At 40.4% G+C, this 124,802-nt stretch overlaps 1 protein-coding gene and 1 long non-coding RNA gene across 2 annotated transcripts; one reads left to right on the forward strand and one right to left on the reverse strand.

Moving 5' to 3' along the window:
* Positions 1-1,181: 1,181 nt before the first annotated feature.
* Positions 1,182-36,021, reverse strand: eya2 (EYA transcriptional coactivator and phosphatase 2). Its single transcript, XM_079579304.1, has 14 exons — positions 35,994-36,021; positions 35,642-35,769; positions 35,451-35,567; positions 27,898-27,974; positions 27,619-27,799; positions 25,674-25,810; positions 25,472-25,555; positions 16,336-16,425; positions 11,212-11,270; positions 8,716-8,876; positions 7,155-7,269; positions 4,305-4,426; positions 4,126-4,226; positions 1,182-1,773 (listed from the first exon to the last, which is right to left on the reverse strand). The coding sequence occupies exons 2-14, from the start codon at positions 35,742-35,744 to the stop codon at positions 1,693-1,695; spliced, it is 1,428 nt and encodes a 475-aa protein (XP_079435430.1). The 5' UTR covers positions 35,745-35,769; positions 35,994-36,021; the 3' UTR covers positions 1,182-1,692.
* Positions 36,022-56,570: 20,549 nt separating this feature from the next.
* LOC306980136 lies at positions 56,571-59,963 on the forward strand. The gene is made up of 3 exons (XR_013793999.1): positions 56,571-56,759; positions 59,714-59,865; positions 59,938-59,963. It is a non-coding gene; the product is annotated as an uncharacterized lncRNA (long non-coding RNA).
* The last annotated feature ends 64,839 nt before the right edge of the window (positions 59,964-124,802 follow it).

A 124,802-nucleotide genomic window follows, 5' to 3' on the forward strand; every position in this document is an offset into this window, starting at 1 on the left:
TTATTAAATGGCAAATAAGTGTTGCAAATTAGCAGTTTCGCTCTAACGCTAAAAACAAGGCATCTGGTGTGTCCAATAGATACAGACGGCATCTCGTCATAGAAGGGGGCGTGGCTTCGCCGAGGGGGAAAATAGAATCTTTTGGGAAACACATTTTTTTCACTCTTTTTATGGTGGAATATGAACTTATTTATCATACATAAATAATGTCAAGTGTAAATGAGGTCCTTATGGATATTTTCTCACAGCAGATTGTTCAGTAGAAGTGAAAAAACGGCAGTTGTAGCTAGCGCTAGCTAACCGTTAGGATTAGCCCGATGCTAACATGTAGCATCATGTTAGCATTCTCTGTTTTTTTTATGTATTTATGGGCTGTTGAACCACTCCATGTCTTTGTACCTTTATTTAATAGAAAACTATATTCATAATTCAGCATTTGTTAAAGTAGTTTTTAAATAATTAGAGAAAGTTTAGATTTCTTCAAAATTGTTTTCCCCCTTAACTGTTTTCAAACATGACCATATTTGGGCGATTCCAGAGATGCTGTCTGTATCAATGCTGTTGTTATGTCCATATCAAATAAACCAATAATAAAAAAAATAGTATAATTTATTTGAGCTGAACCAACCAAGAAACTTCCTTTAATGCCGTCCCTGGACCAGAGGTGGGTCACACTCAGCTCCACTTGAGTAAGTTTTGAAGTAATTGTATTTTTGCAAGTAGTTTTCCATACAGTACTTTTTACTTCTACTGGAGTAATACTAAAATGTTTAACTTGAGTAAAACAACAGTAACTGGTGCCACTGTGAGTAAATCTTTCAGTGACAACTCTTCATTTTTAAAAGGAAAAAAAAGATTTATTTCTTGTTTTGTTCAATTCATTTTTCATAATAATTAATTTGTATATGTTTTTATGGTATTCTCTTTGAAAATATAATTTCCACATTATTTCATGTCTCATTTATGTCACAACTGAAACATGAATCAGACGTTTTCACTCATACAGCTACAAATACTTTTTTTTAACTTATACTTGAGTAAATATTTGGGCCACTAGTAAATATTCCGGCGACCCGACCCACCTCTGCCCTGAACCCAAGAGCATCAAAACTTGGTCTTCTAATTTTTCCGATATCAGCAGTATTTCTTCAATACTTCACTGGTATCGTTTAACGGTACCCAGCCCTAAACTCGAGTTTCCCAGTCGCTCACCTTTCTGCATTTAACACAAGCTTAATCCCGTGACTCACCCTCACGCCCCGACCCACCCGTTGAGAACCACAGCTGGATGACATCATGTTTATGGCTCGAAACCATTCATGTAACTCTCTCTAAAATGGGCTTTAACTGCGGTCAAAACGGGAGTGTTATTGGATTCAGTGCATCACTTTGTTATGTACAAACAAAAGAAAAAAAAAGAATAAATGAACTAAAAGTATAATTAAAAAAGGCATTTGAAGCTCTGGTCCGTCGCAGATTTGGTCCAACTGTTTCGCTTCAAACTTTGGATCAACATTTTGTCGATTGCAAACAACACCCCCCCCTCCCCGTTCCTTTGGCGTAAAGTTGTCCACCAGCGGGTTCTTTGGGTTGTAACTCAAGTCTTGAAAGTAAGTCTGTAGTGGCAACTTCCCATCCACTAGCTGCACACTGAAGTTGACTGAAGGTGAATGTGTGACAATACAGCGCCCTCTAGAGGTAGTCCAGCTCTAGTGCGTGACTCAGCGCCTCCAGGTCGGCTCGACAGGACACTCTCCAGAACGGCATGTTTTTCTGAAAAAGAGAAGAAGGAGCCTTTTGTTAAGTATAATCTGGAGAACCTTGGCCTTAAAGGGATATTTCAGGATTTTTGACATAGGGCCTAATTTCCTAGTTATCCAGAGTGTTGCTGATTTCTGGAGATATTTTTTGGGGAATTCATGCAGTTCTTATGTTTGAAGAGTTTCGTGGTGCTAGGCTAGTGCAAGGCTAGTGCATGTCTATGGTATCAGCTAGCCTGCATTAATAATTTTTGGATTATAACTGACCTTGCATCGCATGAATGATCGCATTTTGAGGGACTATTTTCTTGCAGATCACTCCGCCACTGCATAGCTTATACCAGTGGTTCTCAACCTTTTGGAGCCGCGACCCCCATTATAACAGGTAAAGGGGTTCGTGACCCCCCATCTGGGTCACACCATGAGAAATAGGAACATTAGCTTACATGCTTCTTAAAAAACAAAGAAAAAAAAACAAATGGCTGAAATAAAATTAATGAAACTACGAACAAATAATGGCCCTCTGGTACAATAGCAAACACATGCTACAATAAAACATTAGATTATATGCTAATGGTAATATGTATATTTTATCGAAATGATCTGGCGACCCCCCAAATTTGTCTGGCGACCCCCAGGTTGAGAACCACTGGCTTATACAACCACGAAGCTGATGCTGCTCAAATATACGTTATCTTAAAGGCAAAATGGTTAAAATTATTCTATCGTTATTCTATTGACACAAACATTTATATTGTTAGTCTGGTGTTACAGGTGCAGTGTGGAGAGTGTCTGCACTAGCCTAGCGCCACGTAACTCTTCAAATATAAGAACGGCATGAATTACAAAAACAATATCTCCAGGTACCAGCAACACTCTGGATAACTAGGAAATGAGGCCCTATGTCAAAAATCCTGAAATATCCCTTTAATAAAGTGCATATGATTCATGTTGATTTAATAATCACTAAAGTTTTACAGGATTATGCCAATTAAGATGTGTCAAAGTGCCTTACACCAGAAGAAACATATAAGAAGTTGACACTGCTATGTTATAGAACTCGCTTATTGTGCTTATAGACATCGCTTAGTGTCCTTATGTACAGTATGGCTGCATATCAGTTATTGTCCTTAAATTTAAGTACAAAAATATAATCAAAGTGGAAGAGCTGCAGACCAGAGGTGTCAGTAAAGTAAAGCTAGTAGAGTTTCTGAGGATCTGTACTTTACTTTGAAAGAGAAATATAGCACTTTCTACCCCACTACATTATTATAAATGTGTCAGTGTTAATTTGCTTATTTTAAAAAACACACTCCAGAACAGTCGTCGATGAGCAGATGTATTGCCGATGCCAAGGAAGGTTTGTGTCCATTGTGTTGCCTTACGGGTAGTGCATTTTGGATTTTTGAAGTTGTAAGGTTATTATTAGACATTTATTTGAAATGTGGCCCTGCAAGTTGTGAAATGTGCCTAGACACTTGTGAAGAACTGACTCTGTGCATAACATAACATAACAAATCATAACAATACCACTCAAGAAGTGGCTTCCTGTTTCGATCCTGAGCGCCAAAATAAAAGCCCACGGCTTGTCTCATTGATTAGTTCAGCAGGTACTTGCGACATTACAAGAATATAATTAAATACACACATTTTACGTGTTTTGTCTGTTAATAGTTAGGCACAAAGAAAGTTTAACCAATGTATAAGACGGTGCTTTTATTTTGGTGTGCTGGATCGAAACAGGAAGTCCCTTCTTGGGTGGTGTTGTTATGATTTGAAGTTTTGAGTCAATTAGGATGCTATGAATATATTGAGAAAGTTCGGAATATGTTTGGACATTAACATTTTAATTTAGTGGCTTACTCTTTCATTGTTTGTAATCAAAACATCATGTATACTGTCCTTTAAGTATTTTCTATAGCAAACACCTCAGCACTTTCACTTCAGTAAAATTTGGACTAAGCAAACTTGAAAAGTACCACCACTGCTTCACCACTTTGCTGGTTAAGGAAATTAACCAGGGGCAGCCATTTTGTTGTATTTGTTAGAAAACATACCAGCTGTGTTTCTGTGTGTCTCATATATTGCACTAGTCGTATTTATGTACAAACAATAAATCCTACTATCTACAAGAAAGCATTCAAATTTAGATAGAAAAGACGCAGTAAACCATTGTGAGCGATACGACACAGATGTGAAAGAAAGGTTTCCACTCAAAACTGCACATAAAATACGATATAGCGTGTGCTGATAATGCGATTGACCATAGCGGATTTCACCGGAGCACAGCGAAAGGATTGTCCAAGGTTAACCGATTGGTCGCGGTCAATTCTTCAGCTGTCATAAACACAAGATTGAGATGTACCTTTTTGGCCACGGTTTCTTCCTCCGCTCCGTCTCCAATGACAACGTACACCGCCCTGCGCCCAAACCTCTGGGAGACGCGCTCGAAACAGCTCTCTTTGCCTGTAAATGACGATAAATCGATTACATACGATGTTTCTGATGCCTTTGTTTGTACAGTCGGTTTGTGTGAATGGTTACCTGTTTTGGTCGCACTGTAAATATTCTCAATGGGAAACGCTGAACCCAGGCCATACAGTAACACTTTGGACAGGGCAGGGATGAGCTGCGTGGTGGTCACCAAAACGTTCACACAGTTTGGCCTGAAAGGAGAGAAACATGATAGTGATGCGCACAGTAATGGATAACTTTGGCAAATGGTAAATGGACTCAACTTATAGACCCTTTAATTCTTTGTAATATTATGGGCTTAGCTGGAGGCGGGAAGCGAGATGGTAAGGATAAACAAATGTCAGAAATATCAGATAAACCTTATTTTATCATCCCAAATGTCATTCCTCTTGTTCTTGCACCTTAAGCCACAACAGGACCACATTTTTTAGTTGTAGTTTTACACTTATTATCGCTAGTTTTAGCTTAATCTTTTTTCTCTTGGTCACTCTTTGGGTCTATAAAGCGCTTTTCTACCTTGATCAGGCCCAAAGCGCTTTACAGCAAGGAACCAGTCACACATTCACACTATAACTTTAAATACACTGTGGTTTTCCAACACAGGGTTTGTACAGGTGGCAGCAAGTCATATTTAAAGTGTTTTTATGCCATTTTAATGCCTAAATAATTAATTAAATATATATATTTTTAAGTCACAAAAAAAGAGGGAAAAACATGTTTATAAAATTTGAGCATTTGTATCCATTTATTTAAAAAGAGGAATGATGAGGGGAAAAAAAGATATTTAAAATCAACATTTTCCGTGTAATCTGACAGAGAGCAGTGGGGGACAGTGATCTCTCAAAACAACAGAAGCAAGTAAATTAGCAGCATATGTCATTGATTGACTGGACACAACAGACAACTTTTCAGCAAAAATGTGTGAAAATCTGACATTTTCAGCAAAAACTGTGTGAGTGACTGTTTTTGTATTTTTGATAAACAAAAAAAAATGAATGTCTTGAATATAAAAATATATATTATCAGTGGTTTTAGGTTTATTATTATTATTTTGCTTGACCTTTATTTAACCAGCACAGTCCCTCTGAGATCAAGAATCTCTTTTTCGCACATTCGATTCCCACCTGAACGGGGCCTTTCTGCGTGGAGTTTACATGTTCTCCCCGTGTCTGCGTAGGTTTCCCTCTCTACCGCTAAAAACATGTACAATAGGCCAGGATGAACGAGAGTGTGTTTGAGAGCGCGAGTGTGGGACGACGGATGGAAATAAGTCCATGGCTACAATCCGGTGTGGCTTGTTTACATGCATGAGACCCAGGTATGTTCATTACAGTTTTTCTCCATTGGTTTGGCTCATTTCTTGAAACAGAAATTACATGCTTAAACCTCTATGATCATTTGGCAAAACAGTCTTACATTTCAGCACAACATTATCGCTCACTTGCAAAAGGTCATATCTCTCCCAAAACAGTCACTCATGCTTCAAAACTAAATTTCCTTCTCATTTAAACAGTCAGTGCCCCCAAAATGGCAAAGCTTCTTCTCAATTGCTTTGGCTCATTTCTTGAAACAGACCGGACATTCTCAACACTCTTGGTGCATTTTAGCTAACAGAATACAATTGTGTATAAAACTGAAAAAAAAAGTAGCCTGAAATGACGCTGACACATTTTGGAGTGAACAAGCATTAGACTGAGAATCAGTTTAGATCAACAAGATCTAGTCACTTGGAAATTGTGCTAATCGTAGGCTACATGTACTGAATCATTTGCAAAGATGTACTGAGACATTGAGACATGGACTTAGACATTTGCAATTTGATGATATTAATGAGAAATTAAATTCTGTTGTGAACATTTGCCAAGTGATTTGGAGTTTTGGCCATGTAGTTTTGAGAATGTAATTTCTGTTTCAAGAAATGAGCCAAACCAATGGAGAAAAACTGCAACATGCCCTGTCCCGACCAAAATAAACTAATATATGTATTTTTTTTAAATGCAGAAATCCCACCTAAACACTGAAGATGTAAACTCTGTGAAGATGTAAACTCCACACACAAATGCTGTTACAGCGTTGGGACCCAAAATCACCTTGGGATGACAAGCCTACACGCAAATACAACTTAGACTTAAAGGAATAGGAACTCCTAAAGGTTATTGACGGAAGTGAGCGGGGGAAGTCTTTAGGAGTTACTGTGCGGACGTTGTGCTCCTCGTATCATTACGCCTCACAATATAGTACCCCTTTTTATCTGCTTATAAAATCGACATGTTACATTTCTGTGTAAATATACTTCGCATGAAAACACTTCACGTAACTTTATTTAAATAGAGAACACGTGGAAGAGCTTGGTAGCTTCTATCGTGAGCTTTTTTGGAGCTATGTGACATGTGGGAGAGGCTGCGTATGTGCTCCGTTTGCGTGACAGAGCGCACGGACAAAGACCAGACAGGTATATATTAACTCGGCTAAGGTTAGGTAAGAACATATCTCAGTATGTAAAAACGGTGGCCTATTCCTTTAAATATATCATATAAAAATATCATGTAAAGCGCTGTCTTTTCCTCTAAAAATACAGATGAATAAGCCAAAACTGCTGAAATTGTGATAAAAAACATAACAAAAATAAATAAATAAATAACAATCTTTTTTTTTTTTTTTACAGACTCAAGTGGTGATTCTTTTTCTGTACATAAATATAAAAAGACTTTGTTGTAAAGACTGTGCACCAACCACTGATCTAGACTGGACCTTTTTTTCATGTGAGGTGAAAGTGCTTCTCAATCAGCCATTTTGAATAAACAGAACAACTACTTTGGCCACAGGAAACTCATCAATACATGTCTCTGATGGATTTTTACATTGTTTATATTGTGAGTTAAAGTGATTACGCGGACTCTTCGCTGTGAACATAGTTACCTGGAGTTGATCAGGGCCAGAGCTTTGAGAGCCTGTGTGAGCCAGAGGTCAGTGAGCACCTCCATCTCTCTCCGGAGCTGAAGCCACTCCTCCCGCTTCGGGCTGCCCAGTAAACCTGCCGACCACAGGCAGACCACACTCAATAGAAGAAACGAGCGTTGGCAATCCTTACGAAACCACAACAAAATCTGACAGCTGTTAAAAAATACAGAGAAAACATCTGCATTTCGGTTCATATCTGTTTTATATATTGGAGCTCAGTCCTCACCATCAAATCACAAAAAGGAGAAGTCCAGGGCGCGGTGACATTGAAAACGGGTTTGTGTCTAGACTTTAAGAATGCATTTGTTCACGAGGTCGCCCGCTTCGAATTCATTCCTCTCCAAATGAGGTGAATGATGGTCATACGGTGTGACCCACAGGAAGAAGGAGAGGAAGAGCGAAGAACAAGGGGAAGAAGAAGAAGAAAAAGGAGGAGGGGAAGACGGAGAAGAAGCAGGAGACAAAGAAGGAGGAGAAGAAGGGAAATGATGAGGTGAAGAAGGAGGTGGAGAAGAGGAAGAAGACTGAGAAGAAGAAGAAGAAGAAGAAGAAGAAGAAGAAGAAGAAGAAGAGAAAATGATGATGATGGGAGAAGAAGAGTAAAAGAAGGAAAGAAGGAAAAGAAGACTGAGTAGAGAAGAAGAAATGGAGACAAAAGAGAGGAGAAGAGGGAAAGGGAGAAGATGGAGAAAAAGAGGAGAAGGAGTGAACAAGGAGAAGAAGATGGAGAAAAAGAAGAAGAGGAGAAGAAGGAGATAATGAGAAGAAGAAGAAGAGAAGAAGATGATGAGGGGAGATGAAGGAGAAGAAGAAGAAGAAGAGAAGAAGATGATAATGGGAGATGAAGGAGAAGAAGAAGAAGAGAAGAAGATGATGATGGCAGATGAAGGAGAAGAAGAGTAGAAGAAGGAAAGAAGGAAATGAAGACGGAGAAGAAAAGAAGAAGAAATGGAGACAAAAGAGAGGAGAAGAGGGAGAGGGAGAAGATGGAGATGGAGAAAAAGAGGAGAAGGAGTGAACAAGGAGAAGAAGATGGAGAAAAAGAAGAAGAGGAGAAGAAGGAGAGAATGAGAAGAAGAAGGAGGAGAGAATGAGAAGAAGAAGGAGAAAAACAAGAGGATAAGAAGGAGAAGAAGAGGAGAAGGAGAGAAGGAGAAGAAGAAAAGAAGGAGAAGAAGAGGAGAAGAAGGAGAGGAGGAGAAGAGGAGAAGAAGGAGAGAAGGAGAGAAGGAGAAGAAGAAAAGAAGAAGGAGAAGAAGAAAAGAAGAAGGAGAAGAAGAGGAGAAGAAGGAGAGAAGGAGAAGAGGAGAAGAAGGAGAGAAGGAGAAGAAGAAAAGAAGAAGGAGAAGAAGAAAAGAAGAAGGAGAAGAAGAGGAGAAGAAGGAGAGAAGGAGAGGAGGAGAAGAAGCAGGGTACTGATATAGGTAGATGGGCTGTAATCATCAACATGACATTCACTCACAGCAAATCGACTTGTCACTGGTTAATTCATTCACTCTGGTCATTAACGGGATCTTACCTCCGACATTATTCTTGTAGGTGTTGTAGATCTCCTTGACCCTGCGGTACCTAAAGGCCAGTTTCCTCATCCAGTCCACCCCTCCATGGACCCCTGAACCCAGGCACAGAGAGCCCGCTCCAGCTGGGGTCTGGAAGCCGTCTGTCCCAAAGTTATAAGTGCTAAAACCAGAACACAACACCCAAAGATCAATCATTCTATTAGTTTCAACAGCCAGTGTGTGTCATGTAATTCACTACTTGAGTAACTTTTTCCAGAAACTGTACTTATTAGTGTAGTTTTATCATTCAGCACTTAAGTAATGTTATAATGAAGTATCTTTACTCTCACTTGAGTAAAAACAGTTACTTGTGCCACTTACAAAAGCTTCATGTTGACCTTAAATATATGTAGTTTGTGTTTTGTGCCCCTTTCTCTTCAGCAATAGATATATTTTAATACGTATTTCATGGTATTTTCTTTGGAAAGTTTAGGATTCTCAAATTACTACAAGTTCTCAAGTAACATTTTCTCCAAGTACTACTTTTTACTTGTACTTGAGTAACATTACTCTTACTTAAAGAGACTAGAAGCAATTTGGTCATGTTATTCTCACTACTGCCACCTCAGGTCTTACGCGTAATGGCACCTTCTATATTAAGCTCGTGCATGACCCAACACCTTTTTGAGTGACAGTGCAGGATTTTAGAGGCAGTTGTGGTGAACAGGTCTGGGCTCATTCTACACATTAGGACATGGCTGGAACATGTAGGGGGAGGAAAATACATAATTTTAACATTTTTCAACTCCGTATAGTCCCTTTAAAAGAACAGCCCTCCATTTTTACATACTGAGATACTATGTTCTAATCTTGCCTGAGCTTAGACGAGTTGATGTGTACCGATCTGGTCTATGTGTGTGCCCTCAGTTACGCAAAACGACCAAGTTGTTCTTAGTATTTGGCCTCTCCCAGCATATTCCTATGGCTCCAAACGGGGGTGAAGTTGGAAGCGACCACGCTCTTCCACGGGCACGCACAAATACCAGACGGGTCCACATCAACTCGTCTAAGCTCAGGTAAGAACATATCTCAGCATGTAAAAATGGTGGCCTGTTCCTTTAAGTAAATATTTTGGCTACACAACCCTCCTCTATATTGTTGTTATTTACCGGTAAAATATGAATCAGTGTTAATTTTGACAACATATATTATTTTAGTTTTAGACTTAGTCTTTTGACTAAAATGTTATTTAATTTTAGTCGAGATTTAGTCTAAAAAAACGTTTAGTCAATTTTAGTCTAGTTTTAGTCGACTAAAATTGCATGTCAATTTAGTCGACTAAAATTAAGACTAATTTAGTCGACTTTGCATTTATAATATTCATTATAATCATATTTAATCAAGGTCCTTGACTTCATGGGGCTGCTTCCACATGAATAAAGCTCAGAGCTGTTAATTTTACAGTGAATCTATATGATATGAGGCTCTTTCAGACGGACAATAGAAGTTTGGATGATTTTAGTCTCTCCTTTTCATTTTTATTTAGTCTTATTTTAGTCGACTAAAATATCTGGACATTTTAGTCATAGTTTTAGTCTCATGAAAAACTTTTAATTCAGTTTTAGTCCAATTTTAGTCGTCAAAAATATAACTTTCACTACAATTAAGACTAAATATTTTAGTCGACGAAATTTACACTGATATGAATGCAGTTTTGTTTACATCATATAACATATATCATATAACAGTATGTTTTAGTGTTAGAAATTAGATAAAATGAGAAAAATGACTTTGATTTTGGCTTGTATAAAAAAAAAAAACGATTAAGGTCAAAATGTCTTCCCTTATACAAGCAAAAACAAACAAAAAAATACCTGTATTTAAAAGGCATGTGTCGCGTTCCGCTTTGAATTTGAGCTAAAACCTTCTCTTATATCTACGGTAAAAGTCCAGCAAATGCTGCTGCTCCAGACTGGGTTGTAAACCGTAACATTATCCAATATTTAAAAATGATTGGTGCAACCCCAAACATGTCAGGCAACAATAAAGTTCACATTCTGAGAAGCTGTGAATAATGGGTTGTCGATAAAGCGTAATGTGGTAGTCTGCACAAAGCCCCGCCGTAAAACGAATACAGCCTGTGGCCACTGAAACGTACAATAATAACTCAACCAAATAAATATATTCGGTATTTGAAAAGAAAAAAAAGAATAGTTGTGTCTGGTTTTTATCCCAGAGTGGTTGGATAAACGTGCCCCATAAAACGTCTGGGTGTATGATAAAGAGACAAACTGATGAGAAACGAGAGCGGTGGCTAATCCGGCGACACACAATCCGCTTGTGGGAGAACAATAAAAGACACGCCACATGCTTGAACACAGAAACGCGAATAAAACCAGCGCGCAACTCATCTTTCCCCTCGCTGCTTTGGCGCATTTTAAACTCCGCGAGGGCAAGTCTGGTTCACGAGACATAGGAGAAGTGCCTTAAAAAAAAACACAAAAAAAAAGAATTACCTTAGGTCTTGCCCGTTGTCGTCTGAAGCCACGTCATCGATGTGAACTTGGTCGCATTCCTGGGGGAGGGAAAAAAAGAAAAGAAAAGAAAACGCGAATATATCATGAGATCCGTTTCAGGGTGCAAAGGAAAAGTCCGGGCAAGTAGACAAAAAAAAAAAGAAAAAGAAAAGAAAGGGAGACAGCCTTGGGGGGGGAGTGTAGCAGGATAGGATTAAAAAAAATGTCCTAAATAAAGATGAGGAAGGAGGAAGTGTCGTGTTAGGACAACGGGCAACGAGGCGCCACAGTGGTCTCGCTCTGAAACTGGATAAATTCTTGCATGATAATGAGAAAGTATGATTTTTTGGGGTAATAGAGTTTTTTTTCCCCAAGTATGAATTTCAAGACTGAGCTTTTTCCGACCCATAGATCCATGTTCATCATAGATTGAGTTTCATGCCTGCTTTGCAACCACTTAACAATGCCATGCCTTATCTCCCATGTATAATAATTGTTTTTGGGGACCTAGATCCTAACATAGACTTTAGTAACTTTAACTTAACATTTTGACTTATTAGAAAACAGCAAAATCACATTGACAACCGGAGAAATTCACACACAACAATAAATATGTAAAGTAATACAGTTTGCAGTGTAAATCAGTAACAATTTTCTCGCTGCTCACTATACGTATATCGACTGTATTTCATCTCATTAACCTCTTCACTAGTGGATTTACTCCAGTTCGGCTTTACCCAAATCTAAAAGCTTCTTCTATAGCCCTCATTTGAAAGCTAAGACCTAGAAGAACTGATGTTAATGGATCCTTTTCCTCGCGTTGTTGCTTTTTTTAACGTTCTTTTTCTAGTTTTTGCTGCTTTTTTGTAACATTTTAGCCACTTTCTGTTGAGTTTTTGTTGCTCTTTTATTGCTTTTTATGTGGCTCTTTTTTTTTTTATGTGCTTTTGTCACATTTTGCTGCTTCTTTGTGTCTCCCTCACTTTGTTTCTGTACTTTCACCGCTTTTCATGCTCGTTTTCTTCTCGTTTTTGTCACTATTTTGATGCTTTTTTGGTTTTTTGATTTGGGTAAAGCCAAACTGGAGAAAATGTGCTTGGTACATGTGGAGGTTAAAAGGTTAATGGGTGTTGGTCACGTGACACTCCTGCACTTTTGACCATGAAAAGTTCATCACAATGGCAAGCTTTGCACTGTGTAAAAGCAACGGCAGCACATCTAATGTAAACCTTTTCAACACCATTTTAATCCATAAATGCTAAGTTTTAAATGTCAAAATGGCAAAAAATCTTATTTAATTTTTTGTATGATTTGTAAACTTTCAATCAGATGAATGAGGGGAAACTGTGATATTCAAAACTAAGCTGCACACAACAGGCAACTTTTGAGTAAAAGATTGTGTAAGATTTCAATCAAAATTGCAGATGAATTTGTTTGAATGCAGTAAAATCAGTTTAGAAATTGAGCGGGTTCTGCCTCTGTGGAGAAATTAAGATTTAAGGACAGTTTGAACCCAATTTAATGCTTGTCAATAACTTTTAAGGCCTTCATTTTGGTATGATTCATTTAATGCCAAAAGGAAACCCTGAAAAGTCCATTTAACATATTTCAAAACAATAAATGAAAATGAGCTGACTCTTACAACTATTTCCATAAATGTGCATTGCCATAAATTCAAATTCAACCATCGTGAACTCAAAGTAAATCACACACAAGTAGCTCTCCGCTCTCCGCTCTCAGTCGCCCTCACCTCTCGGTTGTTGTCACGCCGTAAGCCCGGACAGAGAGGCTCGGCGATCGTGTTTCAGCCATCTTGAGACAGACGGAGACACTACCTCATCCCCCCCAGTGACTGCATATCTGTACTCCCTAAGGCTCAGCTCAGGTGCCACTGGCCTCTCAAGTACAAATCGCTCCACTGGGGCTCGATCCAATGGCTCGGATATAATATTGCTGGTGGGTGTGTGCGCTGACACGAACGCCAAGTGTTGAGGTGATGTTACAGAAAACTGCGATACTTTACGAAACCGTTTCAGCACAAAGAGAAATCCTAAGCAACTTGTTTCTTCTTTTTTTTTTTTTTTACCAAAGTGCATCAAAACAGGACTTCAAAGCAAAGCAAGTTGAAAACAGTGTTCATTTTGACAACATATTTTAATTTAGTTTTAGTCTTAGTCTTTTGACTAAAATGTAATGTAATTTTAGTCGAGATTTAGTCGAAAAAATCGTTTCAATTTTAGTCTAGTTTTAGTCGACTAAAATTGCACGTCAATTTAGTCGACTAAATTTAAGACTAATTTAGTCGACTTTGCATTGATAATATTCATTATAATCATATTTAATCTTGTTCCTCTGCTTCATGGAGCTGCTCCACATGAACAAAGCTCAGAACTGCTCCTTTGGCAGTGAATTTACATGATCTGAGGCTCTTTCAGACGGTCAATAGAAGTTTGGATGATTTTAGTCTCTCCTTTTCATTTTTATTTAGTCTTATTTTAGTCGACTAAAATATCTGGACATTTTAGTCATAGTTTTGGTCTCATGAAAAACTTTTAATTTAGTTTTAGTCCAATTTTAGTCGTCAAAAATATCACTTTGACTAAAATGAAGACTAAATATTTTAGTCGACGAAATTAACACTGGTTGAAAATGGGATTAAATCAGGAATATCATGACTAAATCAGGACTTTTGCACATTTGTTATACACAGTAAATCCCAGTCATATGCAAGTGCTCAGTGATTTTCCGATCTTCAATTAAGACGGTGCCCTATTGCCTTGCTGTAAAGACTCTTCTATTCACATTTTTGTCTCTTTTTTTAATCGCTTTTTTAGTCGAATCGAATCGACCCAAATCTAAAATGTGTCAAAATAGTGACAAAAATGACAAGAAAATGCGCATGAAAACTCAACAAAAAACGACAAAAAAGTGACAAAAAAAGCAGTGACAGTGCAGAAACAAAGTGACAAACAATATGTGACAGAAGCACAGTAAAAAAAAAAGCCACAAAAAAGCAATAAAAGAGCAACAAAAATGTGACAAAAACTCAACAGAAAGTGGCTAAAATGTTGCGAAAAAGCGGCAAAAAATTAGATGGAAAACGAACGTGAAAAAAAGTAACGACGACACGGCCACAATGCGAGGAAAAAAATCCGTTAACATCAGTTCTTCTAGGTTTTAGCTTTCAAATGAGGGCTATAGAAGAAGCTTTTAGATTTGGGTCAAGCCGAACTGGAGAAAATCCGCTCGTTAAGAGGTTAATGAGATAAAATAGTCGATGTATGGGAGCAGCTTGAAAATGGATACTGGTTTACACTGCAAACTGTATTTCTTTAAACATTTATTGTTGTGTGTGAATTTCTCGCTTGTCAATGTGATTTTGCTGTTTTCTAATGAGTCAAAATGTTAAGTTAAAGTTACTAAAGTCTATGTTAGGATCTAGGTCTCCAAAAACAATTATATTATATATGGGAGATAAGGCATGGCATTATTAAGTGGTTGCAAAGCAGGCATGAAACTCAATCTATGATGAACATGGATCTATGAGTAGAACTAAATTGCGAGCGGAAAAAGCTCTGTCCCGGCCCGTTTTTGCCGCTCTTTTGCTGCTTTTTTCAAGAAACTTTTAGATTTACGTAAAGCCATACTGGATGCTCGGTTCAGGAGGGGGTTAAGACGTTAATAATAACATAAATATCATCTTTAATATGCATTTGTCATTACAGTCGGTGTAGAGCTAATACTCTGAGCCGCTGAGGCAGCCGCTGACATGATAATAGTATGTAATGACTGAGCCGTCGTTGTAAGCCCTTTGAGACCTATTACAGCTGCGAGATTTACTGAGCTCTGACAACAAAAGAGGGGATAAAAACCCGCTTTGGAAATGGTGCGCCTGGCTGCCTCCCTCCTTTTATCCCGTACCTGTTTGACTAATTTCGCCCAGCCACAAGACCTATAATTACGACCGCTGAGTCGGCTTTTTCGTACTTTGTGCTACCTTCTAAGCGAAGTAAGAACAAGGGTAAAGAATGCAGAAATACAAGGCACGGATTAGACTCGAGCGGCTGCAAGATCGTTTTATAATGGGCCAATTGAAATTAGAGAAACAAACGCTTCAGTTTCTAGCACATAACGGAGTCATTGTTGAAATAATCTAACTGCTATTAAACTGTATGATTGAGGAAATGAAAAACGAAATCAGAGATAAATTAATAAAAGAGATGGTTTGGTTCATAACGAGGATAAAATAAGTTCTTACAATGTAAATCAAATGGAGTCATGTCATTGCGTACATCTGCTCACATATAATAATAATATCAAAATCAATGGAAGTATGACATAAACTACAGAAAGGCTGCAAAATGTTGTATAATGTGGGAAGAAATAATGAGAGTGGGGGGAAAAGTGAAAGGTAGTTTTGAGTGTTATGAGTGCAGAAGGAAAGAAGAAAAGGGGAGAAGAGGGGAAAGGAAGCAGAAAAGACAGAGGAGAAAAAGAAGAAGATGAAGAAGAAGAAGAATAGGAAGGAGAAGAATGAGAAGACAGAGAAGAAGAAGAAAAAGGAGAATAAGAAAAAGAAGAAAGAGAAGGAGACGAAAAAGACGGAAAAGAAGAAGGAGAAGAAGAAAAAGATGAAGAATGAGAAGAAGAAGAAGAAGAAGAAGAAGAAGAAGGAAAAGAACAGAAGAAGGAGAACAAAAGACAGAGGAGAAGAAGAAGAAAAGGCAGAGGAGATAAAGAAGAAGAAGAAGAAGAAGAAGAAAAGACAGAGGAGATGAAGAAGAAGAAGAAGAAAAGACAGAGGAGATAAAGAAGAAGAAGAAGAAGAAGAAAAGACAGAGGAGATGAAGAAGAAGAAGAAGAAGAAGAAGAAAAGACAGAGGAGATGAAGAAGAAGAAGAAGAAGAAGAAGAAGAAGAAGAAGAAGAAGAAGAAGAAGAAAAGACAGAGGAGACAAAGGAGAAGAAGAAGAAAGATTCTGAGAAGGAGGAGAAGCAGGTATAAGAAGGAGATAAAGGAGACAATAATTTATCCAAATGCTAATCTGCCTCACAGTTTTGTTCATGCCAACTGAGGGCCATATTTAGCTTCTGATGCAGCCTTTAGACATAAGCACATGTTTACCTCCAGGTCATTGAAGAAAAGTCTGGAATCGGCCAAATTGAAAATCATCTCCTCCATCCACAAACCGAGCGACACGGCCCGCGATGAATCCTGGCAACCAAACAACAAAAAACATTCTATCAGCTCCAATATACAATACACCGGGGCAGAAATAAGTGTTTGTTTAATTGTACTTTGAGTGATGCTTTGAGGAAAAAAACAAGCTATTTGAGAGTAAATACATAATAAAAGCTTGATGTTGGTATATGAAAAAAAAAAAAGTAAAGTAAAATTTACAATAATCTTAAATATTTAGTATAATCCTGACAGGTTTTTTTCAGGTTTGGCAAGGTTTAGTGCAGTGGTTTTAATACATATAATCATTTTTTCATCATATTAACATGTCATCACTAGAACATAAATCATATTTGTACACTCAAACTCAGTGCTTAAGTTACGTCTTGATTGAAGCAGTGCATCTCTTTTCCACTTTGAGTGATTACTTGGATGACAACTTATTACTTCTACATCTAAGTAACATTACTCTTAGTCAATATGTTATCTACTCATCTCATCTCTGCCAACTAGTAAATGCTGCCTCTAAATCATTAACTTCATCACAAATGTCGTACTAAAGCGCTTCGGAGTCACTTCCAAATGCGGTTTGTTGCGCGTCTGTCTGGTCTTGCAGCGTGTTTGGTGCGCTATGTTTAAGTCGATTTATCCTCAGGGCCATAAATGTCATATCTTTCTATCAACCGTACCTTCATTTGGGAGACGGGTTTGTAAACTCCTCGTGGTTTGACCTGGTTCGCCCGCGTTTGTGCGACGACAGCAGTTTAGGTGTGGCAAATTAGGCGATAATTTATTCATATGTGTGTGACTTGGCTCGAGAGATTTGGCACAACATCTGTATTATCATTGAGTGCCATTAGCTTTGACGTTATCGTATTCCTGTCAACGCCGTCGCCGAATTGTCTCCGAAAAAGCACCTTTCTGAAAACTCATCAAGGAACTCGACATGAAGCAGGTAGAAGGCGACACAGGTCCGGATATATAGCTTGTCAGTCTGTCCCCCAGTGTGATTCTTATCAGCTCAGTTAAATTTCCTGCTTCCTTGTTGAAATGCATTCACGATTCCAGGCAGACCATGATGCATAACTGTAATATAATATCAAAGTAAGCACGGCTACTGCAGATAATATTGACTTTGCACTATTTATTTAGGATAGATTTACTTTCACGGGCATAACTATCTGCATACAGCTTATAACAACAGGACACTTGATTGAAAACAGACTTGTACATCTGAAATCCTATTAGGCTATTGACAAGAAACGGAAACGTATCAATTGAAAGAGCGTTTAAACTATTTACTAAATGTATAAAAAAGTGTAACACACACTTAAAGCAGTACTAAGTAACTCTTGCCCCTAGAGGCCATGAGCGTAACTGCAGGTGTCGTAGCAAGTTACGATTTTTTAACTTATTAATTGTCTTGGAGAGTAAATACTACGCTGACAGAAAAGGCGAAGGGAGAGAGGGTTACTGTGCATCCAATTATACAATGGAAATATTTTTTTCACTCAAACTTGGCTGTAAATACTGTTTAAAGTGACGTTAGCCCACAGCTAGCTTTGCCCGTTAGCTTCTTCTTCGTGATTCCATTAGTGTGTATTGGTTGCTCCGGTCCGGTGGCAGTCAAGTTGCAAACATGGTTTTCTGGCAAGAGACACCAGGGGGAGATGAAAGACCCTCCAATCATCCCATAAACACTGGTATTACTCCCACAGGGACTACGAAAAGGATTTATTAAGGTAAACACGTTACTTAGTACGGCTTTGAAGGGCACAATCTCACAATGTACAAAATTAAATCAACAGTTTGTTATTTTAGGTTGTGTTCACGTGAACATTACAACATCCTAAAAAGCCTGTGCTGTGGATACAGAAGCAAAGAGGGGAAATAACTAAACTTCCTCCCGTTACTCTACCACCACCAGTTTAACAAATACTGAATTATGAATATATTTTTCTACTAAATAAAGATAAGGAGACATGGTGGAGAGCAAAGTGGTTCAGCAGCCCGTATACATAAATAACAGAGAACATTAGCTCCATGCTACATATGCTAATGCGAGCTACGAGTACCGCCTTTTTGCTTCTACTGAAGAATCTGCTGTGAAAGATCATCCATATGGAGCCAATTTTGACTTGGCTTTATTTGTGTGTGATGGATATGTTCATAGCCAGAAAACGGCTACAAAGAGTGAAAAATTGTGATTCAAACGGCTATGCCGGGCCCCCTAGCATGACGCACTGCTGCCTGTTGATTTACAGTTTAAAATTGAGGCAGTGGGTAGCGGTAACTCTGAAAACCGTTAAAGTGCTAATATTTTTTGTGTCTTATATAAAGTATATGTCTTTGCTAATACGTTTGTTAAGTGGTGACCTCACAGCTCTACTTCCGGGTGCACAGATGTGCGAGAAACTACAAAAAACTGAATCAACATTTCTGAAACTCAACAGAGAGTCACTGAACATACTTATTTATCAGGCCCATTAGTCAAAAATGCTGTACCTACTGCTATAAAAGTAATATTTACCAAAATCGGTACATCCGGGTTAGCGGAGATAAATGCTAACGGCAGAGCAGCTACGCTAGTCCTGGAAGTAGTGGCTTGAGTAACTAATACTTTTTAAGCAGTAGGTGCGGCATTTTTGGCTAATGAGTCTGAGAAATAAGTAGGCTTAGTAACTCTCTGTTGAGTTTCAGAAAAATTGATGGTTGTTTTCAAGTTCTTTTAATGTTTTTTTCTCGCATATTTGCTGGTCTGCTAGTACCCGGAAGCGGAAGTCGTGACATCACACTTAACAAACGTATTTAGTACAGAAGGCATCTCTTGAATCGCCCATATGGTCATGTTTGAAACAGCTAGGGGTGAAAACAAAGAAGAGAAAAATCATAACTTTCTCCAATTATTCAAAAACTACTTTAACAACTGCTGCATTATGAATATAGTTTTCTACTAAATAAAGATACAAAGACATGGAGTGGAGCAAAGTGGTGCAACAGCCCATAAATACATAAATAACGGAAAATGCTAACATGATGCTTCTTGTTAGCATCATGCTACATGCTAGCTGCGACTGCCGTTTTTTCGCTTCTACTGAACAATCTGCAGTGAAACAATATCCATATTGACCTGATTTAGACTTGACTTTATTTATATGTGATAAACAAGTTTAGATTCCACCAGAAAATGGCTAAAATGAGCGAAAAATTGTGTTTCCCAAAAGATTATTTTTTCCCGATCGGTGAAGCCACGCCCCCTTCTATGACGAGATGACGTCTGAATCTACCTCTGTCATTATTTCACATGAAACAAAAACTCTCTCATAGTTTATTGTCTTCTCCGTCAGCACTAAGGTCCACTTATTTTCTCTGAAAGGTGTCCAAAAATGGTGACAATGCTCGAAAACATGCTACGTCGGACAGTAGTAAGGCCTTTCTGCCATGAAAATAATATAGCAGGTTTGTGAATCCAATCAACAAATTCTTGAACTTGAATGAAACCTATTAAATATTGTCCTTTGCTTGAATTTTAAGGCGGTGGTTCTTATTTTGTGGGGCGAGACCAGTTTTGTGGACTATTCCCAAAACCTTTAACTTTCAATTTTATCTAACACAAAAATAATAGTTTCACATCCATGCATTACAAATTGTACTTCACCTCAAAAGCTACCCAAACTGACCTGCTTTGTTATCATGAAATGCATTAGTAGTTTCCTAATAGGCAAATCATAAGTCATAGAGGCCATAAATCAAAAAAACTGTCAAGTGAAGGAGACGTGCGGTTGAGCAAGACTACAAAAGCAGGTGTGTGTTTTTGTGTGTAGCTGCTGCATTGTGTTGATGGCAGCGCAGCCTTTAAATTTGGCAACAAAGCAAGTCAAATCACAAAATGTCAGCCAAGGGTGAACGGGAGATTAGCGCTTATGAAATGACAAGGACTTGACAACGGTGAACCGCGGCTGCTGGTCTGTGCGTCGCTCCCAAATACAGGTGCGAGAAGTCAAAAGGTGATAGCACGAAAAGGTGGGAGCTGGAAAGCGCCGGGCCTAAAACAACTGAATGAATGTGGGCGGGGTTGCGGGCTGAGCGGTTTAGCCAGCCTGCCCGATAATTAAGTCATTATCTGTAATTGCCGTTGTCAATAGATGGCTTTATGCACTGGTGTTGGCGACGGCGTAAGTGTCAAGACAGGAATTTGGAGGGGGAAAAGACAAATTTCCCACTTTTGTGCAAATGATAGATCCAACTTTTAAGTTTAGTTGAGTTTAATTTTATTTGAGCAACTACATTTTCCTGATTTGCAAATACACATTAACCAGTCACAGATGCTCAAAAGGAGTAGGCTGAAGCAAGAAGCTTATGAGTGCCTACCCCGCATTCAACCTAATAAACGTTTACCATTTACAGAAATACATGAGGACTGTATCCACAACCAAGAAGAAGTTTGCACATAAAAAGGAAATGAGATTACATGAGTGGAACGCATGGACTCCATTCATCTAATATACTTGTATATTGTGAGTTGCTATTTCTAGGGCACTTTTACAGTGTAGGAAATCGTATTGTTATTGTGCTTTACAGATGTCACAAGTCGTCCAACGTGCTTCACAAGGGACAAATACTTGTATGTCGTCACAGCTTAATCTGGAGTAGACAAATAGTAGAGCTGCACACATTACCGTCTCACCACTTCCCAACAACTAATACTCTATGTAGAGCGGTGTTTCTCAAGTGGGTTGTGGAGCGGTTTTCAGCGGGTCACAAGCCACTCTCAGAAAACATTTATTTTACTTTAGGTACTGAAAAAGTATAGAATCCCTATCTGAGTTTGTGAAAATTACAGTTATCGTGTTGTTTTTAAAAAAAAATACTTTCACTTTATTTATTTTTTGGCTATGTAAAGCAGTACTGAGTAATTTGTTTACCTTAATAAATCCTTAACGTAGTCCCTTCTGGGGTAATACAAGTGTCAATGGGATGATTGGGGGGTCTTTCATCTCCCCCTGGTGTCTCTGGCCAGAAAACTACACTTGCAGCTTTCCCTGCTCCAACCCGGAGGCGTAATACACACAAATGGAATTACGAAGAAGCTAACAGGCAAAGCTAACTGCGGGCTAGCGCCACTTAAAGGAATAGGCCACCGTTTTTACATACTAAGATATGTTCTTACCTCACTTTAGACGTGTTAATATATCCCCGTCTGGTCTTTGTCCGTGCGCCCTGTCACGCAAACGGAGCACATACGCAGCCTCTCCCACATGTTACATAGCTCCAAAAAAGCTCACGATAGAAGCTACCAAGCGCTTCCACGTGTTCTCTATTTAAATAAAGTTACGTGAAGTGTTTTCATGCGAAGTATATTTACACAGAAATGTAGCATGTCGATTTTATAAGCAAATAAAAAGGGGGACTATATTGTGAGGCGTAATGATACGAGCAGTAAAACGTCCGCGCAGTAACTCCTAAAGGTTATTGACGGAAGTGAGCGGGGGAAGTCTTTAGGAGTTACTACGCGGACGCTGTGCTCCTCGTATCATTACGCCTCACAATATAGTCCCCCTTATTATTTGCTTATAAAATCGACATGCTACATTTCTGTGTAAATATACTTCGCATGAAAACACTTCACGTAACTTTATTTAAATAGGGAACACGTGGAAGAGCTTGGTAGCTTCTATCGTGAGCTTTTTCGGAGCTATGTGACATGTGGGAGAGGCTGCGTATGTGCTCCGTTTGCGTGACAGAGCGCGCGGACAAAGACCAGACGGGGATATATTAACTCGACTAAAGTGAGCTAAGAACATATCTTAGTATGTAAAAACGGTGGCCTATTCCTTTAAACAGTATTTACAGCCAAGTTTGAGTGAAAAAAAAACCCATCTCCATTGTGTAATTGGATGTACAATATCCCTCTGTTCCTTTGTCCTTTCTGTCAGAGTAGTATTTACTCTCACGGACAACTAGTGAGTAAAAAACGCAACATGCTACCTCACCTGCAGTGGCGCTTATGGCCTCTAGCGGCCAGTTACTTAGTTCTGCTTTAACCTTTTAACCCCCACCTGAACCCAGCACATTTTCTCCAGTTCAGCTTCACCCAAATCTAAAAGAGTCTTGAAAAAACTGTCAAAATAGCAGCCAAAACCAGAAGCAAACGAGGAAAGCGCAACAAAAAGTGGCAAAAAAGCGATGAAAGTGCAGCATAAAAAGTGACTAAACTCAAGTGGCAAAAATGTGAAAAACATCTCAGATGAAAAAGAACATGAAAAAAGTCATGACAACGCGACAACGTAAAGAAAAAGATCTTTAGATGACTTTTGTAGGTCTTAGCTTCCAAATGAGGTGTTACACTGGCCTCTAGGCTGTAAACTCCAGTCGAGAAGCTTTTAGATTTGGGGAAAGCCATACTGTAGAAAAATACAGTCGGTGAAGGCGGGGGGTGAAGGGATTAATACTTGTTCCACAATAATAAAGTGGGTCCTGACACTATACCAGTTGAGCATCACAGCTGTAGAGGAAATGCACACGTGTAATGTCTTGCCACTCATTTGGATCTGTTGCTGTGTGGCTGCCATGATGAATGCTATCTGCCTACCCTGTGTTTGTCCAGGAAACAACCACAGTATACAGCACTGGAGCTGGGATCTAACCATCTAACCTCGTCTCTGGGTCCGACTTTCAGAAAAAGCCTATTAGCTGCCATTATTTTTCAAAATATTTCAGTTTTATTATACCTCAATAGGAAACAGGACTAGATAAACCAGCTTGATACATGACAGATGAGACGACAGGGAGTCATTACAACCTGGGAACATCAGCAGCTCCAGAGGATTCCCTTTTGGCTGAAGAAACCACTGAAAACTAACATCTTTCAACACACCATTAGTTTTTTTTTACTACACGCTGCTCCTCAGCCTGATTTCAAATGGGCTACAGGTCCAAGCCAATGTTTATGGACGATCGAATCTAAATTGTCAGATTGTAAGAACAGCAAAGCAAAACAAACTGATAGCAAATTTGTGCCAAAACGGATTATTTATGACAGCAGAAGATGAAAAAGAAGCGAGCTTGTAAGCCGCGTGCAATGCTCTCGGTCCGTAAATTTCTTTTTCCGCAATCATTTGTCTCATCCCTCTGCTGCTCGTGTGCTTTTTGAAGTCCGACATTGTCCAAGTTTTCGGTTTCAGCAGCGGGATGTTTGGGGCATGTGGGAGGAATCAGGAATTTTCATGCGCATGAGTCAAATTTCAACACATTTTTTGCTCTCTCCTTTTTCCACAACGTGTCCCGCTAACTTCTGCACGGCAAAAAAAAAAAAAAAAAAAACGTAAAGAAAAAAGAAACAGCCTCAAGACTCTCGAGCTCCCATCGCGTGTCAACTTAGCAAGCGTGAGAATTTAAAACACAGATCTTCCCCCCCCCGTTTGGCCCAATGCAAGACGTGCACTGTTAGCTTCGTTGTTAGCGTCGGTAAAGGTCTCGCTCACTGTCAGTCACACAGCGTGATGCGGGGCTAGCTAAACAAGCGCAGCCAAGAATGAAAAGAAACAAGGGGGCAGAGAGGCAAAAACAGCCAGCGTGTGAAAATCATGAGTGTGACGCGGAGGTCGGACAAATATTCACCCGTTCGTCAAAAATCAACGAGTGCGCGGCTAATTTCACAAAAGCAATAGCATTTTTGTAATTAGTTAGCAAACTGGGCTAGGTCATTACATATTTACAAATAATTTAGTTGTTAAAAATGATGATGGCACCATTTTTCAGTTATGTTGTTATACACAAGATGTATTTAATGTGGAGCCACCTATTTGTTTTATTTCTGATCCAAACTTGATGACCATTTTGACATGAGAAAATAATTTAGTCAACATTATGAGCATTATATTGAACTGTAATGCCTAGAAATGAGCAACAATATAGATAACGCTTACCCTTTTAACCCCCTCCTCAACCGAGCACATTTTCTCCAGTTCGGCTTTACCCAAATTTAAAAGCTTCTTGAAAGAAAGGGTCAAAATAGCGACAAAAACGAGGATGAAAATGGCAGAAAAAGTGTCAAAAACGCATCAAAAGTGGAATAATTAAAAAAAAAAACAGAAGAAAAAGCAACAAAAACACCATAGAAACATGACACAAAAACACAATAAAAATACAGATGAAAAAGAGACGAAAACATGACAAAAATGGAATAAAAATGCGACGACAACGGGCAAAAGTTACGATAAGTTTTACAGGCCTTAGCTTTCAAATGAGCCTTCACACTGGCCAAGAAGCTTTTTGATTTGGGTAAAGTCAAACTGGAGAAAATGCACGGTTAAGGTGGGGGGTAAGAGGTTAATGCATTATGAACACTTCATTAGTTAACTGTGGCTATCACTTAGTAAACTTAACTACAGTTAATGCCTAACTCATAATGAATAGATTATTTATTTTTTATTTTCTTCACATATTCATTGTTGAGTAGCTTAACTAATGAACTAAGTGTTGTCATCATTTATTAAGGCTAAATAAGGTGTAGTTATTGTAAAGTGTTAGGAAAGGCTGTAAAAATATATATTTTGCCAATCTCATAAAATATGTAAGCGTTATTTATAATTATTATGAAAAATGTAATATACTGCGTACATCTTAGGACCCAATTTGACTCTTTTATTACTGATTCTTTGTTTTATTCAATTAATAATGCACAAAGGAAAAATGAAAATGCTGATACAAGCTAGCTTTTCGTCTTGTCTGCAAATCTTTTCTTGGCCCAAAGGTTTACTGGATCGGACAACACAGGGTGAAGTATTGTCGCAGCCAGGACGCGAACCCGTGATGCTGAGATTGTACCAGTGTTTTGTGTAAATGGCAGTCGCTGCAATCGCGAGGCTAACGGCTGCGCCTTATATTTACAAATCTTTAATTGCCTCATCAGTCAGTATACAGCTTTTTACTTGTACTTCTGGCTTTCTGTGATTAAAAAGACAGCTTCAGTGTCAAAGATTTTTCCAGGGCGCTCGAGCAGCCCCTGGAACGGCCGTTTGCTGTGATGACTTATGGGATGTTTGTGCGGTGTTGGCGGCGGGGGTCTGTCCGTTCATACCTTGCCAAATCGTGAGGAGAAGGTTCCCGTGAGGAGCGAGTGGAAAATGATGATGGTTTCATCCAGGTCCCAGATAAACACTCTCTGCGGAGCAATAACACGGACAGTATGTAACGCTAACCTCATCAAACGTTTATGCGAGAGGGACCCTCGCTGGGAAAGGCAAATACTGAGAAACTGCGGTGGTGGTGGTGTGCAGTACCTCAATGTCCGAGTCCAGGGGAGGAGCGGGGTCGTTCGCTCGCTTCCTGCCGCGAAGTTTCCCATCCTGGGCTCTTCTCGCCGGGACGTTCTCCTCTTTGCCCGGGGTGGGGGGGCTCGGAGGTGTGTGGTACTCGCCTGATTTGGAAATGAATGGATGTTTAAGGATAAGTATTCACACCCCTTTATGTAGGCCTGTCACAATAACAAAAATAAGGTTCGATATATTGAGGCAGGAAACTTGATAGAAACTTATAATGCCACAGAAATTAAGCTTAAAATATCCCACAATGAACATGAAATACAATGATACTTTGGGCAAAAAAATAAAGCATTACATTGGAAAAATGGAGGGAAAAATGTGAATCAATGTACAGAGGATAAGTATTGAGCCAGAAATGTATTGTTTATCTGTGATTTATTGAACAATAAGTCTATATAGTAATTATCATGATAGCCTCACCTCTATTGTTTCCTTTCTTATTCTAATACTCAGTAATGTGGTGACATTTGATCTATTTTTTATTTTATTGTCGTTGCATATTGTATTGTTGTTTACCTAATTGTTTTATTCTCATTCTGTCTGTTTTTACTGTAAAGCACTTTGGTCACCCTGAGTGTAAAGGGCTTTATGAATAAGCTGAAAATGGAAAAAAATATTATTTAAAATCTATACACAAACAAATATACACCCAGCTTTATACAACATTCTAAACTTTTATGAATGTTGAAGAGTAATGGACGGCTCTGCAGTTTTTGTACAGCATCTGAAGCGTTTCTGTATCAACAAATTCTATTTTCCATTCCAATCCCTGTACAAGTTGTGCAAATAGAAAATAAAAATATGATTTCAGTGTCACCTAAATAATCATAAAAGATCCGAAAACCTTCTGAATCCACCGCCTTAAATGAGTGAGCAGTGAAAGTCTGACATGAACCCGGTGATCCCCGTCTGTGATGGACTCGTGCAGTGTTATTCAAAACAGCTGGTGTTGCAAAGCTATTGTTAACATTTGACGCCACCTTGAATTCTGTGAAATTGCAGCAAAAAATGGATTTTGATTGAAATAGTGCTAGAAAGAGGTAGAGTGATCATCTTGTAAGGGTGTTTTTGCTTGGTCTTAACTAGGGCCGGGTACCGATAAAAGTTCAGGAAGAAGAAGAAGAAGAAGAAGAAGAAGAAGAAGAAGAAGAAGAAGAAGAAGAAGAAGAAGAAGAAGAAGAAGAAGAAGAAGAAGAAGAAGAAGAAGAAGAAGAAGAAGAAGAAGAAGGAGAAGGAGAGCAGAAGAAGAAGAAGAAGAGCAGAAGAAGAAGAAGGAGCAGAAGAAGAAGTAGAAGGAGCAGAAGAAGAAGAAGAAGGAGCAGAAGAAGAAGAAGAAGGAGCAGAAGAAGAAGAAGAAGGTAAAAGAGAAATAAGAGAAGATGGACAAGAAGGAGAAGAGGAGAAGAAGAAGTAGAAGAAGAAGAAGAAGAAGAAGGAGAAGGAGAAGGAGAGCAGAAGAAGAAGAAGAGCAGAAGAAGAAGAAGGAGCAGAAGAAGAAGAAGAAGGAGCAGAAGAAGAAGAAGAGCAGAAGAAAAGAAGAAGAAGAAGGGAAAAGAGAAATAAGAGAAGATGGACAAGAAGGAGAAGAGGAGAAGAAGAAGAGAAGAAGAAGAAGCAGAAGAAGGAGAAGAAGAAGAAGAAGAGCAGAAGAAGAGCAGAAGAAGAAGAAAAGAAAAAGAAGAAGAGCAGAAGAAGAAGAAGAGCAGAAGAAGAAGAAGAAAAGAAGAAGAAGGGAAAAGAGAAATAAGAGAAGATGGACAAGAAGGAGAAGAGAAGATGGAGAAGAAGGAGAAGAGGGCAGAGAAGAAGAAGAGGAGACAAGGGACAAGAAGAAGATGCTGAAGGGGAAAATAAAACCTTAAACGTGTCCTTGCTTAATGATTTACCAGTGTTTACTTCCTACCTGTGAGTGACTCTGGGCTGTGATTGGGCAGCATGCCAGAGTGCTCTGGATGCTGATAGGCCACGGGAGCCGTGATGGCGCTGGGGCTAATGCTGCTGCTGGCTAGATACGGGCTGTTGTAATGCGAGTTGTAATACGACGAGTACTGGCCTTGACTGTAGCTTGAATAGGCCGAGAAGTCCTAAAACAACACAAACAGACAGGCCAGTTGTTTAATACAAACAATTAAATATTGACCGGTGTGTGCCTCATAAAGATCTTATTACATTATGTACTCACTTGTTGGGTGGGGTTAAAAGGTGTGGAACTTGAGATTGCATGGGTGCCTTGGAAAATTCCCGATGAAATGCCGCCACCTGAGGAATATACAAACAGTTAAGTTTAAGACCCAATTTTTTTGTCTCAAAATGCACATTCCTGCAACTGAGCTAACTTTGATGCTAGAAGCTGTTGTTTTAGCACAATTTAAACCACTTCACTCCTGTTCTCTGTACATATACATTAAAAAATCAAGGCTAATGTGTCTAAAGCGTTCAAGTCCCAAATAAATCATAACATTGGGCCCATGGTTGTACAATTAATTGGAGTAAAATCTAAATACTATGTGACATTGTTGTCGAAATGTTAATGTTCCTGGACCCATTCTGTGCACTATTTCAAAGTTTTGTAGATTGTTCGAACCTAAATATCTCAGTACCACTTCCAACACAGATAAAGCCTTTTCATTCAAAGGGGACGAATTGCTCAACTTTAGTCAGTCTCAAATTATCATCTTTCAACAATTATGTTTCAGTAACAGCGCTTGGCTTTGAGTTTGGGTGATTACAATAGAAAATGTCTATATAATGAATGATACTGTTTATTCAAAAGGTCCTGCCTGTCTGTTCATGAATCACAAAAGGAAAATCTTAATTTCTTCTAATGAAAAATGAGGATTTTATTTATTAATTTTTCATCGCCCAGCCATTATTGGGCCTTTAACTTTGAGAATCTCTGACTGCCGCCTACATAGTAACCGGTACCAGCAATTATGGGTGACATTAACCTTGTGTTATCTAATTACATCTCTCAAAACTTTGTGGAGTTAATATAATAAGATTAAGTGCCTCAGCGTTGACAGCTCTTTGCTCCAGGGGGTGTAAGTCTGAGGGATGTTTGACACTACAATACAGGTGGGAATCTCTGCTACCGACTGCTGCGGCTGATGCGTCCTCCCTGAGAACTTCTCTCACTCAAAACAAGCCAAAGAATGTCTTCCTTTAAGCGTTTTACCCTCCGCTTCACCCCGCATCTTTGCAACAGCCCTGTCCAAACAGTTTTGTTGTGTTGTGTTGCACTATTACTCAGGTAACTCAACAGCTTCCACCTGCAGCAACAGGCGGTTTCCTGGAAACTGTTTTGTATTGCTCGTACATGTGCACGTATTGTTAAACATCGCTTTACTGCGGTTGTTCCGCGGAGAAGTAGGTAATTCATTTGCAGAACAATGAAAAGCCATTGTTGCTTCTGCTTCTAAGTTTAAGACTTGAAATCATAGAATTAAAATGTTTATCAGTCCTTATTTAGCACTTTGTCCATTTCAAACCACAAAGACTGCAGCAAATATTTATACATCAAACTCCATGGGGGTCGTATCCATCAAGTACATTTTTATTGATATTCAACGATGAAGTCCCTTGAGAAAAAGCTCTTCTTTAAGGGAGACCGGACCAAAAGACCAATCCAAACAATGAATCAAATAAGCACAACAAAATGATTGGAGGCACTTTAAAATAACTTACTTAGCCTTAATAAATGATGAGCTACCACTTAATTCATCATGAACAATTCATTAGTTAAGCATGACTAACACTTAGCCTCTTACACTGAACCGAGCACATTTTCTCCAGCTTGGCTTTACTCAAATCTAAAAGCTTCTTGAAAAAGGCGCCATCACCCCAGTTCTCCAGCAGCTCCACTGGCTCCCCATCAAACATAATGTTCCTTCTCCTCACCTTCAAAACTCTTAATAACCTGGCCCCTCCATATCTCACAGAGCTCCTTCATGTGCCTACTCCCTCCCGCACCCTCCTGTCTGTACCTGCTGCCCACTTAGCCACCATGGGTGCTCCAGCTTTTAGCCGTTCAGCCCCCTAATCTCTGGAGTTCCCTCCCCGCTGAACTCCATCAAATTACCTCACTGACCCTTTTATAATCTCAGCTCAAAACCCACTTATTTAAACACACTGTTGCTCCCCAGTAGGAAAGCTTTTAGATTTGGGTAAAGCAGAACTGGAGAAAATGCGCTCGGTTCAGGCAAGGGCAGGAGGAAAGAGGTTAATAACTACTTACTTAATACAGTTAATGCCCAACTCAAAATGAATAGTTCTTTACATTACACTTAACTAATGAACTGTTCATGATGAATTCAGTGTTAAGTCATCATTTATTATGGCTAAATAAGGCGTAATTATTATCCAGTGTTGCCTAATGGTTAATAATCAGCTCAAGGATAACATGTGCACTCTTGGATTAGGCTTTTCTACGAGCATGATCTGAAATGCACATGATTCTAATCTTAGTTCAGCAGTTCACATTCCACTCTTCTCCCTAATGTTTAAAGCAGTACTAAGTAACTTTTTACCTTAATAAATCCTTTCCGTAGTCCCTCTGGGGGGAAATGGGATGATTGGCGCGTCTTTCATCTCCCCCTGGTGTCTCTGGCCAGAAAACTACAATTGCAACTTCGCTGCCACCGGGTAGGAGCCACCAATACACACTAATAAATCACGAAGAAGAAGCTAATAGGCTAACGGGTCAAGCTTACTGCAGGCTAGCGCCACTTAAACAGTATCTACAGCTAAGTTTGAATGAAAAATATTATCTCCTTTGTCTATTCCGTCAGCGTAGTATTTACTCTCACGGACAATTAATGAGTTGAATAGTCAAATATTGATAAGTTAAATTAAAGAGTGCAGAGAATAGATATTGTTTTCAAAATCTAAATGGCAAATCTATTTCAAATTCAAAATGGTCTTGTAACTCTTTTGGTGGCCTACGGTCTTGTCAGATTGGTTTTAAACTTGGTTAGACTATATGGGAAATATAGTAAATATAAATTATTTCCTACAAGCGTGGGCGTCGTGGGTGCAAAATAAACACGCCGTATGTTTTAGATCTGATTTCAGGCTAAAGTGCAACTGTCACACTGATAAGGCTATTAAATGTCAGTTGTGTTCGTGTGTACACTAAGGTAATAAGATAAGATATTTGCACTGCATTCGATCACGGATATATTATGGTCAAACCGGGGCTTGTTGATTTAGCTGATGCTATAAATGGTACTTCGGAAAAACGGGGTGTAGTGTTGTTTTAGCACAAGGTGGATCGTGGCCGTGTTTTGTCTGCCACACTGACGAGAGCGGCAGGTGATGCAACTGACTGGGAGCATTTCCTGGTGTTTTTTTTTTTATTGCCCGTGACATTTCTTTCAGCGCGCGTTAGAACGACACGCAGCTGGAAGCGATGACTCACAACGAAAACCGTAGTAGATCCGTCTTGAACCAAAATTATATTCCTAAACAACAAATACAGAAGGATCTAGGGTAAACAGAGGCTCCCATTTGGTTTCACTTGTGCCAGGCTTCTCATGCTCGGGCCTGGCGTCCTCCGCCGCGCGCCCGCATGTTGTGTATACTGCAATCGCTGACATGGAAACAGCCGGCGATGCAACAAACATTTTGGTCGCAGTGGCCGTTTCAAAGCCGTTTTTGAAGTCCAAAGCTAATGATCTATGGATAAGAAAGAAATCAAACAGATCGATGTTTTGTTTGGAAACATTTTTCATTGAAAACTGCGGCGTATTTAAACGTCTGTGGGTTTTGCACTCAACTGGGATGAACTTTTCTAATCCATTCCCAAAACACTCCATCGATCTGCGGCGGCGCGCGGGGAAGCAACTCGCGTTCAACTGTTTTAGGGGGGCTATTCGTCAAGCTGTAATTTTGGGTTGTCGTTGCGCAGTAATACCTAATAAATAAGGGCGCTTTAGTTTGACGTGTTGCTAGAAAAGCTCGAGGAGGCAACCGAAGCTTAGCCAAATCTGTTTGTGGTAACGTGAATGCAACGCTGTTTAGTACAGTCTTAACAGGGTCTTTTGTTACTTCAGCTATTTGTTTCACGTGTCGCCAGGGACTTAATAGAGTTTGCGTTGGAATGTGATAAATTAAACGCTACGATATACTTGACATTTAAGATCATTAGTGTAGTATTAAGGAATGTGCCATGAATCTAAGCAGCTTTGACAACACTCTCCCTATGCTTAATAATTGACGATTAGGTGCCATTATCATCACAATTATTCCATTCCTGTATTTTCCTGACAATAGGTCGCTCCAGAGTATAAGTCGCACCAGCCCAAAAATGCATAATGAAGAGAAAAAAAACATATATAAGTCGCACCAGCCTTGGCAACTACCAGGACATGGAGGCGTAACTGCACCATTGACAAGCCTCTCCCGGCATCACGTCGTTCAAGCTTTCATTTGCGAACTTGTTCCTCTCGCTATGGCAATCTAGCTTTTAGCCTGCGATTATCTCTTTTTGTTTTCTTCATTGCTGTTGAAGTTTTTAAAACTTTAGCGGTACAGGAGTATTGGATACTGGTACACAAGCCTGGACCGCCCTCTCGCGGCTGTGAAAAAACAAATCATACATTTTGATATATAAGTCGCACCGGAGTATAACTCGCACCCCCAACCAAACTATGAAAATAAATGCGACTTATAATCTGGAAAAAACTGTAGTAATTCTTCATTACCACATTTGGTCTTCTATTTTAAAGCAGTACTAAGCAACTCTTGCCCCTAGAGGCCATAAGCGCAATTGCAGGTGTCGTAGCAAGTTGCGATTTTTTAACGTGTATATTGTTTGTGAGAGTAAATACTACGCTGACAGAAAAGGCGAAGGGAGAGAGGGATATTGTACATCCAGTTACACAAAGGAAATAGCAGTTTTCACTCAAACATGGCTGTAAATACTGTTTAAAGTGGTGCTAGCCTGCAGTTAGCTTTGCCAGTTAGCTTCTTCTTCGTGATTCTATTAGTGTGTATTGGTGACTCCAACCCGGTGCAGGCAAAGTTGCAATTGTGGTTTTCTGGCCAGAGACATCAGGGGGAGATGAAAGACCCCCCAAATCATCCCATCGACACTTGTATTACCCCCAGAGGAACTACGAAAAGGATTTATCAAGGTAAACAAGTTAATTACTTTAATGCCAAAAGCAAAGAAAAAAATGTCCGCATATTACGTTTCTATTGAGCAAAAAAAGTGGTCAATTTCAGGCCAAACTGCAAATGAATAATTTTGACCATTATTTTGGTACTTTTGATCAATGTACACAGTAAAGATTGTTGAGCAATGTCATAATTTTCCAAGATATTCAGATTTAATGTTTGAATTTAATCGCATGCTTTTTAATGACATTTAAGGCCTACAAAAACTGCAGTCTTTGCGATTTGCTGATTACGGCCATGAAATTTGCCATTTCAATCCGATTGCAATTAACTGTTCAACCCTGCTGTTCAAATGATACAACACAGAAAAAAAAATAACATTTGAAGCCACGGTTGTATTTGAACAAACCACTTCCTTTGATCTGAGCTCATATTCAGTCATTTGTTCCTAAGACAACCATTGACTGCAAAACGCTCCGTTCCACGTCCCCCAAATGTTGTTGTGCTCCCTTTGCATTGACTATACTTAGTTGTCTCTATTTGGGACATTATCCCATCAACTCCCTGCACGCAGCACTTTAACCTCTCCCCTCGCATTCACACAAGGTCAATTTCATGCTGCTTTTAGGGCCATAAAGTCACACTGAGAAAGTCATGCTTTGGGCGCCGTCCGACTTGAGGAATGCGCACAACCACGGTCCACTCACGACGACTTCAGTGGAAAGTTTTCAGGCCTCTTTTAATTATTTACCGTTTTATTATGTAGCAGTCTGACGCTAAAACCAGACTGTGTTAGACTTCGACATACTACAGTAACATGGGACTCAATAGAGGGGTACTTCCTGAACACACTGCACACCAAACGGATTTCCTTTAGATTTTAGCCTAAACCTTTTGCTCATCTTTCATTATTTCCCATACTTTCCCATCCACTACAGGTTTCCTCATTGTGTGTTTTGCCAGCGGACAGACGCGTGTATGCTGTGTTCTGTTGGTCTGAGTGGGGGAGATGTATGTGGGGGATTGACCCGTAGAAACTGAAGGCGGGTGGGGAGACTTAAGACGCCAGGAGTCCAGACCGCAGCTAATGGGGAACAGGTGTGGCCGAGGGAGGCAGAGGACAGAGAGGTGACGCAGGAGACGTGGACCAACGGCGGAGGAATCCAGCACTAAAAGCCCCATCTTGGAATTCGCACGTCACTGGTGATTACTGATTAGATTGAAGTCGCTCAAAGGCACTAACAGATGATGCTAAAAGAGGTGGCGACAAATTATCTGTGGCGCTGAGGACTTTCAAATCTTTTTTTTTTCTGTCCATAAGCTACTTTTATTACATGAACATGGCAGAGAATTTAAATACTTTTGGAATAGGAGCAACTACATGGGATTTGGGTGGAGTATACCCTGGACAGTTAATAACCACGATAATATTTCTAAGACAAAGAAACTTATTGAACTCCCTCTTAAGGCTTTACAATACAGTATAAATACAGACGGCATCTTTGGAAGATTTAATTTTCTCACATTTCTCCACCATTGCTTTAAAGGGACTATACGGAGTTTAAAAATGTTAAAATAAAGTATTTTCCTCCCCCTACATGTTCCAGAAATGTCCTAATGTGTAGAATGAGCCCAGACCTGTTCACCACAAACTGCCTCTAAAATCCTGCACTGTCACTCAAAAAGCTGTTACTTCGGGGCCGAAGTGCCGTCATGCACGAGCTTCATATACAACCTGCAGTTACACGTATGACCTGAGGTGGCAGTAGTGAGTATAAAATTGCCAACTTGCATCTTGCCCCTTTAACAAATGCTGAATTATGAATATATTTTTCTACTAAATAAAGATATGGTGAGGGACAAGTGGTTCAAAAGCCCATAAATACTTAAAAAAATGGACAATGACACTAGCTTCATGCTACACATGCTAACGTTAGCAACAAGTGTAATTTTTCTTTATTTGTGTGTGATGAATACTGTATATTTACTGTATAGTTCAACAGAAAACAGCTAAAAAGAGTGAAAAATTGTGATTCGCATGAGTGGTTTTCTTCCCCCTCAGTGAGGCCACGCCCCATTGCCAAAAATGAATATCTCAGTGTTTTTGGGGACTTTTCGATTACGACGATGAAGTAATATTTTTGAAATATGCAAAAATGTGCTGCAAACGTCTAAATTTACATTGCTTTGTTGCTCAAGAAGATAATTGTCCTCAACAGACTAGAAAAGGGCAGAAAAAACACTTTCCGCTTCCCCCAATTTTCCCCATATTTCTTGACATTGGAGATAAACTCGACATTGTAAATTTCCATATCTTCCAGCAATTTTGATATCATCTAGTAGATTACACACTTCCCACCTCTAGTAAGCACCCAGGTGTTCAATGATCAAGGACAAAGACAAAATTCATCTTTTACCGACTCATTAAGTATTTGTAGAAAAGTAGAAAAAGTTTTGGAGCTTCTGTAAAAGCAAAAAAAGCAAAAAAGAAAGAAAAAGTATAAATCTCAGTTGGATGGACATAACCACAGCGGCTTCTCGTGATATGGATATTGCGTCTAACAAAACAATAATTTGACGATGTATTGCGCACATTTCAGGCACATTTCGGATACTAACCGTGCGTATGTGAATAGCTGTACAGACTTTGGCTCGGAGGAGTGCTGCTGAAGTTCGAGTATCCCAGAAGCCCCGTCTGCCCTGGAGAGTGGCTCAAACTCTCTTCCGTCTTGATATCTACAGATATGTAAACACAAATGAATTATTTCTCAGCGAGAGACAATTGAACATTCTGGCTTTATTTGACTCACTGTAGGATGGCATGCTGTAGCTTTGCGTGTGGTGGGTGTACGGCGTGTAGGGTCCCGCTGGTTGGATTGCGGGGCTGTACTGAGTCTGTCCATAGGCCGCCATGACACTTCTTCTTCCTAAAACTGCCCTGTTATAGAACAATTGAGTTAGTATGAGAAATACGGAAATTTAAAGGTAGGTTCTTCCTTCTTTTACTTTTACTGAAAAAAGTAGGAAGAATACATTTACATACATACAATATTTTACATTACAAGACAAACCGTGAATGTTGGGCTTGAGTTAATGCCAAACAATGCATCATTTTACAAAGCAACAAGCGTAATTTTGTTGTATTGCGTGTATAAAACTCACCTGCAGTTGTGATTTGATACAAGTCCTCGATGTCCTCGAAGGCCCTGTAGCAGAATGATAAAAAGATAAACATTACACATTTAATAAGAGTTCTTCTATTTAAGCAGATGAGTCAAAAACAACACCAGAGCAATTATATATCAGGGCTTGGGATTAATGCAACGTGCGGTCTCTCGAGCGGCGCAACATTAAAGGCTGGGTTAAAAAAAATCAGATGGGATTTCCTTTTGAGCAGTGAGTCATTCGCAGCTTCAGTGGAATTTAAATTTCACGACCTGGCCTGACCTGCTCCATGCTCCCAGTTTCATTTGATTATTTTTTTCCTGAGTGCAATATTAGTGAGAGTAATTCCATGAAAACCAATCAAAGTTTCAAGTGTTTATTTGTTTTTCGGACCATTTTATCATTATATTACTATTCTTGCATAGATACAGACGGCGTCTCTGGAATCGCCCATATATGGTCATTTTTGAAAATAGTTAAGGGGGAAAACAATTTTGAAAAAATGTAAACTGAGGAATGCGGGGCGTTATTGACAAAAATGAATATCTCAGTGTTTTTAGGGACTTTTTCGATTACAACAATGAAGTAATATTTTTGAATTATGCAAAAATGTGCTGCAAACATCTAAATTTACATTGCTTTGCTGCTCAAGAAGATAATTGTCCTAAACAGACTAGAAATGGGCAGAAAAAACACTTTCCAAAATCAATTTTGAAAAAATGTTAACTTTCTCTAATTATTCAAAAACTGCTGTAACAAATGCTGAATTATGAATATAGTTTTCTACTAAATAATGATACAAAGACATGGGGAGGAGCAAAGTGGTTCAACAGCCCATAAATACATGAATAACGGAGAATGCTAACTTGATGCTACATGTTAGCATTGTGTTAATGCTAACGCTAGCTACGACTGCTGTTTTTTTCCCTTTTTTTCGCTTTTACAGAACAATCTGCTGTGAATAAACATCCATATGGACCCGATTTAGACTTGGCTTCATTTGTATGTGATAAATAAGTTTATATTTCACCAGAAAAATGGTGTTTCCCAAAATATTCTATTTTCCAGTTAGCTAGTGCTTGCTACAACTGCCGTTTTTTCACTTCTACTGAACAATCTGTTACAACGAAACATCCATATGGGCCCGATTTACACTTGACTTTATTTATGTGTGATAAATAATGGCTAAAAAGAGTGGAAAATTGTGTTTCTCTAAATATTCTATTTTCCTTGGCGAAGCCACGCCCCCTTCTATGACGAGATGCCGTCTGTATCTATACTCTGAGAAACTGAAGCTCAGAGGCAACAAAAAAAGATCCATACCGGGTGTCATTTTGATGTTTTAAGAATCGATTTGTTGCTTCTCTACGGCTTATTCTAAATAAGACTATGGGCCGGATCTTGTGGTTCATAGCGCCAGCTGTAGAGCAGAGGATAGCGCAGACGGGTAGCGCTCCTTGCAAACTTAAGGGCCATTCCTGGTGCAGAAAGTGGGCAGGACGGGGTGGACAGACTTCCCCCAAACCGCTACTGTGGAAGGTAATGGGTGTTGGGTGGTGCGAGGGGGAATGCCCTGCATGCGTTAAACATGCAGAGTGTGATGTTTGATAAAGCTGAAAGACATAAAGCTGTCCCTTCACTCAGCTGCGTGCAGACACTCGCTCCGAGATCAGCGCGATGCGGGCGGGGAGAGAGGCAGCAGCCCTCGGCGTTGGACACCGCTCGCATATGTAAATTTACCAAATGAGAACACGCTTGGATGGATATGAAAGTGTAAAGAGCGCCCTTAAAGCATATCGAGCGAAGGGAATGCAGCAAGCGCTCGTTGAAGTCAGCGCTGCTTGTAGTACACGCCTCCGCTGGACTATTTGTTTCCATAAGCGACGCCCACAGGTTACCGGCGAAGGCACAGGTGCAAAGCATGCATTTGCGCTTGAACAAAAACCCGCTATGACTAAGAATCTTTCCATCAGGCACATGATCTGGCCCTATGTGATTTTGTGTTGCGATAGATACAGACGGCATCTCGTCATAGAAGGGGGCGTGGCTTCGCCGAAGAGGAAAATAGAATCTTCAGGGAAACACAATTTTTCACTCTTTTTAGCCATTTTCTGGTGGAATATGAACTTATTTAAGCCATACAAATGAAGTCAAGTGTAAATCGGACCCATATGGATATTTTCTCACAGCAGATTGTTCAGTAAAGGTGGAAAAAACGGCAGTTGTAGCAGGCGCTAGCTAGCGTGAACCACTTTGCCTCTTTCCATGTCTTTGTATCTTTATTTAGTAGAAAACTATATTCATAATTCAGCATTTGTTGACGTAGTTTTTGAATAATTAGAGAAAGTTTAGATTATTCTCCAAAATGTTTTCCCCCTTAACTGTTTTCAAACATGACCATATATGGGCCATTCCAGAGATGCCGTCTGTATCTATTGTAATTTGATTTATGCCTTGTGTTTAAACCGATTTTTCCTAAGGCCGATGCCGATATGCATGGGTGATATTTTTTTTGGGCTCATTTTTCCAAATGTCTTGTTTATATTCTTGTTCCTATTTGCTGAGTTGTGACAGTAGGGGGCGCTTTATTAGGTGCATAGGGCTGATTTATCCAAGACGTTCATGTTTAGTAGGTACTTCAGGGGGAGGTCGTGTGAAAAAAGACAAAAATCAGCAGACTCTAAAATAAAATAAAAAGGCAAGTCTCTATCTCATATGGTTCTAAAATGATATGCAAAAATCTGCAACATAAAATGTATAAAACACGATCTGAGGTATACAAACTTTTTAAAACTCCACCTGAGCTCTTTCCAATGCAAAAAAAAAGGAAGTCTCTATCACTTTCAGTTCCGGCCTTTCATTGGCGTTAGATCGGCCGATAGTCAGTATTGTAAAACACTCAAATATCTAATTCAGACCACAGTCCACATTACACAGCCAGGATAACATAACATTTCACAGGAGCTAATACAAGAATCCCATTCATTCCAGAGCCTGTTTGAAGGGGCCAACTAGAGCATTATCTAGGTTTTATATATGCCACCTGGAGACACAGGGACTTAGTGCAGAGGACAATAAAGTACAGTATTACCTTCAATAAATGGTCACATGGGCTTTTCTACCTCCACAACTCACTTAAAGCACGTAATATCAAGGAACCTTTAAGCCCTCCATGCATTCATACACTTCTGCTAATGGTGACCAGGGTTTATACAGGCACAAGCAAGTCAAATTGAATGCTTTTAAAACCATTTTAATGCCCAAATACAATATATTAATGCTGGGGTGTTGAACTTGTTTGGGTCGAAGGCCAAAATTCAGCCCCCACGGCAGCTCACGGGCCGCATATATTGTAACGGACTGTGGCCTCATAAATAACACCAGCATACACTTATTGCGCTTTATCAGCCTGTGTCACATGTTTCTCAAAGTGCTACATAAAGTCATTATTCATTCAGTCCACACTCGATGGCAGTAAGTTACTATTGCAGCCACAGCCGCCCTTGGGCAGATTGACCATTTACCACGTGGCTATAATATGCTGTTTATATCCTGATCTCTTATAATGTCAGTCCTCTGCTGGACACGCGTGGAATTCTTTCGTTTTTTAATTTAAACTGCCCCCTAGTGGCTGGAGTGAGGAAACTGGTTATTTAGTTATAAATCCATAACTCCACACAGGAATGGGCTAGAGACTTACTTTTTTTTTGGACATGCTCAGGGGCCACATTAAAGCATCTCGCGGGCTGCATGTGGCCCGCAGGCCTTGACTTTGACACATGTGTTTTAATGCCATAATTCATTTCTCAAGATTTGCAAACATTTCATCAAACACAGGAATGAAAATTGGACAAAACGGGAAACTTTTTCAAAAAAAAAAGTGGTCTGCAACTAAATTTTGGTTTTCAACAAACCTTTACAGTAAAAATTGTCAGGATTTTCCAATAAATTTAGATTTAATGCCAGTTTCAGTCCATTTGAATGCTTTTTAATGCACCGTGGAAACCCTGTGATCGCGAGTCATTGAGGAAAAACAAAGCAAAATTTGTACAAGTTTTCTCACCTGCCTCTGCAATAAAGGCTTTGTCCACTTAATCCTTTCCCAGTGAAGTTAGTCGTTCTCTTTAAGCCATCAACTGTCCTGCGAAAACATAGACAAACAGGCATTTCAGTGATTGACACGTTCAAAACTCCTTGAGGTGACGCCAATGGGTTTTCAGCAAGATTAGCAATCGAAAAAAAAAGGTACAAAGACACAAAAACATAAACAGTGTGAGAGAGAAGTGGAAAGTGCGCTCCTTATTGGCTCTTGACAGCTGAAATTATCACTTTGCGAAAAACTTGACAGGTGACATTGTTTCCAACTACACGCTGACTCAGAAGCGCTGTCTGGCACCCAACGCAGAAAAAAAGTAGTCGCATTTGTGGCAAGCAACGGTGAGTCATTAAGCAGAACCAGTGCCAAACGCGAGGAGGTCACGTAAAGGTTGTAAGAAGTAGGCAAGTCAGCAGCATAAATGTCATTAATAACAACTGCGATTTTACGGATTAGGGCGTGGAAGGTTTGGATGAGGGTCACGGGGTCACAGGGGTCAATGACATGTGAAGTGGGTGAGGCACGGAGCTGGATGGGGTCAAAGTAATACAAACTAAAGAGGAGCTGTACGCGTAGCTAATTATAACAGAGCAAGAGCGGAACAATTCAAACAAGCGAGTTAGCAAAAATGGGCTAATTATGTTTTGTGTTTTGAGTGTTGTTACTTTTCCCCCTTGTTTTACTATTTGATTATTAATCTACTAGCTCTAGTGGGAATCAGCTTCTGGCTCTTCTGCTCTTTTTTACCACTTATCTTGCTGTATAGCCCCACTCTACTTATTTAGTTGAAGATTTATTTTCAATTCAAGATTTTCAATTGAGAAAAAGGAAGGTCTTCTTATCTTACCTGATCTTCACACAAGAAAAAAATATGTGTGGGGTTTTCTAAGGCCAGAGATGATTTTTGTAGATGTGGATTGGCTGGTGCCGATATGCACGGCCGATACTTTAGGCCGTTTTTTCCAAATGTCGCATCTATAATCCTGAGTATGATGCTTTTAAACTGTAAAACAAGTCAGTGTGGAACTGTGCCAGCAGGGGGCGCTTAATTAGAGGCACAGGGCTGACTTATTTAGGACACTGTTTAGTCAGTACTTCAGAGGGAGCTTGTTCAAAAGACAAAAATCAGTCTCTTATGGGTCTGAAACTAAGAGTCTGCAACAGAAAATATGTAAATAAACATATATAGAAAGTTGTGGGGCAGCGTCATTTTAAGGCTGTGACTGAGCTCTTTCCAATGCAAAAACAATTTAAGTCTCTGTCACTTTGATTTCCGGGTTCCAGTTCAGTCTTTTAGGCGTAGTATCGTCCAATAGCCGATACTGTACAATACCCCAAAAATCGGCCCGATATTACAGTCAACCTCTAAACATTTTTTTAATCTAATCTAATCTTTCAATCCACACGAGCCAAGAGCGTCGATAATGTGGCTTAGAGGTTAACTGGATGTCTTGATTTTTACTCTCAGGCCTTTATTAGAGGAGCATGTTCTCCTCATGTTGGGTTTCCTGCAGGTGCTCTGGTTTCTAACACAGATCACAGATCGGCACTTCCTCATTCCTTACACATCCGGGAGAGCACGAAGCCCGTTCACTAACATCAAATCTGATGTTTAGTCGATTGATTTGTGTAAAATGTCAAATGTTCATTTGCACCAACAAGTCAAAACTGCACTGTTTCTCTGCGCGGCCTGAAAACGGCTCTGTATTCATGTTGTAACTGATTTTATCTTGACTTCTCCAGTCCTACGTAAACTAATAGGAGGGAAGGGGCGTGCACAATTCATGGCGGCACCCACATGAACTTTCGGAATAAGGTGAATAGAGCAAGGTAGTTCTGGTGATATGTAGGTACCTGGGGCCAAATGGCACTGCACTGAGGTCGCTCTGCACCTGACAGGTTTCCCCAGAGGCTTTCTGAGGCACTCTGGGGAGAAATTGATTCACAGTAGTTTCATATTGAACAGTATATGTTGTGGAGGGCCATAGACAGTTGTCAATGCAGTGAAACATTCAACTAGGTGCAATTAGCTGAGATTTTAAGTAGAGTTGTTGGTGTAGCAGTAGTAGTACTTCATTCGGTCCAACAAATACAAAATACAATAGGCCAACAACATCAATATCCTATTGGAAACGCAATATTATACATGCGTTTCCAATGAGATCACGCATAGTTCCGGCCGTCTTTTTGCATACCGAAGTAGAATTATGCAGTACTAGAACATGTAACAATATCTCTACTCAGGATATAAAAGAAAGACAACTGATTGACAGTGGCATTTTTATGTACTCGTAATCATTGCCCCAGAGACGCACGTTTATGTGATACAACCAGCAACTGTACACACATAGCAGCTATGTCTGTCGAGCTACAGCAGGATTCTGCTTCACTCCTCAGACCAAATAAACACATCAGAGAGGAAACAGAAAACCTCTGGGATTTTTTTTTCTTTTGTCATGTCAACAGTTTCAGTCTGAGTCAATGTTTAACCTGCTCAACACGCTAGCATGCTACTGGCTAGCAACTGTCAACCATTGGCTTCAACACTATAAACACATGTGTGTCTCACATCTATGAAATACTACAGTAACAGCTCAGCTCTGACCTCTGTCACATGTTGTATCCAAGGCTAGATGTTTGGAGTCTGGTTCAGGGCTTTCTCTTGGAGAGGTCGGAGCTGAGCTGTTGAAGCTAAATGCTAGCCAGAAGGAAGCTAACGTTTTGAGCAATTTAAACACTGACTTCTGCTTATATTCTATTGGGGTGTATTTTTTTTATTTATTTTGATGTTCTTGAGCAATGATTACAAGCACATTAACATGCCACTGTCAATCAGTTGTCTTTTGTTTATATCCTGAGTAGAGATATTGTTACATGTTGTAGTACTGCATAATTCTACTTCGGTATTCAAAATGGCCACCATAACAACAAAACTCACATGACTGAAAGGCATAGTTTGAAAGAGTTTCAAAGAGTTAAGCCTGAAGTTGAACTTATTTTGCTGAACCCTGTGCACAATTCAAGTAAAGCTTCGGCAATAAGAGACAAAAGCCGTTCGAGAATAATAATCCAATATTAAACAACTGAAAACAGTATCAGCAACAACATCTGTCGATTCAGAGGAGACTTGCATTTTCACTACAACCAAACTTAAATTGTGTCCTTTGACATATATTTTCAGTTTATCATTCCCGAGCTTGATAGTTTCCAAAAATGTTTGCATTCCATAAACTAACCCCTCCTACAGAAACACTAAGTTTTTTATTTGTTGTTGCCTTGTTTTTTGCTTTGTTTTTTGAAAGTACCCCTAAGGTTCAAACATCTTCTACAGTGGAATCGGGCTGTCACAATAATTATTTTTGGGCTCAATGTTGAGCGTCAGTACATTTATTTGCATTTTCCCATTTATCTAATGCAATACTTTATTTCTGACCCAAAGTAAGTTGTGTCTCACTGTATTTCATGTTCTTTGTGGGATGATTTTTTAACAGACCTTAATTTTACATAAATGTCTACGCTTTAGAGTTTCTGTGGTGTTATAAGGACTTCAATAACTGTTGACTTGTTTATTTCGGCTTGGAACCTTAATGCCAGCTCTGTCACACACTACAATGTTTCTTTATGTATTTTATGTCAGTTATCAAAGTCAATTCTGCAGGATTATTAAACCTGCAGAAAAAATGTGTGTGCCAACTCTGCAAGAAGCCTGAGGGCCAACACAAACTTGTCTGACAAAAAGTAATTTAAAACAGCATTTCCTGACACTAAATTTGAAATCAAATATTCAACGTCAGTGGAAGACGAATGTACCCACCTTTGCATTGTCTTATATTTCAGTCCTTTTGGAAAACACCAACACATTAATAGCAAAACCTGATGTTTCTGAGGCTTCGGTTATTAATCATTATTATTTATGGGCCTATTCAAAGCCGGGCCGAGCAATCCGACTCTCTCTTTCTCTATGTGCCTCGGGGCCATTCCAGTCTGGCAAAAGCTGCAGCTAACTGTCTGACCCCTGGCCTCGCTGACAACCTCGCGACAGAGATAGATGAGCGCAGAATTATACAAACGTCTATGAGGGAGAAAAAGTCAAAAAACTGTCCAGCAAAGAGCGAATTACGTGACAGCCATTACCGAAGCGTTCTCATCAACGGCAGCGTTACTTCTCTGACAGCGCCTCCAATATTGTGGGTGTTACGGCACTTTGGATAAACACAGAGGAGGAGGAGGAAACAAATCTCCTGAAATGTCAATTAAAGCTGATGTGCACTAACTTTAAATACCCCCAGGATGTAAGTGAAGTGAGCGCTGCTGCTGCACAGTGTAAGAAAAGGTATTTTTGAATAGAAAGGAAAATTGTGATTTAAGTTTAGCATAAGATACTGAAAATTTTACCAATAGGTTGAATGACAGGCATAGATTAAAACCACTGTGTGTGTAAGAGACTCCCTCAACAGGAAGAGTTATGACATAAACTATTTCACACCAAACATATGCCATTTTTAATGTACAAACGCAGAAAAAAAATCGGCGCTGTATTTCATTCTTAAGATTTGCAAACATTTAATCAAACAGAGGAAAGAGAATTAAACAAAACGGGCAACTTTTGAGCAAAAAATGTGGTCAATTTCAGCCAAAACTGCAGCTGAATATGTTTAAGACCATCATTTTTACATGTATAATTTGTATAATTTTAACTTTTATAGTAAAAATGTTGAGCAATGTAATAATTTTCAAATAAATTTCAATGGAGAAGTGGAAGAAAATGGATGGATGGATGGATGGATGGATGGATGGATGGATGGATGGATGGATGGATGGATGGATGGATGGATAATGCCAGTGGGCAGGGCGATATGGCCTAAAATCTCTATCATGACATAGAAAAGAAATATCACGATAATGATATATTTGACAATATAATTGACAACCAACAAATTAACTATTAACTAATTAACTAATGCGAAGATATTTCATTCTTTTATTATTAGTGCCATACTAATTTCCTCGTGAATATGATCTACTCAAGCATACTTACATCCTTCATTTCATTTTATATTTTAAAGCACCCAGTCAGTGTTTATGCTGCTCTGATGGAGCTGAGCATAACCTAAATTATATTGTGTCCACTGCCATATAAAAATTACAATGAAAAAAAAATATCACGATCACGATATGCGATACAATATGGCCCACCCCTAAATGCCAGTTTGAATCAAATTGAATGCTTTTAATTACATTTAAAGGGGTTAGATGCCAGTTGGCCATTTAATACTCACTACTGCCACCTCAGGTCATACGTGTAACTGCACCTTCTATATTAAGCTCGTGCATGACGGCACTTCGACCCAAAGTCACAACATTTTGAGTGACAGTGCAGGATTTTAGAGGCAGTTGTGGTGAACAGGTCTGGGTCATTCTACACTTTAGGACATGGCTGGAACATGTAGGGGGAGGAACATACATATACGTATAGTCCCTTTAAGGCTGTGATTTTGGCAAAATCATTTTTATGACACGTGCTTTTTAATGCCCCGAGGAGACCCGGAACAAAATAGTGTCGTTAAAAAGAGCGGAAGAACCACGGTCATCAAGGAAGGTCTAAAGCAGAAATAAACCAGTTCTATAAACGGCCTGAGGCAGAACTAAACTAACTTACTCGACCTAACCAAGTAGGATTCAATCAAAAAAGAGTGACAGTAAAACATAAAAACGAGCCTCTGTGCCACAGTTTGAGAACCACTGCCCTCTTTTAAAGAGAGTTTGCATAAGAGAAGTGACCCGTGTGTCTGTCCAAAGACCATTAGGGACCTTGATTCGACCTTTTGTGAGCGCAGTTCAAATAAGCAACACTAAACCAACACCACATAGGAAAGTATAGTGCTTCCCTCTCGTGCTCCAAAGTGACCAGGACGCCTGTTTAGAGTCCTTTTAACCCTAGCGCTGACCCGTGCAGACTGTATAAAGCGCTTCCTGGTTTGGGGGCGGAGGCGGGAGGAGTGAGCGCAGGGCAGGGCCATGGGAACGACGGGATGCCGGAGGAAGACGAGCGAGATGTGCACCGGCCTGGGATGAAACCGAAGCTAAAACAAACCCAGCGGGGGCAAAGGAGGGGGGGGCGGGGGGGCGACGAGGGGGCAGGAGGCCAGGGAGGGCAGCCTAACCTGGGACTTAAGGAACGGCTGCAGCGTGGAGATTTTCACGGGTATCGGGTGGTGCCCCGCGTGATGAGAGATCGCATCACGGGACGGAGCGCTGTTTCTTCAATTGAGTTGTTATTCGAAAAGGAGAGTTTCGGTGCTGGATACAAATTAGCTTCACGCAAGTTTAATAAAAGCACCAATCATTAGGCTTTGTATTTCTACAAAGACAGAGTGATATAAGTATAATAAATCATGTTTCAGTCAATGTTATAGAAAGAAAAATGATGCAGGATGTGTCATTGTGAGTTTGCCATAGAGCACACACAAGTATCTTTCCTGTTTGTATATCTAATTGTTTGCTGTAGAAACATTCTTTCATATTATACATTATACACACATTTTTAAGTTTCAGTTTTGAGTAAGATTTTTAGAATTAAATTATACATGTGACAATTTTTGCTCATAGATTTTGCTAAACAATTCTACCCAGCTTTCTTTAGTTTGGCCATTTTTGTGATGTTTATAGTTTCACTTCCTTATTGGACTCTGACAGGAGGTGACATAGATAGGAGCAAGGTGGTTCAACAGCCCATAAATACATGAATAACGGAGAATGCTAACTTGACGCTACATGTTAGCATCGGGCTAATGCTAACGGTTAGCTAGCGCTTGCTACAACTGCCGTTTTTTCACATCTACAGAACAGTCTGTTGCGACAAAATATCCATATGGGCCCGATTTACACTTGACTTTATTTGTATGTGATAAATAAGTTGATATTCCACCAGAAAATGGCTAAAAAGAGTGAAAAATCTCTAAAGATTCTATTTTCCCCCTCGGCGAAGCCACGCCCCCTTCTATGACGAGATGCCGTCTGTATCAATAGATTGAGGCAAACAATTTTAAACTGTTGCCGTGCCAACCATGTTATTTCAATGGGAAATGCGTGAGTCAAACTGCTACGTAACGTTACCTCCATCTATGTCACTTCCTGTCCATAAAGCTTAAAAATTCAAATAATTGACTCTGTGTATAACTTCAAATCATAACGAAGTGACTTCCTGTTTCGATCCAGCACGCCAAAATAAAAGCACACAGCTCGTCTCTGATTAGTTCAGCGGGCACTTGCAACATTATAACAATATAATTAAATACACACATTTTAAGTGTTTTGTCTGTTAATAGTTCAGCAGAAAGAAAGTTGAAGCAATGAACTGCTGAACTAATGAATAAGATGGTGCTTTTATTTTGTATCGAAACAGGAAGTCACTTCTTGGGCGACGTTGTTATGATTTGAACTTTTGCACAGAGTCAATTATCACCATTAAATTGCTGCTTCACTGGAATAAAATTATAATTATTACTTGGCAGATGTGATCCATCTAAATAAGTCACATTTTCAAAAGCATTAAATCATCATCTTTATCTTAAGGACCTAGAAAAGAAAATCACCACTGTTTTACAATTCTGTATGTAATAGAAAACCCTATCTCAATAATTGTCATGAGACTTTATAATGGTCAAGTTTCTTTTGGGTTTGGATGAGACAAAGGAAGATGTTTGTGTGTTGTTTTGGTTTGAAGATCGAAGAAGATCTTTATTTACATAGCGCCTTTCACAGACACAATACGCTTTACATGTAATATTAACATCATAGCTATGGCTTTTTTTTTTAAAAACCCGTTATTGATGCACTGTCCCTTCCATGAGCAGTGGTCGAGCATGGTGCCATATGGGGCTCCAGTGGGACACTTAGCTGGCCCGGGACGCTGTCCATAGAGTGGCCCGAGGGATGAAGCAAATGAGACCTCTCTCTGTGATGACGGACATAGTGCAAAGAACTATTCTGTGAGATTTAAAAAGGGGAAACTGGGACCATCTGCCAAGGCGCAAACCATGTATTATTTATTCAACCTAATGGTCCCAAGTGGAAGGTTTGAACTGCTATTACAATAGTAAAATGGTATAGTTTGTAAATGACCCATTGGGACAAGCTAAAACAAGACAAGCAAGAGGAAAAGGATCATATTCATTCATGGACAATTAGCAAAGTACTGTTTTGATATCTAAAATATCTAATATCTAAAATCTATTGTGGCAGACAGTGGTTCCTAGCATTATTTGTCTGGTGTACTCCGTAATTCGTTCATTTATACTCCGAGTACCCCCTGCCTTGACAATCTTGCCAATATTATGACAAAGTAACTAACCAAATTAAGATCATTAATTTAATTTTATTTAATAGTGTGTTATGCTCAAAATGAAGCCAAACTACTCTCAAAATCAAACCTTTTAATCTGAAATAATTCCAAGTACCCCCTGCTAAGTGCTCAAGCACCCCCAGGAGTCCCCGTATCCCTGGTTGGGAAACACTGGATTAAATAACTGCAAATCTCTTTTGTTTCCCATCTGTTAATACAGTTACGGTAGTGGGGGAAAAAAAAGAAATACAGCAGAAAAATAGACTAAAGCTCAGCTTGATTGTATGAGTCATAAGTTTACGCAGTGGGTTCACTACCATGACAAGCTGTGCCAGTTGTGCCACTGATGCAAATCCAGCTTGTTTATTCACAACAACTCAGCGTAACTGCACAAGTAATCCAACCCTTACCAGATAACAGACACAAAGGCTAGCTGTGAGTTTGCTAGCTTGAACATAAAGACATAGTAAAAAAAAATAAAAAATTAAGACATATTTCTGATAAGTTTGCCTGGAGAGTCGAACGTAATATTACATAATTACACAACAGGGTGGTCTGGGGGAACTGAAAAGTAAACAAAGAAATGTACAGTATGTCAGTGTCTTTAACAGATGTTTTAATCTGTATTGTGTGCAATCAGAATCTTGTCTGAGACGATGTGAGGGAGATATGGCTTATCTCAGACGAAAGGCCCATGGGCCAGATGGGTCCGCCAAACGCTTTTGCCCAGCCCTCGACTCTCTCTCCATAATTGTAATTTTTTGTGGGTATTTTCTACGCCGGGCTGTGTAAGCGGGTGTATCAGAGGCACCACAACCTTCCCCTGCCAGCATGGGCTCAAATGACTCTATGCTATTCATTTTCATCTTTTCATTCTATATATTTATTCCATTAAAAGTCAATGCATGCTTATCTTTAAAGGGACTACACAGAGTTTAAAAATGTTAAAATTATGTATTTTCCTCCCCCTACATGTTCCAGCAATGTCCTAATGTGTAGAATGAGCTCAGACCTGTTCACCACAACTGCCTCTAAAATCCTGCACCCCAAAAGGTGTTAATTCAGGTCCGAAGCTTAATATAAAAGGTGCGGGTACACGTATGACCTGAGGTGGCAGTAGTGAGTATAAAATGGCCAATTTGCATCTAGCCCCTTTAACAATATTCACTACTATCAAGCGAGTTCCAGATGTAGTTTAATGCATTTTGCGATTGGAAAAAGTTGAGCAGCGTTCAGTTCAAGTGCGGCCCTCTAACTCTATTACTCATCTGGCTCCTTGTAAAAATGTATTGCATGCGTAAGAGTCGGAAAACCACTGCAAATTAGGACTCATCATAATAATCATCATACGTGCAGCACAAATGTGGTTAATCGGGAATCTCAAGCAACCTGTTTGTCTCCTGTGTGGGCAATACAGCTGACACTCAGCAACGTACAGGATCATTCCAACTGAACAATGAGTCTCCTTCAGACCAAACAGCATCATAGTCTGAAATAAACAAAAGCCATTCATTGAGAGGCCCCTATGAAACACTGAGGTGAACCTGCTGTCTGCCCCGGGTAATTCTAGCTCTGTGACTTGTGGCCTTTGCGTTCTATCTGAGTAACTCGTGCCACAATGCTGCTTCAGTGCCAAATGCTCCCAGGTTTCGCAAAGGTGACCGGGCTCATTCACGCTATACTCAAAAGCAGGAAGAATTGTTAGCATGGAAGTCTTGTGTGCGGAAAATAGATGTGCAGGTGTTGTCAGATAGCGAGGAATGTTGCTTTTGCATAAGAGGAAACAATTTGCCAGTTATGGGGAGGCATTAATGTCCTCGCCTCGAGCTCACAGATTACACTTCGGATCAAGTGGGGTCTTTCTGTGTGGTATTGTGCATGTTCTCCTTGTGTATGCGCAGGTGCTCCGGTTTCCCCTACCACTTAAATTACTCACAATAGGGTCCCCTTCGAAGGCTATGACTCCAGCAAATAAGAGATTAGCTATTAGCAAGACAATACATGGATTAGGACAACACCATTTTGGAAAAATATTAAATTGCAATTATTTGCTAATAAAAACTGTGGTTCACAATTTTTATATTTTCAAGATGTGCTTGCTGAGCTCTAGACTACTACTTTATAATAGGACCCCATAGAAGCAGGAAATTGTATCGCAAATAACATTCAGTGTAAAAACATGCAGTCACTGCACTTTTAATCATTCAAATTGATCATGATGGCATCATGAACACTAAAAATGCACGCACTCACTCTGTATCATACTCATAAACACATTGTTACAGCCATTTGCACTGCTGTACTGCACTATGTGGTATATACACTCATACCTGCTGCTAATACATTCACAATGTTGTTGTGTGATAAATTGTTAAATTGTGATTTTATATCTTACTGTCTATATATAGTTTTACAGTTTTAATGATTTTATCGATTACTATTTATCTACCAAGTTTTATGTTTTCACCTTTGCACCAAAGAAAATTCCTCTGTGAACCTGTGCACTGACAATAGCAATAAATCAGCTCTGATTCTGATAACTAATTTATAGTGGAGGCAACTTTAAATGATCGAGCAATTTCTTTTTACACTCGACATTGACAGAATCTAACACCAATATTTCATACCAAGTGACATAAGAGGACCACCATGCAGTGGCCGTGTGTGAGGGACAGCTGGCGGACCCCCCAGTGCAGCCACTCTGCTGGGGCAGGAGGACTGGGCTGACCCCATCAGATGGTGGTCTGGCTCCAGGTAAAAACATCTGCTGTGGGTGACGGGCGGGTGGTCGCACACATGCTCCGGCGCTCACAAAGGCAGCTCACGGCTCACTGCACGGGCCAGTGCAGCCTCTGCTAATGACCCTCCCTCCAAATACTCTCTGCTTTATTAGTCATTAGGACAGAAAGTGCCGCTGTACGGGCCTCGGCAGCAGATGACAGCGCGGCCGCCCTAGTTGTAAACAGCTGGCCAGACACTGGACGGACGCTGCAAATTTGTAAAAGAACTCTGATCTGGTTTCACTGTAAAGGAGAGTTTAGGCTGCAGGAAGCACTTCTGTGAGACAGTGGAGATGACAAGGCCTTTGAAAGCAGCTAATTGTAATTTAGTGCAAATTCCTCTGTAAACTCAATTAGGCTTCAAAGCAGGTCCAATTTGTACAAAGCGGCAATTCCCGAGTGAACTTTATAGCCAACATTAACGTCGTTATATCCTAATTGTTGACCAGTTCAGCTGTGTTTAGGTCTGACAAAACTCACAAAGCTATTAATCTGCATTCCCTTTAAAGTCACTTTTGTTTGACGGGCTTTACCCAATTCACATCCAGCTCCAAACATGACCAATGTAGAGCTGAGCAGAGTTGAGAACACCCCCAAACTTGAATTTTCAGCAAAGGCACTTCAGCCCCAAAGTTATTAGGAGTATTAGATGAAATATGATGACTGTAGGCGACACAGCGCTGTGTGTGGCTCTATGGTTTAGTAGTTGAGATAAGGAGAGCGGAGATGGCCATAGAGACAGCTGTTGTCTGCTGACAGGCCTGGCTTTAACACAGGGCCTCCCCGAGCTCCCAGGGGCTTATGGGAATTACAGGAGGAGGAGAGGACTTTTTAAAGACATTGAGGGGGAAGTGTAATAGCCCGTAGAGAGCACGGACTTCATCATTATTAAGTCAATGAGGTGTCTGTGGATGTATTGCAATGGTGAAAGCAAAAGAAATTAGAAGACGGTAGTTAGTGATGAAAAAAACTGGGGAATTGGCAGAAATTTTGGAATAATTTGTCTCACTGTGCTCTTTCAAAACATTAAAAAGCTCCATCCTGATGAGAAATGAGAACAATTGGTAGAAAGGCTCTGTGTCAATACATTGTGAGGCTGTTAGCAAAGCATACAGTGAGGTATTTGATTACATTTTACAGTCAACCGTTGATGCATGACTTCCTGTTCGTGGCATCACTGCTTCTGTCGACATGTCATTCAAAACCAGCGCTAGTGACACATACATCTCCAGTTGGCAGTAACTGATAGTACGACAAAAAAAACACGATTATGTTGAGCTGATACGATATATGACGGCGGTGTCCTGAGTGGTGCATTTAAACATGGTTCCTGACGATTCTGGATATATTTTCCATGCATTATACAGCGTAGGGGTCTCCAATCTTTTTCCCCCCACGTGAGCGATTTAAGTTGTGAGGATACTTGACACTTTGGACAGTTTGGCCAACAAAAACAAAGAGCACATTTTCTCACGCTATTTACTTAAAGCAGAACTAAGTAACTTATGCCCCTAGAGGCCATAAGCGCCACTGCAGGTGTCGAAGCATGTTGCGTTTTTTTACTCATCCATTGTCCGTGAGAGTAAATACTACGCAGACAGAAAAGACAAAGGGAGAGAGGGATATTGTACATCCAATTACACAATGGAGATATTTTTTTACACTCTAACTTGGCTGTAAATACTGCTAAAGTGGCGCTAGCCCGCAGTTAGCTTTTCCCGTTAGCCTGTTAGCGTCTTCTTCATGATTCTATTAGTGTGTATTGCGTGTCCGACCCGGTGCAGGGAAAGTTGTGAGGGTGTTTTTCTGGCCAGGGACACCAGAGGGTGATGAAAGACCCCCCGATCATCCCAATAACACACAAATCGGATTTATTAAGGTAAACAAGTTACTTAGTTCTTATTTAAAGGCACACTGCATAACATTGCATAACAAATGTGTTCCTAATGACCAGCTTGACACAGAAAATGCTATTCACTACAAAAAGTAAATATCAAGTACTGACTTAAATGACTTGAATTGAGGAAATGTATCTTGTTTTGAGCGGTTTTCACTCATTTAGACACTTTTCCTGATCGGACCAAGTTTACTTTGCTTGTTTGAAGACATTTCAGACCAGTTCTAGGGTAAATCTCGCTTGAAATAAGAAAGTAAAACTGCCAATGAGATAAGACCAATTTTCTTACCCCATTGGCAAAGAAAATTACCTGAAATAAGGACGAAATGTATCGAAACGAGTCTCAGAACAAGTGAAGTAATCTGGGACAAATGCCCAAGAACTTCTTAACTAGTCAAAACACTGCTGTGGGTAATCAAAAAATAGATTTCGATGAGACCCTAACCTGTTTAAATCTCAAATTCTCCTGCCAACCTATGTGTTTAAATTATGTTTTAAAGAGGAAATGCATCGATAAACGTGGCCAAAAAGATTTGTTGCGCCAAAAGTAATCAACCTAGACTCCTAACTCTAGAGAGGAGCCTATTTTACATATTTTTGTGTTGCTTGGAGGAACACACAGACTCAAGATGCTTGGAAATGTAGAAACCATTTGGAAAAGGCTTGATGATGGTCACTCATAAGCTTATTTTCATGAGCCGAAGTGAAGTTTTGAAATTTGAAGAAAAAGGATCCCCACATGTTTAATATTGTCGAGCCCTTTGCAAATGAAACACACAACAGTTATTCTATGAAATTGTAACACAAAATGGTTGAGAAGTGCAACATTTATCTAAGCTTTTTTTTTTCTGATCATACAAATTACACCTGACCTTATAATCCAATCCTGCCAAAGAAGAGGGGACGAATAGCACAGAAGCGTGCGATATAAAGACTAAAGGTTGCACAGTGATATGCAGAGAGCAGATAAAGTCAGGAAGAGCCGAGCTTCCTAAGAAAATATTTATCATTCCACAAACGTTTGGCTACGGACGACGTTGGAATTAATTTATGTTTTCTTAAGAGGGGTGTCTTGAGCTACAGGATGGGGAATTCTCCGCCGCTGCACCGGACATTTCGGGCCTCTGCTTATTCACAACTTATTAGAGCGAGTAATAGAAACCAAGAAGTCCAAGGAGCGACGGAGAGAGAGAGAGAGGTCCAGAAATGTTATCAAGCCACAAACCACAATGTTAGGTAAAAATAAAACGCTATTTTTTCATTTGTGGAGGTTAAAACGAAGGCATTGAAGAGATTTGGGGAGATTTACAAAGCACCAGTGCACTTAAATCGAGTATCAGGAATGAGCGTTCCGAGTTTTTACTGCACAGCGCTGGTTTTCGGTGCATAATGAGCACTGACATTGCAAGACAGTGTGTGAAATTTACTTGAAACGTCCAAAACTTACTTGATTGTGTGGTTTCCTTTTGATTGGGGCTACGCAATTTTGGTAAAGCATCTGATCGAGATCGTTCTGAACGAGCCCTCCAGTTCCAGTCAGTGCTTTTAGATCGAGATTCAGGTCAGTGTGCGCGTTTTAAGCACATCCAGGAGCATCGAGATTTGAGCGGGCGCTGAAATATGAACTGCTAAACTAATACAAGATCGAATCACGTGCGTTTCAGACGCCGTGGTCGAAACTGCGGGTTTTAGCAGGTTATGCGCACGCGAAAGACACAACGGAGGCAGGATTGCTCTTTGCAAAGAAAAGGCAGCGCTTTCTAAATATTTGCAGTCGTATTTTTAGACCTTAAACGGTTGATTATAGAAAAGTCTTCAGATACTTTCAGGCACAGAAACTTTTATCAGACAGACGTGGTTTAGTTTAGAAACAAATTTAACGACCATCAGTGTAAAGCGTGTACCAATTTGTAATAACTGAGTCAGAGTAATGTTGCCACAGGCCAGTTCAAAAGTTGACTATTCTCTCCATGAGGATTTAAAATGTGCAGGCATTTACAGCGCCCATACAATACCCGATAGCATTGACAATAATATTGAAAATAGGCCACGCATTCCCCACAATTTCCACTAATAGCAAAGGGCCCCATTAACCCCTGCGTCTCCGACCGTGCAGCTCGCCGTAGTGGCCTTAAAAAAAAAAAGTGCTTTTGGGAAACGGTTGGCAAAACAGTGGGTGAATTTCTCAGTCTGGACTCCATGAAGGGGTCCTTGAAGAATATGAATACCAGCCTTTGAAAAATGCTTAGCGAGGCTCCCCTAATTTCAGTTAATGAGGGTCTCCGGCTGCCCAGGGAGTGTCCGTGTGATTTGGGTGCAATCTTCTGTACTTAAGTTTGGAAAGAGAGAGAGAGGAAAGAGAGAGAAGAGGCTGTTGCACGGATTCAAGCAGGACCAAGAAAAACAAAAGAACGAGTTTAAGGGAGAGGGCCAGGCTTGTACCAATGTCATTGAAACTGATGTATTTGGAGAGCGGATTACTTATAATCCTCGGCGTTTATTGATAATTGAGGATGATTTGTTAATAATAAGGGTATGAAGACGGAAAACTGCTGAAATTGCATTATAGAGTCGGTCTGTTGCGCCGAGCTATAGTTTCATTGAGCAAGTGACATTATTATTAGATATTTATTTCAAAATGGAAGTCCAACATGGCACAAAAAAAGTTATAGACCTAAAAACACAGCCTTCATATTTGTAGTAGTCCATTAAATATTCAGTTTCCTAGTTTTATCATGACATGAGTAGCAAAATCTAGTGTTTTTAGGCACTGAAGTGAAGTGTTTGGATCATGCGTAACAACTAAATATCAGCTAAATAGGAAAATGATTGAATGTCACCAATGCGTTTTCAAGATGAGACCACTTGATATGAGCGTAACTATGAAAACGCATCTAAAAATCATTGAAAGACACGGTCAGACAGGAGTCAAAGCATTGCCCAAGCGTCTAAAACAAATCGGCGTAAAATGTCATTCACCACATAGTGCAATAAATATCTGCTCACCATCGTTTGGGGGGTGAAACCGTCGCGGGGGAAATCCTCAGTGAAGCGCCTCCATGCCCGCACGCTTCTCTCTCAGGCGTCCCGTGAAAGTGGCGAGGAGAGGCGCGTTTGTTTACCTCGCGCTGAAAGAAGTAGAAGAAGAAAAACAAAAAAAAGGCTGGAGAGGAAAAATAACACACACAAAAAACCTCGCGAGGAGGGTGCAGCTCGGCTTAAATGGCAGTCCGGGTGCGCGGAGCTGACAGATAAGAAGAACTCTCTCCGTCTCCGGTGTGTGCGTGTGTGTGCGCCTTCGCAGCCCCGCCGCCGTGTGTTTTGTTTCCCGGCGGTGCGTGGGGAAGTGATGTTAAGGAGATTTCTGGTTCTCCTCCCTCCCTCCCTCCCCTCCTCCCCGCGTTTCTCCTCCCGAGGGGCGCTCTCTCTTTTTTTTTTTTTTGCTCCAGCCCTCGGTCTGAAGAAGTGCTATCTCCAGCTCCTCCTTTACAGCCACAACAGAAGGACCTCACTCCGCGGATGCGCCTTTATCTCGGCTCCTAATCTCCTCGTGTTTGGTTAAGGGCTCTTCTCTTGAGTGTGTTTACTGAGGCAGCCGCTGACTATGGAAGCTGCGAGCCCCTCCGCGCCGAGGACAGAGGGATTTGTTAGTTTGTGCTTACATTGCGCTCAATGACTTACGGCTATTGACAGTTTTATCAGCTCTGTTTGTTATCTCCGTGGGAGCTTCTGTAATAATGAGCACTTGAATGCGCCACGTCTAAATAACAGGGATGCATGATAGCTAGATCCTATTGGCTAAAGTCATAAATCAGCCATGTTTAATAGGCCTTTATTATTATTTATGACTCTAAAAAAAAATCTGTATTGTTCGGGACTGTGGTGTAAAATCCACTGTTATTGAATTAGCAGCAATGATAAACCAATGGAGGTTTTAAAAGGTAAAATACGAGAGTTATTGTTCACATCAAAACATTTGGACACCACGGTGAGTTAGATGTATTTACCTGTGACTCAGCAGCTAACGGAGTTCTTCCACAGCTTTTTTCTTCACTTTTTATTTACGTTTTTAGCTAATGTTAGCTTATGAAAAATGTATGCTAACAGCTGCAAACATGGTGGATCTCCATGGTAACAGTGGATTCTCCTGAACTAAACTACCAACTATAGAGTTCGGGAAAGTCCACAGTTACCATGGAGATCCGCCATCTTCGCAGCTGTTAGCATACATTTCCATAGACTAACGTTAGCTAAAAACAGTATAAAAAGTGGAGAAAAAAGCCGTGGAACAACTCCGTCAGCTGCCGAGTTACTGCTGGTAAATACATCTAACACACTGTGGTGTCCAAGTGTTTTAATGTGAACAGTAACTCCAGTATTTTAACTTTTAAAATCTCAATTAATTTACAATTGCTGCTAATCCCATAATGCTTAGCGATATGACATCACATTCCCGAACTCTATAAACCAATGGAGGTTTTAAAAGGTAAAATACAAGTGTTATTGTTCACATCAAAACATTTGGACACCACAGTGAGTTAGATGTATTTACCTGTGACTCAGCGGCTGAGTTCTTCCACAGCTTTTTTCTTCACTTTTTATTTATGTTTTTAGCTAATGTTAGCTTATGAAAAATGTATGCTAACAGCTGCAAACATGGCGGATCTCCGTGGTTACAGTGGATTCTCCCGAACTAAACTAACAACTATTTTAAAAGGTAAAATTACGGAGACGTTATTGTTCACATTAAAACCCTTGGACACCACAGTATGATACTTATTTACAGCTAATGGAGTTGTTCTGTTTTTAGCTAATGTTAGTGTATGGAAAATGTATGCTAGCAGCGAACATAGCTAACAGCATGGCAGATCTCCATGGTTACAGTGGATTCATAAATGGAAACATTTCTGAAATTATACACTGGTGCACACGGGCAACTAACTAAAAAAATGTTTGTCTGGAGCAGTGAACATAAGCACCAAGATATGGTATGGTTTTTATTTAGAGAGGGACAGTGCACAATTTAACATGGTCAAAAGGAAAGATGCATTGTACCAGGTTAAAGCAAAAATGCTAATTTCCACCTGTAAATATTAACAAATATGTGTAGGCTCTCACAGTCGTACAGGAGTTGTCCATCTTCAATTAAGGTTCTTGAGTCATCTTCTGTGCTCTCTGACGATGCCTTTTGGATGAGAGGCGAAACGTTCTACACTTCAGAACCTAATTGAATAGGCTATTGACAAAAGGTTTAACCCCTACCCAAATTTAAAAGCTTCTTGAAAAAGTCAAAATAGCAACACAAAATTTGACTAAAACAAGGATGAAAATGCAGCAAAAAAGCAACAAAAACATGATGAAAAAGCGACAAAAATGTGTGACAAATGTGGGGGAAAAAGCGCTGAAAAGGTGACAAAAAGCCACAAAAGAACAACAAAAGAGCAACAGAAAAGAGACAAAAAGAGATGGAAATGTGGCAAAAATGTGTGATGAAAACGCACAAAAAAAAACAATGGAAAAAAATGTCAAAAAAGGGATGAAAACTGAGAAACAACGTGAGGAAAAAGATCCATTCAGATGAGTTGTGTAGGGTTAAGAGGTTAATGCCTAAGATGTGGATCATATCTGAGACACAAAACACTAGAGCAGTGGATCCCAAAGTGGGGGCCGTGGGACACTGAGGCGAGGCTCGTCGAGATGATTTTGAAACAATATATATATTTTCTTTTTTACATTTCGGACATTGAATTTGATGTATGCCTATTTCTGATTATAAACTATATTTGAATGAAATTAAGACAAGTAATAAAATACAGTATCCAAACTAACATTACACCAGATTTTTTATGTTTTGCATTATTATGAATTCTAATTACATTCTACAGAAGGGGGTCCACAGTTGTTGACGAGAACGAGACGAGAACCACTGTATGGCCAGCCTAGCGGAAGGTTTATTGTGCTATACCCATTTTTTTTTAGCTCCCCTTTGTGTTTACTCACATGCAAAACAAGCAGCAAAAGTGGAGTCATTTGTGTATTTTTTACTCGCACAACATACCCTTTCATTTACAACAGATTTGGGGCCCTAATACTGTATATACTATAATACAGGGTATTTCAAATGATACATTAGTTGCACCATACCCATAAACTTTCATTTTTCAACTTGCACTTGCTATTGAGCATCTGTCTTGATATATGAACCCCTTTGAGGGTCATTTTAGATGCATTTTTTTTTGTTCTGAATATGTTGAACACAATCTGCAAGCATTGAGATAGTAAAGTATACAGAGGAAAATCAAGTACTTTGATTGTGTTGAAATATCATCTTGCATGTACAAAATGTCATACACAAAAGGCATAATAGCTCTCTACCATTTTTGTTAAGTAAAAGTAGCTCATAGGGTACAGAGGTTTGGACACTCCTGGGCTGCATATTTCAAAACAAGTAGCAGAGAAAGCCATCAGTCACACTTTTCCGAGAAACCAAGCAGACGTGGTGCAGGTGTCTTCCTGTTAAATGGCCATGTTTTTATACAATATTTTCTTTTCATGTCGGGCTTAAGAGCAATTGTTTTAGTGTGTTCTCTGTAATTTAAGGAGGACTGTGTCATCGCTGGAAGCAGAGGTTTTGGAGGAAGCAGGTTCTTGGGACTTGGGACAACAGGATGGGCCTCTGACAGCACCGCCCAAACTGGACGACTCGATAAGACACGGAGGGGGCCACCTGGGACTCGCTCACGGACAGGGGGGTACGTATATGTCGGCTACATCAATGACACATCAACAGAAGAAAATGGGTCATCGTGTTTTTTTTTATACAGAGAATTGTAGAGCGTGACCAGACCTGGCTTAGTTGTGCATTCGCTGGTCAATGGGGATTTTCAACCCTTATGACGCAGTTTTTGGGCCTGAAGGGGTAAAATGGTCTGTTGTTGGGGGCCTAGTTCAGTTCCTGCTTTGGGGCAAATACCTTCCAGTCCAACCAGGAACGATTCAGTGACAAATTTACATGGTAAGAAAGTTATGAAAAGCAAGTAGTGCATCACTGCTTTTGGCACATAAACAGGTGGCTAATTACACAAATTAGATTATAATGAACGGCCTCCGCCCCCTGAGTAGTGCTTTGGCTGCTGTGTTTTTGTTTTTCAAAGAGAAGAGAATTACAAGATGTTCTTTGCACAAAAAACCTTAATCTTTTGCCATGCTGCTGTATTTGAAGTAATCCACTTGCATTTGGGGGAAAAGAACAAATTTGCATGATTGGTTTACGAAGCACCTGTTCGTCCCTCCTTGAAGCTGGGGATAACGTTAGTATTACAAAATTAAGTAAATAAAATAAATAACAAAGTAAGTAAAGTTCAAAAGTATATGACTTTTTTAGCAACTAAGGAATTTAACATATTACTTACATAAAATATGGCAATATATTAGTCATTTAAGTAACTCAAGTTACAAGTGCATTTTGGTTTGTATTGATGCACAAATGAAAAAAATGCCCAAACTCCCCCAAATAATATGAAGCAGACCAAATTAAGTTGCAAGTTAAATGGTCAAAATGGTAAATGGCCACATTTATATAGCGCCTTTCCACCTACTTTAGGCACTCAAAGCGCTTTACATCAAGGATCCACTCACCTATCCACCTGCTCATTCAGACACTGGACGTAAGGTGGTCGGAGTGTCCTGCCCAAGGACACAACGACAGTATTGCGAGATTCAAACCACTGACCCTCCGATCACAAGAAGGCCCTCTCTATTCTCTGCACCACTGTCGCCCCAAGTTGGTGTATAAGATCTGCATTTGTGTGTCATCAAAACAAAACCCGAGAGAAAGGGGATATCAAGGAAATCTTCGACTGCACTTCTGCATGGCATTATATTTTCAGATTATGTTTGCCCAAAGTAACTCAAAGTAGTGTAGCTCAGCTACATTTTTTAAACAGTATGTAATACAAACATATTTTTAGAACTGTAACTACTCATACAGAATACTAATTAGAATCAGGATGGTATTTTTGGAAAACAAATCCTATGTGTGATCACATTGGCGAATATGCACAACATTTCCTTCATCAGTCACACCAACTACTCACAAATGGCAGACAATTTAATTGCAGATCATTCCAACATATCTACCACGTAGCATATTGTTTTGTTATTAGTTTATAAAATGCAAGCCAGTTTACCTGTACATGACCTGCCGGCTGCCGTAGTAATAATCCCCATCTTTGCATAGAGCTTTGTCCAGAATTCCCCACAGAAAGTGTCTGAACCTGTAGCTCTTGGCAACTGTCTGCTTTTAGATTGATGGCAACAGCAATAAGGAAGAAAGGACATTTTTCATTTGTGAAAATGATTTACGACAGTCAGTCTATGAGCGCGATGGCTTGTAGCAACTGCAACGCATCGCGGTATTTCCTGTCACTTCTGGACTGTCCACTGAATTTTCAAGAAAGTCACAACACAAAAGTTTTGACGGTGTGTATCCCAATTTTACATTAATTAGGTGGTCTAGATGTTGAAATATGCTAAGGTTAGTCTTTAAATGTATCAGAGTTAAACATTTGGCGATTGAACACAAGTGACACATTGTAGAGCTCTTTTTTCAGAATGTATCGCTCTCCAGACGAGCTAAATGACTCGGCTAATATCGAGCTCCTGTGACTTTGCAACGTCAGCCGAACTGGAACAAGTTGCCAGATGACAGTATAGGTCTGGGAAGTCCCGCGGCCCAGACGGGATGAACCAGTCTGTTTCTGGTTCAAACAGCAGCCTCTGCTCCAAACAGGAATGTGTTATGTGTTATGTGTGAGAGTGTGAGTGCGTGGGGCAGAAATCAAAGCTGCCATTGTCTGCCTCTTCCTCCGATTCTGTTCACCGCAGTTCACTGTCTGTCCATCTGCCAGCTGGCTCTATCCCCTGGCGCACTTACGGTCGCATATTTTCATTGCACCATATAGGGAAATATTAGTCTGGGTATGGTGAAAGAGGCTAAGCTACAGAGGACCGCAAATGTAATCATAAATCATTAGTTCTTCTTTTGTTAAGCCGCAAATTCTGGTAGTTTGTGCTTCATCATGACTCATTTTAGGGTGAATTATCATCTGCACTAGAACTTGCTCATGTGTCATTATTAAGTTTTTTTCTGCTTCAACAAAGTGTTAAAGGGGGGGGGGGTATTATGCAAAATCGACTTTTTCAAGCTTTACATCATGTTATTATGTCATTCCCTCATTAAAAACATGCCTGAAGTGTTGCCTTGGCACATTCACGTATTTTTGAGTAATCTGTAAAAACTCTGATGGCGGCCATTTTAGGGATAGGTTTGCCTGAGTCCTCCTAGGAACGCCCCCACCTCCTGGAGACGCCTCCGAGCTTTCGTCACCAGCCGAGTAACCAACCACTGCTCCTCAGCAGAACCCCCTCCCCACTGATGCCACAGACAGCGTGTGGAGGGGGCGTGTCTGCAAGGGTCAGAGGTTCTTAAAGAGACAGAGGCCAATTTCAAGACATTCACTACAGCCATTTTGAGAGAGCAATTTTATACAAGGCAGTTATTCTAATTTACTGCATTTACAGACCAACAGAAGGTTTCGTCAGCATTGTAGTGTGATATAGACTGGTGCTATATGATTGAAGAAAGCATAATACCCCCTCTTTAAAGAAAGGTACTTCATTCTAAATCCAGCTCATATTTGGAGGACTGACTGTGTTTCTCCCCTCTCCACAGCGCATAATCAGAACCAGCCCCCCACGGCCTTCGCCATAGGAAGCAGTGATGGAGAGGCCCTATCTCGTGACGGGACAGCCCTCCGCCTGGTGGGACAGTCATTCTACCCACACCCCGGGCCCCTGGTGCGAGGGGCCCCTGAACCTGTTTTCCAAAGGTGAAATGTTTTTAGTTGATTAAAAATGGCTGTATTTACGCTTCAAGACACAGACGCATATGAGTGCTCAATGACCTGGGGATGAGGAGGAAATAGAATATGCAGGATTTACTCAAAGATATATAAATGAAACAGATCACATCCTCAGCTGCATTTTCCATCTGGGAACAACATTATAACACAGAGCGAGCTCAAAAAGTCAGTCTATCATTGTGTATTTTTTAGCGTGCATTAGGTCGAGGATGATTTCAAGACACAAAAGAAAATGTATTAAAATTATTAATTGAAAACAGCAAAGTAAACGATATACTGTTATGTTAGGACTACATTGCACATCTGAATATAAGTAGCACCAACTAAATCTACCCCGCATACATAAGCCACACTTGTCGATAGAGGTGTCTAATAGAATCATGTTTGAAATATAACTGACCTTGCATCACATGAATTACTGCATTTTGAAGGACTATTTTCTCGCAGATCACTCCGCCGCTGCGTAGCTTAAACAACCACGAAGCTGATGCTGCTCAAATATAAGTTATTTTAAATGCAAAATAGTTAAAGTGATTCTATAACACAGATGGTTAGTATGGTTAGTCTGGCGTTAAAAGTGTTTTGCCTCAGTTGCACTGTGGAGCCGGTCAGACTGTTTTTAATGCAGGCTAGCTGACATCGTAGAAATGCGCTAACCTTGCACTAGCCTAGCGCCACCAAGCTCTTCAAATATAAGAACTGCACGAATTTAAAGGGGGGGGGGGGGTATTATGCAAAATCGACTTTTTCAAGCTTTACATCATGTTATTATGTCATTCCCTCATTAAAAACATGCCTGAAGTGTTGCCTTGGCACATTCACGTATTTTTGAGTAATCTGTAAAAACTCTGATGGCGGCCATTTTAGGGATAGGTTGAGTCCTCCTAGGAACGCCCCCACCTCCTGGAGACGCCTCCTAGCTTTCATCACCAGCCGAGTAACCAACCACTGCTCCTCAGCAGAACCCCCTCCCCACTGATGCCACAGACAGCGTGTGGAGGGGGCGTGTCGGAAAGGGTCAGAGGTTCTTAAAGAAACTGAGGCCTATTTCAATACATTCACTACAGCCATTTTGAGAGAGAAATTTTATACAAGGCAGTTATTTTAATTTACTGCATTTACAGACCAACAGAAGGTTTCGTCATCATTGTAGTGTGATATAGACTGGTGCTATGTGATTGAAAAAGGCAGAATACCCCCTCTTTAAGAAAAAAATATCTCCAGAAATCAACAACACTCTGGCCCTATGTCAAAAATCCTGAAATATCCCTTTAAAGGGACAATACGTAGTTTAAAATGTTAAAATTAAGTATTTTCTCCCCCTACATGTTCCAGCCATGTCTTAATGTGTAGAATGGGCCCAGACCTAAAATCTAAAATCCTGCACTGTCACTCAAAAAGGTGTCAATTTGGGTCCGAAGTGCCGTCACGCACAAGCTTAATATAGAAACTGCAGTTATGCGTAAGACCTGAGGTGGCAGTAGTGAGTATAAAAAAAGACCAACTTCTCAGCTGGTGGTTCGGGGCCCTAAAATGGCTCTATTTTCAGTGGGTTGCAGTCGTTTTCCTAACATCTCTGTTGACAAAACTGTTTTTCTAGTCAGCCTGCTTTGAGAAAATACTGCACCACTGCGTTTTTATTCTTTGGCTCATAGGGTTTTTAAGATAGATACCCTTCCTTCTGCCAAAGCAAAACCAAAGCATGCGCGTTTTTTTCCAATTATTGGAGCTTGTGAAATTATTACAGATTGAGGATTAACAGCTTCTCGCCAAGGTAATAAAAAAAGCGGTGTCCTTAAATGCTAGCATGTGCTACGTTGCATGGCTCATTGCTACCACTTACGCAATATCATTCAAAGTTCAACTCAGTCATTTACCCATTAAATTTACATTATAAGTCCAAATTCAAGACTGCTCACACAGGCCAACATTCATGCAATTCTCCCCCCATAAGCGCCCGGTTCGCCCTCCTCCGTGCCCCCCCATGTCTCAGGAATGTGGGAATGATTGCTCTTAATTTTATAAAGCGCCCGGTTTCCTTTGGTTCAATTTTCACCAACATCGTAAAAAAAACGGCGCAGTTGTAAGGTCAGCAAGAAGCCATCTGGTTTTGCCATCGCCGCGGCTTTAATGATCGCGTAATAAAAGTTCAATTTGACAGAAATTACAACAGATGTTCGGGGGCTGTAAGTCTGAGCGGGAGCGGGTTTCTCAGCAGGACCCAAAACCCTCAGCTCCCTCCCCCTGATTTACCGGTTCAACCGACTGGAAATGTTTGTAAAATAGACGGGAGCGTTGCGTGTTACAACTCAAAGCGATTGGAAACGCGACCGAAGCGATAACTTTGTGAATCGTGAAATAATGAGGCTTCGTTGTAGTGGAGTCTATTAAACGGTGCTATATGCGGTCGCTGCAGGAAATAACGCATTATGTAAAATGAGTGAGTACATAATACACAGAGTGGAGCTCTTTTTAAAGGTAATGCGCCAGGAGTTGGCACTATTACCGATCCGTGCACACAGATTTTCATCCTGCTGCATTGCTTTTTGTTCTATAGAAGGACACATTGTGACATCTGGACTATAGGCAGGTAAACTGTCTTCATGATTCATCTGTTCATGGTAGAAAAAGTTATTTATAAAAAGGCTGCACCCAACCAAAGCCATGATATCGTCCCCTTGCAATTCACTGTATTCGCAGCCATTTGTGAAAGCTGCTACGTATACAGTAGACATTTACGTGTAGTCTGCACTGTTTATGCCTTAAAAGGACTATACAGAGTTTAAAAATGTTAAAATTAAGTATTTTCCTCCCTCTACATGTTCTAGCCATGTCCTAATGTGCAGAATGAGGCCAGACCTGTTCACCACAACTGCCTCTAAAATCCTGCACTGTCACTCAAAAAAGCGTTAATTCAGCTCCGAAGTGCCGTCATGCATGAGCTTAATATAGAAGGTGCAGTTACACGTATGACCTGAGGTGGCAGTAGTGAGTATAAAATGGCTAACTTGCATCTAGCCCCTTTAAAGTACAATACATCGACTTATCGGTCAATGAATGATAGATAAACAGTACGTCTATTTGCATTTCCCCCCTTTTTTTTTCTAACGGATTATGAAATGACCTTAGTGATAAACTTAAGTTAATAAATCCTCTGTCAGAGCTGTGAAATGGGACATAATTAATTCATATTGATTATGAATTAACTATTTTATGAATATGTAATGAATTTGTCAAATTGAGAAACACATAACAGTTATATTGTAGAATGTAGAATAGAATAGAATGTGAATTTGATGTAAAAAGTTTATTTTCATGTTGTTGAGTTTCTTGACATAGTAGGGTGGGCAAAAAAAAAAGCGCTTTGCTTTGGATGTCATTCATTCAAGTTGGAAATCCTTTTTAAATTGGGCAAAGACAAAGTTGTTTTGACTATCCTCATGAGCTATATTTCCTCATTAACTCTTTAACCCCCACCATAACCAAGTGCAGTTCAGCTTTACCTAAATCTGAAAGGTCACAGCCTATAGGCCAGAGTTACGCCTCATTTGAAAGCAAAGACCTACAAAACTGATCTAAACGGATCTATTTCCTCACATTGTTGCTGTGTTTTCGTCACATTTTTGTAACTTTTTCATCCATTTTTTGTCACTTTTCTGTTGCTCCGTTGTGACTTTTTTGCTGTATTTTCGTCACTTTCTTTTTTGTCTCATTTTTGTTACTACTTTGACACTTTTTCAAGAAGCTTTTAGATTTGGGTTAAAGCCAAACTGGAGAAAATGGGCTCGATTCAGGCGGGGGGTAAGAGGTTAAACAGACACTTAAGTACTTAAAGAAAGATCATCAGAAATGGCCATGCAGTTAGTTTGATTACCTCATTAAAAATACATGAGAAAACAGATACAAGTCTGTGTATCGTCACTTACAGGATAACGTAGAACCTTCCAAAGTCAGCACTTACGTTTTATCAATTACGTCAAACTGTCTCTCACTTTGTTTAGCCAGGAGCGACCGCCGTCAGACTTTTATCCAGCCCCTGTTTCCTCCGTTCAACCGTGAGAAAGTGTAGCGTCTGCAGCGACTTTTTCTCACCGAATGTTACATTAAAGTTTCGGAATGTCTGAGCGGATACATTGATTTGAACATCCTCGGGGCAGGTATTCACTTGACTCTTCTGTCTATGTTTTCCCATGTGTGATAAACAGACAGGTGTGTGAAAATAGCTTACATTTCTGTTCCATTTCCACCTCGGCGTGTGAGTCAACTGCAGTTCATGACACGAGACTTCATTCACTTTTTAGATAAACTAACCTTGTGCAGGAAAGTAATCACTAATCAGTAAAAGAAATGACTTAACATTTCCTGAAATTCTATTTATTCTATTTATTTATTGGGTGAAATGTGGCTTTAGATAAAAAAAATAAAAAAAACATTGCATTGAACCTAAAATTAGATAATAATTCTCTAAATATATCAATGATTCTCAATCTGCGGTACATCACCTGCAAAATGAGACTTTATGCATTTTAATTAGAGATGAATAAACCTTACATGAACTGTTTATTTTCTCCAGTTTGGCATTATCCAAAAAAGGTATTAGCTTTCAAATGATGCATTACATTGCTGCTTTCCAGTCGAGAAGCTTTTAGATTTGGGTAAAGCCGAACTGGAAATATGCTCGGTTCAGTCAGGGGTAAGAGAATAAGTGGTGTAGTATTTAGATATAAAAACCGCCCAGTTCAACCATGTTAGATTTGTCCTAATTTGGTCTCAATCTAATCTAATCTAATCTCAATCTGGTAGTTGGTGTAAAAGGTTTGAGAGCCGCTGGCATAGAATTGGAATAGATTGCGTTCACGTCACATCACAACATTCTAAAGAGCCTATGGTTACAGACGGCGTCACGTCCTGGAAGGTGGCGTGGCCTTAGCGAGGCTTTTGGGAAACACTATTGTTCAGTCTTTTTAGCCATTAAACTTATTTATCACACATAAATGAAGCCAAGTCTAAATCGGGTCCATTTGGAAGTTTATTCACAGCAGATTGTTCAGTAGAAGCGAAAAAACGTCAGTCGTAGTTCGCTCTAGCTAGCGTTAGCATTAGCACAATGCTAGCATTCTCCGTTATTTATGTATTTATAGGATCCGTTTATGGCATCCGCACAGTAAAGTGAAGATTACTGCGCGGATTTCAAACTACTCCTGGTATTATTACGCCTTACAATATAGTTCCCCCTTTTATCCGCTTAGAAAATCCACATTGTTTAATTTTGTGTATTATACTTATGTATGTAACACTTCACGTAACCATATTTAAATAGGGAAAACGTGGAAGAGCTTGGTAGCTTCTATCTTGACCTGTTTTGGAGCTATAGAGGAGAGAGGGAGAGGCTAAATGCTAACGCCATCTGCGCTGTGTTTACGTGATTGAAGGCACGGGTGAAGACCAGACAGGTCCTAGAGAACTTGTCAAAGCTAAGGTAAGAACATATCTCAGTATGTAAAATCGTTGGCCTATTCCTTTAACTGTTTTCAAATATGACCATTTATGGGTGATTACAGAGATGCCGTCTGTATCTGTAGTTTAAATTTGAGGTGGAGCAACTGACAATTCCATGACGGTAGCTACGGTACCTGCAAATTACTTTATCTTAGTTTTTGGTTAATATCTCAGTCGGGAGAATCCACATGGAACAAAAACTGTCTCAAAGTTCATGGTCTCCTCTGTCAGAACATATGAACTTATGTCCAATGTTGTTTCCTCATAAAGGCGTCCAAAAGTGGAGACAATATTCAAACACATGTGCGTGATGTTGTCCAGTGGAAAAAACTTTCAGCCATAAAAATAATGTCAGGTTTTTGAATCCAATCACTGTCAAATACTGATGAGGAAAAACATTTGTCAATTTTGTCGTTTTGGAGATTTCTTACAGTTGTATCGGCCCCTGCCCTCCACCTGACATTATGACATCATCACATTCTAAAACGTGACCGCGACCTATTGCCTATCAAGTGGTAAATGAGGCGCTACATGCCCACAAATAGCCATATGTCATTCGCTCTTTAGCACCTGTCTTGATAAATGGTTTCCCTCTGGCTGTGTATAGGTTTCTTGCAGGTGCTTTGGTCTGTCCTGCCTCTAAACCAAGCTCATTGTTATGGGCTATTTATAAAGGGTCTTGCATGATTGTGGCGGCATCTCGTAATATGTTCTGCGATGATGTCATTGATTTCAGGAAATTATCAACTTTATCATCTCATGAAAGTCACGAAAAGCCCAGTTTGGTTTTGATCAACGTCATTTGTGCAAAACACCGGGGCGCATCAATCAAACCTCCTCGGCTCTCGCTCCAGCTCGCACCCCTTTAATTTCCGCCACAGATGGCAGAAAGCGATGCGCTGGCTTGCAGCGCGGTGATTTTCCCACGGGGCAGCACCAGTATCAGTCTTTGGGACGGTCCTGGGAGCACAGCGCGAGTGTCTGTCCCGCACAAAGACGAGGCGTGTCTGAAGGATTGTGTTTCGCGCCTCCATGTGTGTCGCATAGTCAAATAGTTTCACCAAAACGCGAGCTCTTGTGTTGGCGACACTGTGCATGTTTTGGGGGTTTTTGGTGAAGAGGCAATCGTTTTGGCAATAGTTTGTCTCCCAAGTGTTTTCCAGAAGTTAAGGAGCATTGTCCTGGCCTCAAAATTCTTTGTGACAAAACATTATATTTTCAAGCCATTCTTTATAACAAAAAACAAATAGAATGCAAATGTGGTCAAATCTGACTCTTCGGGGACTAAAATTATTTTTTCTCCAGTGCATGAACTACAATTAATTAATTAATTAATTTGAAAAAATGTCCTAATTATCAAAATGATAATCTAGAGAGATAGACAAGAAGTATTGGATGAGCAACAGCTTGAATCACTTATTTGATCATTTACGTTTATGTAATTTGAAGGGCATTCAACATTATATTCTGTGCCAAAACTATATACAACTAAGAGTAAATCTGTCTCATATGACAAAGGTTTGAAATATATCTGTTGTACGTGAGTAGTGCAGCCGAAAAATTGTGCAACATTATTTCATAATAACATATGGTAACACTTTACACTACCCTTGATACATTGTACCTGCCAATTGTGCCATGTAGCAAAGTGTAATAACTTGTACCTATGGGTTAGATACACAATGGAATAATATGTGTTTGTATTATGAACCTCCAACCATGGGCGTCAGACTGGGGGGGTAAAGGTTACTGAGTACCCAGGGCCCAGAGTAGGGTGGGGGCCCTCAAAAGTGCTGCTATGAATGTTCTAAATTTCCTCCTAATTGATGTAACAACTGAGCACAACAGACTGAAATACAATGGTTACAATAATAATGGATGAGTCTCAGGCCTGGACGCCCCTTTAAAACTGTAATCGCTGAACTAGCATTTTAAAGTATTATTAAAAATCCTGTGTCCCCAGTGCAGCCCCCTGTTTGATATCTTTAAGGTCTATGTAAAACTAATAATCCCAATAATATAAAAACAAGAATCTTAAGGTTAAAACAGACAAACCACACACTAAATACACAGGATGTAAGTAGTTACAATGTAAAAGAAATGAACTACACTGTCAAACTAAACCACAGAATATGTTGAGATGAATATAAAATGTGAATTGAATGAACTAACACATGGGGAAGGGGTGCAGGGGGGGCCATCAAAATAGTTTGTATCAAGGGCCCAGAATTTGCTGCTTCACCCCTGCCTCCAACGTACATTTTTCCATTGTGTATGTACTACATAGGTACAAGTTATTACACTATGCTACAAAGCAGATGACATTGTACTATATTGTATCAAGGTAGAGTAAAAAAATAAAGTGCTACCTAACATAATACTCAAGCAGGTAAAATAAGATCCCTCTTAAACTCAATATCTTAAAATTTGCTTGTTCTCTCACTCCTGGGCTTCTGCTGACCGGGCACGCTGAGTCGAACATTTTGTTTCTTGGGAGATTTTTCACATAACTCCACATTTATCCAGCTTAGGTTAGAACAACATCATTTGCTCACAAATGGCATGTTTGGCTGCCATGCTACACTGAATGGAAATTGCTGTGGTTAATATTAGGCCTTTTGCCATTTCTAAACCAAGAACAGGGTGAAAAATATGAAAATGGCCGAGTTTAGCTTGTTGAAAATCCAACTATGCACGTTCACAGTTTTGACTGAGTTGTGGAGTTTCTTAAATGCTAACAAGTGACATAAATTACCCTATGATCAAATGCATGTTTGCTATTATCACTCAGATAGTCACACCAGAGACTGACAGACAATTGAATCCTGTGTTGTTAAGACTCACTAATGCATGTCTTTGAATAATGGAGGATTTTAAACCCCCTGTATTACCTAATTAGGCTGAACTCGCAGTGCTTTAGTTAATCACAGTCGTTGTTGCCCCCCCATTGTTATTCATTTAGCAAATAACAGCACGTATGTTAATTACTGCTGTGTTTGCCAATGTTTTGTGCCCAAAGAAGGAGGTCAGCTGATGTAGTTTAGTTTTGCTTATCCATAGATTTGACAGAAACAACACAGACCATCAACAACATGTTAGCAGATTATTTCCAGATTATTTCACTAAAAAAGGGATTGTTTTGTCCTTCCTTTATCTCACAGGCCAATTCCAGATCGTTTTTTTGGATGTCATGGCTGTCTTGTTGTTTGTTGCGTAGCCAGTAAGTTCAATCCACTTCTCTTTAGTGTCAGTTTATCCCATCTCTGCTTGAATTCTTCATTTTTAGGTTTATTTAAATGGTTGATGTATTTTTCACTTTGAACTTTAGCAAGGTCACCAGCTTAAAAAAGTCAGACAGGAAACGTTAACCTTTGCGCGCTCCCATGTTACTCATCAGCTATTTATCACCAAGGGTTATTAAATCATAATCATTGTGTCATCAGTGTAATATTTGACTATTGTTAACCTGTCACACAATAGACAGCAGGGAGATTTCCTTACAATCCTTAATTAGTGAAAAAAAAATCTTTAATTGCTCTCGCTCCGTGGGTGAACTCTGCGCATGATGTCACTGCAGCCCGACTTGCTTGTGCAGGATTCCCATGGCTCGCAGGCTGGAGGAAGCGGGCTTTATTACACGGCCTGTGTCTGCTTGTCTGTGCCTTCGGAGCAAAGCGAGCTCACCGCTCGATCGCCGTCGGCAACAGGAAGTCAGCTGGGTGGCGTTGGGGGCATGCAGTTTTAAAGGACGGAAAATTGTGGGAAATGCAGCACTATTGGTGTTGCAGTCTGATTTTTATAGATATTTGTCTTGAAACTTTCAGCTTCAGATGGGAGCCAGATTTAGATATTGCACCCGCATTTGCTCTTGGAAACATACTGTACTTACTGTAGGTGGTTCATAAAATACATTTTCGTCAAATTCTGCTAGATCGCTTTTTGCCTTGTTCCAAATGGTATTGTTAGCATTGTGTACCAAAAATTGAGTAAATTGCTGGACATACTCTATAGATACAGACAGCATCTCTTGACCACATATGGTCATGTTTGAAAACTGTTTGGTTTGTTTGGAGAAAAATCTAAACTTTCTCTAATTATTCAAAAACTACTTTAACAAATGCTGAATTATGAATATAGTTTTCTACTAAATAAAGATACAAAGACATGGAGAGGAGCAAAGTGGTGCAAAAGCCCAGAAATACATAAATAACGGAGAATGCTAACTTGATGCTTCAAGTTAGCATCGTGCTAATGCCAGCACTAGCTACAACTGCAGTTTTTTCACTTCTGCGGAACAATTGACTGTGAAAAAACATCCTGATTTAGACTTGACTTTATTTGTATGTGATAAATAAGTTTATATTTTGCCAAAAAGTGGTTCAAAGAAAGTGAAAAATGGTGTTTCCCCAAAAAAATTCAGTTTTCCCTCTCGGCGAGGCCACGCCCCCTTCTATGACGCGATGCCGTCTGTATCTATTCACCTTATTCTGCCCCACCCACTTTTGCCACTTTTTGCGTTGTCTCGGCACCTCGTCGTCCAGACACTTCCGGTCGAGCGCGAAGCCCGTTCATTTTAACGGAGAACGAGGGAAAATATTCTCCGCTCAAATCTGATGTTTAGTCGATTGATTTGTGTAAAATGGCCAATGTTCATTTGCAGCAACAAGTCAACACTGCAGCGTTTCTCTGCGCGGCTGAAAACGGCTTTGTTTTCATGTAGTGACTGATTTTATGTGGACTTCTCCAGCTCCATGTTAACACAAAGGAGAAAAGGGGCGGGCACAATTCATGGCGGCGCCCACGCAAACCTCCGGAATAAGGTGAATATGGGTGGCACCTTTTTTCAATTTTGACATTGTTAACAATAGGCCTACATTAAGATATCAACTTATCGCTTATTAGGGACAATGAAGGTCGATAACATTGTTAGACACGCTGCGTGTGCTTAAATGCAGAAGAATGAGCGCGATCACGGTGAGTGAGCTGAGCTGTGCCAGTCTGTGGAGTCTCCTGTGTGTAAAACCAGGCCCCACAAAAACATCGCCCTGGGAAGAAGCTCAATAGACTTGATGCCAAGTCTTTCTTCCACAAGAGCAGTCCAACTAGCATCTCTCCCTCGCCGCTCAATCCACTTTTTTTTAAGGTTTTACTGAAGATAAAATTAACCTGAGACATGAGGTATGAAGATGGCGGCGCCGGGTGTGTCAGGTGTAGCAGCAGCTCTCTTTGCATACGTGTTGATCACAAGTAATATCAGTTATACCGACACCGGACAAACTTTTGATGACAGACACTTCATTTATCGTGACATAAAACTATCCTGGGCACCTCATCTGAGGGCGAGCCATGCAAATAAACACTTTGGTTTCAGGAGATATGCCTTAGCTGTCACCCTCATTCATCCACATCTCTTCAATCAAGCAAGAGGTTGAGTGTACAAAACTGTACTTCAACAACATCAAAGCCTCGCGTTCATAATCGCAATTTGTCTACTGCTCCCCTCAGCGCACGACCACAAAAAAAAAAAACGGCAGAAATTTAACCCTGAGTATAACCCTCATCTGTGCGAATGGACCAGAATCTAGCACAAAAGTTCACTCCTTGAAGGTGATCAGTGACAGCACAGAGGCATCGCCCTTGATAATGGCTCTCAACTATCTGTGCGAGCTTTTCCATTTTAACATTTTATTCTGAAAAAGGGTAGAAACACTTCCTATGTCTGTTTCAATTACTGTTATCGAGTTGTTTTGATCATAAATCCATTGTCCATTGTTGTTATTTATACATTACAAATGTATTTCTTATTTGGGTCGTGGCTTGTCATCCTGAAAGTGATGAAGCCAAACCACTGTTCTAAAAAGAAAATCCTTTTACATAAATGGTGCACATGTGACTAAATACCTCAATGCTACTTATTACAATCACTTATTTAGTCACTCTTTTTTTTTATTACACATCAACTTCAAATTCAATCAATAAACCATATGACGAACAAGGCACTTATATGGATTACAGATGCAAATCCATTGAAATCTCCGTTTGCCTTCATGCCTACTTTGTCATTGATTGTCTCCAAATGAAAATGGAGGCCACATAACCTTGACCTTTGACCTGTGACCCCCTCCCAGTTAATGCACGCAGGCGCTCCCATAATTGATCCTCAGCGATCAATAATGAGACAGGAATGATGTAACTTAAAGAACACGATTGGAGCGGCATTAACATTGTGGTTTTAACACTGTGGAGGAAGTTAAATTATCTTCATCTGAAATGTCATGGTACAGTTTAGGCTTTTGGCCTTTTGTGGATGAGCAGAGTCATCATTTCTCATTTGCTCTAAGTTTCTTAATTCACCTTGTTATTATCAATCAATGCCATTTTAGAATGACGATCCAGCTTATTGCACAATGTCCCTGTTATAATATAGAGTACAATGTATCAGGCATATTCGGAAGGATAAAGTTCATATGCTGTTCATGACAAAAAGTAAAGTCTTGGAATCAGTGACATTTTCTTGAAATGCGTGAATTTGTCTTTGATTTAAGACTCTAATCTCAAATAATCTGTACATGGGGCAAGATATTTACACAAAACGGTTGTCAACAGTTTTATTTTAAGTAAATTTAGATTTTTTTTTAACCAAGTTTTGAGTACGGTGATTTCTTTTATCTTATTTCAAGTGTAAACATCATCCCCATTGGACAGACTATTTTTTTTTATTAGAGTCTCAAATCAAGGACAAAAGTGCTTATTTCAAGAATATTTTTTTCTTATTTCAGGATTACTTTTTGCAGTGCGGCGAGACTATTACACTGCAAAAAGTGAATATCAAGCATTGGCTTAAATGACTTGAATTGAGGAAGTGTATCTTGTTTTGAGCGGTTTTCACTCATTTAGACACTTTTCCTGATCGGACCAAGTTTGTTTTGCTTGTTTGAGGACATTTCAGACCAGTTCTAGGGTAAATCTCGCTTGAAATAAGAAAGTAAAATTGCCAATGAGATAAGACCAATTTTCTTAGCCCATTGGCAAAGAAAATGACCTGAAATAAGGACGAAATGTATTGAAACGAGTCAGAAACATCTCAGAACAAGTGAAATAATCCAGGACAAATGCCCAAGAACTTCTTAACTAGTCAAAACAGCTAAAATTTGGATTATTGTGCTCAAATTGAGACGTTTATACTGATCTAGTTAATTACTTTTTGCAGTGGGAAATGGACTTTGCACATTATGTTTGTGGAATAAATGAATAAATAAATAAAACATGAAATTAATAAATAAAGATAGAGAACAGGGATGGGGGCTGGTCAGGATTTTTCATAGAGCTCCCTCTGTAGGCAGCAGTGGGAATGACTTAGTAAAAAGAAGCTTTCAGTTTCTGCAAAAGAACAGTATTTTGTTTGCTCTGGTACAAGAAGGCGAGGCGGCCATTTTAAACAGGATTCCTCAGAAGTGCATGAATGATATGAAGTCCCACACCAGGTTTATTTTTGATGAGGGAACTACGTTGTGCATTTTTTGCGTTTTCAAACTTTGACCGGGGGATGTACTGGAGTTTTACTACTAGCCGAGTTACTTTTCACATATAGCTTTTTTTTTTTTTGCTCTACTACAAGAATAAACTTTTCGCGGCATATTTGTTCATCCAACAAACAAACAAAGCAGAAAACCATCTTCCCAAACAATATGGTTCTCAGTCTCCAACTCTGCCTCCCCGCCCGAGGCCCTAAGAGTTCAAACTGCCCCAGGCTGGTTTTCTGTCTCTCTGGCCTCGGAGGGACCACAGGTGACCTTTTTTTGGATTACCTCCGCCCCAGGTGAAGCAGAGTGGGAGAGACTTCCTCAGCGTCTGCGTGTCCGCTCGGGGCGTAGGATTTTAGCACGCCCTCGCCTTGTTACGGCACATTGTCCTGTCAGAGTAAAGTGTGTGAAAACTCCGCCCACTTTCACCTTCGACAAGAGGCTCCCAGTTAGCACTTCGGGGGCTGACTGAGGTGAGTCGTTGTGGGGGAGGATGATGGATGGCTCAAATGTACAGCTGCCGTACTGCTTGTTTTTCCCGTTTTATTCTTAAAACCGCGACAAGGGGAGGAAGTAGGTTTTAGAAACAAACTAAACACGTTCTTATATGGCTGTACATTGTTAGATTACTTTATCGTATTGAACCTTTTTAATCTCAATGCGTATAATGTCTTTTAAAACTGTGATGTATTTTATCAGTGTAATTATTTCCGCATTATTTCGTTCTTCAGCATTTTATTGAACTTGAGCAAGAGAGAAGCACTACAGATGATTGACCAGCAATGACTCGCCTGTCATGTGTAAATTTCAGACTGCTTTCATTTTGATAAGAGATAATATCACTACAGTCTTGACCTAATTTAGTCCACATTAGGCCTATTTCATATTTTAACCTCTTAACCCCTGTCTTAACCGAGCGCATTTCTCCATACACAAGGCAATTCAAAGTGCTTCACATTTGCATAAATATAAGAATCAATCAATCAATCAATCAATCAAAGTTTATTTATAAAGCACTTTTCATACTGAAAGGTATCACAAAGTGCTTTACAGATCACAACATTTAAAACAATACGCCTGGCACAACCTCCCATATATATACATTTTATGTATTAGGATTAAATAAATAGATTAGTCAGTTAAAGGCTAGACTAAAAAGGTGGGTCTTGAGCTGCTCTTAAAAACATGAACGTTCTCTGCAGCCCTGAGCTCCTCCTCAGGTGGTTCCAGAGGCGAGGGCCGTAATATTGGAAAGACGCCTCACCATGAGTCTTTTTGTTGACTTTAGGAAGAACTAGGAGACCCCTGCCGGAGGAGCGAAGGGGCCGTGAAGGTTCATAAGGCAAAAGCAGTTCTGAAAGATAAGAAGGACCAAGACCATTAAGACATTTAAAAACCAATAAAATAACTTTAAAATCGATCCTGAAACACACGGGGAGCCAATGCAGCGATTCTAAAGCCGGTGTAATGTGGTCCCACCTCCTGGTCTTCGTCAGGACACGAGCTGCTGAATTTTGTCAAAGTTGTAGACCTGAGATCCTCTTTTTGGGAAGACCAGAAAGCAGGGCATTACAGTAGTCGATACGACTGGTAATAAAAGCATGCATGAGCGTCTCCGTGTTGGCCCGAGATAGAATGGGGCGGAATATCACAAATATCTTTGTGATATTCTTAATGTGTGGAATAAACGCCAGCTCAGAGTCAAAGATCACACAAGCAAGCACAGCAAGAGAAAACAAATAGAATCAATAAAAACATCAACATTTAGATTACCCAAATCTAAAAGCTTCTCGAATTTACTACCCTTAGGACAGGGTAACGCCTCATTTGAAAGCTACAAAATGTATCTAAACAGATCGTTTTCCTCACGTTGTTGACATCACTTTTTTGTTGCATTTTCCTTACATTTGTTGTCACATTTCATCACTTTTTTGTCACATTTTTATTGCTTTTTTGTGTCAAAACAGTGAACAAAAATGATGACGACAACGCAACAAAAACGCGACAATTGCTGGGTTGCAGGTGACATCACAGCGTCCTAAAGGCCTACATGTGCCTGCCCTCAGTCACGCAAAACGACCAAAGATGTTGTTGGCATTCGGCCTCTCCCAATGTGTTCCTATAGCTCCAAACAAGGGTGAAGTTGGAAGCTACCAAGCTCTTCCACGGGCACGCACATAGACCAGACAGGTACGCATCAACTCGTCTCAGCTCAGGTAAGAACATATCTCAGTATGGAAAAACGGTGGCCTGTTCCTTTAAGTGCATTACACTTTCACAAGTCATATCTAAAAAGAAAAATTATGAATTACAAAAATGATCATTAATATCAGTCTGTGGGTCCATGATCTCTCTGTACAAGACCAAACATTTCCTCAAAAACAAAGTAATTTTACCTCTATATAACATTATAGGCCTTTAGAACGCTGTGATGTCACCTGAAATCCAGCAATTGCCGCGTTTTCATCATCATTTTTGTCTTGTTTTTTATCACTGTTTTGACACATTTTCTTTTCAAGAAGCTTTTAGATTTGGGTAATGCCAAACTAGAGGAAATGTGGTGAGTCCAGGTGGGGGTTAAATGTGGTTTACGGCTGATTTAATCACGATCTAAGCTTGGTGTACTTGGAAGAGAGTATTTTATGGTATGGACCTAAAGGTTTTGGGAACTACCGGTCTCCAGCATTCAGTGTCATGTCTGCTTGTTGCTGTTTTCCATATTTTTTCTTTCAGCTATGCACATTTTACATTTGCTGAAGACAATTTTGGTAAGTAAAAATGTGCGTAAGATTCACAGATGGCTCAAAGTTAACCTTCCCTTCGTGTAATTGCATGTGTCTCCGGTAAAGACCGTTCCCTAATCCAGACACTGCGAGTAGCTGCAACAAGAAAACCATTCAGTGCAAAACCCCGTGGCGATTACTAACAAACCTTTACTTAACAAAACACAGACGAGAGCATCTTGATATTCCACAATCTAGCGAGAGCACACATCTATTGCTTTTTTCCTATTTGAGTGGCACAGTAACTATACAGCGCTCAGAACCACGACTAATGAGAACAGGCGCGTTGACTCACCGCACGGCCCTGTAATTACTCAGACATGCCTCTCGAAGGACACACTCCACACAACTGAGGGGAACTTTGGACCAAAACATGCATTTCTATTCATGTACTATTTACTTTGTTCCCAATCTGTGGTCTGTCTGAATTGGGTCAAAATGAGCCCTTCAGAAAATGTAAATCATGTACAATCACTCAAATGGCTTCCACTTCTTCTACACTGCATGAATGTAGCCTATAAAAGCTTGCAATGCTAGTTTTACTGATATGGCCATCTCTCCTGAAAGACTGAGAACTTGCCTAACTTCTCCTCACTAAAGTAATGGCAGCATAAAACAAAAGAAATCCCCCAAAGAAAGCAACCGTCTTTAGATTGAAAGATGCAGATGTATAACAAATTATGAACAAGAACAAAATAGTAAATAAAGACACCAATGCACAAGTTTTTTTTCTTTATCTTTTTCACTAAACCTTAAACTGATGAAGTGGGGCGACGGTGGTGCAGAGAGTCCTGCAGGTGTGTACTGTCATTCACCCACCTTGCCTCTAGTGTCTGCAGGGGCGGACTGGGACTGAAAAACAGCCCTGGACTCTGACCCGCCTGGCCCAAGTTAGCGTAATTGTGCACTTCCACAAATCCATATTTCAACCTCTTACCACCCGCCTTAACCGAGTGCATTGTCCTCAGTTCGGCTTTTTTTTTTTTTGATTGGTATCATCAGCAAAAAGAACTGGAAAGGTGGTCAATTATATAAATAATAAATAATAATGGTCCCAAAATTGAACCTTGTGGTACACCATACATTCCTTTTAGATTCATATTTTTTTATACCGGGCTTTACCCAAATCTAAAAGCTTCTTGACTGGAGTGCAACAATGTAACGCCTCATTTGAAAGCTAAGACCTACAAAAGTGATGGTAACTTTTTGTCACGTCGCCACATTTTTGTCATATTTTTGTTTTTGTTTCATTTTTTTTTGTCCGTGTTTTTCTCATGTTCTTGTTGCCTTTTCATTATATTTTTTGCCACTTTTTTGTTGCTTTTCCGGCACATTTTTGCTTTGTTTTCATCCTCTTTTTCTCGCTATTTTGATGCTTTTCTTTTTTGCTTTTAGATTTGGATAAAGCTCGGTTAAGGCGGGACCGGTGGCCCTAGAGCCAGTGGCCCTTCTGTGCTCTTCCAGAATGGACATGTGGCCAGTCCGCCCCTGAGTGTCTGTGTACACTGGTGTATGAATGAGAAAGTGAATGGGTGACAGGTTCCTTGATCTAAATCGGTTTGAGTCCCTAAGCAGGCAGAAAGGCACAATATAAATGTGACCATTTATTTAAAGTCTTTGCTTTAACCTCACAGCAAGTCCATAAAGGGATATTTTAGGATTTTTGACATAGGGCCTCATTTCCTAGCTATCCAGTGTGTTGTTGATTTCTGGAGATTAATCCATGCAGTCCTTATATTTGAAGACTTTAGTGGTGCTAGGCTAGTTCTAGGCTAGCGCGTGTCTATGGTAACTAGTAGCCTGCATTAAAAACCTCTTCAAAATCATTGGGTAGTCCTCCAAACGTCGCCATGTCTGATTTATAGAAAGCTCCTTTGTGGATTCCACGTGTAGTAATGCTGGTTGCAAGTCCTCTGTGCGCGTGGGTCAGTTTTTAATGCAGGCTACAAGTTACCATAGGCATGTACTGGCCTAGCACTAGCCTAGGACCACTTAACTCTTCAAATATAAGGACTGCATGAATAAAAAATATATTTATCTCCAGAAATCAGCTACACTCTTGATAACGATGAAATGAAGCCCTATGTCAAAAATGGCTTGTAAGAAAGAATATTAAGAAATCCCACAGAGGAGTGAGAAATGGCGCCATCTTCAGCCAAAAAAAAAAGTCGAAAGCACTCAAGCTGTCAGTGAAATAAACCAATTAGCAAATAGTGGACGTGACGACAGCTGGAGTCCAATTCACAAAACATGAACTGAATATAAATTCACGCAGAGAGCGTGGAGGCGAAATCCTCGACTACTTCATCCATGATAAGTTTTGGCTAATCTTAATATTAATTGAACGACATAGTGGTGACGTAACCTTGTCATTTCTCTGGCCAGACCCAACTTCTTTCACGCAGAAAGAAGTGGGTGTGGTTTATCAGGCCCGCTGTTAATCATAGATATAAGAGCAGCTCCAAAGTATTTAAATAAATGTGTTGGAAATAAACGTTAGATTGACTTGATTTCCAGGATGTTACTCATGTTCCTCTGTAAAGAATGTCCATATTATAATGTTTAAGCCATGACAAAAACAAAAGAACTACGAAATCCCTTCTTGCAAGACCCAAGATCAGACTCCTGGCTTGGTGGGAAGGAAGGGGGAGCACACATTTGTAGACAACAATTCACAAAGTAATTGAAAGTGCTTTACAGAAGAAAAGGATGTGACAAAAGAGAAAAGTGCGGATAAAGTGCTTTCTATGCATAGCTAAATAGAACCATTTTCAGCTTGAATTTCAGCATTGGAAAGATGACAAGTAAAATCTATTAATCCAGATGCTATTTTATGCATATTTAATGACCACTAACCACCAGACAGCACTTCCAGAGGCTTATCAATAATGCACGCTCGCGATCAGGAACGGCGACGCTGTATTGGCTGATTTAATTATGGGACACGTTTGAAGGCTTTTAAAAGGCCCTGTTCTATCTATTAGGCTAATCACTGTATTGATAAAGCAGCAGGAAGGGAAGTGAAGCCAAGTCTCCGGAGGCCGAATCAGAGAGGTGTTAAGTGTTTCCCTGACTGATGGTCCGTCCTCTCACCTCCATCGTCTTTTACTAAGTGTCTTAACTCCATCTGCCTGGTAAGTGTAAAGCCAGGCCCAGGCAAGAGGAAATGTTAGCAACAAAGGTAGTTAAGACTAGGGCTGGGTACCGTTAATTGGAAAAAAAAGTTACTGTAGGTACTACTGGTATAAAAACAATAGTATGAGCAGGTACCGAAAACAATATATCAAGTTTTGATGCCTGTTTGGTCCCTGGACAGGTTAAAGTTACTTGGTTGTTTGTAGGGATGGGCCAAGATCTCGTGCCACAAGAGTGGGGTGTGAGATTTAAAAGCCTCAAGATCAAATACCAAAGACTGTTCGGCCCTGGGAAGTTGAATATTGTGTTTTCCCTCATACATTTAATAATTAGAGGTTAGTGGGTCCCATTCAGCCCCATTCATTGCTACGGTCCAGAGTCATCTGTGACATTTACATGGCTGCTCGATCTCCTCCTAAGCAGCCTGTTCCTTTAAAGCCCTCGCGGTGCGGGCGGAGTGCTTTTAGTGCTGATGTACAAAAACCAGCGTGGTTAAAGATATGTCACCCAGTCCAGCGTTGTCACATGGGTCATCGCGATTAAAAAAAAAAACTTTTTGGAGCCATGTTTTTAAGCAGTGCTAGAGAAGGTCAAACTGCTCATTGGAGTCACCCCTGGCCATCAGGGAGTGGTATTACAGCAATGTCAGCTCCCCACCATGAGGACCATAGAGAAGCGTGTTCCTTGCCTATTGGTTTTCCCTTTATTTTACATCCAATTTGCTCATTGTAGACGGCTTGAAGGTACATAAAGGAATATTTACCCACCAATGTTTCCATAATATATTGGTTTTCACTTTTAAAAAAGACTTTCATGTAGCTTAAACTGTTCAGTAAAAGAAAACCTGGAATATTTATTATTAAAACCGATAGTTGTTTGTCAAATAAATGATGTTGCCCACTGTCGTCACTCTTTTGGAATTGGGTAAAGTCAAACTGGAGAAAATGTGCTTGGTTCAGGTGGGGGTTAAGAGGTTAAGACACTACAGGAGGTACTTCAAATAAATACTTTGTAACAGGATTTTGTACAATATAACTAAACCTCACAATGCATGGCGTGTGTTTTACAAGTTCATTGTCACAACAGCAATTAATAGATAAGATGTAGATTTCATGCAGCGATCTCATACTCCCACAAACTGCAGTGCACCTTATGGGCAAACATGATTTAGCCCTAAAAGAGTGAGCAACAGGGCCTTTAAACATGAGCTTTTATGATAATAGAACGTTGACAACATTATTTTGGTTGTTCACACAGAGAAAACTGTACTTTTCAACCAACAACCAAAAATCTTTTCTAACTTGAGCCACCCAGTTTGTCTGATGACTTTGAAAGCTTTTATCACAATTACATCCGACTGCCTGCCTCCTAAAAAAAAGTCTTGTAAAACAGCGTATGTTCACTTTCTAATCGAGCCTCGTTATGTTGACCCCACTTAAGCACATCTTGAATGTGATCTTTGGCGCTCCTCACAGCTGCTTCTTCCCTCTTGTGTTCGTCAGTGGAGAAACTCGAGCTGAGCTATTGATCGCACTTTCTCTGTCAGGTTATTAGCCATCAGCCTGATGTCTCGCCCACAGCTCATTCTAGTGACACAGGCAGGGGTTGGTGAACAGTCGACAGAGGATGAACACAAGCGCAAATACAATACTTTACGTTATGACACAGTGACAGCATGGTAATAGAATGGAAATACTATGGTATGAAATGGTACACTTATTTAATTCATTTATAAAGCAAATGAGACAACAGCATTCGGCATATGACTAAAATGGAGTAGAAAGAAGTAATAACTTATAATGTCTGCCCTCATCAACACAAAATCATTAGTGTCCATCCATCCATCCATCCATCCATCCATCCATCCATCCATCCATGTCTGACCCGTCACCTAGGACCTGTTAACCATGGGAGATCCTACCAGGGGCACGACAACAGAGCTCCAGGACCATTCGGGTGCTCAAACCCCTCCATCACGTTAAGGTGGTGGTTCATGGAGGGGGGAGGGGGGATTATTAACATTTCCTGTTCATTTGAGCCGTCTCATGCAGCCGTCTTATCAATTACAAGACATCAGTACACATTATTAAGTTGATCTGCTAGTCCACAGTGTTGGGAATTTAACATTCTTCTTAAACACATGAATGGACTTGGAAGTTTTCAATTTACAATCCAGACTGTCTGGCATCATGGATTGAGATACATATTTTCTTTGCAGCTGATTGAAACACGAGTTTTATAAAATGTTCAGTTCCTTTTAGTTCATATCTACTTTATCTCTCGGTCAATCTGTTTGGAAAATTCCGGTAAACTTTCCAGATAAGCCCTTTACATGACTTGTATAAAGCCTTTGCCGTGCACGATCCCATCAGATCGGAAGCTCAGCAGATGTTTGTTAACACTAGGAAGCCTGGGTGAAAGTAGTGAGTGAGTGGTTGGTGGTGATCGGAGGGGCTGATGGCGCAGATGGACAGCCTCGCCTCCGTCAGCCTACCCCAGTGCAGCACTGGCTACAATAATAACTTACCACAACCAAGTATGGAGTGAATGATTTATTGCAATGTAAAGCGTCTAAAAAAAAACAAATTGATTATGATTGTTAATTCATTAAATGTATTTAATCTTATACATATCGGACATTAGGATATAGTAAATTATGGGGATTCTTTTTGTATTTTTGTTACTTGATGAGGAAGCAAGGTCATTTCAGGCCACTTCAGATCTTCATCCATACAGTTTAGTGATCAGAGCTTAAAACAGAACAAATCATATAACATTATTATGAATGAATGCATTCTGAGATTTGTTTTGCTTTTAATGCTATTGCTGTCCATAAAGTCCCTCTGTTACTGGATGTAACAGCAGTAGAAAGATGTGACCTGTTTAAAGGATTAGGCCACCGTTTTTACTGAGATATGTTCTTACCTAACCTTAGACGAGTTAATATATACCCGTCTGGTCTTTCTCCGTGCGCTCTGTCACGCAAACGGAGCACATACGCAGCCTCTCCCACATGTCATATAGCTCCGAAAAAGCTCACGATAGAAGCTACCAAGACCAAAGACTTTCCCCCGCTCACTTCCGTCAATAACCTTTAGGAGTTACTGCGCGGACGTTGTGCTCCTCGTATCATTACGCCTCACAATATAGTACCCATTTTTATCTGCTTATAAAATCGACATGTTACATTTCTGTGTAAATATACTTCGCATGAAAACACTTCACGTAACTTTATTTAAATAGGGAACACGTGGAAGAGCTTGGTAGCTTCTATCGTGAGCTTTTTTGGAGCTATATGACATGTGGGAGAGGCTGCGTATGTGCTCCGTTTGCGTGACAGAGCGCACGGACAAAGACCAGACGGGGATATATTAACTCGGCTAAGGTTAGGTAAGAACATATCTCAGTATGTAAAAACGGTGGCCTATTCCTTTAAGAACAGCTTAAGCCTTCTGCCTTTTGGACTATTAAAAATGTAAAATAAACATGGTTTCTAAAGCAGCATGAAACAAACCAGCCAAACTCAGATTGAATATATCAAACTTTAATGATTATCTGGCCTGCCGTATTCACAACGTAATTTTACGAGGCTGTCGCACGGGCCTCGAGACACGGTTATTAAACTTGTCCAAATCCTGGAGAAAATAGACAGAACCGGTTCATTGCAAAGATAGGTATAGGAAAAGGGCGGATGAGGAAGAAAAATATGTGTGCGGCATTTTGCAAAAGCACCTCTTAAGTAAAGAAAACACGAGGGCTGAGGAGAAACAGCTGTGTGCACTGAAGCCTGGCATTGTGGAGATGAAAACAGCGGCCCTTAATAATAAAAATAATAATCCCGCTGAGTTTGTAATAAAGGAGCCCCGATGAGATAATTCAGTCAGGTGAGGAGCCCCTGCAGTGTCTCTGCGCCCCTGGCAATGTGCCGCTGTGGAAGAGGTGAAATATTTGCAGATAAGGATACGATGTCCATGATGACCGTAGTATAAACAAATCTCCTGGAACATGTGCATTTCATATGAACAAAGAAGACTGTGCTAGTGTTTCCCTTTTTTTCCTGGAAACCAATTTCTTCGACTTAATCTTATAGTTGTATCTTCATTTAATCTCCAGTGTGAACACAGTCATCAGGAGGAAGTCTAGTGTCAGTGCCTTTACACTGGATCAAAGCCAGGACTTGGACTTCACTACGGTTCAAATGTGACCTTGTGTGGTGGAGCTCAGTGTTTGTTTTCTGAGCTTAATGCAGAATGCAAGGGGAACCCCAAACCGCCCACTTTTTCATTTCGTCCTGTTCCACCGCGACTATTCCTGCCTCTTCTGACAAGCTCCCCTCCTCTCTCGGCCATCTGGTTTCAGCTGAACACGGCTTTTGACAGAGCGTTTGCCAGAGCGGCCACAAGTACATGATCTTAACATGGGTTTTGCGACTTTGAGTGAGAGGCAGGACATGGCAGTGTGGTCGCACGTCCAAGCCGTCACATGTCCTTAAACATGAGAAGATTTGAATCGAGCAGATGAGGCGCAGTTTGCATGAACAGATATACCATGCAAGTACAGTATGACCAAACTCCATGACCCAAAATACACTTGCCTGGAGGGGGCAAATCATTTTTTTTGAATAGACTGTGTTACGGCCCTGGCTCAAGGGTCGCAGCAGAAAAAGCGGAGCGGACGCAGCAAAAAGAGTTAAGCTCGAACATAGAGCATTTATTTACGAATAATCAATGTCCTGCCAGTTGGGGAGGAGCAGAGGAGCAGCCCTGGAGTATGGAAGGGGCGGTCCCTTTGTTGGCGGCCCACCGGAAACACCGGGCCCAGACGTGTCCGTGGTCACCTCACAAAACATGATGAATAAATAGACTGTAATAGCCATGAAATGCATCAAAGTTTCAGTTTAGAGGTGATTATTCTTGTTGATTATTCGTGTTGTTCAGCACTTGCTTGGTTTGTGAGCCAGATTATAACACCAAACCGGCCGCACATGGCCCCAGGACCTTAGTTTGACATAATAGGACAAGACAGTCGGCTTGACACTTGTATTTCAGCATTCAAGGTGAAAAGTATGAATTTATTTGTATAGCACATTTAGAAACTTTCTGTAACACACAAAACCTACTAAATGGAATTAAAAAAAACAGGAATCAAATGTGAGAAAAAAGATATTTGTGCATATTTCGCCTTTGTATGACCCAGAGGCTGTGTGAGTGGTCAGCATGGCGCCTTTACTTTTGGTCACAGAGGTCTCTACAACGCTTCAGGATCAATTGTTTTGCAGGTTTTCTGGTGAGGCTTTCCATCAACAGTGAAAACCTTCCAAACAATTGATCCGCCATGACCACCAATACAGCCCCTGGGTCACTACAAGGTCAAACTCGCACAAATATCAACTTTTTATTATCACATAAAAAGTTGCATAATGCACCTTTAAGGAAAAGGCCTTTATTGCAGGGAGTTTTGTCCACTATTTGATTAATGCTGGACTAGCCTGTCAGGAGCAGGGGAAACCTTCCTCCAGATGCTAAATTTAGACAGAAGTACACTAGCCTATTGTGCATGTTTTAGTTTGAAAAAGGAAACCACCAAACCACCAGGGATGTCCAGGCATGTGTAGAATAATCAAACTCCATGCATGGATGAGTGGTCACCAAGCTGCCCATTTATTTTTCAAGTAAGCTTTGCAAATGTATGATTTATTAATTCTTACAACAATATATTTTATAGCACAGCAAAATCTGACAGAACACAGAGCCCACTGCTCACAGAAATGCAATTATCTATTGCAAACAAGTCTGCCTTAAACACACAGAACCAAATAATAAAGATTTATTATAATTGCAAATATTAAAACAACATTGCTTATGATACTTCATTTAATTTCATCCTCTGTATCCATCTGTGTTTCTTCAGGGGCTTATTTTTAATTTGCAACACTGATTTATGAGAGCCCAAGGAGCAGAAACAGATGATTAGGACATAAATTATCATTGCTACTTACAAAGACATCATAAAACTGCTGTCGAGAGTTTGGTGCCGCGGAACAATACTAGCCAGAGGGCAGATAGTGCGATGGCGGAAAGTGGAGATGTGTGAGAAAAGAGCACAAGACGTGGTCATAATAGTGGATTTGTCATGGCGTAGCGTGCTGATTTCTGTCGTGCCCGCGTGCCAGACACGCCAGGCACCCAGCGGGAAATGTCTAAGACTTTATTTGTTTTCAGGAGCAAGGATAAAGCATTTTCTATGCAGCATTGTAACATGGCACAGAGATGGATGATGCAGACGTAAAACAGCGGGGAGAGTATGTGTGATGTAGTGTGCTTTATGTAACACGGACAGGGTGTGGTCGGTTTGTACTTTTTGTCTTATACTATCTCAGCAAGACACAATATTGACAATCTGAAGCAGCATTCTTAATATTATGTATCATATTTCAGCGTAATGATCCTTATAAATATGACAATAGTGCAAAGTCCAAATTCTCATCGCCTTTTAAACCCAAAGTTTTAGATCCGCATAAAAGTTGTCAAGTGCTGACTCTAAACAGTTGATTGCAAAAATATTATTCACTTGAATCCGTCCCGCTCACCTTTGCCTCTTTTGAACAGGTCTGAGCTCATTCTCCACATTAGGACATTGCTGGAACATGTAGGGGGAGGAAAATACTGAATTTTATCATTTTTAAACTCTGTATAGTCTATTTAACAAAGAGGGTTTTTAATCAAGAGAGGCGAGTAAATAGCGAGTGCAAGCTAGATAATTGCATCTATTTGTTGGCTTGTTGTACCTAATTTATGATCTGAAATTGCGAACATTTACAGTTTTAAGGTCCCAAACCTGATATGAGAAAATGCCACGTGAGTAACAAAAAGACTTGGCTAGTGTTTCACTTTTCCTTCTAAACATGAAAAAACTCTTGATAATTAACCCAAAGTGTACATGGATGAGCGTGATGTTCTTCATGTATTAACCGTGTAAATATGCCAAATTATATGACTCGAACTAGCTGGACTTAAAAGCCGTGTTTCACCATAAAAGATTCAGCTTCTTCAAAGGCTGGGTTAGTGCCAATGTCTCACACAACAACTGTAAAATCCAATAGGTCTGCAATGTATAGATCTAATGTAAAATGTAACATTAATATATATTATAATATAATGATGCAAAAAGACTACTTATCGGATCGGTATCGGCCAGCATGAGGTGTAAAGATAATAGATTGGGACCTCAAAAAAGCGGGTCGGGACATCACTACAGCAAATATTCCATATGTGCTCCATATGGAAACACATGCAGACCCCTCTACTTCCTGGTACATTGTGCTGTGTACAGTCTACTAGATACTTAGTATCACAAATAGGACATCTCAGGTGATTGCTGCATCCAGCCACGGGGCAGCAGCGCTGGGATAGGTGCGAGGGATTAGTGGGTTAATGCTGTTTACAGCTCCTCAGGGCGGTGACATAAAGAAGACGGTTATACAACAAGGAAGTCGACTGGTTTGTGTGGGACTAGAGCCAGTGTAGTCGTGTCCTGGTCAGGTAATAGTTATTTAAATTCTTGCGTCATAAGCCCTATACGTATTTTTTTTTTGTCTTTGCTTTCCAATATACGTAGATAGGTCCTTTTTTGAGGGGGCTTTTTCAATATACTGTAGGACAAAACACATTTTTATTCAGATGGTCTTTATCTTACAAGTTCTAAATGATAAGATATCTTCTATTGATAGTAATTTGCTCAGACTTGAATATAGCACTGAATGAGACTTCAAAATAACGGCATAAGTGATTGAATGAGACGTGCTGCACAAACAATGGTCATAAACAGTTCCCCGTGCAGAATAGAGACTCGATTTGAACAATGCCACAACACAGCAATATGTTTGACAGACATAAACCTCATTCCTCCTGGTGTATCAACATTAATGTCTCTAAGAGATTAACAATATAAAAAACACAATATTCTCAAATAGCTGTGTACAGCACACAGAATGTTCTTAGAAAAGTAAATATTTGCCATTGCTGTGTAGTCCAGTGGTGCATACATATACAAAAATACTTTCCTCCTGAGTCGCCCCCTCTCTCTGTCTGTCTGTCCTCTCCCTCAGTCCCTTGGCCCCTGTAGTCTTTACAGTTCATGTGTTGCTGATTACCACTAGTCCAGGTCTAGACCACCACTTCCATCTCTCTCTCTCTCTCTCTCTCTCTCTCATCTGGTTTGAAGCTTCCCCGCTGGAAAACCCCTTCAGTCCAAATCAACAGCATACTTCACACAAGGCATTGTTTATGGGACACAACCAAAGCAATAACACAATATGGGTCAAGATATGGGCCTGTGCTCAAGAGCAAAACTCAGTAAAAGAGAGAAATCATTCAATCACATTCATGTTCGAGCAGTCGTCTAAACACTCGATTATAAGGTTAAGGTTGGATGCAGCATCTTTTTCTCGTTTTATCTTTCTTTTTGTTTTGTGGGAAGATAAACTTTGTTATCTTATTACACCTCAATGTAAGATGTATATTTTTTCTTTTATTGATTTGTTTGCAATACAGGTTTGCAGCTAATGTGATGCATAAACAGCTTCTATTGCTAATGTTCAACTCTTGTCCCTGGTTGGGCCTTTCAACACAATTTACAATATTTTGTATTTCATTTATTTATTATAGGGACAGTGCATATTAATATACATTATTGCTGGGTTGCAGGTTCTAGAATGTGACGATGTCATCGGGCCCAGTGGGGGCAGGAGCCATTTTTTCCTATTAACAGCTGTTAACAGCTTACACTTTCACAAGAAATGAATGTATGAATTACAAAAATGATCATTGATATCATTCACTAGGTCCATGATCTCTCTGTACAAGACCAAAAGATTCCTCAAAAACAAAATAATTTTTCCTCCATACAATAGTATTGGCCTTTAGAACGCTGTGATGTCACCGGCAACCCAGCAATACATGTTAATATGCCAGAAGGGCTATTTTTCATCTGTAGTCCCTGGACAGTTGAAGGGAATAAAAGTACAATTATACACATAACTAATAAAATTAAACACAATGAAATAAAAAAACAAACAAACCAGCACTCACAATATCACAAACCAAACATGACATCACAACACAACAAGACTGTTACAAACAAACAAAAGAAGAAGAAAACATCCATTCGGTCACACAGACTCTAGTGTTGTAAATGACATTGTTCTAATCCATATTAAGTCTAAATGATAATAGTTTCCGCACACTGCCAACCTTGCAAAAATTATTTATTAGGATTTGGTCAACGTTTTGATCCTGAGACCTTCATCAAGCAAATTTCTCCAATCCATATGAAAAAATGTACATTGTAGATTCTCACTGAAATCGTTCATTTATGAATAACCACATCTGGAATTAAATAGTGATGAGACTCAATGAAAACATTTTATCGAGTTAATTATGACTTTTGTAATGAATGAATCGCAATGAATCGCATTTAAGCATAATTTATTTAGGGGTTGTATTATTTTTTAGTGGTATATTTTCGATGCTTGTTTGTATTATCCTACATTTTAACTGAAGTGAAGATATGAGGCCTGTGATCATTCCAAACACTTCAAAGACAATGATCTTTTTATATAACTTTATATACAGGCTTGACTGTGTGAATAAACACGTTTGACAGTAAAATAGTTTTTGGCTTTACGCTGTATTCGTCACAAAGCAACGTCTTGCAGGAAAAAGTAAACTGAAAAAGTGCCTGTTCTGCTAAAGTGAAGTGTGATGAATTTTGATTAATATTTTAAATCGCATTAAAGGGACTAGACGGAGATTGAAAATGTTTAAATTATGTATTTTTCCATGTTCCAGCAATGTCCTAATGTGTAGAATGAGCTCAGACCTGTTCACCACAACTGCCCCTAAAATCCTGTCACTCAAAACGTTGTTATTTTGGGTCCGAAGGGCCGTCATGCATTAGCTTAATATAGAAACTGCAGTTACACGTAAAGACCTGAGGCGGCAGTAGTGAGTATAAACAATTTATAAAAACTTCCATCTAGTCCCTTTAACCTTCCATCCAATCCAATCCACTTTATTTGTATAGCACATTTAACCAACAAAAATGTTTCCAAAGTGCTGCACATGAGATCCTAAAAACAGATACAATACTTATTAGCTCTACTAGCCTGGCTAACACCAGACTAAAATCACAAGTGATATTTAGTCTGGGGACCACCAATTCATTTTCTCGTAGGAGAGGTGTGGTTTACGATCGTCCATAGTCGTTTATTGGGCGATACGAAAAAAAAAAAAAAGTATCATGCGTCTGCACGTAGCCATGGCCAATCGTATCATCGTATGAGATGACGTATGACGTACCCGCTGTGAACTTTTGAGCTAAATTATTTAGAACAAGGTCTAAAGCTTGATCAAAAAATACCATCGTGTCTGCTGCTGTCACGTTGGATCCGTAAATAAACTTTTTTTTATTATCCGTAAATAAACTACAAGCTTCCGTATATCGAATAGCGCGTCATCGTCTTGCCGTCCCTCCTCGCTCTGTGATTGGTTCCCAAATCCACCGGAGATTTCGGCCATGGTCCCGAGGCTGTTGTGCAGTTCGAAATAATTCGAGCGCACACAGCAGCATGGTGTTAGCCAGGTTATAGCTCTACCACAAAAAAAACAGATTACAAATTTAAAAAAAAGAATATACTAAAACCTGCATAAAAGTAAATAGTTCGTAAAAGACATCAATAAAAATAAAATAGATAAAACAATATAATAATTAAAAACATTGAATAAAACAATAAAACCAACAAGATAAAATAAATAAAAGACACGGGGACCATACAACTCACGCGGAGTTAAAAGCCTGAGAATAAAAATGGGTCTTAAGACGAGATTTAAAACACTCCACTGTGGGGACCGTTCGAACGTGGAGGGGCAGAGCATTATCCGTTGTCGGCCCTAAGCTGTGGAACGCTCTGGTTTTCCGCTTTGTCTTAGGAACCACAAGCTGTAGCTGGGCCTCAGACCTCAGAGCACGCGCCGGGGTACCTTATGTATTTAATTCATTGGAATTAATTCAAAAAAAGGTAAAATATATTCTTCAAAATGGCCGCCTTCTCCTTTGATTAATGCTTTGCACTTTTGAGCTTCAGGATGTCGTCGCCAGTAATGGTTTTCACTTCACAGACTGTTAAAACTATTTCAGGGACAACGTTATGACACTCACTGAGTAAATGCCAAGAACAAAGGGTGGCCATTTTGAAGAAAAGTTATTCCACCTGTTTCCTAATTCATTCAGAGTTTAATGTCTTCGATGAGAATCACACAGCGTAAATAGTGTTGAAAACAGGGGGCGGACTGGCCATATGTCCATTCTGGAAGAGCACAGAAGGGCCACTGACTCTAGGGCCACCGGTCTGGGCCTCTCACTTTACCTTACCCTTACCCCCGGGCGAAACCCAGCTTTACCCAAATCTAAAAGCTTAACCCCTTCACTCCCACCTGAACCGAGCACATTTTCTCCAGCTTTACCCCAATCCAAAAGCTTCTGGGAAAAAGGTGTGAAAATAGCAACAAAACTGAGACCAAAACAAGGATGAAAATGTGAAAAAAGTGACAAAAAATGTACAAAAAAATGACAAAAAAGTGAGAAAAATTGAGGAAAAAATTGTTGAAAAAGTGATACGAATTTGACAAAAAAATGCAAAGAATTTGACAAAAAAGTGACAAAAGAATTGACCAAAAAAAAAATTTGACAAACATGAGATGACTGCCCAACAAAAATGTGATGAAAAAAAATCGGATGATGTGAGGAAAAAGATCAATGTAGTTTTGTAGGTCTTAGCTTTCAAAGGAGGTGTTACACTGGCCAACAGGATTTGGGTAAAGCTGAACTGGAGAAAATGCTCTCGGTTCAGGCGGGAGTTAAGAGGTTAAAAGAAAAGCATCCAAAAACAAAAATGTGCTGGATAAGCAACAAAAAAGTGACAAAAAAGTGACGACAAAGCAATGAAAAAAGCAATGAAAAAACAACAATAACATGAAAAAAAACCCCGAAAAACAAGAGACGAAAACACAAAGAAAAAGTGACAAAACGGTGACGAGAACACGCCAAAAAGCCACAAAAAAGTAATGAAAAAGCAACAAAAACATGACAAAAATGCAGCGACAACGTGACAAAAAGTTACCATCACTTTTCTAGATTTTAGCTTTCAAATGAGGCGTTACAATGTTGCTCTCTAGTCAAGAAGCTTTTAGATTTGAGCAAAGCCGAACTGGAGAAAATGCTCTCGGTTAAGGCGGGGGGTGTGAGGTTAACATATGTCCAGGGCTGTTTTTCAGTCCCAGTCCGCCCATGGTTGAAAATAAAGAAAAGCCAATGCATTAAAAGTGTTTCCTATCCTTTGAGTACTGTAAGTCAAAACTAAATTGTGTGAGACTTTGTGTTTTCATTATTTTTTCAGAATGTAGTTTTATGTAGATGCACAGGCTAAATGCAACTTGTAGCTGCACCAACCTCTGACAAGAACTCACCACAAAAATTCACATAGGTACACCCCCTCTCTCCTCCCTGGGGCCTGTTTGATTGACAGAGGCTGCTCCTGTGAGGGATTATGCTGAAAAGGTGGGCTCTGGAGAAATAAGGGCGGAGGGGGGGGCCTTCAGAGAAAGGGAAGGGAGGGAGGAATGACCGGGGCCAGAGGGAACGACAGAGTGAGACAGAGAGAGAGAGAGAGAGAGAGAGTCGGCCGGAGGATTAGGCCCCGCGCTGGGCTTCATTAACCTGAATGTTTACACAAGCTGATCTCTCGCAATGAGCCGCCTTTCCTTCCCACAAGTGTCCCCTTCAAAACACCCCTCCCTCCCGCATCGCTCGCTCCCTCCCGCCCCTCCCCTCCGCCGCGGCCTTCAAAGTCTCCTCCGCAAAAGCCCCAAGTGCGGAGCCACAACAAGTCAGGCGTGTGGGCCAGTTCGATAAGAGCCAGAAAAATAAATGCCTTCATCACCACTTATTGTTGTTCCAGTGATCCTCTGGCAGTGCGCTTGTGTTCCCTGCACAGCCTCAAAAGTCATCTTAGAATTACAATATAATGGCAATGCCGGGAAGCTGTGTACGATTTGTAAATAAATGAAGTAATTTTTAAATATAAGCAACATGTATTCTGATGAAAACAGTCCTCGCATCAAAAACAAAGCGTAAGGAGCATTTTGTATCAGAGTGGTTTATAATTGCATGGCTTCAGTGCGTCTAAGGGTCTCAAATGCTCTTACAATCTGCGTGAAAGAGTGAGCTATGGGAAACGATAAAACTAACTATAAAACTTGCAATAGAGGCTCCATAGTGACAGCAGAGTTATCCTGGAGACTCCACAGAGAAGGAGGGGACGTGAGCGTGTGCGGTAGTCGGGCCGCGCCCTCCCCAGTCCAAAACTGTGGCCCCCGCAAATGCATCATTATGAAAATAAATAATATTAATAAGTATTTATTTCAAACAAATATACTGAAATCGCAGGTCACTGTTTTTCCATACTGAGATATGTTCTTACCTGAGCTTAGACGAGTTGATGCGTACCTGTCTGGTCTTTGTGTGTGCGCTCAGTCAAGCAAAACGACCAACGATGTTGTTAGCATTTGGCCTCCCCCAGTAATTTCCTATAGCTCCAAACGGGGGGTGAAGTTAGAAGTGACCAAGCTTTTCCACGGACACGCACAAATACCAGACAGGTACATATCTCAGCATGGAAAAACGGTGGCCTGTTCCTTTAATGCATCTGTAGTTCTTCCTTTCTTCCTTTCTCATATATTTAGCCATATAATTTGCTCAAATAATATAATTCATGACCTGACCTTCCCCCCCTGCAATCCCAAACACCCCCTGATGCACTGTAAGTGTTACAAACCATTTTAAACTTTTAAAACGTTTAAGGTGGAGACAGTTTCATCATGCTCGTTACTCATGCATGTATAAACTAAAAAGCATTATAAATGTTAAAAGATCAACAAAGCCATTACAGATGTGTCCTTTGACTGCTGCATTTTCTTTCGCTGTTGGTCTTATTCTATCAATGAATTTTCAAAAGCCATTCAGTCAATTCAGTTTATTGTATTACTGCTGTATAATTTCCCTCACAGTGACAATAACAAAGGTAAACAGGACTTCATTGACTTCCAACACATTTTCACAATTTTGAATCCAAGATTCAACTTAATATAAACCATCATGTAATGCTACAAAGCTCGAAGCTTTTGAACAGAGGTCCATTCGGATTAAAGTAATGTGTGTTTCGAAGAGCACACGACACTGCTTTGTAACCAAGAGCAACTTCACTGATGGGAGAGGGAATCTCTAACCAGACTGAATGCATTTTATATGGCCTCTGCTAAATTTCTTAAGCCAACAGGATGTTGGATTGCAGTATTTAACCTATTGTACTCCTCATTTATTTAAAGGGTGAGTAAAATAACATTTTGTTCAAATGTTCCTTTAATTGAAGCTAATTTAGTAATTAGTCATCATTATATTAGTTGCCCAACACTCAAACCATAATGATCATGTTATGAACAAAGTCCCTATTGTACTTTCCTCTAATGATGAGTGTCTAATGTAAAGACTGCAGAAGGAGATACTGGACTAACAAACCTGTTAGAAATCATAACAGTGTGTGTAGCGGGAGCACTTAATATACTGGAAACTGTCAAATTACACAAACGGCGTTGCCAACATACAGTAATTGTAGCTCTCGAGGACCCCACAGCAACATTGCAACCTTTAATATGTACAGTAGAAAAGTGAACTCAACTACTACAGACAGATGGTTATATACAGTACAGGTCAAAAGCTTGGAAACACTTTATGTATGGACTTTTCTTTATTTTTAACACTATTTACATTATGTGATTATTATGAATGAACACATGGGATTATGTAGGAAACAAAAAAAGATCAAATAACTTTATATTCAAAAATGCCCCGCTTTATTCTTGACATTTTCTCAATAAGCTTCATAAGTCCGTCACCTGAAACGTTTTCCAACAGTCTGTGAAGTGAAAACCATTTCTGGTGACGACATGAAGAAGCGCATTAAGAAAATGCCTAAAGTGTGCGAAGAATTAGTGTCAACTTTTTTTGTTGAAAACATAATTCCATACGTGTTCAGTGAGAATCTACAATGTCTTGAAATAAAAGAAAAACTGTAATAAAAAAAAATGGGTACTGTATGTTGTAGTGATGTGACCATCTGGCTCTTTAAGGTGAACTGTTCGATCTGGATCTCCATTGTGGAAAGAGACGGATCTTTTTCTCAGTCAATTTTACCCAGAACTTCCCCGAACGAACACAACAATCAGCCCAACAATGGAGCAGGCCACACAAGTGAAAGCTTTTTGCACTAAAGTCAAAGCTTAATCCACTAAAAATGATTTGTCAAACAGTCGCAGCCTCTTTATATGAGTTGTGGTGCATGATGCAAGCATAAATATCAGTCCCAATGTAATTTTAGATTACCGTGTTTAAATCAATAAAGTGCCATTTATCGATCGCATCTTAGATATTGTGAGTTTTCTGGCTGGAGTTATTAAAATGTTATATTAAAAAGAGCTAGTCTTTTGAACGGCTCTTTGTAATGAACGGATCCCAGACTATCAGCTCCCAGTAAAGAGCCGTAAATCCCATCACTGTAATGTTGTTGGGAGGAATCAGACAAAACCAGCTTCCTCGACTAAATGACATAAAAAGAATAATGGCTTACATTTGTATTGCACCTTTCTAGCCTCACTCTATTGCGCAACTGTCCCGGGATAGACTGACTGAAGCGAGGCTGCCGATCTGTGCCACTGGCCCTTCCGACCACCATCAACCACTCACTTTGCTCCATAAATTCACGCAACATGTGTCAGTACTCAAGATAATACTGTAGCCTACTTCCAAAGATAGGGGTAGATCCAACGAGTGCTGTTTCGAAATAAAGATGTTATCGGACAAAGTGAAATGAAAGAGGCCATTGTTCCGTGGAGGAGTCTTGTTGGGGCTGCATCCTGATGGACATCTACAGAAGTGCTCATGACGACAGAAGTGGCACTGACAAATCTGACCCGGGTTTGTCCTGACAGTCTCTTTCAATCTTTCTCACCAGCTCAAACGGCTCGCTATTTTCCTCGCCGTTACTGAAGCTGAACTGCCAGCAACTTTGACACTTCCTGTTGCTAAGTCTTTAAAGCACTGCAACATAACGTAATGCTCGGGGACTGAGGGGGTAAAGAGCCCGGCCAAATGAGTGCCAATCAAGTGGACTTCAAAAGCTACATTTGCTGCTGTTATTTCTTTACTCCACGGACTCATTTGTCTTCCAGAGTTGTTCCTGGGCCTCTCTGACAACACTGGGGGGGGGGGTATTTATGTTGTAGATCAGTGTTTCTCAATCTGACCGAGACCAAGTTGATTTTGTCTTTGATTATTGTAGGTTAGACCTGGCCAGCCATGACTTTCTGTTATTTGCTTACTGTTCCTGTTATTTGCAGTAGTACTGGGCCCTCGATATTTCCCTATGAGTTAGTAGTGATGTCTTGTCCAAATAAAGAGATAGTTGAGGATGACATGGCAGGCAGCGAGTTACTAACAGTGACCAGCATTGTAATAACAAAAAACATTGCGTCAGGAGCAAAGACTTCACTGGAGTAAACTTCCTTGCTGATCAGGTGTTTTTAGGTTAGGTTAGGTTAATTTATTTGTACCCGTGGGTAAATTCGTCTTGCAATTCTGAGAACTAGTCGACACATTAAAACACATTATACAAAGATAAAACATCACACATATTTAAATATAAAACTTGTAAGAATATAAAACTTGTAGGTGCTCCAGATACTAACAGGATGTGCCTTTGGTACAGAAACAACTGAAGTTTAAGCCACTTGACAGTAACGAAGATAAAAAAGCCGTGTCAGGGGCAATTTGATCCCGTCTTGTTCATAAAGGAAAGGGCAGCGGGAACAAAGCTTTTCTAAAAAACGGTTTGTGTGGCTTATTGGCATCAAAAGCCGACGCCCAGACGGAAGCAATCGAAACTCTGAATGCAAAGGATGCTCTGTGTCTTTTGCGATGCTTCGTGCCGTCCTCTCTAACTGTCTATCATGCAGAAAGTCCAAACTGGTCTGAGGCTGGCCAATGACTTTACTTGACCACTTGACCAGCTGATTCAAGGCGTTTTTGTTTCTAACAGAAGAGCTCCCGTACCAGGCAACCAGGCAAAAAGCTCGGGTCGCTTCGATGAATGCCCGATAGAAAAGTGACATCACAGTTTTATCTACATGAAAGAAGGACAGTTTCCGAAGACAATACAGTCGCTGGTGACCCTTTTTACAAACAGCAGCACAGTTTTCATTAAAATTCAGTTTGCAATCTATAATTGTTCCAAGGCAAGGCAAGGCAAGGCAAGTTTATTTGTAGAGCACAATTCATACACAAGGCAATTCAAAGTGCTTCACAGTTGAAAACAAATAGAATCAATAAAAACATCAACATAAAATTAATCAATTACAGTAAAAGGCGAGAGTGCAGATAAATACTTTCAGTCATATGCATGGGTAAAAAGAACTGTTTTCAGCCTGGATTTGAACATTGTCAGAGTTGAGGCCTGTCTCACATCCTCGTGAAGACTGTTCCAGATTTTAGCTGCATGAAACTGAAACGCAGCCTCACCGTGTTTATCCAAGATACCTGTAGGACTCCACACACTCCACTTGTTGTCCCTTTTTGTATATGTTACAACATGTGGGTGAGTGCTCTTCCTAAAGTCGATGATCATATCTTTTGTTTTTGCAACGTTCAAGAGAAGATACGACTCATCTTTAAGCTAATAGCTAACGTTAAAGGAACAGGCCATCGTTTTTTGCATACTGAGATATGTTCTTACCTTAGTTTAGACGAGTTGATGCGTACCTGTCTGGTCTTTACGTGTGCGCTCAGTCACGCAAAAAACACCGAACATGTTGTTAGCATTTAGCCTCTCCTCTTCTCGTCTATGGGGCCAAACGGGGGTGAAGTTAGAAGCGACCAAGCTCTTCCACGTTTTCCCTGTTTAAATACGGTTACGTGAGTAAAGTATAGTTACACAAAATTAAACATGTCGGTTTTCTTAGCGGATAAAAAGGGGTACACTTTTGTAAACTTAGGAGCATTTAGACATCTGTACAGATAAGTCGAAATGGGATGTAATTATAAATCTTTTCTATCAATTTCATGAACTTGCAGGCTAGTTTTGTAGCATTGTTGTGAAAGTGACCCTTTAAAGTGACCCTGCAAGGTGGGAAAAAAATAATAATTTGGATGCTACAAATATTTTAGGAAAGTTAGGAATTAGTTTGTACCTTTTCGTTTGAATTGAAAAAACAACAACAACAACAAAAAACCTTTAAAGCCTTTAGAGCCTTTAAAGCAGGGGTCCTCAGACGTTTTTCTCTGGGGGCCACATTATTGTTCCTGACTGTGATGGGGGGCCGGACCGGGTTGGCTATAACATAGAATTGTATGACTCAGACCAAAATGCCTCATTGTGAAGTAGAGATGACTCGCCTGTACAGTCACGACTACATCCACAAGATCAGCACTTGATTCAGGCTCATACTTGTTTCACTGTAGTGGTTTGCAAAAATAGTAATCAAGTCTTCACATTTTGTTTTAATTTCCATTTATTTATATTTTCAAATAAAACATCATTATGTAATGTGACCAAAGTAATAACTTCTTACACTTGTATTGTGCTTTACAAGCCTGTTCACAAGTTTCCCAAAGTTCTGTAGTCATTATTCATTCTCTCCACACTCTGTGGTGGTAAGCTTCATTTACCACGTGGCTATAATGTGTTTATATTCTGTGCCCTCTGCTGGACACCTGTGGAATTATTTTTTATTTATTCAAATTTCCCCCTAGTGGCTGGAATGTTATTAAGTTAAAATATCCTAACTCCGCACAGGAATGGGCTAGAGACTAACTTTTTTTTTTGACATACTCAGGGATTTGTGCTCTACAAGTCGGGGGCCGGATTAAATCATCTCGCGGGCCGGATTTGGCCCGCGGGCCGTAGTTTGAGGACCCCTGCTTTAAAGGAACAGGCCACCGTTTTTACATTCTGAGGTATGTTCTTACCTGAGCTTTGACAAGTTGATGCGTACCTGTCTGGTCTTTGTGCGTGCCCTCAGTCACGCAAAGCAACCAAAGATGTTGTTAGCATTTGGCCTCTCCCAATGTATTCCTATAGCTCCAAACGGGGTGAAGTTGGAAGCTACCAAGGCTCTTCCACGGGCACAAAGATCAGACAGGTACGTATCAACTTGTCTAAGTTCAGGTAAGAACATATCTCAGTATGGAAAAACGATGGCCTGTTCCTTTAAATAAAAATTAAGATCACTGTCCAGGATGTTTTCTTAAACTATTCGTTGATTTGTGCAAGACATCGCTAATCCTTATTGGGAAAATAGCAAGAGAGAAAGGACCGTGACCTCCAGAGATTGAAAGAGCCATATTTATCAATCATAAAAATGCACCACCCATCTGTACCAAAACAAACATGGCGGCTTAAGCGATAACGAAGAAATTTAAAGGTAAAAATCCGAATTTGAGAGATGAAAATAGCTGTGGTTTGACAGAAAGACTTGTGGGGGAAATGATTGGCTGCTTGCACAATACCAGACAGTGATTAGTATGCACTAACTGGTGTTAATTGGAGATTGTGGTGACAAATATTCTCCTATGGCTCGAGTCATAGCTGTGGGAAGTGAATAGATAATGCAATGTTGAAGGATTTAAGTGTTCAAATAGCTGTGCATTTCAAAAGCTTCTGACCTGATACTTTGGAAGTTGTTTTTGTTTCTGCCTGATTTAATGTTCTAGCCCATCAGTTTAAAGTCCTAAAGTTTTAGTCCTGGTTGGTTTAGGCTCATTTTTAGTCCTGAATGGCCAAATACCTTCTGGAATGGCTTAGTGTGAAAAGTCTGAATCACGGTTTAGATCAAATGCGTTGGATAGCGGCTGTGGAGAGACAACACAAGTGCCAAAAGTTATAACCAAAAAAAAAAAAAAAAAAAGTCTCCCTGAAATATTTTGCATCCCAGTGGTTAAAGAAGGTTTTTTCTCTGGGCGCTGAGGTGGAAAAGTAAATTAGCGTTGGCTTTAGCTGGCTCCGGCTCTGACACGGGGAGAATGGTGTGTCGACAGCAGTGTGTGATTGGCCTCTTCAAAGAGCTGTAGCCGAAGGGACACGGCTCACGCTAAAGTAAACAGAGCAGTCCGGAGCTCTCAGGGAGATCGGCAGGTCGGGGCTTGCGCTGCAGAGCGGACATCAAGGGGAAATCTCGAGCAGCTCTCGCATCGGATGTTTTGCACGACTCTTCAGCATGGACGCTTTGAAATGATATGATTTGTGATAAGGTCCTCTCTCTGTTTATTATGGAATCTTACTCATCACACTCAATAAGAACCCTTGGGTAGTAGGTTGGTTTCCTCTTTTTCCAGGTAAATATGGGGCACAGTGGTTCCGCAAGAATTGACGAGCGAAAGCATGTTCTCTCTGTGTCTGAGAGGGTTTCCTCCGGTTTTCCACATCCACCAAAAACACGCACAACACTTCAGGCTAGAAACCTCCTGCTAGTTAGTCCTGACCCGAACGGAGCACAATCTCCTGAATCTGAATATTGCAGGACATCAAGTCAAGGACGACTCCCTCCCCTCCACTTCTCTTCAACACAATATTCGGAGTGAGAAACCATATATAGAGGGGGAAGAACATCGTGAAAAAGACAGAGTTTGGACAGCAGTGCCAAATCACGACTGCAGCGGACCGGCCCAGGATCTCAGACAGGAAAGAGAGCGAAGGGTGAGGAGGAGGAGGAGGAGGAGAGAAGGAGACATCTGGGTTTGATTAAGTGGGCCAGTGTGGACAAGCCAGCCTTTGGTGCATGTTTTGACTGCGCTGCATGGAGGAAACTGATGATGTTTGTTTTTCAATTGCAAGTGGCTAGTTAATTGATGAAGTCAAGCTACGGACAAATGGGCTGGACCAGATAAGGCGTCTTATGAGTCAAAGACTGAGCAATGATGGGCAAAATATGATGGTTATTATTTTGAAATGATTATTATCTCAACAGGCATGTTTTACTCAGTCTTTTACCAGCGATCCCCCGAAGCCAAAGCGAGCAAAAACGATTACATTGGTGGCCACTGACTTGCCAGTAGAGAGACAAAACCGCTCTCTGAAGCAAGTAAAGTATACACAATTCAATATTTCACAGCACAATGTGGTTGTAGTGGTTGTTTACACAGACTGCCAACTGCCAGCATTAACAACCATCCGTTCATAGTCTTTCAGTCACTTCTTTCCCTTAATCTTTGGATCGACAATTCTTATTAATTTGAACTCCCATTAAAAAAGGGTGTTTTGGCCAAAGTGTTCACCTTGTTCAGCCTTTTCTACTTTAATTTTAGGGTGATGAAACTCCAGAGCAAGACTTAAAACGCCTTCAATTGTTGTGGTTGCATGTCTATGGTCGCGGTGTAGAAGAAAAGCAATTGCCGCACTGAGGAGAGAGGGGTTTGTGTTAAAGCATGAAACTTTAAAAATACTAACCTCTAGAACCCCACCATAATTTGACAAAGAAAAGATTAAGAAAGAAAACGTGCCCATCCCTGACCTATAGCACGCTGAAGCTCTGAAGTTGACATACATTTAGGATTAAGTTCGTTGGCGTCATTGTGAGATTTGTATTACACATCCAACATGTCTTTACTAATACTTGGCTGTGTTATTCTCTAAGACCAATCCAAAATAGCAGCTACTTAAACATCTCATTTATCTCACCTTTATCAGTGACGGGTACGAGTTCTGACAACTTACTGTCATGAGAGAAAAGGGAAAAAAAGAGAGTTTTCTATATTTCACTCTCATTATGATCAGCACTTTTCAATCAATCATGCGCCGGAGTCGAATGGCGAACAAATCCAGCACGAAAAACTTTAGGTGAAAAAACAATGTGAGCTCACTCTTTATAAAAAGAAAGTCCTGGGCCATTTATGAAACCAATTTCTCCTTCCTTCTCCTACCCACTTCCACTAATTCCTCTGTGAAGGCACCTTCAGAAGATACTTCAGTAGAGCACTTGGAGGGTAGGCTTTCACATGGACTTTCCCTCATCCAAGTCCTCTCATCCAAAAGGCTTCGTCAGCATCAAGGGACTAGATAAAGACCACTGGGATCCCACCTAAGTATCAGTCTCCACGACTATCCCCTACCGGTGGTCTTTATCTGATCTGCGGTCAGAGCTGGAAACTCAAAACTCTAGTCCGCTGACGCAGCCTTTTGGATGAGAGGTGAAACGTCCTCATCCAGACTGCGTAGGTTTCCTCTGGGTACTCCGGTTTCCCCTACCACTAAAAACATGTAGGCCAGGAGGAATGTGAGTGAGTGAATGAATGGTGGTGGTCAGAGGGACCGTTAGCAGTCGCGGTAGCACTTCTGTCAGTCTCCCACAGGGCAAACTGAAACTAGACGTAGCTTACCACCATCGAGTATGGAGCTTATGTAAAATTGTCTCATGTAAAGCGCTTTGTGATATACAAGTTGGACTGATGATACTTTTAAAGCAGTACTAAGTAACTCTTGCCCCTAGAGGCCATAAGTGCAACTGCAGGTGTCGTAGCAAGTTACGATTTTTTAACTTATTAATTGTCTTGGAGAGGAAATACTACGCTGACAGAAAAGGCGAGAGAGGGAGAGAGTGATATTGTACATCCATTTACACAATGGAAATATTTTTTTTCACTCAAACTTGGCTGTAAATACTGCTTAAAGTGACACTAGCCCGCAGTTAGCTTCGCCCGTTATCCTGTAAGCTTCTTTTTTGTGATTCTATTAGTGTGTATTGGTGGCTCCGGCCCGGTGGCAGTCAAGTTGCAAATATGGTTTTCTGGCCAGAGACACCAGGGGGAGATGAAAGACCCTCCAATCATCCCATCAACACTTGTATTACCCCCACAGGGACTACACTTTAACTGAAAAGTAACTGAGCAGATTTGTCACATTTTAGCTTCTTCAGTCAGTGTAACACACACTTGTTCAGTTTGCAGCGACTCTGACTCTGCGAAGGAACTGATCAGCAGACACTTCTCCTCGCTGCTTGGTCTGTGTCGGACAGACCTTTCGTGGGAACGCTCATCTTGAGTGTTAGTGCATAAGAAAAGGATGGAGGAAGCGGTTTCAGAAAGGACCTTAGGTTCAATTTCCAAAAGATACGATTGCAGTTCTTCCCTTCACTCAACATTCCGATGGTTCTTCTGTGACGCTTTTCCCTCATCAACCTCAAACATAACAGGAGAAAATTCCCTGCACGGACTATGAGGTATTCCTTAAGGCGGTGGTTCTCAACTGGTGGAGCCAAAAAGCTTCTCCTGAAGCTGCATGAACGTGGCAGCCCTAACCACTAGACTACTGGTTACACTGTTGTTTTTATCTTTCTTTTAATGGAGGAGCTAAATGGGGGAATATTCGGTTTTACGTCAACCACTGTTTGTGCTGCCCTTTGGAAACTGTTTTTGTTTATAAAACGTCCTGAAGTGGTTTTGGAAACTTTATTGAGTATTTTCTATAATCCCAGTTTTCTAAATCGAATGGCTTTGTGCGCATTCTCTTTGCTTTTTTTGTCAGTCAATATTTTCCTTAGCACAAGTTGCGCAACCTAACAGGACTCTTGATGATTTTGCATTGACATTCCTGGGACCAACCCTTCCATTATCAATAGCACCGTCTTTGCCATGTACTGACCAAACATCAATAAGGTCCTCCTTTAGCTATAGCACGTCGTTCGTCTTGTCATGCGAAAAGTGTAGCAACATTTCGCGAAACGCCAAACCAAATTGAACAGGAATAAGGCATAGCGAGCCATAAACCACTCATTTTGTTTGACGGCTATAAAACATCTGCACTTTTGGGACACACGTACGTGGAAATCTTTGGCAGAGACCACACTTTCGAAAATAATGGTTGTTTTAAGATCGGAGGAGAGGGAACTTTTCAGTAAAGTGGGACTGCAAACTCGCGCCTGTCACGTCTCGGCAGACTGATGGAGTGTGAGCGGAGGCTGATGGCACCGCGTCCTGCTCCAGTGAATATGAATAAACCATCAAGTGCACAGGATCAAGCCAAGCCAAACTCTGTGCGGGGAAGAGTGGAGAGAAGCGGGGCCTCGAGCAACTTCTCTGGCAAGCGCAGACGAAATCCGCCGCCGCTCGCCTCGCCCGCATATACCGTACCCGCCGCGCGCTCCAAAAGTCAATTGCCCATCAAAAACAGATAATAACTTTGAAAAACATGATATCATCCCGCAGACATAATCACAGCTCCCACTTGCTTCAAGAAATCATTTTCCAACATTTTTCCCCCCGTGACAGTTCAGACAGGATTGTGTTATTGATGGCCATGTAAAATAGGACATGTCGAGTTTTATGGAATTATTTAAACAGTAGGTTTGAAAAAGGAGTCTATACCTTGAAGCATTGCTTAGATTTAAGAATAAATATGCTACTTGCCATAACATTGTAGGTCACACCGGAGTTGGCTGTTTTGAAAATAAATAGTCTAAGTGAATGTTTTAGCGTAAAAAAGAAGGGGCCCGATCTTCTGCCTGGCACAAGACCAAGGCAAACAGGGTCTTGCATGAGCCAACGAGGGGCCGATTGGTCTATACTGAGTTCCAAATGATTATGCAAATTGTATTTCAGTGTCAAAAAGGTAATAAAAAAAAAGTTTTCAGGGCTCTTTAAATCACTGACGTCAATCTCAGACGCCTGTGATGATTAGTTGTCAGGTTAAGTCCAGTTAAGGGAAAAACTACAGAAAAAGGACGTTCCACATTATTAAAGGAATAGGCCACCGTTTTTACATACTGAGATATGTTCTTACCTTAGCTTTGACGAGTTCTTTAGGACCTGTCTGGTCTTCACCCGTGCCTTCAATCACGTAAACACAGCGCAGACGGCGTTAGCATTTAGCCTCTCCCCCTCTCCTCTAGTATAGCTCCAAAACTGGTCAAGATAGAAGCTACCAAGCTCTTCCACGTTTTCCCTATTTAAATATGGTTACGTGAAGTGTTCCACTACAAAGTATAGTTACACAAAATTAAACAATGTGGATTTTCTAAGCGGATAAAAGGGGGAACTATATTGTAAGGCGTAATAATACCAGGAGTAGTTCGAAATTACGAACGTACGTGATTGAAGGCACGGGGGAAGACCAGACAGGTCCTAAAGAACTCATCAAAGCTAAGGTAAGAACATATCTCAGTATGTAAAAACGGTGGCCTATTCCTTTAAGCAGACCACCATTTTCAAGCAATATGGGGAGGAGGAGGAGGTTCATTCTCAAATTGAGGCAGACGGCAAAAGTGAAAAGATGTGGGCCCAAGTAGCTAGGCTACATATACCAAAAATAAACAGGCTAGGTCACCATGAGGGTTATAATTATGAAAATATTTGATCTGAGCCTACGTAGGCTATTTCTGGAAATGTTTCACTTTCACTGTACTTGTTGAATAAAAGACAAATAAATAACGTAATTGAATTGAATTGAATTAAATTAAATTAATAAAAATGAATGTTCAATAGGCTACTGTGTATAAACAGTGCTATAACAAAAAAAGCCTGCCTTTCATTTTGACTCAAAATGGGTTGTATGTTTAAAGAGGTATGAGAGGGTTTGGTTAAATTTGACCAGCGCTGCCTTGTGCAAACCGTCACCTTTTAGGAAACATTCTTCCTCCATCATTTTGTCCATCTCTTGTAATCTTGTTCCGCATGTTTCGCTAAACGTGCGTAAATCCACGGTGTTTGTCCGGGAAGCAGGGCCTCTTGCTTGTTGTGGGGAAGTAGTTTTTTCCATTATAAAGTAAATGTAATAAATTATCACCATCGTCTAACTGCTTATCTGGGTACATCAGCTACAGTGTGTCGGAAAGTCTTATTCTTGAAGGTCTCATAGTAAATGTGAAGCAGCTTTTTTGGAGTTGCTGAGGTGTTGTGGAGGTGAAACTTAAGCCCGCTCCGCTCTCTCTGGGGTGAGTTCGGCTGCAGATGATGGTGATTGGAGGTGAGCCCTGTTTGGTAGCACCCGCTCCTGCTCCGACAGCTGTGTAAATGTCACTGCCGAATGAACTCCCACCTTTGCCACAATTTAGGAACAAAGTCGGGTGCTAAAGATGGGTTAATATTGAAAAAAACAACAACAAAAAAACTTGCCACAAATAGAAAGGAACTTACTTTTTTACAGAGTGAAACAAAGTTTAACATTGACAGATGATCCAAACATCAAATCAAGATTCATGCACTCTCTTTCTTTCTTTCTTTCTTTCTTTCTTTCTTTCTTTCTTTCTTTCTTTCTTTCTTTCTTTCTTTCTTTCTTTCCTTCCTTCCTTCCTTCCTTCCTTCCTTCCTTCCTTCTTTCCTTTGTTCTTTCTTACTTCCCTTCTTTCCTTCCTTCTTTCTTCCGTTCTTTCCTTCCTTCCTTCTTTCTTCCTTCCTTCTTTCATCCTTCTTTCTTTCCTTCTTTCTTTCTTTCTTTCTTTCTTTCCTTGCTTCCTTCTTTCTTCCTTGTTTCTTTCCTTGTTTCTTTCCTTCTTTCTTTCTTTCCTTCCTTCTTTCTTTCCTTCTTTCTTTCTTTCCTTCCTTCTTTCTTTCTTTCCTTGCTTCCTTCTTTCTTCCTTGTTTCTTTCCTTCCTTCCTTCTTTCTTCCCTTTTTTCTTCCGTTCTTTCCTTCCTTCTTTCCTTAATTTCTTTCCTTCTTTCTTCCCTTCATTCCTTCTTTCTTTCCTTCCTTCTTTTTTTCTTTCCTTCCTTCTTTCTTTCCTTCCTTCCTCCTTTCTTCCTCTCTTACCTTCCTTCTTTCTTCCCTTCTATTTTTTCTTTCCTTCCTTCTTTCTTTCTTCCCTTCATTCCTTCTTTCTTTCCTTCCTTCCTCCTTTCTTCCCCCTTACCTTCCTTCTTTCTTTCCTTCTTTCTTTTATACCTTCTTCTTTCCTTCGTTTCCTTTTTTCTTTCCTTCTTTCTGTCTTCTTTGTTTGTTTCATCCTGTCTTCCCTTCTTTCTTTCTTAATGCAGCTGCTCAGTATAAAAAGGAGGAAATTATCTTTGAGTCAAATGTCAGATGAGGTAACGCTCACATTTCCCATGTGAAACGCCCATAGCCCGACCGATCTTGAGATAATGTTTCAATTTTTCTACATAATGATCTTTCTTCGTGAAGTGCACTATACTCCCATTAGCCGCAAAATAGCCCCACAACATACTGCCTGCAAGCGCCATTTTTTTTTTTTTCTTGGTTTCTTATTGATTAGGCTACAAGAGGAATTTCCTGACTCTGCATTTTCCAGTTTTTTTCATCTTCCTGGTTTAAAGCTCTTATCACCACACCTCCCCTGAAACAATACGGACACCGAAACTTGACCTTGCCTCTTTTTTTCCAGCAGAGAATTGACACTCTAGTCGTCTCCTCTTACCAAAACATAAACTGACTCCTAAACAGATTCTAAAGTGGTAAAATTATCACTTCTCCAGATCTGCTCTCACATCTCCGTGGGCTTTTGTTGTGGTCGGCCTTTGAATCCCGAGCGCGTGCGAGTGACCACATCTATGAGCTTATTAATAAAGTCAACAGTTACGTTCGCCTTTTTCCAAATAGTCCGAATCTCCCGGGAGACTCCAGGAAAATACCTCACACAAAGGCTCGCTAATTCTATTTTCACAATTCCACCGCTAATGAAGAAAATTAGCGATGCGCTGGACCCGAAAAAAGGTGCAGAATGTGGACTTACATTGTTGGTGTTATGTCTGAGTGTGGGAGGTCTGCGCGACTCACTTTCCCCACAGTATTAATAAGAGAAAGCAGCTTCTTGTTGAATTTTCCACCCAATGCCCGAGCTTCATCCAATTAAGCAATTACAGCGTCCAAATACCGCAGGCTTTTGACATTCGTATCACGCTGTATATTGTAGAATGTACATATAAGGACACCTATTCTGTCCCGTAAAGGTTGGATGCTTCAAACTGCTTTAAAACAGCCATGAGGATCTAAATTAACCATAATCTGTTAGTTTATATTTGCAGTTTTACTTGCTGTATACAGTATGTGCTGTTTATCATTTACTGATTTACTCAAACTGTAACTCCTCAGTGTCTATTAAATATTATGCTAAATTCTTCTATTATAGGATAAATTCATATTTCAATGGGGTCACAATCACTTTTTTCAAGGTGTATTATGCAACTTGTTATGTGGGGAAAGAAAGCTGATATTTGACCTTGTAGTGACCCAGTGGTTGTATGAGTGGTCAGCATGGCGCCTTTACTTCCCATCACAGTGGTCACTATAGGACGCTCCAGGATCAATTGTTTGGAAGGTTTTCACTGCTGACAGACCCTCTCACCAGAAAACCTACAAAACAGTTGACCCTGGAGCGTTGTAGAGACCACTGTGATGGGAAGTAAAGGCGCCATGCTGACCAAATGTCTAGCAGGGCCAAAGAATAGATTTTCAAGTATTACTTTGCAGTTCTTCATCTTCTATACCAGGGGTCACCAATGTGGTTAAGTCTTTAGGATTTGTTTTTAACTGGTAGCCCTTGAACAACTTAATGCTCTTAAAGTAGCCCTCAGCTGAAAAAAGGTTGGTGACCCCTGCTTTAGGGTCTATGGGAGGACAAGGCTACCATCAAGTTTGATATCAAAACAACTGTAATATTATTTAACCAAATTTATTTAACCAGGATAGTCCCACTTTTTCAGGAGAGTCCCCAGTTTTGTGTTGTTTGCCCTCTGACCTTGTGTACCTCCCGCTTCCTGTTGTGCCCGATGCTGGCGCTTAGGTGCTCTGTCCGACGGTGTTGCTGTGGGTCCCTTCACGGGAGCGCGTCATGGCGCAACGCTGTAGCATCGCAGACAGCAGACTGGGTTTGCGGTCCCCCGATGGTCCTGTGTACAGAGCACAGCGCACAAGAGGTGGTGCTTACCGGCGCACGGCAGTAGCACCAGCGCTGCCCATCGCTGTCTTGCCTTTATGCTAACATCTGTCTGTGGTTCTGGGTCTGTCCAACAGTTGCCGGGGACTTATTGGAGGACTGTTGCCCCAAATATGAAATCCGTATCATGGACTAAACATACATCGTTTTAAAAGCAGTTATGAAATGAAATGAAATTAAGGAAAAGCATTTTGTAACAAATGGTATGGTATGTTTTTTATTTAGACAGGGACAGTGCACAATTTAACATTGACCAAAAGGAAAGATGCTTTGTACCAGGTTATAGCAAAGATGCTAATTTCCACCTGTAGTCCCTGGGCAGGTTGATGTTACAGTACAAAAACTGATTTTAAATGTAGATGAATACTTGACCATGGAATTATACATTTTGACATCATTAAAAACATACATTTAATTTAAACAAGATTGGAACATTAGAACATTTTCTACCGGTCCTTTTTCTAGGTGAACGGTCGCTCCCACATGACGTTACAGGTCATGAGTGCAAGTTTGTTTTTCTAGAAGCCATTTTTTAGTCAAATGCGCAAAACTTTTGAATGTCGTACTTGCAATAATCTCTGTTGGCAGTGTGTTCCACTGACCCATTGCGATCACAGAGAAGGCAGATTTAGCGACGGCGGTTTTACATTTTGGGACGCATTCTCCTCTAGAAGTGGATCGAGTAGCTCGAGTCATTTTATCAGTACATAAAATTATACATTTTCTCAGAGGGGGTGCAGTGACTCCATGGATAATTTTAAAAAGCAAGCAAACATTGGAGTAGAATATTAGGTTTGTAAAATTCAGAATTGCATACTTATTTAGTATTTGACAATGGTGATAACGCCTGGGTTTCTTAGCATGGATCTTGAGTGCATATTTATATAATGATTCAAGAGGCCCCAGAACCATTTTACAGCCCTGTGACCAACTATTTAACTAATGTTGCACCTATCTGTGTAATGTGCCTATCTGTGTGACCCAAATCTAACGTTAAAAACCTCACTCTGCTACAAATGCATTGTTGGTTTTTGGTTGAGTTTGCAAAAAAAATGATCAATGTAAGTGAGATGAAGACGTGATGTTGCGATACAAATCTTGCATCACCTATAACACGATATTTTTTGCGATATATTGTGCAGCCCTCGTACATATTTTTAATGGAAAGTGTGCAAAGGTGCCCAAAGTAGTTTAAAAAGCTGAATTCAGGATTTGTCTCTGTCTGAGCTACTACTTCAATAACACAGTTTTAAACATTCTGAGCGCCCATATCTCAACATCTCTCCTTCCTCTTCCCATTCCCTACTCTCCTCCTTATCTCTCTAATTATTCAATCAGTGCCGGATTGTGCAGCAGTTGACCGGAGTTCAGACCTCAGCTCAGGGTCATTATCTCATCAAACTATCTGTCTGTCAGTCAAGAGGAAGAGCGGCGGCCTGGGGGAGTTTTAAACACTGGGTGAGTCTTAAATCAGCTGTAATTAGACAGCAGTGGACCAAGCCTCGCTGAAAGGTGTGGGAAAGGAGCGCTCAGCTGTCTGCTAACTTTATGAGCCGCTGACAAATTCTGCTTCCATTGGCTAACTGTGCAGTAACTTTCATCCCGAGTTCACGTCTTGAACATAAAGGGAAGGTAAGTTGGTGGCAAATTGACAGATACGGTTTTTAATATTTGATTTCAGACAAAGAGAGCACTGAGAGCTTATGTTCTTTGTGCACTCCTGTTGGTGAGATGTTCAAATATCAAATCACTGAGAACACATTGATCTAGTGTCTGTCGATCTCTAAAGGAAATGGCAGCCGTTGGACAGACAGAATATACACTAAAGCCAGGCTCTAGATTAAGACCAAAATGATTGCTTGTGTGACTTTATGTTTAAAAAGTGTGGATAAAATCTTAAAGTGGTTACTTCTGTTCATGTGACCGAAAAGGTTCAGCTTGCCTGGTTTCAACATGTCAGAGCCCAGTTTCACCTCTGATGGACAACAAAATATTTCCATGTTGTCAGGGCTCCGGATTTAGCCGCTACTCGCAAGTCATGCTCCTTTACATGCCCTTAGCCAAGTGTTGCCAGGTCTTTGGCCAAACCCGCCCAAAAATATCTGAAAAAAACACCCAAAACCCGCGGACGTGTGGTGCAGCTGGACTTTCCAATGTTATTTACTAGTTTGCAGAGCCCATGTACAGCTGCAATGATGAGAAACTCAACCTTTCTCCTTCTGTTATTGAAAAAGCAGCTCTCAGAGTCTTGGATTTTCGGATTTTGTTATTCGAAATACTGATTTTGATCGAGAAAAAATAAAATAAAAAAATATTCACCTGCAGCCGGGCTGGATGGCAATTTGCGGCAAGGGAAAAGCCACCCAATTCGCAGACCTGGCAACCCTGCAATAGATAACGTTTGTTGCAGGGAGCTAATAAGGAGCTTCTGCAACTGTACAAGCTCTCGGATATGGAGCGGGCCTTCTAAGCTTGTGGAGAAGAATTAGCTCTGCTTGGTGTCCTTTCAGGTGGATAGAACCATGCTGAAAATGTTTTACAGTGCTCTTGTGGAAAGTGCTTTGACTTTCTGTATCATCTGTTGGTATGGGGCCATGACTGAGGCGCAAAAGAACTCCCTTAGGAAAACATGTACAGTCGCAAGTAAAATCCTCGGTGTTCCTATGAAGGGTCTGCAGGACATTTATTTTGCCCGAGCTCTAGATAAAGCAGACATAATATTATCGGACTCGAAACGTCCTCTGTTTAGAGAGTCTGAGCTGCTCCCCTCAGGTCGAAGGTACAGGTGCCCCGCCCTGTCTAAAAACGGGACCAGGCAGTCATTTGTGCCACAAGCCATTTTGCAATTAAACAAACCAACAATATGAAGTAACCAACAGTGATTTTTCTATTCTGCACAGCTGGTCTGTCAGAGAAGGTTTTAAGGAATGTAGAGGTGATGATTTTAACATAATTTAAACTGAGGTTTGTTCTTTGTGAACAAGACCCCGAGATACTTGAACTCCTCCACGGCATCGGTCTGTCGTGGTGAAGAGGGAGCTGAGTCGGGGCAAAGCTCTCGATTTACCGATCGATCTACGTTCCCACTCTCACCTATGGTCATGAGATTTGGGTAATGACCGAAAGGACAAGATCGCGAATACAAGCGGCCGAAATGAGTTTCCTTCGCAGGGTGGCTGGGCGCACCCTTCGAGATCGGGTGAGGAGCTCAGTTACCCGAGAGGAGCTCGGAGTAGAGTCGCTGCTCCTTCACGTCGAAAGGAGCCAGCTGAGGTGACTCGGGCATCTGTTCCGGATGCCTCCTGGTCGCCTCCCGCGGGAGGTATTCCAGGCATGTCCTAGTGGGACAAGACCTCGTGGAAGACCCAGGACACGGTGGTGGGACTATGTCTCCGAGCTGGCCTGGTGTCGCCTCGGGGTCCCCCCAGAACAGCTGGAGGAGGTGTGTGTGGATCGGGAAGTCTGGGCATCTCTGCTGAGACTGCTGCCCCCGCGACCCGGCCCCGAATAAAGCGGAAGAAAATGGATGGATGGGTTTGTTCTTTGTATGTTGTCAATGTTTGGATCTGTCTGCTGTGATCGTTGTTGTCCTTGTGTATTTCCCACTGCAAATGAATTTCCCCACGGGGACAATACATTTCTAAATTTCTACTACTACTTGACTCTGGTGCTTCATTCATTTTCACCCACCTGTTCCTTGCGACAACTCCCACTGTCGGTGTTTACTGACCTGGCCACTTCTTCCCATTTGCACTAAAGACTATCGGGACTGGCTGAAGAAGCAATGAGAATGAGAGTGAATGGGTGACTGGTTCCGTACTGTAAAGCGCTTTGGGCCTGATAAAAGTGAGTCCATTTATCATTTAGCTCGCATCCCTGCAGTTTTCAGTGCGTGCTGTTCCTGTAACGCTAACTGGAGTCATGCTAACATCAGCGCTTGGAGTTTGCAATAGCTAAATATTGCTCATCACGTTTTCTCTTTTTCTTGCATGTATGTGGATACACACACTGCAGGGTGGTAAAAATATTATTACAAGAAAAAAAATCATCGCCTGTGGTCCTTTGTATGAACTTTATAGAAATGCAAGGAAGTAATTGTTGTAGTCAATTCAAAGGGGACCTTCACCATCTCCCTGCACAGAAGCCCAATCTCCCATATATACGAATTCCCCTAAACTCAACACCGCATTTATCGACACCTTTAAAAAGAAATTTACAGCCCCACTTCCTCCCCCAGCGGGCCGCCAGGCTGTAATCTCACTGCGCCTTTATGAGATCATTTGTCAAAAGCTTCATCTACAACCATCTGGATTTGTGTCATCTTCCAGTATGGGGGGGGGAAAAAAGGAGCATACGAGGAGTAAACAAACAGACAGACAGAGAAATAGAGCAAAAGTCTCCCAGGATTAACCCCTTCAGTGCCTTCCTGTCCCTCTTTAAGGCAGAATTTACAGCTGATTAGGGCCCACAGTAAAAGTAGGCCCCCGCTCCCCAAAGGAACGCTGCTAAACATTTATGCAAGGCCAGACGCTCGGGCCGCTATTAAAAACATGTGGCGCTCCGAGGACCCCTCTGAGAGACACGGAGGAGGAGGGTGAATGAAGCAGCAGAGGACTTTTCTGGTTTCAACAAATGTAGAGGTAGACAGATGGATACAAGAGCAAAGCTAGTGTTAGGAAATAGCTTTCAAGATTTTGATTACGCTGAAATTTTGCTTTGAAATCTTATATATATTGTTTTAGGCTTTTTTTCTAACTGATCAATGCTTACCTGTGTTCTACACATCTTTATTAAAGTGAGCCTGTAATTGTCACTAGTAGATTTCAAAGTTAAATTAATATGTGCGTGGGAAATATTCTTAGTGAGTGAAGCCTGCTCTTTTAGGGATTTGCACGTTGATTGGAACTGGGGATGATAAGATATAATTAAGAGGCACAAGCCATTAAGATAAGATAAGATAATCCTTTATTGATCTCACATTGATCTCTTGATTTCCCCTTTTCGATTTGCTAACAAATCTATGGTGCTGGGGAAACCATTAACCTTCTATAATGCAGCAGCTGAATAAATAAAATGTCCTGGCTACACTCCCCTGCCATCTCTGAATGTAGTTCTTTTTTTTAGATTCTGGTACTTTAATGATACTTGGTTAACAATACCGATACTTGTATGATGCTTTTTTGATACCCATACTACAATATTTGTCATCTAGAACCATGAAACAGACCAATAATGTTAACTTTTTTTTTAAAGTTTATGTTAATATCAGTTTATATGAATCCAGTCTAGGGCAGGGCGATATGGCCTATAATCTATTTCATGATATAAAAAAGAAATATCACGATAACTATATAGTTGACAATAGACAAATGACTATTACTTTTGTGTTAGATCTGAGGTCTCCCACACAAAAGTAGGGATGCATCTTGGGATCTGTCCAGTAGCTTAACTTTCTGCTGTATCATTAGCAATGCCTCTTTAGCAAAGGCACATCCTGTTAGTATCTGGAGCACTTGACTCTTGACTAGTTCTCAGAATTGCATTTACCAACGGGTACTAATAAAGTAACCGAACCAACTTCAAAATCCCAGCCTTATGCCCATTGGGAAGATTAAATCAGTGATATTTTGTCATTTATTTTTTTATTTAGCACCATACTAATTTCCTCGTTAATATGATCTACTCAAGCGGCTTACATCCTTCATTTCATTTTACTTTTTAAGCACCTGCCCCCGTGTCCTCCACAGTCAGTGTTTTTGCTGCTCTGATGGAACATAAATTGTGTCCTCAACGATGCCAAAAATTAGAACAATATCATATAATGATATTGCGATAACGATATGCAATACAATATATGCCCCCCCCCCCATGAGTGGTTAGCTTAGTGCCTGCTTTACTTACAACAAAAACAGTACAAGCTTCAAAACCATTGCAGCATGTTGTTTCTGCCAAATTTAATCTAACTCACAATTTTAATCTTGTGGTTTAAAACTTGCAGGAACATTTGTAAAATTACTAAACAATCTTAAAATGCGCGATCCGTTAAGGAGGTTCCTCTCACGACTGTGACACAAACACACACAAAACCCACCAAATGGGAATAAAGTAGATTTGGGTAATGAAATGGTCACCACAGAGTTATGGAGGCGTGGAGAGAAAATAGAAGTCCCATGAAGGCAAAAATATTGTAAATCCTTTCAAAGGAAACCAGAAGCTTTTCCAAACTGTGCACTGACACGAGGGGCAGGAGGGGGAGTCACTAGACAACTCTCAACATGCATTTCTACACATTTGTCTAAAATGTATAAAAATAGAGGACTGAGGTCCTGGAGGATGTTAAAATAAACTCTTGTCACTTATATTGTCAAATATGATGTGAGAGGCATCAGTAATGTTATATCCGATAGGCCCTTTGCTCATTATATATACGAGACTATCTGGGAACCATAACTCAAGAAAGCCTGTCAATGGATGGGATGAAAGGCGTCTGATACACCTGGTGGATAAATGGTGTAACTGCATCCAATTATCAGCCTGGCTGCTGACACCATGCCTCTGTGTGCGCTCGAATCATTTCGAACTTCACAGCAGCCTGGGGACCATGGCTGAAATTTTTGCATGGATTTGGCAACCAATCACAGAACAAGGAGGGATGGCAAGACGATGATGCGCTATTCGACATTCGGAAGCTTGTAATTTGTTTACGGATAAAAAAAATATGTATATATACGGATCCAACATGACAGCATAGACGCAACGCCATCTTTCGATCAAGCTTTAGACCGTGTTCTATATAGTTTAGCTCGAAAGTTTACAGCAGGTACGTCATACATCATCAGACACCATGATACGATTGGCTGTGGCTACGTACTGACGCATGATACACATTCGTATCGCTCAATAAACGGCTATGGGCTATCATAAACCACACCTCTCCTACGAGAAAATGACTTGGTGGTCCCCAGACTTAATATAACTTTTTGAGATTTTAGTCTGCCGTAGCCTGTTCACTCATCTGGTTTGACCGGCCCATCGAAAATACTCCCGGTGCTCCTGATGGCCAGTTCTGATCCTGAAGCATCATAGGATCCACCGGGATGGAAAGTGAAAGCACTAAGCAAACCACCCACACAGCCGCTGGGTCACTGAAAGCTAATATCAACTTTTTGCAAAGTTGATATTGAATTAATTCCACACATTTCTTTTAAATGATTATCATTATTTGAACTAAAACAACCAAGTCTCTGCTGTCCCTGGAACAAACAGGCATCAAAACTTGGTCTCGAAATATCTATTTTTTTTTTTCAGAACCTTTTATTTTTTTCAATGCTAGCAGTTTTGAAAAAAATACTGCTAGTGTTAGTACCTAAACTTTTTTTCCGATCCCATACACAGCCCTAGTCCCGTATGAATTTGTACGCTAAACACTGTTCAAAGTTACACTTTTTTGTCTGAAACCTCTCATCTGACCCAGTAAAGCATGCGGGCCGGACGAAGAGTGAAATCCGGGGCACGGGGCAGGGAATCAAAAGTGACACATTTATTATTACTGTTTGGTGAAGCTGCTTGGTACCGACATCCAAAATCATTCTGCTACTGCCAGGCCACGTGCCCAAAGAATACACATCTAGGCCACTGGTATGTCCCGACCGCCCTGAGCTACAGCGTTCACAGCCAGCCTCCTGTCAGACCCTCTCCCCCGTCCCATCAACGTAATAAGAAGTGAAGGAGTACCATTCTGCCAGTGCTCCGTGATTGTTCCACTCTCAAATGTACTTCGTATGGAGAGGTTCCTTCTGAGTGTCACCAAGCCGATGAAGCGTGCGTTTGTTTACACAGACGGCAGTTGTATACATAAGGGTGCGTGCGTGCTACCATTTATCTGTTAGTGGGTTATGCTCTGGTACAAAACAGCTGAAAAATTATTGGTTTGAAAATGTCCTAAGGGGAGTTATGTTTTTTCAGATTTTGATAACTTAATTACTTTAGACTGACATCCTCAGTGAGAAATGTATGTTTGGGTGTGATAGAGAAAGTAATGTTTCATAGTCATCATACCCACCCTGAGAATGTCCGATCTCATCTGATCTCAGAGGTGAAGCAGATGGGGAAGTACCAGGATGTGAGACCGTCATGCACAGGTTAGTGGTTGGTGGTGGATGCTAGCTTTGCTTCCTTCAGTCTACCCAAGGGCTAGGGCTGTGCAATTAATCGAAATTCAGTTTTTTTTCCAATTTTTTTCAAAAAAATTTTTTATTGCATTATTTCATGGCGCTGGGATTATTTTCCCTTCGCTTTTCACGTGCCATGGCTCATGCTTTTGCCTGACATAAAAACAAACAGCGCTTTGTGCCAAGAACAATGGGTCGCTTTTCCATCAGAAAAAGTAAAGAACCTCAACTCCAACAATCCACAACTGCCACAAAAGACTCCAAGCTATCATTGATGTTATAGGGGAAATAAACAGTATTAGGACCTGGGGTATGTAGACTTTTGATCAGGGTTATTTTGGTACTTTCTTTTTTTCACGATTTAAAAATAGCAAACCCAGTTTATTCACCATAAATGGCTTCACATAACCACTAACTATGAGTGAAAAAAAAACAGGGTAAACCTTTGAGCACAACTGCACCAAACTGCTCGTTTCCATTGTATCTACGTCCACAAAATTACCACTTTGAAATCTACACTGCACTTCAAGTTATCACTGATCTGGCTAAAGCTTTTGCAGTATGACTGCTCAGAAAAGCACAAAAAAAAACAGAAAAAGTTTCCTACTGATATAATTTTAGCTATGCAAGTTTCAACATAAACAGAAAAGTGAATGGGGGAATAATTGTGGTCAGTTTGTGTGTGCGGTACACAGGCCGCGTGTTGGAAGTGCTTTGCTTTTTCCAGAGGTTTGGATTTCTCTTTAGAAGTCGAGTACGTGAACTCACATGGTACAGTGATCTGAGTGAACCTTGCACTACTGCTTTCCCCCGGTGGACTTGTAATTATATAGGCAATGTAGTGGTGACGCTAACATTGAAATTCAGGAAGGAAATTCATAAACCAGGAGGACCGTGTTTCCTCTTCTACCAACTATGTGTCACTTGCTGTTGATCACGGCCCATGACTTTTGCTTCTCTGACATTTATCACCTGCCCAGTTGTTCTTATAAATGCACACTCGCCTCTGTGCTGACGACTGAGCTGTGTAGCAATGTTTGCCTCATCTGTAAAATGATATTTATGTAGTGCCTTTCTTCCCGTTTTATTCACTCAAAGCGCTTTACATCATGGAACCAGTCACCCATACACACTCTCATTCACACACCAGTGTACGCATCCTAGAGGCCATGGTGATTGAAAGTAAAGGCGGCAGCTTTTTTTTTTTGCACATAAAAAGTTACAAAATGCACCCTTTGAATAATAAGTGGTAAATTAACAGCCATAATACAATGGTAAATGGAATGGTAAATGAACTAAGATGGCGCTTTTCTAATGACATTATGAAATTAACCTTGTTCGGCCCCTTGAGCGGAAGCTGTAGAGTACACACAAGTACCTTTAAAGGTGCATCATGCAGCTTTTTATATGCAAAAAAAAAAAAGTTGATTTTCGTACATATTTGACCTTGTAGTGACACCGGCTGTATGAGTGATCAGGATGGCACATTTACTGTTCCCTTAAAGCAGTGGTTCGCAACCTTTTGGAGCCGCGACCCCCATTATAACAGTTCATTAGGATCGTGACCCCCGCCCGGGTCAGACCATGGGAAAAACATGGACATTAACCTATATGATTCTTAAAAAACAAAGAAAAAACAATGGCTAAAATAAAATTAATCAAATTTAGAACAAATAACAGCACCCTGGAAAAATAGCATGTATGCTACAATACCATAATAATAATATTAAAATATATATTTTTATCTATTCACGTTATTCCGGACGTTCGCGTGGGCGCCACCATGAATTGTGCCCGCCCCTTTTCTCCTATCTGTTAACATGGGACTGGAGAAGTCCACATAAAATCAGTCACTACACGAAAACAAAGCCGTTTTTAGGCCGTGCAGAGAAACGGTGCAGCGTTGACATGTTGGTGCAAATGAACGTTGGACATTTTAGCCAAATCAATCGACTAAACATCAGATTTGAGCGGAGAATATTTTCCCTCGTTCTCTGCTTAATGAACGGGCTTCGTGCTCGACCGGAAGTGTCTGTACAACGGAAGCAAAACGAGTCAAAAGTAGGCGGGACGGAATAAGGTGAATATGCTCTGGCGACTTCCCAAATTTGTCTCGCGACCCCCAGGTTGAGAACCCCAGCTTTAAAGTATTGATCACATTGCAAATCTCCACGGTCTATAATTTTAAAAAGAAAAACCATTGCAACCCAATAATATGTCACTGATGGTCTTAAATACAGTCACGGAGGACTTTGTTTCCTGCTGTTGTTTTGAAGTTAGAAGGTTCATATCAGCTTCAAGAACATTTTTAGTTTTAGTCCTTTGATCTCATCAGCCTTTCTCCAGTGTACAGTCTTAGAGATCACCCAAACAAATCCTGCCTCATTGCATCACAAAGCAAAACGGTGACCCGTATCGCCGCTTAATTCTGCGCCTAAATCCACGTAAACATCCTCTAACCTCCCCCCCGGCTCCACGCGGCACGTTTTCAAACTTCTTTAGGCCTTATAACCCGGCTGGCTGCGAGGCAACGGAATCCTCGTCTATCAAGCAACGGCAAAAATAAACACAGCAATTCCCCCCCAATTAGAAACGCTCAATGCATTGGACTCGGTGCTGGACGAGCGCTGGTATGCGCAATTAATGGCGCGTTGGGCTTCCCCGCATGACTGGGACGGCTAAGATGGCTACGGTTTCAGTTCAAGGGTAGCTGTGATTGGGCAGGTTGGACTCATCATGGAAGTATAAACAAGAGGTTGGACGTGCGCTCCGGTGGTTTGGGGTTTTTATTGGGTCAGTGGTGGAGAAAGGGATCGGGGAGATAGGAAGTGTTGCGGAGGTCAGTCAGGCTGAATGGAAAGTGATGTCGAAATCTAGCTTGTGCGGGGTCGGTTCATGAGGTTCTAGAAATTGAAGTCATCATTTCAGATGGAAGGCCTGGGACTGCAGTTTGATTCTATTTTATGTTTTAGAGCCTGATTATTTGCAAGGGACTGGCGCCACTAACCACTATTTGTATAGAGTTATTGGCCATACATGAGGTCAAGACACCTGCATCTCGAGAATCTTGTATTACATGGACAAAATCTTGGGGGGGCCCCTCTGCGGTAGCCTGGCATCCAGTCTAAGCGCATAGCAGCCAATGAGAACATAGCGGATGTGACGACAGCAAACAGCGACAAGAAAGTTGTAGTCATTCGGACATTAACAATGGCGCTCCTGCCACACGGAGTTCAGTAAATGACTTTATGTCAGAAAAACTTAAGAATACAAGCATACCGGAGCATTACGTGAAGTGGTTGCTTGTGTTGAAAAACTACAAAACAAAGGCGCAACAACGTGACGCCCGTTCAGGGAGCTGCTCTGATTGGTCGGTAGGCTCCATATCGCTGCGTCACTTCCTTTGAAAGCGCGCAATGTTGCCAGACCCTCTTCTGTAAAGAAGCGGGTCTGGTTGGCGAGACTGCCCCTGCGGGGGCTCAGCTCTGCAGTGGGGACCCAATAGATACAGACGGCGTCTCTGGAATCGGCCATATATGGTCATGTTTAAAAACAGTTAAGGGGGAAAACAATTGGGAGAAAATCTAAACTTTCTCTAATTATTAAAAAGATACTTTAACAAATTATGAATTATGAATATAGTTTTCTACTAAATAAAGATGCAAAGACATGGAGAGGAGCAAAGTGGTTCAACAGCCCATAAATACATGAATAACGGAGAATGCTAACTTGATGCTATATGTTAGCATCGCGTTTATGCTAACGCTAGCTACGACTGCCGTTTTTTCACTTCTACTGAACAATCTGCTGTGAGAAAATATCCATACGGACCCGATTTAGACTTGACTTTATTTATGTGATTAATAAGTTCATATTCCACCAGAAAATGGCTAAAAACAAGTGGAAAATTGTGTTTTCCAAAAGATTCTATTTCTATTCTATTTTTCCCTTCTATGACGCGATGCCGTCTGTATCTGTGGTTGTCTTCATATCAAACACATACAAAATATTAAGATTTTGAAAAGAGGCTCATATGTGCTACATATAAATATTCTTAAAATTATCACTGAAGTTCATATCTGATGACATGTAAAAAGCTACATATCGTTGTGAATGGAGTGAACGCTTCTTCCTGGGAGGGATGTTTTGATGTTTAAGTAGTATTTTGCTGCCCAGAACATTTCATAGCTTTCAGTGTGTGGTCTGTAAAAAGAGACTGAGGTCACTTATGGCTCATATAATGATGTCAATATCAAGATCAATATCAAAAGATTTTATTGTCAATTCAATGATATGAATTGAAATTTAAGTTTCTCTCAAACCTTTGGTGTGGGGCGGGGGGTGGCAGCACAGGGACGGCAGGGAAGGGAGGGAGTTCAGTTTCCTCATGGCCTCGTGGACAAAACTGTTCTTCAGTCGACTGGACCGTGCAGTCTCTTCCCCTCAAGCATTTACCTTGAAAAGACTGTGTGATGGTGATTCTGAAGGCTTTGCGGGTGAGACGAGTGGAGTCCATGTCCTGAATGGAGGTGAGAGGGGCTCCACAGATCTTCTCACGATGCACTGGAAGCTTCTGCGGCAGGATATAGTGTGCACTACAAGCCCCACTACAAGGGAACACTTTTGTTTAAATTCATTCAATTAAAACAGCTATTTCAATATTTTTCTCCTAGACAATAATCTCCCACATCCACATGAAGCGAGTGAAGGCACCGACTTTTACTCTTTAGAACAAGAGTGTGTTTACAGTCATTTGATCAACTTAAATACTTATATTGTATATTTTGTATTGTGTTGTACTAGCTGAAGCTAAATCTGGTGCAAAGCTTTACATTTAATTAATGTTTTTGCACATTGTCCCTGTTGAAATAAACCAATAAACTAAACTCAACTTGACTAAGACACACAGTTCACAGCTGTCGAATAACGGCACATCCTCAATGCATCTGTGCTACGCATTCCTGAAAACACAAGATTATGTAGGGCTACAATATTTAAAAAACATCCCAAAAAACACCTCCCAACTGAAGCCTATTGTTTGCTTCCTATTGTCCGGTGAGCATTGTGCATTGTGTCTTTCTCAGGTGTTGGCTTACACTCCCCGGCCCTCGAGCACTACACTCTCCCTGAGATAGTTTGCTAACAGTGCTCTCACTCCACTGCCTCTAATGAAAATCCATACTAAACATTTAGCTGTGTGTGAGAATGGGGCAAACTCAATAAGACGCATAACATGATTTATAAATTACAGGAAGAATCAATCAAAGGTAAAATGGACTGCTGTTTATGTTTTGGTTTGGGGGGTTTTCTTTAAACTTGTGCGGCATTTTTAAGTATATTGATGTTTGTACAATGTAATATATGGTATTTTGTGTGAGTAGCCTTTTTTTTTTCTTCTTCTTCTTCTTTTCCTTGCTGCAGTCATTGTCTCGGTCATGCCGCCAATAACGTCTCCTCTGAGGTGTTCCCCAAGCTAATGGTCGCTCCAGCACATGCACCGTCGATAGTAAACTAATATAAGTCTACAGGGCACAGGAAACTAATGCAATTACCACTCATCAAACTATCTTCCAAGGAAACTTTCATCTTTAGAGCGCTCGGGCAACAGGCCTAAAA

This window comes from Gobius niger (genome assembly GCF_951799975.1).
Source record: "Gobius niger genome assembly, chromosome: 20".
NCBI lineage: Eukaryota > Metazoa > Chordata > Actinopteri > Gobiiformes > Gobiidae > Gobius > Gobius niger.

Coding starts and splice junctions, on each gene's coding strand:
- eya2 (XM_079579304.1), bottom strand. CDS start 35,744: ATGGCGGCCTATGGACAGACTCAGTACAGCCCCGCAATCCAACCAGCG. Junction 11,271..16,335: donor TTTTCTTCAATGACCTGGAG/GTAAACATGTGC, acceptor TCCCTCCCCCAG/GAATGCGACCAAGTTCACAT. Junction 8,877..11,211: donor GACAACGGGCAAGACCTAAG/GTAATTCTTTTT, acceptor TTCTGGTTTTAG/CACTTATAACTTTGGGACAG.